This window comes from Hemicordylus capensis, chromosome 4 (assembly GCF_027244095.1).
Source record: "Hemicordylus capensis ecotype Gifberg chromosome 4, rHemCap1.1.pri, whole genome shotgun sequence".
Lineage (NCBI taxonomy): Eukaryota > Metazoa > Chordata > Lepidosauria > Squamata > Cordylidae > Hemicordylus > Hemicordylus capensis.
This window is the reverse complement of record NC_069660.1, coordinates 22,111,894-22,256,072: the sequence shown is the minus strand read 5'-3', so window position 1 is coordinate 22,256,072 and position 144,179 is coordinate 22,111,894. Positions and strand designations below refer to the sequence as shown.

At 45.3% G+C, this 144,179-nt stretch overlaps 1 protein-coding gene across 2 annotated transcripts; it reads right to left on the bottom strand.

The window, feature by feature from the left end:
* Window positions 1-27,116: 27,116 nt before the first annotated feature.
* Window positions 27,117-143,979, bottom strand: BMP7 (bone morphogenetic protein 7). 2 transcript variants are annotated; one of them, XR_008307151.1, is made up of 8 exons: window positions 143,180-143,979; window positions 66,208-66,400; window positions 45,488-45,636; window positions 41,646-41,843; window positions 34,706-34,782; window positions 32,122-32,232; window positions 31,396-31,900; window positions 27,117-30,084 (listed from the first exon to the last, which is right to left on the bottom strand). XR_008307151.1 is itself a non-coding variant. In XM_053250017.1 (7 exons), the coding sequence occupies exons 1-7, from the start codon at window positions 143,616-143,618 to the stop codon at window positions 31,751-31,753; spliced, it is 1,317 nt and encodes a 438-aa protein (XP_053105992.1). In that variant the 5' UTR covers window positions 143,619-143,979; the 3' UTR covers window positions 27,117-31,750. The 2 variants fall into 2 exon arrangements, 1 of the variants encoding a protein (XP_053105992.1); XM_053250017.1 differs by having other exon boundaries at window positions 27,117-31,900.
* Window positions 143,980-144,179: the final 200 nt, after the last annotated feature.

Sequence of the window (144,179 nt, the reverse complement as noted above, 5' to 3'; positions counted from 1 at the left end):
TCGCATCTCTTCCGAAATCGAGGGGGTGTGTTCACATATTGGACAGATTTACCCCAAAGTCCCTGCACGTTATTGGGGAGCAGTTCGCACACAATTCGGGTTGTTCACTGTGCATTAGAGAGTAACCCGATTTATATCAAGGTTAAAAAAATCCACTATCTGTGTCTTTTGGGGGATAACTTTGAGTTCACAGTAAAGCCTCCCCATAAACTTAAAAGCTTGTGGTAGCAAGCATGAATTGTTTTGCTAAGCATTTGCCAAGCATTTGCTAAGAATTGTTTACTATTACTATTATTTATTATTTATTTATTTATTAGATTTATATACCGCCCTTCCGATACGGCTCAGGGCGGTTCACAACATGATAAAAACAAATTAACAATTAAAATCAAACTATTAAAACACAATAAAACCAATAAAACAGCTAAAAGCCCTATTACTACTACTTACTACTACTACTGCTGCTGCTTCAACACATGTGAATAATAGTATGTGCATGCAGATCTGTATGTCTATTCACTTTATATGTATTAAATATAACATGTGAATAGTCCTACAAAACCACGTTGATGTGTACAGACACCTGTATGCCCATACAGCACTATTATTATTATTATTATTATTATTATTTCAATTTCTATACCGACCTTCCAAAAATGGCTCAGGGCGGTTTACACAGAGAATAAATAAATAAGATGGCTCCCTGTCCCCAAAGGGCTCACATTCTAAAACGAAACATAAGATGACACCAGCAACAGTCACTGGAAGTACTGTGCTGGGGGTGGATAGGGCCAGTTACTCTCCCCCTGCTAATGCCTGAAGACGGCTATACACAAATTGCAATTTTGCACAAAACTTTCCAAATGTGGGCTGATAAAGCATATGCCAAACTTGGAGAAGTTGCTTGAATCAGTTGAGCTGGAGGACCAAAATGTTGCAATCCTGTCTCCAGCAAAAAGGACGGGTTTTAGCAGGAAGGCCACCAAAGCCTAGCTCTGTTTGCATCTGGTATCAGAATGGGTAAACTTTAAAAAAAAACCACCACATAACTAAGCAGATGCTAAGCAGTTCTTGAGAACAGTTTTCCTGAGAGTTAAAGTAGATTGAAGATAAGCGCTCTTGCCCGAGGCCACTACTGTAACACAGGACTGAAAGAGTTTACAAGGAATAGAACATTGTTTGTGAGGACAGCTGTTCTCCTGACATTTTCATATGGGCAAAAGCAAAGAATCTCGGATGATTATCTGAAACTTATGACCCTACAAAGATGGGTTTTGACCTGCCACAGAATGACCCGGGCCAGAGCTCTCAAACAAAGGCCTGGTAAAGAGGCTTTAGTGATGATGGGTTGTTGTTTTTCCCCCCCACACAATAAATATGCAGTTGTTATTCAGGGATTTTCCCTATGAGTTCATGGCTGAGCTGGGAATTGAACCCGGGCACCCCAGATTCATCCTGGTGAACCTATTTGATGATAATGACTTCCTTCGTGGAATCTTGGGAAATGTAGTTTTGTGAGGGCATGAAGAATTCTGACAGTGATTCCTGGTCTTTGAGAAAAGGCCTACAACATTTTGGTTCAAGAAGCAAAGACATAAACAGAGACTGTAAGTTGAGGGTCGTTTCCTTCAGCCTAGGGCAATGTTGGCCAGCATTCTTTCTGACTAGTGTTGCACAGATGTACTTGAAGGATGCATGCAAGCACAGGCTGCATTCACGCTTGAGCAGTTTGGGAAGTCATGTGCAGGGGGCGTGATCTCCATATATTTCCCCTTTTCCTGGAAGACTTCTGAACCCTGCCAGTACCAGCAACAGTAGGGATGCAACTTGGCTGAGAAATGTGTTCTGTGTTGCTTCTTGGGTATGTTCCCATTGGGTGGTACAAAGAACAGGAGGAAGAAAGGTTCCCATCTGAGTGTCTCGGCCAAGAGTCTCATGCAGCAAGAGTCTTCTCTCCCCTACTCACCATTGGTCAAGGGCCTTTATCCAAAATGTGCATGCAAGGACACAGAAGTCCTTGGAGTCTCCTGCTGGCTGGTGGGAAGGAGGAAGAACAGCTGCAGACAAAGAAATTGGTTGTGGTGGTGGTGGCGGCTCCTCTTTCTACCCTCTGTCCACATGGGTAAATAGGGATGGGGTGCAACAACAGCTCCTCCTTCCCATGGGGGGAGCAGCTGCCACAGCTACATACTCCCCCCCCCACTACTTGATGAGGAGGAGGATGGGAGCAGCTGTTGTAAGGTGTGGCATGCTGCCAGCTACCATACGTTGCCACTGGTAAGCCTGGGGGGTGGGATGCAGGGACTCAGGGACCCAGTGCACCTTGGGGGCCCCAGTGCAGAGCTTTCCCCAGTGCCCTCAACCATCTAGTGCTAGTACTAGGAGGAAGTTTGCAGCATCCCTTTCATGGCAGAAGACAAATCAAGACTTGTTGTTGCCTCCAAACCTGGCAAACCCTGGTTTGTGCTTGCTACAGTTTCTGAACAAGCCAAAATATTAAACCAGGATCAGATTCTCATTTATGTACAAACAGGGATTTGCTGGAATTATCAAGGAATGGAAGGAACACATTTTCTGCCCTTATACCTGAAGAAGAGAGAGAGCACATGAACCTGAATCTTGTGTCACTATACTGCTAAACAGTGTTCTCTCTAACAGGGATTCCCAGATGTTGTTGACGACAACTCCCAGAATCCCCAGCTGCAATGGCTTTTGCTTGGGGGTTCTGGGAGTTGTCGTCAACAACATCTGGGAATCCCTGTTAGAGGGAACACTGATGCTAAACCATGGCTTAATCATGGTTTAATGTTACATTTGAACCTGGCTTTTATATGCATGTGTCCTCTTTCACTCACACTGAGGTCATTCACACAACCGGGTGGGCGGGGCAGCAGGTGGGTGCGGGAGAAGGCTGGTCAAACTTACCTCCCCGAATCCCAGACGATGGCTGCAAAGTTGCTGGGAACGTGTGCCTGCAGTGCGGAGCTCCAGAGGCTGGGAGAGCTCCAGAGATCCCACAATACACCACGTGGCATGCCTGATGCATTGGGGGATTCCCCCAGGAGACAGGCGTTCTAGGTGCCCATCTCTGTGTCTGCTGGGGCTAAAAAAATATAGCCCCAGAGAACATACAATCCCGGAGACCAGGTTAAGTGCTCAGTTGAGCCCTTAAGAGCCGGGCTACAAATCAGGGCTAGGTGGCTCAGCGCCACTGGGATTGGGCCCAATCCCAGCGATTCTCACACGCAGCCTAACACAAGCTAGGTGTCCCTTGCTGACGTTAAGCTGTACATGAGAACAGGACCTCTCTCTCTCTCTCTCTCTCTCTCTCTCTCACACACACACACACACACCCCTTAGTCACGGCACATCAGAGAAGTTCTTCCAGGCCCTTCAATCACAAACTAACTGGTTGGAACAGCCTCTTTCTATCCTATCCTTATGTTTCCCAGCATTAGCTATCCTTTAATTCAGTCCCTCCAGCCCTGTCTTTAGACGTAGACTCTGCGTTTGTTTTGTCGACATGCTTCTTACTCATTACTGACCAGGAGGTAGTGATTTTTCCCCTTCTTCTTCTAATCCTAGTGTCTTCCAGCTTCTCTGTTGTGGGTACTATAAAGTTTACTGGAAGAACCTTGCTCTTTTCCTTTCATCTCATAGGAAGAAACCCACAGCAGCTGCAATTTCATACATGTGAGAGATAAGACGGCACTTAGAGGTCGTCACTCGTCAGAAGATTGTGCAAGGAGGTGCATCGTGAACCCATAAAACTAAGCAGAGGAGAACCCAGGGCGGAGTGAACGGGCAAGAGAGCCCTGGACTGAATCGCCTCCTCCTGAGGCCACACCCACCCACAAGACACACTTCTCTATTAACAAATGCACCAGGAAAAAAAATCCAAAGACGCAGCAATCAATGTCAGTTTGAGGGGCACTGTTGGGAGCCCAGGAGCCAAACCCTGCACAGGGACCCTCCCATGGTGCTCTGGGCCCCTGCAATCCTGTGATCCAGGGTTATCAAACTGGGGGGGTGGAGGCAGATGTCCAACTACAAGTCCCATCTTCCCTAGTCATAATGGCCTCTGGTGGTGGTGCTTGGTGGCAGTAGATGGTGGGTGACAGGCAATCGCTTCCCCCCTCCTCCCCATAGGCAAATGGTGAGAATCTGCAGCAGTGGTATCTCCTTACATAGGAACATAGGACGATGCCATAGACTGAGTCAGACCGTTGGTCCATCTAGCTCAGCATTGTCTACACAGACTGGTAGCAGCTTCTCCAAGGTTGCAGGCAGGAATCTCTTTCAGCCCTATCTTGGAGGAGCCAGGGAGGGAACTTGAAACTTTCTGTCTTCCCAGAGCCCCATACCCTAAGGAGAATATCTTACAGTCCTCGCACGTAGCCTCCCATTCAAATGCAAACCAGGGTGGACCCTGCTTAGCAAAAGGGACAATTCACAAGACCAGCTCTCCCACCCTCAAAGTTACTGCCACATCCCATCCCATTTGCCCTTGGCAGCGTTGAACAGGAAGAAGAGGAACTGCTGAATCCCTTGGTGATAGCTTTTTCCGCTTCTCCTTCTCCCAAGGGGATCATACTATGAAGGCCTCATGATAACACAGAAGCGTCACATTTCTAGGAGCAGGCCCTGGGCATAACAGAAGTACATGTCTCCTGCCATCTCACAGCCCCGCTGATACCAGTAGTGGAGTTTGGGGCTAGTCCAGCCAACCAGGCCCTCTGATGTGTGTGGGTCCTCAGCCAGTGCTCAGTCTGACCAGCCCCTTGATGCTGCCCCTGGCAGCTGTGTGGGGCAGGCAGAAAGATGCCTCTCTCAGTCTGCCTTGTATATCACACCCTGCAGCTCAGCCAGGGGTATAGTTATAATTGAGTGGATGGGTTCAAAGAACCTGGGCCCCCAGCTTTTGAGGGGCCCGCAGCTCCACCCCTCCCTATTTACTTCATTATCTCCCTCAAGCTGAGGGGTTTCTGGGGAGAGGGGCAAACATGAGCCCCCTCTCCCCTAGCTACACCCCTGAGCTCAGCCAAGCTTCATCCACCCAACACCGCTCAATTTCTCTTGGTAGCCTCTTCCACCAAGCATTTTGCATACCTAGAGCAAAATACTTGGAGGAATACCTTTTGGATCCCTGAAGGACTGCCTGCTCCCAAGGGTTTCTATCCACCCAAGATTGTCAGAGGAGCCTTTGCTCTGTGTGCCGATGTTGAGAGAGGCTAAATTGTCATGCGCACCGAACAGGGCCTTTTCTGGTGTTGCCCCCAGGCTCTGGAATGCTCTCCCAGTGAATGTCCGCTCCTTGACAACTAAAGACCCTTTTATTTGTTCAGGCTTTTACCCTTACAGGCTGCCAGATCTCTCAGCTCTCCGTCTGTTTGCCTTTTTTTGGTTGTTTTTTGGTGTGTTATGGTTTTTACTGTTTCACTGATTCTAAGGTTTTAAATGCAACTTTTATGGAATTGTATTGTATTTTAACTTTTGTAAACTGCCTTGAGATGCATGACGAAAAGCGGTTTAAAAATGAATAATAAATAAATACACAAATAAATATCTTTTCTCTCCCAGCCAGTGTCACTTTAGGAGCCAGTGTGGTGTAGTGGTTAGAGTGCTGAACTAGGACCAGGGACACCCAAGTTCAAATCCCTGTTAAGCCATGATACTTGCTGGGTGACTCTGGGCCAGTCACTTCTCTCTCAGCCTGACCTACTTCAGTATGTATTACACCGCTCTGGGCTCCTTGGAGGAAGAGTGGGATATGAAATAAATAAATGAATGAATGAATGCTGGAGCTCAACTTAGGTGCTCCTTATCCAGTGGGCAAAAAGTGCGGCTATCCAGGACCTCCCTGGCTTGGAGAAGGCCATTGCATGTGACTGCCTATGAGCAAGTCATTCACTCACCGGTGGTGTGCTTACTAGCACAATGGCTTCTTCATCAGTGGCTTCGGTTCATTGTTCTCAACTGGTGTCTTTGCTCTTAGTTTGAGGGGTGTATCCCATGCCGTGAATGTTTGCTGCCTGTCATGTGAGAGGCTTTCAGTGATTGGCTGCTTGGAAATGAGGTCATTGATTAATAATATAATATGCTGGCGCAACCACTGTTCTCTCTTTCTCTCCAAATTCCTGCTTGGTTCAAAAGACCCCTGTTGGAGTACACCGAGTGCTCTGGTTTGCTAGGCAAACCAGAGGAGGAGGAGAGCTGGTCTTGTGGTAGCAAGCATGACTTGTTCCCATAGTTAAGCAGGGTCCGCCCTGGTTGCATTTGAATGGGAGACTTGATGTGTGAGCACTGCAAGATATTCCCCTCAGGGGATGGAGCCACTCTGGGAAGAGCAGAAGGTTTCAAGTTCCCTCCCTAGCTTCTCCAAGAAAGGGCTGAGAGAGATTCCTGCCTGCAAACTTGGAGAAGCCGCTGCTAGTCTGTGAAGACAATACTAAGCTAGATAGACCAATGGTCTGACTCAGTATATGGCAGCTTCCTATATTCCTAGGCCTCACTGCCTCTGGGCTGATTTCAACCTAGCAGCAATTTTTAGAAGAGGCATTTAATATAATATATTGTAATAATAATATTAATAATAATAATAATATATTTAATATAATATATTTCAAAAGTGTGGAAGCATGAGAACCAAGGGAATTAAATTAGGGGAAGAGCAGAAAAATAATAAAAGGGAAGGAGAAGGCAACAATGGAAAGAGAATGGAACCAGAAGAGAAATGAAATTAATTTTGATGAGTTTGGAGAGAAATGAAAGGGAGGTAGGATGGGAGGAAATGAGAAGTCAATTAAAGCAGGAAAGGAAATGAGGAGAAACTGAAGATGAAAGGGGTTAGTGCTGCATGCCGGACAATGTACTTGTAAGATCTCATGGAAAGTACTCACACAGAAAAGGTTTTTGGCTGCGGAATGAGCCTGTGCATGTTTGCTCAGAAGTAAGCCCTACTTAGTACATACAGTAGGTAAGAGAATAGCCTTGAAGCCTCAGACTTCTGAGTGTGCTAGCTTGTTCTGTGATGGGGACAAGAGGGGGCTGGTTTTGAAGACTGTGTCCCGAGCTAAAGGGAATCTGCAAGTGTTTGGAGAGAGAGAGAGAGAGAGAGGGAACAACTTCAAATTGCCGATGCCATGTCCTCTTTCATCCCCTCTCCCAGTACTTTCAATTCTGCCTGCAAGCTCTTTAGACTGAAAATGTCTGCTACGAGTCATGTTTCTGATCTTCGAATGTATTTTGCTTAACCTAATGTGCACTTAGTTTGAAGCAGACTGTACAGCCCAGTTATTATTCTTGGAGAAAGATACAACCTGCACATATTCAGAAGGCTGGCTGGTTGTCGGGGATGTGGCGAGGGGCACTCAGCATTAGGAGAAGCTGGGTGCAGTGGATAAGAGCATATGGTTATGACCTGCAAATACACACATGGAATAGTATCATAAATATACGGGGTGGTTAAAAGCAAGTTGCTTCCACTTTTTGCCTGCCTCTTGCTCCCTTGAGGAACCAAACTCTTTCTTGAATAACCAGACTTGCATCATCTGGAGGGCGGGGAATCTGCTGCATGATGCAGTGAAGGGGAATTGATGGAGTGGGGACCTGGATGAGACAAGAATTGCTTTGCCTTCTTTAAAATGAGAGTTGTTGTGGTGTTTGCACTGAGTGGTCTGGTGTTCTGGGCCCCAGACTCAATCTTTGCCTTGAATTCAGTTTCTCATCTTGAGCAAGTCACTTCTCTGGTCTACATGTAGGCTGTGTCTTGGTTTCTAACAGTGTGGTGGTTATAGTTTGCATCATTCAGTTCTGTGATGGCCTGATGTTTCGATAGTATTGTTTGGTGGCAAGAATCTTGTGAATGGTATCAGTAGACATACACCTGAGATGAACAGAAAAATCTCTGTGAGGTCTGCCTAGGGTTGCCAGCTATTACTGGAGCTGTTCCTGGATATTTTTCTTCCAATATTTTTTCCATTATTTTTTCACAAGATCAAGCTAATAAGATCTTCCAGTAGCCCCCTGGATATTGACACCGATTCCTGGAGACTCTAGGCCAGTTCTGGAGGGGAGGCAAGGTGCCTCAGGCAACCCTAACTAAAGCCAGAGTCACCATTTGCCCTATCCCTGGAGGACTTGTTAATGGAAATGATTTGGCAGGGTGAATGGGCATGTAACACTCCCACTCTTTGGAGCTACCATCTTAGTTTATTGAAGACGCTGTTAAAATGTTTAAAGAAAAGAATGTGATCATTATTGCTAGCACTGATTTTATGTGGCAGGTCAAGAAGAAGCCGGCTACGTGTTTGAACTGGTTGACTAAATGAACCCCACCGCCCATTGAGATCATCAGAAGAGGTCTGTCTGCATTTGCCACCAGCTCGTCTGGTGGCTACTCAGGGACGGGCCTTCTCTGTTGCTGCCCCGAGGCTTTGGAATGCTCTCCCTAGTGAAATAAGAGCCTCCCCATCTCTGACAATTTTTAAAAAGTCTTTAAAGACGCATCTGATCACCCAGGCTTTTAACTGATACTGTTTTGATTGTTTTTAATGTTGTTTTAGAATATTGTTTTAGAATTTTTAAATTGTTGTGTTTTAAATTTCTTGTTTTTGTTTTTAACTAATGTTTTAATGTTGTTTTTATCTTGTTGTAAACTGCCCAGAGACGTAAGTAAAAATGTGTTAAATAAATAAATAAATAGCATCATTTGGTTATTAGCCGAACCATTTTATTTCTCCCCAAAGAAAGTGAAAGTATCTCTTCTGTATGAATGTTTGATTAAATGATAAACATGTATTGGTTGAATTGCACTTTCAAAATTAAGGATAACCACAGTCATATTTTTATCACTAATATGTGTGGCTTATCATATGGCATAAACAGAGGCACTTGTTTATACTTTGTCCAAGTTGCGCAGGTTCAGCAGAAGACGAAAGTGCCTAAAGAACAGACTGCAAGGGGAGAACTGAATCAGAAGCGCATATATACACACATGTATGTGCATGCGCTCATACTCCTTTTGCTCCATACGTTGGTTCCCCCACTTTTAAGGTGACTGAGACAGAGCTGACTTTCAATAAACAGGTCTGCCTTTGCCAGAGGCATGTAGTCATGGTTTCATCATATCCCCTGTTTGGGAGGGAGCAACCTGTTCCATACCGATGCGATGAGTCTTGTAAAACGGCAACGAAAGACAAATGCTTTCAATTTCCAGAGCCAGTTTGTGCCAGCACCATTTGAACTGTTTTGCATAATTACAGTGGGTTTGACAGTCACACTGCCAGAGCGTACTATGTAGTGTTTTGGATGTTTCTTCTGCAGCTAGCAATTTGGGTAATGACAGTAATTCATATCATCTATCTTAGTGGCATTGTGGCTTGCAGAAGTAGAGTGGCTCATTCTGTCGCGCAGCAATGCCTAAATTTAGCGCTGTGGCTCGTTAGACATTCTAAAATCGTCATTTTAAAACAAGCCTGGCTGAGACAAATTCCACTTCCAGCACCATATTCTGGTGTCACCCCTTCTTGACGTGAGGGTGTGCTGCTAAATGGATTAAGAGGAATGGAATCTTAGGCTTGGAGGAAATTGCAACTTATTTGTTCTCTGGGCAGAAACAATCCTGTTATCTCAGTAGACAAGACCTCGGAGATCCATGACCAGAGCTCCTGTTTCTTTGCATTGTTGCTAAATATAGTTGTAGGGACACCAAATTGCAACCATAGCGCTGGGAGATGGGGATTCCACCCTTCCCCAGTGCCATTTTCCTAAATTGTATTCCTCCCTACCCTCAGTTGCTATTTGCTCCCTTAGGAAATATTTCCCAACTGTTCAACAGTCTGCTTTGTGCAGGGGCCGGCTCTCTTCACTGGAGGTTTTCAAACAGAGGCTGGGCAGGAATCTGTCAGAGATGCTCAAGGAGTTTCATGTACTGAGCTGAGGGTTGGACCAGAACGCCTCCGAGGTCGCTTCAGACTCTCAAATTCTATGGTTCTGGCTCTGTGGTCGCCCAAAGTCAACTCCAACTCGACGGCACACTTTACCTTTACTATGTTTCTTACTTATAGAAGAAATGCAACTTCTGCATCCTTGAGGGGCCATGTGAATCTCTAAACCAGGTCTGCTCAGCTTCAGCCCTCCTGCACATGTTGGCCTACAACTCCCCTAATCCCTAGTTATTGGCCACTGTGGCTGGGGATTATGGGAGTTGTAGTCCAAAAGCAGCTGGGAGGCCAAAGTTGAGCAGGCCTGCTCTGAACACTTGTCTGAGGGCAGAAACAATTTGATCCCCTCAAAGTGAGAGGAGAGCTGGTCTTGCGGTAGCAAGGAAGAATTGTCCTCTTTGCTAAGCAGAGTCTGCTATGGTTTGCATTTGAATGGGAGACTACATGTGAGCACTGTAAGATATTCCCTTGAGGGGATGGGTCCGCTCTGGAAAAAACTATCTGCATGCTTGAATTCAGAAGGTTCTAAGTTTCTTCCCTGGCATCTATAGATAGGGCTGAGAGAGACTCCTGCCTGTAACCTTGGAGAAGATGCTGCCAGTCTGGGTAAACAATACTGAGCTAGATGGACCAATGGTCTGCAGAGGAGTAACTATCTAGGGAAAATAGCGCCTAGGGCAAGCACTGAAATTGCACCCCGTCCAAACATCTGACACACATCTTTCAGATAACTTTACCATAATATCAGCTGAAAAATACAAGTCAAGCTTATTAATCTTTTAATATTTCAAAAACGATTTAGCAGTGGATGTAGCCAGACTAAAAAATGCTGGAAAACTACAAATTTCAGTATGCTGGGGCTCATGAAAAACCCAAATACTATGTGGAGGTGTATTTGGAAAACTAAACAGAAGTGCCTGTCTAATTCTCTACTATGCATTGTAGCATCACTATTACATAAGTTTTAAAAATAAATGGAGAATTTGACTTTTCCCAGATACTCTGAAAATAATTAAAGTATATGCAGAGTAAACTGTGTCACTGCTTGGAATATATTCTAGTATTTCAGAAAGACAGTTAAAATGAGAAAAAGAGAGCAAGAAACTCCCAGTGGGCCTTAATACTAAGGATTTCACACTGATTTAAAGACAATCTCACCATTAATAGCCATATTATTAAGACATCACATTTAACTCACTTATCACAAGAAGCACAGTAAGAGCAAATGAATACAATCCTAGCTCATAAGCTTCAGCTCAGTATTCACAAGCCCTGATTCTCTGTACATAGTGCCAATCTGAATATGTGTACAGTGACTTATATTATATTAAAAAATTTTAAAAATACCAGTAGCCCCTTTGGGGGGGCTTCCTAAAGGCCATGGGGTGGGGTATGCAAAGGTTCCCCTCCCCCCCCACTGGCCTCTAGGGCCTCGCAGGGACCATTTCAGCATGTGCAGTGGCCATTTTTAAAAACAATTTTTTTAAAAAAATGGCCGCTGAAAACAAAATGACCAATGTGCATGCTCAAATGGCCTCTGCAAGGCCTGGCATGGCCTAGGGCCTCACAGAGGCCATTTGAGCATGCACGGTGGCCATTTTGTTTTCAGCAGCAATTTTTTTAAAAAATAATTTTTTAAAATGGCGCGCCCCTTCAAGTGGCGCCCGGGGCACATGCCCTGCCTGCCCTACCCTAGATACACCCCTGATGGTCTGACTCAGTATACGGCAGCTTCCTATGTTTCTGTGTTCCTTCATGGATGATCTTGCTTAGCAGGTTAGGGGGTTAAGTCATCCATTGGGGTGACAGAGGAATGAATGTGTTTCCTGAGAAAGAGCCTCTCAAAAGGCAGATGAGCAGAGGTCTTTTGCCTTTCCTGAGTGTGCTTGAGATAGCAAGCAACACAATGAAATGCATATGCAGCCCACATGGAGTCTAAAAGCCAGTGCCGAGGCTAAATTTACTTCACAATTTCTGATCTGTTCATGTGATGTTTTCGATTGATTGCATGGCATACCATATGCAGAAGGCATGGTGTGTTCCCTGCTTTCCACCCCGGGTATCCACATTGTGGGTTTCCATGATTTTCTGGCATGTTCAGGATCTTCCATGTGGCCTGCTGATCATTTGCATTATGATTACATGCAATATTGCTCTTGGCAGACATCATTAGTCTGCCTGAGAGGTTTCTGCAGCTGGCACAGTGGCTGATTTTGTGGAGACAATGTTTGTGCCAGCATTAAGCCTCCCTGGTTATCTGGAGTCTTTTGTTTGTTATCTGAGCAATTTGTGCAACATCATCGTTTTGGAAAAGAGCAGAAATTCTGGAAGAGCCTAGGGAACTTCCTCTTAAACAACCAGTCATGCATAATGGGCTATCTTGATTAGAAAGAGAGAGGGAAACACCCCCTTTAAGCAGCTCCGCAACCAAACTTATTACACAACAGTAAGGCATCATTAATAATGGAGAGTACGCATTGTAAGCCTATTCACATGACCAGGCTGGTCATGTGAATGAGGACAGCAAGGGAGAAGGCAGGGATGAACTTACCTTCCCCCCATACAATAGTATTTCACTGTGTATAGTGCAGATTTTGCTTCCTCACAATTCACCCTGCTTCAAGAAAATGAGTCCCAGCCTCCCGATATCCCACAATGCATCATGCAACGAGCGCGGTGCATTGGGGGAATCCTCCATGAGTCAGGCGCTCAAGCAGCCTGTGCACACACACAATCCTGGCCCCAGGGTGCCAGGACTGCTCGATCCTGGTGGTGCACATGAGCAGCCAAGCCCAGACTAGGCTTCCCAATCCTGGGCTTGGCTCGTGTGCACAGCCTCAATAACAATCCACCTCTATAACCACATCGACCATATGTGTGGTAAAATGTGGGACAGTTTATCACTGATTTATATTATAATAACCATACTTATATTTATTATGAAGCACTTAAATAAACTATTATTGTACAGTTAATAACAAGACAATGCCTCTGCTCAGAGGCTTACAGTGATAATACATTAAGGAGTTTACAACTTGGTTCACTTTCAAAACAACCCTGTAAGGTTAGTTACAATTTTCACCATTCGATGGGAATTCATGGAAGTGGAGCTGATTTTCTGAAAGCCACATTGAGTCTATATGGATAGGACTTGATCCGGGGCTACAACCCTTCCATATTGCTAATTTATTCATTAGGGAAGTCCTTGAATTGGTCGAGCATTTTCCCCAAGTAAACAGCCAGGGTAGTGTAATGGATTGTCGGTTGGGCAAGGACGAGGACAGCACCCTGCGTGTATTTGGCTGCTTGCTATTTTTCAGATCAACCTATCTCATAGGGTTGCCATTTGTATAAGAAGAGATCATCCCCATGGATGCGGCTCTAAGCTCCTTAGAAAATGAGTGGATACAAATGTGATCAATAATTCATACATGTGGTATTCTAATTTGTCAGACCTGGGGAGTACCGTTATCGCATATGTTTCCTGAACAGTTGAGTCAAAGATCAGTGCTGGGGGACAGGAGGTCAGCATTGCTGAGGAGCAGCTGAGATCCGTGCAATAGTAGGGGCCCCACTGCCAGCCCCTGAATCACTTTATTTTATTTTATTTTATTTATTTATTTACATTTTATATCCCGCTCTTCCTCCAAGGAGCCCAGAGTAGTGTACTACATACTTGAGTTTCTTCTCACAACAACCCTGTGAAGTAGGTTAGGTTGAGAGAGAAGTGACTGGCCCAGAGTCACCCAGCTAGTTTTCATGGCTGAATGGGGATTTGAACTCGGGTCTTCTCGGTCCTAGTCCAGCACTCTAACCACTACACCACGCTGCTTCTCCTCCTCCTCCTTGCTTTTGTTTCTGGTGTGTATCAGGCTGAGAGGAGTCAGGAGAAGAATCAGCAGCCTCCTCTTGCCTCTCCCTCTGGAGACTGGACTACTGTATGAGTTGGGCTTGGAGGAAGAATGCAAACCAATGTGCTGCTGTAATAGTGCTTAGGAGGAGGCAGGCCCAATGAGGACATCTTGCCCACAGACCCTTTAAAATCTGGCACTGATTTGAGTCAACTCTTAGGCAGGTTCTTACGGCTGACAGTTGGGTAAGAGGAGCGATCAGCCAGGGTCCGAGCCCTGTACATGCTCCCGAGAAATGGTTGTGTGTGTCTGCAAAAATTAAGGTAGGAGGGGAGGCAGTGATCATGTGCTAGTTGCAATCTCAGTAGGACAGCAGTGACCAACCCACATAGAGTACCTAGCACTGTCTCGAGGGTGCAGGAACCAGGCTATTCAGATCAGGGCTAGCACACGATCACTTTCCCGCTCCTGTTTCAGGAAACAACTATTTCTCAGGAGTGTGCACAGGGCTTGAAGCCTGGCTGGCTGCTGCTCCTACCTAGCTGTCAGTCATGAGAACTTCTTGCCAGCAAACATGTATCAACACTAAGGTTGTTTCGATCTCTTTTGTTGAATGAACAAAGTTGCAGGCGCACACATATTGGGGCTATTCTGACGATCACAAAAATTGGGCTATGAAAGCCTAGGCCGATTTTTGTGGGTTGTCAAAACCACCAGGCTCGCAGCCAAACCCGGTGGTTCTGGAGTGGCTAACCCACTCCCGTAGCCCGCCCCTTAGCCCGGGTTTGCGGAGCGAGCGCTCCACAAACCCGGGCTATCTGCTCGTGAGTAGCCGCAGCTACTTGCGAGTAGACCCCCAGCCGGGAGGCTTAAAAGCAGCCTCCCGGGTTGGCGGTCTGCCCAGGGCATACTGGGGGGTCTTTCGCAGGGCATACTGGGGCTTCTGGGGGCCGTGCAGCCCCCGAGCTCCCCAGCCCCCGCTGGCTCCATCTCAGAGCCGGCAATCGTGTGGGAGGCCGATCTGGCCGCCCAGGGCTCCCTCCCCGCTCGTGAGTGGGGAGAGCGGGCTTAGCCCGCTCTTCCCGCTCACTTCCCCAAACCGGGTCTCATGGATCGTGAGACCCGGCTCATTGTGTGTCTGTGTGATTCCTGGAAACCCTGCAGGGCCTGATACTTCCTCATCTGTGCACCCCCACACCTTTGCCATGATGTTTGTGCAGGGTTTCCTCTGACCTGAGCATTGCCTCACAAATGGTGTGCAGTGTAAGATTGGTACAAATTTACCTGTACACCAGTATCAAAACGTAGGACCATGCTGATGTGCATGTACTTTTTGAAAGTACTTCTGACAGAAATGCCTACCTGTCTTGCAGTTGCCAGCTAAACTGGGTAAGATTTGAATTTGTGGTCTAGTGGTGTTAACAGGAAATTCCATTCATTTCTGCAGGCTCCATTCTCTCTGCCTCCTCACTTCCCAAAAGGCAACTCTTGATGGTTTAGTGGTTTTCCAAAGAAAGTGGAAGGTTTCATTCTCCAGCTTGTTGGCTAAGTGGTTAAACCACTACGTTTTCAAAAAGCAGCATGGCTTACATGTGTACTGTAACCACACCAGTATTTCAGACTTGCCACAGCGCCCAAGAGGTGGAAGAATTTCTGGTGCAATTGAATTGACATGCGAATAAATATCAAAAGTTTACACTTGATGGTTGACTTAATCAACCTCCCCTTCACCCCTCTGCTTCTTCCCTTATGTGCTGCTGGGCTGCTAATGAAAAGGGAGAGAAAACAGAAGAGGAAGTGTAGAATGTCTCCAGTGCTCTATTGCATTTTCCACTTTTCCTCTTCTGCTCCCTTCCTTTCAGAAGCACACAAGAAAGGAGATGGAGAAACCAGAGGAGGGCACATGTGCCGGTGATGGCTGTTGCCACTGCAGAGGAGGAGGAAGTTGTGTGTGTGTGTGTGTGTGTGTGTGTGTGTGTGTGTGTGTGTGTGTGTGTGTGTGTGTGTGTTCTCATAACAAGCTAAGCTGTGGCAGCAATCACTGCAAATTTTTGAACTGCACAAATATTCTTTTAGAATTGCATTGGGGGGTGCAGGGTTTGAGAACCACATGTTTAATGTCTGGTTGCACATTTTAAATTTTTAAAATAGATCATCCAGAGGAATGGGTGGAGCCACAAGTGAACAGTCCATGCAACTGACACCTCTGTGAAGGTTGTACTTTTGCCATTTGCAGCATGACAATGTCTGTTCAAAAAAGCCACAATTATGCAAATGTGGGGGTCATGTGTACAGTCTGCATGTGGAGGTACAGTTCACACAACCCACCACATCAGGAGCCTCCTGATGGCTCTAGAGGTGACTATGTGGGGCGGACCAACATCAGAACCAGTTCTCAGTGGCTTGCCAGTGAACTGCAACCTGACTCCATGGGGAACCACTGTGGTTCTGAGATGAGGTGAGATCAGGAGGGCAGCTGTAATTGAGCGAATGGGCTCAACGAACACGGGGCCTCCAGCTCCTGAGAGCACCCCCCCAGCCCCCACCTTATTTTCTTCATTATCTCCTTCACTCTGAGGGGCCGCCGTACAGGGGCGGATTAACCTCTGTGCCGCCCACAGGCAAACAGGCTTTTGCCGCTGCGGGGAGTGGGAGGCGTGAGAAGAAATCACCCCATGTTCACAAAGGGGGCATGGCCTGGGCTCTGGAGAGCCCGAGTGAGCTCTCCCCCTGTCTTTTCAGGCAGCATTTGCTGCCTGACAGCATTTATTTCCCTTTCTCTCCCTCCAGCGAGGGAGAAAAAGGGAAATAAATGCTGTCAGGCAGCAAACGCTGCCTGAAATGAGAAGGGGAGAGTTCACTCAGCTTCAGAGCCCGAGCCACACCCCAGTGTGCTGGATGTTACTGGAGAGGCCGCCGGCAGGGCTGGAGACAGGCCACTGCCGCTCCTGACACTTTAAAAGGGTAAAGGGGGGGCACTCTTTCCTCTTCGCCCCCCCTCCCTGCAGCCAGCCACTGACACCTTGCCCCATCCCACTGCCAGCAGCGGCAATATTTAGAGGCAAAAGGAGGGATCTCCCCTCGTGTGTCCCCCCCCCCACTCCCTGCAGCTACCACCGCCCTCAGAGAGGCACAGCAAAATTTGAGGAGTGGTAAAATTTGCCACTTCTCAAATTTTGCTGCCATAGGCAGATGCCTCCTTTGCCTCTGCCTTAATCCTCCCCTGCCGCCATGAAGAGGGGCCAACATGGGCCCCCCTCCCCCCCAGCTATGCCCCCAGGTGAGGTGATATGAAAGCTCTTATTTGTGGTGTTTGACCTGTGATGGCTAACTCACACATTCCCGTCACTGCTTGATGCTGCATTTATTATGAAGAACCAGCCCTTTACCATAGCACCTTCAGTTCTCTTAAAACCAGTCCCTGATGCTAACCTATTCCTCCTGCCACCTCTTCTGCTTTTCTGTTTCCCGAGTGCTCTTCAGGCCTCCAGCAGTCCTGGACCTGCACCAATACACACTTCTTGGCCAGGGATGCTCATTCTTTAACTCCTGCTGTTTGAACTTCTGCTGTTGATTTGAGGGGGGCCCTGGCATAATCCTGGCTGTTGGCTGTATATGGCAAGATGGCTGTCATCACGTGTGTTGCTCTTGATTTGTATTTCCAAGCCTTTCAATGACGCTGGTATTCTTAATGTTGTTGTGTTGCGTAGTGTTGTGAATGAGTATCACTCAGTGCAGGCAGGATTTCTTTGTTTCCTGGCTGAGCAGAAAATATGTCAATAATTCATTTTTTTAAAAACCCCAAAAGGATGTAAATAATGATATAGTTACATGATCTACTGACACGCTTGATGGACTAACTGAATCCATCCAATACGGCATGCAGCACAGAGTGCAAAAATAAATGCTTGATAGTAAAAAGGAAACACGGGCTATAGTCCAAGGGAATCCAGCCTCTCTGCCACCACCTTCTTCCCCCCGCCACTCCCAAAATAAAGTTATAAATCTTGGAAATAAGAGTTTCCAATGGCAGTGCTGACAGAAAGTTAACTACAGCTTCTTAAACCCAGATGCCCTAACAATATTTATAGTTACACATTCTGCGTATGGTATGTGTGCATGTTACCTTACAAATGTTACAGTTGACTTCTTGGTAGCAATGTGAAACCAAAATAATGAATAGGCTAACAAAATAAATAAATGCAAACAGAACATGCTGTCATTTGCAATATTCTTTTTGTGTGTTTTTCCTTTTCTTGTAAAACGTTATAGTACACATGAGGAAAAAAAGTACCACTTTTGTTTGCTCTTCAGGAAAAGAATGAGTTTAAAAATTTCAATTTCAATTGACCAGTTTTAGAATTTGTTTTTAAAGGATTGCTTTTAAAGCTAACACTACAGAATTTAATCAATTAATATGTTGGGTTAGATTGTTAGAAAAAACCCCTTCTGATTAAAAAGATGCCCTGAAAATAAAGTAACAGATGTAAATATATATATATATATATATATATATATACACACACACACACACACACACACACACACACACACACACACACACATATATACACACACACACACACACACACACATATACATATACATATATATATTTTTAACTGCACGTTCTTATTAAAAACTACAGATGGTATAAGTACCATTTTAAAGTACGACTTTCTATTTCTTTCACACATGCAGGAAATAATTCCATAAAATTATGTCTGTTACAAAACATGCATGCGATGTCTAAAGCCAAAAATGTATGTATGTATTTATTTATTTTGCTTGATTACGTGAACTCAATTCAGTGTGATTTGCTTTTAAATAAACCTGGACAGGATTAAGGTGTAAAAAAAAAAAAATCATCTGACTGATCAACATGCAGCACAATCCTATGTTTGTTTACTCATGAGGAAGTCTACTGTGTTTGAGGCACAGTGTGCTCCAGAATGTAGTCATGCAGTGCAAACCTATGTATGTTTATTTATTATTATTTATTTATTAAATTTATATACCGCCCTTCCGATACGGCTTACTTCTGTTTACTCAGAAGTAAGTCCTGTTATGTTTAATAGAGTTTCCTCCCAGGTAAGCCTGAGGCTGCAGTCCTATGTGCACTTCCCTGGGAGTAAATCCCATCGGACACAGTGAAATACAGATAGTGCAGTTCCCCACCAGTGAGAGAGCAGGCTGCACACAATGGTTCTGTGTGATTCCAAATGGTGTCCTTGCTGCTACTGAGCTCACAGAGCCTTTCTGTGGCTCCTAAGAATTGTGTCACTCTTGCAGAGATGCTGCTCCCATTGGGAATAACTGGAGCAACAACTGGAGCTTCCATTGGGGTTCTTGGAGCAGCGGTGATGCAATTGGGGTTCTTGGAGCAATTGGGGTTCTTGGAGCAGCGGTGATGCAAGTCACAGAGGCTCCGTGAGCAATGTAGCAATGACGATGCACTCGGACGCGCACAGGGCCAGCGCATGGACCCTGCTCTTCCACTGGCAGGGCGCTGCGCAGTATGTAACCCACCAGGCCTTCAGATTTAACATGCATGGGATTGCACTACATAATTTATTGATCTGAGTGATGGTCTTATTTGTAAAAGGACACTTTGTTTCTGTTGAGAATTCTCTTTGGTGAGAGAAACCCTTTTTCTTTATAGCAGAGTGCACAGAGGCACAACACAGCGGAATTTACTTAGGCATGCGTGTATGCTGAGAGTAAAGTAACTTGGAGCCAATTCATAGTTTCAAATCAATATATAAGGCATTTATTAAGGAACTCCATTCTGGATAGAAAAGTGAGGAGTTAGGATCTCTAATCTATCTATCTATCTGGATGCAGATGGATTCTGCATCTTCTCTGCACACATGGTGCAGGGAGAGGAGCTTGCCATGTAGCAAAGTAGAAGGACAGGTAGGGGAGAGGGGAGGAAGTTAATCCCTAAGAGTACCAATCTACATTTCAAAAGGGATAATGTCAGAGCAGTAGAGAAGGGATGACCAATGTCTTGACCCTCTAGCCCTCTGACTCACTAGTCTGTCCTCCACTGTCTGAGACAAGAGACAGTGCAAAGTCCTTAACTTCCAACAGTTTCGATGTTTTCTGCAAAGTGTGAAGACCCTCACCATCACAAAAAGCTGGCAGATCTAAAAGGCTGTCCTTAGCTCTACGTGCTCTCAGATAGCTCTGCTCCTCAGTGTCACAAAAGGGCAATCATGGATGAATGAATCTTTATTTTGAGCACCCATCAGAAGCATAATAAGGCAGGCTATCATAATCTTGCAGCATTTTACAGTCATCGTCCTTTATGGCAAAGTGCTTCATGCCAGCAATACAGAGTGGCAAGGCTGGCAGCAGAGTTGGGCACAGGATGCCTCTTCCAGTGACACCTCACCACACTTCATGTGGGCTGCCCCTGACTGCAGTTTGCCACTCCTTGGTTTCATTATATAGACCAAGGGTTGCCAACCTTGGGTCCAAGGGGTGATTTGACCACAATGCCCATCATCCCCAGCCACCAAAGTGGAAGGACATTGCTTTCAGACAGTAGCACATGATTGATCCATCATCTCAAGGGGTCAGGGGGTTGAGCTGGGTTGAAAAGACAATTTGGGATAAGCACTTTATTTGATTATGCAATTCGGATCACTCTTGTTTGCATCAGAGCAGTAATCTTTTACTATGTGTGCTTTATTGGCCACCCTTGGACTTAATGTGGAACCATGGGTTCAATGGGCCCATAGTTCCACTCCTCCTCCCTGCACTCTCCCGTCCAAATTTCGACATTCAGGAGAGCTCCCTCTCTGCAGTCTTGCTGACTGCAGAGAGGAAGAGGAACTGGCTGCCTGGGCTTTCTTCTTTACTGAAAGACAGCCCTGGCAGCCAAGAGCAGCCAGAGCAGGGAGGAGCTTCTCTCAAATCCAGTTGCAAAGCAACCAGACTGTGGTGCCAGCATTTGGACGTAACTCTGGTACCAGCGTTTGGACATAACCCTAGTACCATGGAACCGGAGGTCCAGGCAGCAGATCTCACTACAAACCGAAATTTCAAATCACTGTCCAGGGTGGGAAATGGTGGGTCCATTTTATTTTGTAACTGCAGTTGCCCACATTCAGACGTTTGAAAACCAGAGGCCCCTTTACCTCTGGTTTTGTGTTACGTACGAATGTGGCCACATTGTGTTTTTTACTCGTTTTGAGTGCTTTTTTCTTGGTTTTAATCCTTCATATTCCTATTTTGAACAGCCTTGGTAGCCTTTACAGGTGGAAAAGATGCATATAAATTTAAAAACGAACCCAGTACATTGAATTATAATTTATTTTATTACTTAACTAAATCTGTTCATTTACTTAAAAAAACACTAAATCCCATTCATTTCAGTGAGACTTACCCCCCAGTCCCTAAACGCATTGACTTGGGCAATAACAGTAAAGTTAGCAAAACACTGAAGGGAAGGGAAGGGTGGCGGGGAGAGAATTTCTGTTGCCCAAGAGAACTGAGACAACATAGTTGAGCTTTGACCTCTTTGTAACTCATTCCAGACTCGGCTTCGTTCCACTCACACATAGTTTACGTGAAGTCATTGAAGGAACTTGACACAGCAGTAGTGCATTACATAGGGATAAATCCACCAACATTGAATAGTTTCCGTGCATTAGCTGGGCCAGAGTTCATATCAGAGCCAGATAGATTAAACGTTGGGTACAAGATGCTGTAGTACAGGAATCCTGCCACAGTCTCCCACCCTGCTGCATCCCCTCCACCTGCAGCTTCCCACTCCACACCTTCTGCTTTTGAAAGCTGTTCTCCTTACCCAAGCTCTAATCATGTAACATAGGAATCTGCCTTCTACTGAGTCAGACCATCGGTCCATCTTGTTTACACAGACTGGCAGCAGCTTCTTCAAGGTTACAGGAAGGAGTGTCTCTCAGCCCTATCTTGGAGATGCCAGGGAGGGAACTTGGAATCTTCTGCTCTTCCCATAGTGCTTCCATCCCAGAAGGGGAATATCTTACAGTGCTCGCACATGTAGTCTCCCATTCAAATGCAAACCAGGACAGACCCTGCTTAGTAAAGGGAACTATTCATGCTCGCTACCACAGGACCAGCTATCCTCCCCTGGGTGCAAATGCTGTGGGAAGTACAAATGGAAGTACTTTTTCACACAATGCATTATCAACTTGTGGAATTCTCTGCCACAAGATGTGGTGACAGCCAACAACCTGGATAGCTTTAAGAGGGGTTTCGATAACTTCATGGAGGAGAGGTCTATCAACGGCTACTAGTCGGAGGGCTATAGGCCACCTCCAGCCTCAAAGGCAGGATGCCTCTGAGTACCAATTGCAGGGGAGTAACAGCAGGAGGGAGGGCATGCCCTCAACTCATGCCTGTAGGCTTCCAGCGGCATCTGCTGGGCCACTGTGTGAAACAGGATGGTGGACTAGATGGGCCTTGGGCCTGATCCATCAGGACTGTTCTTATGTTCTTAAGGCATAAGTGAGGCATGGAGGCTTTGGTGGTGTTGGGGGCACTTGACATGACTGCCGTTGGCAGTTGCAGGACAGAAACAGATTTCTGTTGGGAATTCTCTCTGGTAAGAGATACTCTTCTATTACAGCAGAGTGCACAGAGGCACAACACAACAGAGTCTGCCTAGGCATGTGTGTATGCTGAGAGTAAAAGAAATGTGGAGCCAGTTCATAGTTTCAAATCAATATAAGGAGTCTTTATTAGTGAACTCCATTCTAGATAGTAAAGTGGAGAGATAGGATCTCTAATCTATCTAGCTAGCTGGATGCACATGGATGCATCTCTGCACACATGTTGCAGGGAGAGAGGAGTGTGGGTGTTGCAAGGGAGAAGAAAGGGAAAGAGGAAGAGGCAGGCAGGAAGGAAGTCCCTGAGAGTAGCAATCTACATATCAAAGGGATAGTGTCAGAGCAGTGGAGAAAGGATGACCAATGTCTTGACCCCTCTAGCCCTCTGACTTACTAATCTGTCCCCCCCTCATTGAGACATGAGGCAGCACAGAGTCCTTCACTTCCAACAATTTCTACATCTGGAAAGGGCTTTGGGAGGAAGGAGAGAGCTGTGGACACCACTCCCTCTCCCCCTCCATGCATAGACTGCTGCACAAAAATGTGACGAAAAGCTGCATGTCACGTCAAGCAGGGACACTGGAACTGTGTTCAGTAGACCATGAGAAAAACAGTACCTAAATACAGATCTGTACCTGCATGCATTGTGCACCAACCGTACAAAGTTTGAACATAACATGCGAATAGGGCTAGTGAGGATGTGTTCTCCAAGCCTATGCTTGGCGAATATATCTTGTACAAATACTTCCCCTTGCCCCAAATGTACAATTGCTCTTTTGCCTCCATAACAATAGCATGCTCTGCATGTAGCGGGATGGGTCAAACTATATTATATCCACCTAAACAAACAAACCAAAAATAATAAAAGGATCCACTCCTTGGCTGATGTTTCCTTCTTACGAGTTTCTTTTCCTCCCTCCCTTTCTTGTGCCTCTGTAATTTTACTGGAATGACTAAATCTCTGAACTATGTCAGCAGTAAACAGAATTAATTTACCTCCTACTACTTTGAAACAGCTGCTGACAGCTGCGCTGTAATCAACTGGGCATCTTTGCGGGGCTGCCAGCAATGAATTCACATCCCCAGCCCCACCACCTCAAGTCATTATCTTTACATTTAGGTTTATGCAACTGCTGTGAAAGTTGACCAGTAACTACAATGCATATCCTACCAGCATGGAATAAAATGGGTTGTTAGAAGTCCAAATAAGAAAATAAAAGGTGGAGAATCAAAGCTAAGATACAGGCAGCAGTGGCAGCAACACACAGGTCATTGCTCCCCTCTGTGAAGTGGTCTTGTGGTATAGATGATTGTCAGGCTCGTCGCTTGAACCACAGAGAGTCAGGGGCTGACAAGGTTGAAGGTGGCATGTTAGAGCCATTAGCCCTAATGTCACAGCTCATTCAGGATGGGTGGGTGAGTGTGTATGTGTGGAGCTGGATCACAGCAGCAAGCACCAAAGAGGAGAGCTGGTCTTGTGGTCGCAAGCATGACTTGTCCCCTTAGCTAAGCAGGGTCTGCCCTGGTTGCATATGAATGGGAGACTGGAAGTGGGAGCACTGTAAGATATTCCCCTCAGGGGATGGAGCCGCTCTGGGAAGAGCAGAAGCTTCCAAGTTCCCTCCCTGGCTTCTCCAAGAAAGGGCTGAGGGAGATTCCTGCCTTCAATCTTGGAGAAGCTGCTGCCAGTCTGTGAAGACAATAGTGAGCTAGGCAGACCGAAGGTCTGACTCAGTACCAGTTGCGGGAGAGTAACAGCAGGAGAGAGGGCATGTCCTCAACTCCTGCCTGTGGCTTCCAGCGGCATCTGGTGGGCCACTGCGTGAAACAGGATGCTGGACTAGATGGGCCTTGGGCCTGATCCAGCAGGACTGTTCTTATGTTCAGTAGATGGCAGCTTCCTATATTCCACCACCCCTGTTGATTTGAATCAACACATGGACAATATGCATACCACCCATTATGTGGTTTCCATTTAGGGTTGTATGATTGTATTCTTGTGTTTCTGCTGAGTTTAGCTATTTATCTCCATCTGCTTGGATTGTAGGACATTTCACATTCTATAGTATGTGTTCTACTTACCGGTTGTTGTATTATTGGTGACTATTGCTGCAATGTTTAATTGCTATATTTTTTCACTGGCTATTTTATTACTGCTGTGACTTGATGGATTGTATGACTTTTTCTCTCTGCTATGTATTTTCACCAGTTTTTGCTTTTCTGTGGTCTAATGACTAATGCAAATAGATTGGTGGTAAAACCGATCTGTGTCAACACACAGGACTCTCCACTCAGTTGGGAACTCTGAAAAAGCAGGCTTCATTTTTTTAGAGCTTGGCATGTAGTTGAAACTGTGGTAGCAAGCATGACCCTTAGCTAAGCAGGGTCCACCCTGATTGCATATGAATGGGAGACTAGAAGTGTGAGCACTATAAGATATTCCCCTCAGGGGATGGAGCTGCTCTGGGAAGAGCATCTAGGCTCCAAGTTTCTTCCCTGGCATCTCCAGATAGGACAAGATTTTTTTTTTTTAAAATTGAACCAACAAACTACCAAAGCATACAGTACGTTGCCAGACTCCTGCCTGCAACCTTGGAGAAGCTGCTGCCAGTCTATGAGGACAATACTGAGCTAGATAGACAAATGGTCCGACTCAGTATATGGCAGCTTCCTATGCTATTCTCCTATACACTGTTCTACATGCATTGAAATCGCACATACAATTGAAGAGAATGCATGTTGATCTCTTCTGTGTGTCAATCCACTCACATGTTAGCCCTGTTCACACAGTACATTCGATATACACGTCATCCGAGTACAATGGTCAACATCCATAGCAATGAACACACGGGAGGACCTTGCACCAGCACAATGCTGATGCACTAGCTTGTTGTGCTAAGTCTAGAGTGCACATTTTGTGTTGCACTCTAGATTCACACATTCGCAGTTCTGTAGCAGCTGCACCACCACAGCACACCCCATTTGTTTCAATGGGAACTTTTGCACAAGAGTGCTATAGTGATATTATACTACTCCCTCGTTTCTGGCACAACGAAGCCAACCTTGTGTGCTAGAGCAACAGTGCTTATTCCACATGCGGTTTGTTGCTCTTGATGCCAGGCAATGTACACATAAAGCTCTCCTCTCACAAAATCCTCCCCAGGAGAGGAAGCAAAAGAAGCATCTGGCCACATTCCCCAATACCACTATCCTCTTCTCCTCCCAGCAGCCACACATTCGATGTTTCTAAGAGGCAGAGTTGAGCATTTGGTAGGTTTCTCCACATAACTTAGAACTCTGGTGAGACCGCCTTGAGTCCAGTGTTCCCTCTAACAGGGATTCCCAGTTGTTAACAACTCCCATAATCCCCAGCCAAAGGCCATTGCAGCTGGGGATGCTTGGAGTTGTAGTCAACAACATCTGGGAATCCCTGTTAGAGGGAATAATGCTTGAGTCCTCCCATCTCTTCCTAGGAATTAAATCTGGAGGTATCCCTGGTGGTGAATTTCTAGCTGCAGAGTTGCCATAGCCCAAGGCCAATCATCTTCTGGACATGATGCAAGACTTCTGTGTTTGGGCAAATGTCTAGCACGTCCAAATATGTAAAAGCTTACTGCTGGATCACTGCATTTTTCTTTCTCCACAGCTATCTTTGGTCTGCATGGATGAGTTACATAGCCGACTATACAGAGTCAGACCATTGGTCCATCTAGCTCAATATTGTCCACACCAATTGACAACAGTTCTCCAACGATTCAGGCAGGAGTCTCTCCCAACCCTACCTGGAGATGCCAGGGAGTGAACCTGGAAATAACAGGGAGTGGACCTGAGACTTCAGCAAGCAAGCATGCAGATGCTCTTCCAATGAGCTCTGGCTTCATCCCTTAAGGGGAAGATTATCTTACAACACTCATCCAAATGCAAGCCAGGGCAGACCATGCTCAGCAAAAGGGACAATTCATACTTGACTAGCAAGCCAGAGGTTGTCGGTTCGAATCCCCACTGGTATGTTTCCATACATACTGGTGGTAGCAAGCATGACTTGTCCCCTAAGCTAAGCAAGGTCCACCCTGGTTACATATGAAAGGGAGACTAGAAGTATGAGCACTGTGAGATATTCCCCATAGGGGATGAAGCTGCTCTGAGAAGAGCAGAAGGTTCCAAGTTCCCTCCCTGGCTTCTCCAAGATAGGGCTGAGAGAGATTCCTGCCTCCAACCTTGGAGAAGCCGCTGCCAGTCTGTGAAAACAACACTGAGCTAGATAGACGAATGGTCTGACTCGGTATATGGCAGCTTCCTAAGTTCCTATGGGAAACACCTACATTGGGCAGCAGCAATATAGGAAGATGCTGAAAGGCATCATCTCATACTGTGCGGGAGATAGCAATGGTAAAGTCCTCCTGTAGTCTACCAAAGAAAACCACACGGCTCTATGATCACCAGGAGCTGACACTGACTTGACAGCACTTTATCTTTACCACAAAACCAGTACTCCTCCCCCAAGTTCAACAGTATAATACAATGCACTGTACTCAGAAGCAAGTCCCACTGTGTGCAATGGATATTACTCCAATATAAGTGTACATGGGATTGCAGCCTAAAACCTACCTGGATGTAAACCTCAATGAACACAGTGGGACTTACTTCTGAGTAAACGTGGGACTGGGTTATGGAATGATAAGGAAAAAGAGAGGGGAAATGACCACACAGAGACATAAAACTCATTTTTTAAAACATGTAAAACTGCAATTATTTATTTGACTAATTTGTACAAACAACCACCTAAAAACAACTGCTCTAAAGTGGGGAAAAGACCCAAAATGTATATTTTTTTGCCAACAGTTGTTAATAAATATGTTATTAAATAAGGAAACATAAGTCTTCAAAGGAGAGATGAATCTTTTTTTTTCCTGAATGTGATTGGGGAAAAGAGGAAATTCAGAGATTGAAATAAATAATTTTGTTCTGGTTTTGTGAAAACTATTTACACAAACATGTACAAACAGTGGAGCTTACATAGAGCTTAGCAGAGAGTCTGCTACTTATGGGGGAGGGGGAATTAGAAATAACCCCAGGAAACAATATCCCCGTAAAACATATAAGAGATCGGAGTGTATACAAAGGGTGGCCTGCCATATACGGAACAGACACCAATAGAAATTGAACAGAAGGCACAAGGGCTCACCCATGACTGAATTTATAGACACACACACTCACAAAGTGATCTTGAACATCTCACATTAGCTTTAAAGGAAGCATCTAAGTTCCCTGAATAAGGCCCATTAGACCCCCAGAAGTCTATAATTCATTGGTGAGTACTTTTATAATACCATTCCAGATGTCTGTCCACCTCCTCCCCCACGCCCACCCCCACGCCCACACCTGCCTTCACCAGCATGGGCAAAGCTGAGTGCAAAGGCAATAAAGTGTGTTTGGGGAACATGTACACTTTTACCTGGAAGAGGGCACCCCAAACTTGCCTTCTCACTGGGAACAGAGGAAATCAAAAGGCTCTCTCAGTGTAGTAGGAACATAGGAGGCCGCCTTCTACTGTGTCAGCTTATTGCATTAGTCCATCTAGCTCAGTATGGTCTGCACTGATTAACAGCAACTCTCCAGGGCTTCAGATAGGTATTTCCCAGCCCCACCTGGAGATGCTGCCAGGGACTGAACTTGGGATCTTCTGCATACAAAGCAGATGCTCTTCCACTGAGCGGGAGCCCCATAATATTACGGTCCACACTTTGATATCAGCAATGGGTCGTCCAAACCACATCCTCTCTCCTATTTGCATGTTTAAGAACTGCACGTTCTAAATGATAGCCTGGGCTGTGCTACAGATCTCAAATGCTCTTTTGTGGTTCTTTCCCTAGTTCTAAATATTAAACATTGTGCTTAAGCAATTTTCTCTAAAAGGATGGAACCTCCTGGAACCGGCATGCAATCCAAGCATTTCCTTCAGCCTATACTTCTCTGAGGGCAGACAATACCTGGGGACACAGCCAGCATGTGGGAGGCTTCAGGAAACACTTCCACACCATAGCATCTCCATGCTGAGGGGGTCATATGCAAGAATTGCTCATTGGGTAAGTGGGCTATATCAGGAGCAAGCAACAAATTTAGTTCCAGAGGCAACATTGGAAATGTGTAATGAGACTGTGGGGTTACCACATTTTTTGCATATTTATGCAAACCTGAGAGAATTTGCACAGAAACATTTCAACTTTGAGGAGACTGCTGGTGGATAGAAATTGTGCATTTCTGCCAGCACAGTAGAATGGGCAATGAGGTACAGTAGATAGAAAGGTAGGTGGAAGACACAAGTTCAAATCCTTGCTTGTCCATAAATCTCCCTGGGTCCTTTGGGGCAGGTCACTGCCATAATTCAGGTCAGTTCAACAGAGTTCAGTTCAAACCATAGTTTAATGTTATGAGGACAAGCCACGAGAACCCAAGGCTCACATTTGCTAATTTTGCTAACAACCAACCATGGTTTGCCAGTCCATCTCTTAGCCTATTACACCTTCAAACTGAACACATTTGCATATTTTGATTTTGCATAATTTATTTTGCAATTTTTACTATTTTGAATAATTTATTCTATGTTTGCTACTAATGTGGAGGGGCAAGAAGCTCTATTAGGTGTTCAATCCTTGCCCACAGCCAATGAAAACACTATTCAGTTGAAAATTTGACATCTGAGATTTCAATCGGCATAGTATTCCACACACTTTCAAGCATATATTCACAGCCATAAAGGTTTTTAGGTAACTAGGATATGCAAGAACTTCTCCCTTCCCATACAACTAACTAATCCAATTTATTTCTTGTATCTTTAGGGTTTTTTGTGGTTTTTTTAACTCAGTTTTTTGGCCAGAATCTACCGCAAATAAGCTTCATTGGATGAAGTGATTCTAGTATTATGAGTAAGAAAGAAATTTATCTGTCCATACAGTTCATTAATTTTTATAAATCCCCTCCCCCATTTATCATCAAATTTTTCTAGAGTAAAAAGCTCCAAACACTTTATTTCCTTGTAAGACAAGTGTCCCAAATCCATTATCCTTTTGATTGCCATTTCCCAGACTGTTTAAAATCTAAAATATCCGGTTTGAAAGACAACCACCCGAATAGTACATGGTGTTGTGGCCCCTACCAAAGATTTATAGATATGGCAAATAATACTTGCTGTTTTATTTTCAATTCCTTTCCTAGTAACTTTCAACATTATTGGAAGACCATCAATATATCTCTGGATAAGCATGCTTAGTTCCTTTATCCTTTCTTTCACACTAGTTGCTTTCTTGATACTTCTCTTTGTATCTAAAAAAAACTATCCTTTGTCATGTTTCCAATGTGTCAATAGCCTTCAAGAACTCTGGTACCAAGAAATAAACATAGTGCTTCAAAGGTGGTCATACTATTGCTGAACACAAGGGCACTAACACATCTCACCTTTTGGGAACAATGCTTCTCAACGATGCAACTTTAAGTTACATTGGTCTTAATATCAGCCTGTTGATTCCTGTTCAGCCTGGTGTCCTCTACAGTCTGTAAATCTTTCTTAGAATCACCAGTACTTAATGAATTGTCCACCAGCTGGCCATTTGGTTCTTTCCTATGCTGAACAGTTTCTGTTTCAATTCTGAATATAGGATCTATCCTCAACAGTTCCCAATTTGGTATCATCTGAAAAATTGATAAGCATATTGTTTACATCCTCGTCTGCATTACTAAGATATTGGCCAACATCCAGACTAACAAAGTGTGGATGTTAGATGAGAAGAGCACCAGTACTGCTGATGGATTTGACTAATGCAACACAAGCAATCACACGGGTGGTGAGGGAAGGAACTTCAATAACCTCCTCTTCCCTGGAAGTGCTCCGTGTCACCCAGAAATATGTCCCCGAGGGTCATGCAGCCCTCAGGGACATATTTTTGGGTGGCACAGAGAACCTTTGGATGAAGGGGGGATTGTTAATATTTGTCCCCCTTTGCAAGTGCCAGAGCTGTGTTTGTCAGGAACTCAGCTGCTGCAGCACCTCCCACATAGTACTTGCACGTTGTTAGTCTGGATGTCAGTGCCTAGTACTGACCTCTCTGGAGAGGTCAGTGCTAGACACCATTTTCCAGATGGACATTGACCCCATGCATTCTTTTGTTTGGCTTCTTACATGCAACCTTACAGTAGTTCCCCTCACAGCAAACTTGGGAAGGATTCAGTACAAAGGATAGGAAAGAGGGAGAAAATCCCTGTGCAAAGTGCATCCACTCCACACATCTAAAGAAGATTCACTGATTTGGACCCTTGGATTCTTCTCTTGCCTATGAAGTTGATATGAGCCAAAGGAAAGAAGGTAATCTGAGGGATGCTGGAAAATATCTGATCTTTCTGTTCCCAAACTAAAGACCACATATTCACTGTTGTGGCTAAATGTCATGGATAGGAAACAAGCCTGCAAATTTTGTTGTCTACCCATTGCAAAAGTTAGAGGGGAGAAAGTGTGATGGCTCCATGATGCAAGCTGTTATGCATTAAGTTAACTGTACATGAGATATACAACCATGAATCAGATCTCCATTAAGTGTATACTGCTGTCAGTGTGTTGGGGGAAAATGATGCACAGTTAAGCTAGATATGCATGTTATGCACACATAGTTATTCTGATCTGTATGGCAGAACAGATGCAGAACTGCAGATTACACAGATGCAATGCACAATCAGCAGTATCTGCTTTGTGGAAGAACTGCATAGCCACTTTGACAGACAAGCGCCCTAAACAGGCAATGCCATGGGAAGACGGCAATATTTATGAAAATAGGAAATCGGTCAGGTCTCGCTCATCCTTAGTCATTTTAAACAGAACATCCGTTTCACTCAAGCAATGGCAGTCACTCATTTTAATTAAAAATCATTTATCTATGAGGAGCTTTTATAAATCTGTACACACACACACACACACACACACACACTCACTCTTACAAATATGTTTCTCACCACAGATGGCTTTTCATTTGAAAGACTCATTTTCACTTTTAGGCAGATTTTGCTTGCCTACAGAAGGAGGGACCTGCTTACAAACTGATCCTCAGTCCTTGTTTCCATTGTGCATCAGTTTGCAGGAATGATTCTCATTTGCAAGCTAAAGCCGAAACTCGCTCAAAATGCCACTTGTGTCTGGAACGCTTTCCTGATGGTTTGGCCCCTTCAGAAATGTTATCCCAAAGAGTGATGGCATGTTTTAAAATGAGTTTTTTAAAAAAGTGATCCATGTTAGGGTTTAAAAAAAAAAAAAAACACCTCAAAACCCGAACATTTTGAAAGCCATGTTGAGCGTTCCTGTCCAGTACGTTTAATGGCAGCCACAGGCCCGTACTACCATGTTCCGGTATTTCTTCAAAATGACATTGGAGCTGTCATCGAAGTAAAGTACTGAGATAGCGTTGAGCTGCGTTGGAGCACAGCAAGGTTTCGGCACAGTTTCTGGATTGATAAAGTGAACCTGTCGAATAAATAAGTGATCAGAAATCAGGACACATCTATTTTCCGCAGGCAAATCTTTAAAGGTTTAGCACACATTTAGAAGTACTTTGACTAGAATAAGAACAGACACACATCCCTTTAAATAATATCTACCCTGTAAAACCCACAGTGGCTCACATCAAATTGTATAATGCTAAACAGATTCAATAACATGTTGGACAGAACTTAAAATGAGTTTACCAGTGTTTGTACAATAGCATGGTTTGTAGCATTCATATACGAGTTCAATGGAAAGGCACATTCTCCTTCACAGTAATATGCAGCATAACCTTCTGGAGCAATGATCCAGTCCTGGTGGTTGTTGTTGAGAGAGAGAGAGAGAGAGAGAGAGAGAGAGAGAGAGAGAGAGAGAGAGAGAGAGAGAGGATTAAATACATCTGCAATAAAACTATATAACACAAGATCCTTATATAACACGCATCTCAGTATAAAGAAAAGCACTTAAGAGCTTATTCAGCAACAGATTCGGCTAATCCATATTGTCTTCATATTGTTTTCCATCCATCTTTATTTTGGAAGGGTGGTATAGAAATCGAATGAATGAATGAATGAATGAATGAGGAGGCATGCCACTGCATACCAAGAATTATATTTTTTCACTGTTCTTCCAACCCACTGTTAGACGATTCAGGTAGCATGAGATGAGAATTCTAGCTCTGGGTGCATGGTGAAGCCATCCTGTGGCCAAATTCTTGGAAAATGGGGCTGTCAATGGTGACTGGGGCTAGGGATGTGCACGGAACCGTGGATGTGGAGTTGGAAGCCGGTGGGGGTGCGACTTTAAGGGCAGGGAAGGGTGCACTCACCTTCGAGGCGACAGCATACCTACCTGCCGGACCTTCCCTGTCCTCAGCCGAAAGTACCAGGTGCGTGTGCACCCGTCACGTGCGTACATGTCAGATGGGGGTGCATGTGTGACGGGCGCATGCGCACCTGGTACTTCCAGCCACATCCAGCTGAGGATGAGGAAGGGACGGCAGGAAGGTATGCTGCCGCCCTGAAGGTTTTTACCAGGAAGGAGCGCTGGCAGGGGAAAAGCGGTGGGAGGGGTGAGTGCACCCTCCCCTGCCCTTAAAGTTGCACCCCCGCCGGCTTCAAACTTCAAACCGGGCCCAGGGTTCAAACCTGTTCGGAGGCCCGAAAAAGGGCCTCCGGACAGGTTCGTGCACATCCCTAATGGGGGCTTCTTCTTCTTCAGGGGCGGTAAGCAAATATCAATTGTTGTGGGGCAAATCCCACCCCACTGCCAGTCACAGCTTGATTTGCCACCAAAGTTGAGGGCCGTTTCAGCTACTGGGGAGTACAGCTTTTGGGGTGTGGGGTGAAAAACCCATGTTCTTCTGGCCCCTTTGGTTAGCAGCCAAGGCATCACAATGTAACAGTGTTACAAGGGGCATTCTGGGTGGGCGGGGGGAGGAACTGAATGGTGGCTGCCAATGGAAAGGGACTGGGAGGAGCACCAATGAGTTTTGCTCCACTCCATCACTCAAAAGCAAAAGAAGTGAGGTGGTTTCATTTCCTCTTTTGCTCCCAACCTCCCCACAAAAATTCAGACAAAAGTTCTCAGCAAAGGACTTTTGGCCCAGCCCTTGTAGCGAGTGAATCCCCTCACAGTGAAGTCAGCTCTGCCTTTATTCAAGAGGTAGCCCCACTTCAGCAGAATTGGCACTGATAGGATATTTTAAAAAAATATATAGCAAACAAAAGATAGCAAGCTTCACACAGCGCATAATTAACTTATGGAATGCTCTACCACCAGATGTGATGATGGCCACTAGCTTGGATGGCTTTAAAAGGGCCTTAGACAAAACAATGGGGGCTATTCTCACGAGCAGCAAAAATCGGGCTAGGAGAGCCTAGCCCTATTTTTGCTGCTCGTGTAAACCACCGGACTCGCAGGTGAGGCCGGTGGCTTACAAGCAGCTAGCCCACTTCTGTAGCCCGTCCCTTAAACCGCTCCACAAACCCGGTTTTTCAAATCGTGAGTAGCCATGGTGCGGCTCTGCGCCGTGGCTACCTATGAGTAGACCCCCGGCCGGGAGGCTTAAAAGCAGCCTCCCGGCTCGGGGGTCTCTCCAGTATGCCCCCCGTGCTCATACAGGGCATACTGGAGCTTCTGGGCGGCCACGCAGCCCCTGAACTCCCCAGCCCCAGCCAGCTCCGTGATGGAGCTGGCAGTTGTGCGGGCAGCTTAGCCCGCTCTCTTCGCAAACCCATAGAGGCTCTTCACACAAATCGTGTGAAGAGCCTCATGGTCTATCAATGGCTACTAGTCTGTTGGATATAGGCCACCTCCAGCCTCAGAGGCAAGATGCCTCTAAATACCAGTAGAAGGGAAGCAACAGCAGGAGAGAAGGAAAGTCTTCACCCTCTGCCTATGGGCTTCTTGGGAGGCATCTGTTGGGCTACTGTGTGAAACAGGATGCTGGACTAGATGGGCCTTGAACCTGATCCAGCAGGGCTGTTCTAAGCTTCCAAATCTGCAGGGCCTCTTCAGGAATGCGCCTTCTCTCCTGAGCACTAAAAAATCCACACTTCACCTGAGGTATAGCAGCTATCACTCTGTAGATACAAATTAGAAGTCTGCATATAATGAACATATTCTCATTGAGGAGGATTTAGCCTTTTACTGTTCTGAAAATGGACAAACAAAAAGGTCAGAGCTGGAAAATCAGGCCACAGGATTCGCATTACCAGCCTGATAACAACAGAAGACTAATAATGCACCAAAGATCTCTAATTCCAAGCACAGAAATAGCATTACCTGCCAGCCGAGATCCCTGAAACTGACATACAGCTCATGTTTCTTGCACGCTTGCCTCTGGTCAGTGCTGCTGTTCTCTGAGTTTGGAGGGCGTTGAGGGTGCGGGGCAGGGGGGGGAGGAAACAAGCAGGAAAACATCACTTTACATCAAGTCATCCCGAGTTATCCTACATTGCAATTTTATAGCAAGGGCACCTGATGACATTACTATCTATACTCCCAAATGACTTCCATAGAAATTTCACCATCAGTTTTGTACCAGAGCTGTACATATATGCACCAAAAATAAATAAATGCATGAATAAAATATTCTGCATCACTTCAATGCTGTGAAACATTGAGTGTTTAAAGTGTGTCAATTACCTAACCTATCCTGCAACCTTTCTCATCTTGCAAAATTTATTCTGCTTCTGCTCGTCACAGGGAGGGTCAAGAAATTGTACAAGACACTGGCTGACATGCTGCGCAACGCTCTGCGTGCATTTAGAGCAATGCAAGCGCTGCTGCGTCTCCCTAGTGGAATTTGTGCAAACGCTAAAACTGTGCAAGGTGACTGGTGTGATTGCACTGCGAAGGGAAAGCACAGCAGTGCCACTGCGCAAGTCCCTTGCACAGTGCTGGCATTTCTGAAAGTGCGTGCTTTCGCAGCTTGCATTGTGCGAAACATATGCAGAGCTCTGCGCAATATGTCAGCCGCCGAAGCTCCATTCCCAATAATCGAAATTCTAGCATATCTTTGAACTCATGAGGGATAGAAACTTGCTTTAAAAAATATACAGATGACAATCTCAGAAGGCGGAAAGCCTCCTTTCCTCCCGAGGCCGCATGTGAATCCTTGCAATGAATATAATCGCAGCATATTTTTAGAGCAAAGCAGCTTCAGGAGGGAGCAATCCACACTTCTTCCCCCACTGCATTTCCAGAATAACTCCTCTCCTCCAGCTAACTGTTGCCTGTGGGGTCCCAGGTGTCTGTTTACCTCCTCAGACATGTTTCTGTAACACTGTGGGGGAGGGCAAAGCCCCTTGGGAGAAGGAAGAGATCCAGCAGGAAACAGTTGCGTCCAGTCCGGGCACCACCAGGGGGCGGTGGCAGTGGGAGGCACCTTTAAGCATAAATTAGGGGAATCTGCACTGGCTGCTACTGGTGGGAAAGTGGTGGTCAGAGAAAAGGTGAAGCATCCCTCTCCTACACCCATCCCCTCCCAAAGCTGCTTTGCCCTAACAGAAATGGCTGTCAGGGTTGGGTTACAAGCATTTGTGAGTCATGTCTATGCCCATCACCACCTTCTGTGGTTTTTTCAGAGTATGCAAGGCAACACAGCAGACAGCGATGCTTTCACCCAAGGTATATCTACTTTCCACCCAGGCACACATCCGGAACCATTTTCCAAATTCTCGACAAACCCCAACCATCTCGCTATGAGGCATGGGCGTAAGCTGTTCCAGCATTATCATCTTCCTTGTGGGAGCGATTCATGAGCAGAAACAGTAACACGAGAAGCGGCCTCCTTAGATCGAATCGTTTGGGAGGCTGAAACCACAGCGCTGACATTCTTGGCAGGGTTGCAGCGGGGGAAAAGAAATGCTGCTTCATAATGGTTGTTGGTTTATTGTATTATAAAAACTTCAATAATATTAAAGAGCTTGACTCAATAAATATAAAACACTCCTCTCGTTTCCTGTGCAAAGCCAAGGAAGCCGCAGGAAATCAACCTTTGTTTCACAGCTTCTCCTGATCTGTACTGGCACCGACGGCTGCAAAATCAGTTTTGTTTTCTGACACAAACCAGCAATGAGTTTCGGGAAAGTAATTGGTGCTTCTGCTTTCTCACAGTCACAGCTTGTCCTTCTTAGTGTTCTTGCCTATTACTGTTGAGGCAAGACACCCATTAAGATTCAGTCAGACTTCTTTGTCCTCTGCCTGATGGGTGCTTGGGTGTATCTCTGCACAATTGTACCCAGCTCACTGTATTTCCTTGCATACTGCCTTGCATACTAGCAGAGACGGAGCTGGTCTTGTGGTAGCAAGCATGTCTTGCCCCCTTAGCTAAGCAGGGTCTGCCCTGGTTACATATGAGTGGGAGACTAGAAGTGTGAGCACTGTATGTTATTCCTCTCAGGGGATGGAGCTGCCGCTCTGGGAAGAGCAGAAGATTTAAAATTCCCCTTTGGCATCTCCAAGATAGGGCTGAGAGAGATTCCTGCCTGCAATCTTGGAGAAGCCGCTGCCAGTCTGTGAAGACAATACTGAGCTAGATAAACCAATGGTCTGACTCAGTATATGGCAGCTTCCTGTGTTCCTGTTCCTGTGTACCTGTTGCCCCATTGAGACTAGACGAATGCCCAGATTATCTTTAATGGTTTTTAAAAGCACGTGATGCAGCGAACTTGCTGATGCTAAGCAGGAATGGGTCTGGTTGGTGCTTGGATGGGAGAACACCATGGGAATCCCATGTACACTCTTCTGAAGTCCATTGAAGAAAGGCAGGATTGAAATAAAACGAAATGAAAGCTTCCAGCTGGCAGAAAAAAATGCTGTTTTTAAAATATGATTTTAAAATTGTTGTAACGTTTTGAACTTTTTGGTTTTTGTTTTAACTAATGTTTTACTTTTTCTGTTTTTACTTTGTTGTAAACCGCCCAGAGACATGAGTTTTGAGTGGTATAAAAATATGTTAAATAAATAAATAATCTTGGAAAATGCAGCTGTTCCATAGACTTTACTCTTTTAAGTGTATTTAATTGCTTTGTAACTGCCAGACAGTGTTCCCTGTAATAGGGACTCCCAGATGTTGCTGACTACAACTCCCATCATTCCTAGCTGCAATGGCCCTTGGCTGGGGACGATGGGAGTCATAGTCAACAACACCTGGGAATCCCTGTTACAGGGAACACTGTCTGGAAGCTTTTCACACAGGACATTTGAAGCCCTTTGACTCGCATCTCCTCCAGAATAGAGGGGGTGTGTTCACATATCGGCTAGATTTACCCCGAAGTCCCTGCGAGTTATAGGGGAGCGGTTCACACACAATTCGGGTTTTTCACTGTGCATTAGAGTAAAACCTGATTTATAGCCGGAGTTTTTAAAAAATCCATTATATGTATCCTTCTTTTGGGACAACTTCAAGTTCACGGTACAGCCTCCCTGTAAACCCACAGTAAAACCTGCTGTCCGTAAAAGCCCCTGGCAGGTTAGGAACGTAAGAAGCTGCATATACTGAATCACACCATTGGGCTGTCTAGCTCAGTATTGTTTTCACAGACTGGCAGCGGCTTCTCCAAGGTTGCAGGCAGGAATCTCTCTCAGCCCTATCTTGGAGATGCCAGGGAGGGAACTTGGAACCTTCTGCTCTTCCCAGAGCGGCTCCATCCCCTAAGGGGAATATCTTACAGTGCTCACACTTCTAGTCTCCCTTTCATATGCAACCAGGGTGGACCCTGCTTAACTAAGGGGACAAGTCATGCTTGCTACCACTTACATTTATATACCACTCTATAGCTGGAAGCTCTCTAAGCGGTTTACAATGATTTAGCATATTGCCCCCAACATTTCTGGGTACTCATTTTACTGACCTCGGAAGGATGGAAGGCTGAGTCAACCTTGAGCCCTTTGGTCAGGATCAATCTTGCAACCTTCTGGTTACAGAGCAGCAGTTTTACCACTGCTTGCTACCACAAGACCAGCTCTCCTCTTCAAAGGTAAAGTGTGCCATTGAGTCAGTGTCGACTCCTGGTGACTCCTGGTGCCCACAGAGCCCTGTGGTTGTCTTTGGTAGAATACAGGAGGGGTTTACCATTGCCTCCTCCTGTGCAGTATGAGATGATGCCTTTCACCATCTTCCTATATCACTGCTGCCCAGTATAGGTGTTTCCCATAGTCTGGGAAACATACTAGCGGGGATTCGATCCAGCAACCTCTTGCTCCCTAGGCAAGTTACTTCCCTGCTGTGCCATTAGGTGGTTATTTTGCTGTTCTGGCCCCAGCTGCTTTGGTTCCATTTTAACCTGCCACTGCTTTTGCTGATCGATCTGTTTTTAATTTTTATCTACTTTCATACACTGGCTGACATGGAAGTTTTCCACACCTGCATTTTAGCCCGCATCTCCTCTGGAAAGGAGGGGTGTGTTCACATTTTGGACAGATTTACCCCAAAGTCCCTGCGAGCTGTTGGGGAGCACTTCACACACAATTTGGGTTTTTCACTGTGCGTTAGAATGTAGCCTGATTTATATCCAGCATTTTAAAAAAATCCTTTTTTGCATCAATTTTTTGGGGCAGCTTCGAAATCACACTAAAGCTTCACAGTAAATCCGCAGTAAAGGCTGCTGTCTGGGAAAGCCCATGCAGACTTAATGAAGCACCAGCATTTTGTGAGGAGTGCTGTTGCCACATGCCAGAGTAATGAGGGGGTAGGGGTGGGGGGTGAATGTGTAAGAGCCCCTGGTGGCGCAGTGGTAAAACTGCTGCTCTGTAACCAGAAGGTTGGAAGATTGATCCTGACCAAGGGGCTCAAGGTTGACTCAGCCTTCCATCCTTCCGAGGTCGGTAAAATGAGTACCCAGAAATGTTGGGGGCAATATGCTAAATCATTGTAAATCGCTTAGAGAGCTTCCAGCTATAGAGTGGTATATAAATGTAAGTGCTATTGCTATTGCTATTTTCGCCAATATCCCCTTCCTCTGGAAGCACTCTGTGCCACCTGGAAGTAGATCCCTGAGAGTCACATAGCAATCAGGGTCAAACATCTAGGTCACAGGGAACACTTCTGGGGGTAGAGGAGATTTGTGAAAATTATTCCCTCCCACCTTGTGGGAACATTCTTCGACACAGCATCACCAGTGCTTCCCACAGCGTGCCTGTGCTTCATTCGTTTACATGTCAGCCATTGTTTCTGTCGTATTTATAAACCAAGCAGGAAGCTATGTACAAAGGTAGTGTCTTAACTCAGTTCAGTCAGTGCATAATCATGACTGCCTGGTGAAATGCCGAGTCAGATTCTCAGTAGCCAGCAGTGTTCCTCCTTGTATTCCCAGATGTTGTTGACTACAACTCCCATCATCCCCAGCTGCAATGGCCTTTGGAAATCTGTTACAGGGAACTGGGCTCCCATGTGCCACTGAAAAGAACGACTAAATAATAGAATCAATCAGTCAACAAAGACACCAGCCAATAGATGCAAATTTTTCTACGTTTGCAAAATTTAATAATCTTGTATCGTTTGGCTTTTTTCTTGACAGAAAATTTGGCTTGTGGGCTATGGAATTTACATAGCCAGGTTTGTAGTTCATAGATGATGTGGTGGCAGCAACTTGCACGACAGAGGCAGAAGCTGCTAGGGGATGTCCACAGTTCAATCAAAGAGCTTACATGTTTGAGATCCCAGGCTCAATTCCTGGCATTTCTGCTATCTCTTGCATCTGACGCACATGCCTCCCTCACTTCTGCCTCCTTTCAGCCATGAGTCTATGAGCAGAGCCTGTCCCTCTCCTTTTTAATCCATATAAATCTTTTGGAAGGTTTTTGTTGTTGTTGCTCGTCTGAGGTGGCAATTATTAACTGAGAGATATTAACTCTCTACCACAAGAGCTGGCCTTGTAGTAGCAAGCATGACTTGCCCCCTTAGCTAAGCAGGGTCCACCTTGGTTGCATATGAATGGGAGACTAGAAGTATGAGCACTGTAAGATATTCCCCTTAGGGGATGGAGTCACTCTGGGAAGAGCAGAAGGGTTTCAAGTTCCCTCCCTGGCTTCTCAAAGATAAGGCTGAGAGAGACTCCTGCCTGCAACCTTGGAGAAGCCGCTTCCAGTCTGTGTAGACAATACTGAGCTAGATGTACCAATGGTCTGACTCACAGTATATGGCAGCTTCTTATGTTCCTATGTGCATATCAAAAACTGCCTGAGCCAGACCATTGCCTCATTTGTCCCAATATTATCTACTCAAATGGGAGTGACTCCCCAGAGTCTCAGATACAAACCTCTCTTAACCTAAGATTTTTTTAACTGGAGGTGCTAGGGACTGAACTGGGGACCTTCTGCACGAAGAGCATGTGCTCTGCCACTGAACTACGGTCACATTTATAATGGCTCCTCCATCATATAATTATTCCACATGCTGACACCTTCAGAAGCTTGCTTGTCAAGCATGTGAGACAGGGCCTTCTTGGTGATTACTCCAGGCTGTAGAACTAGCTTTCAAATGAGATCCACATAGTTCCCATACTGCCCTTTTTATTCATGCCTTTGGCTAATGAATAGCCCGTCTGATTTCCTTTTAGCTGATTGTAGCTTTGTTTGTTTATTTTGGGTGTGTTTTGAATGAAATTTAATGATTATTTTATTAGGTTACTGTTTTTTTAATTTGTTATTCAATACCTAGGGTCCCAGGACAAAGGGTGCTATATGGTATAGTACAGTACAGTACAGTACAATACAATACAATACAATACAATACAATACAATACAATACAATACAATACAATACAATACAATACAATACAATACAATATAATATAATATAATATAATATAATATAATATAATATAATATACTGCACTGCTGACAGAGGAAAAAAGTCTCAGATGACAGACCTGGGAAAGACCCTAGTCTGAGACAGTGTTGCCTCTAAAAGGCATTCCCTAATGTTGTTGACTACAACTCCCAGAATCCCCAGCTGAAATGGCTTTTGTTTGGGGATTCCGGGAGTTGTAGTCCACAACATCTGGGAATCTCTGTTAGAGGGAACACTGGTCTGAAACCCTGGAGAGCGGCTTACCAGTCACAGCAGAGAAGACTGTGCAAGACAGGCTAGTGGCACCATGTCCTTGGCTGTCATGAAGACAGTGCAGATGGAAGTGAAAAGAGAGACCATTCCCTCTTTTTCAGATACTCCTCAGGGCATCCCATGGTGACTTTCATACCCTGAACGTTTACTTACCTCCAAGGTTTGACACCCGAAAGGCTTCTTGGTTCTTTGGCGTTTTCGAGCGGTTCTGGTTCCGCTGTTTAGCTCCTGCCGAACGGATGCTACGGAGGTGCACCTCCGTGGCTTTGAAGAAGGCTACAGTGAACGGCTGTTTGTTTTGTGGGCCATGCCTTCCAATAAGACCGGCTAATTTGGGATTGATGCTCTGTCCTAAGGATGAGAAAAAGCAAAACAGAATGTTCGTTCCAAAGAGGACATTTTATTCATTATCCGTGTATCCCAGGAATAACAGGAGCCAGACAGACTGGCCTGCAACCCACGTGCGGAGTTCCCACAGCCTTCGCTAGGCACAAGGATAGCCGAGGAGCCAGGTCTTGAAATTAATGGAGCTTTTCTTACAAGGAAAGACTTAACACAGCAAATTTCATTTTACATCTCAGTGAGCAACAGCTGAAGCAAATGCTTCCGCTGAAAGTTACGTTGTGCTAGGTCAGCTTTAATATTAGATTTCCCTGCATTCTTTAGAGGGGTTTCTTTGAGTTCACCAACTTATAATTTGATGTGATCCAGTAAAAAGGAACCATAAAACAAGCCCAGAGGAACACTAAATTCTCAATGGAAGGTTATTAGCTTAAAATAAAAATGCCTCATCTTAAATAAAGATTGATGCAGTTCCAGATAAAGGGCAATGGAGGGCAAGCAAAGGCTTCAGTCTTCCAGGGCAGACCCTGCTTAGCAAAGGGGACAATTCATGCTTGCTACCACAAGAGCAGCTCTCCTCCTAGCAAATATGAATTGTACCCTTTGCTCAGCAGGGTCCACCCTGGTTTGCATTTGAATGGGAGACTACATGTGTGAGCACTGTAAGATATTCCCTTTAGGACCTCTGCATGCTTGAATGCAGAAGGTTCCAAATTCCCTCCCTGGCATCTCCAAGATAGGGCTGAGAGAGACTCCTGCCTGCAACCTTGGAGAAGCTGCTGCCAGTCTGTGAAGACAATACTGAGCTAGATGGACCAATGGTCTGACTCGGTATAAGGCTGCTTCCTCTGTTCCTACGGTCTACAGCTGGGCAAAAGGAGCCAGGCTCCAAGCTTTGTGCATGCTCTCCAGCCAAGTTCCAAGCATGCTCTCCAGCTGTCTGATCATCTCCAGCATGCTCTCCAGCCAGGCTCCAAGCCCTGTGCATGCTCCCAAGAAACAGCCATGGGTCAGCAAAAATCAAGGTAGGACGGGGGAATGTGATTGTGTGCTAGCACATAACCCTCCTCCTCTCCTACCTTGGTTTTTGCCAACACAAGGAGTGCACACGGGGCGCGTCACCTGGCTGGACGCTCTTCCTACCCAGCTGTCAGTGGTGAGAATCAGCCTCTGGATTTATTCTTCAACTGCTGCTTATCTCTGGTAGGTTCTTTAGTTTTTATAGTTCCCATTTTTAGTTTTTTAAAATAACTTTTAATTTGAAACTTTTAAAAAGTGATTTTAAATGTGGTTTTAGCCTGGTATTTTAACTTCACATTTAACTTTATGAGTCTTATTTTACGTTGCATCTGTTTTATATTGATGTTGTGAGCCACTCTGAGCAGGAGTGTACTGGAGGGGTGGGATATAAATATTTCGAATAAATAGAATAGATAAACCCAGAGTCTTTGAGTCTGTTGCCTGAGGTGCATGTTGGGGCTACAGCTAGAATGAGAACTTGGCATGGGCCAGAAACTGAAGGGTAGCAGGCAAAAGCAGGGAACAGCCTCCTAGTATCTTTACCATGCCTTGACCATCCAGATGCTTCTCGCTGCCTGCCAATTGCAGTAGCTCAAGGGTTCTCAGCCTTGAGTCCCCAGATGCTGTTGGAATACAGCTCCTATCATCCTGCAGATACTGTGGCTGGGAAGGATGGGAACTGTAGTCCAACAACCAGTGGTGGCCGGTCAGTAAGGGCAGGAGGGGCTGTACCTGTAAGGTAGGTGATGCAATTGCAGATTGCAGGGGTGAGGGAAAGCTAGCTCACCTAAGCAGTTTCAAACCAATCCTAATTCGTAACTCTGTAGAGTTGTTCTTGCGATCTGACACTTTCTAAATCCAAATTTCATATGCCCCTCTGGAGATGCTATCTGCTCCAGGGGAGAAATTATACAGGTACCATTTGGATTAGGAAAATGGCACTGAAGTTGCTGGATACCACCACTATGGCCCCAATCCACATCACACACACCCTGGGGTTGCATGTATCCTTTTAAAAAAACAACACCCACAGAAGATTTAATCACAGATCTCCCATCTTGTCTAGTTTGGTCCTCAGGACATGAGACCTCAAGATACTCCTGGCTCATGCTCTAGAGCATGGATTCTCAACGTTGGGTCCCCAGATGTTATTGGACTTCAACTCCCATAATCTCCAGGCCCAGTGGCCTTTGGTTGGGGATTATGGGAGTTGAAGTCCAATAACATCTGGGGACCCAACATTGAGAATCCCTGCTCTAGAGTCCCTGTCATACTCACAATAAGGCTTCAGAAAGAGAAGAACATAGTTGAGCTTTGAAATGTTTATTCAGGACTAAAAACAACAACATCGATATCACATCCAGATGAACAGAGAGGCCCATGCTGTTGAGGGGCTGCCCTCAGCCTGTAAAGACAAACTGTACTGACAGTAAGGTCAATACTGTATGCACAGTTACATAGGAGCAAATCCCACTAAATTCAATGGGATTCACTTCCAAGTACAAGACACTGTTGCATGGTCCAGGCTGTAAGATAACTTTTCTTTGCTCTCCTATGTAATGAGACAAACAGGATGTGAAGCAATAGGCACAAAACCGAATAAAATCCCCAAAGTCAGCTATTGCTCCAACATATTGTCAGGGAGAAAAGCATTACGGGGTTTAGATGATGACAGTGTGCCTGAGGCAAAAGAATTACTTCAGCCTCTCTTGCATTGCTGCACTTTATCCAGACGTTCTAAGAGTAAACAAATAGCCTTTAATTCCCTTTCCCTTGCTATCGTTGCTGGATCTAGCTGGCACTAATACAAAGGAACTGAACTTGCTATTAAATATGAACTCATCTTTTTAATATCGTTTCAAATAACACTTCAAAACAACTCTGAATAAGTTTACCCAAGTCTCCTTGGGGCAACTGGGATGGACACCAGGCAAGCCTGAAGTCAGGGGTCAGCATCTTTAACTATCTGCTGAGGGCCCAGCATCCTCCATAGATATGCCCACTGCTGATCCCCGAGACCACCTCTGTACCCACAGCCTTCATGTGGCGGTGGCACAGCAACTCTCCCAGGGTTCATTCAGTAGGAGGGGGGCCATGAAGGCAGTTTGCCAAAGGCTCCCCAAATCTGAAGCCAACCCTAACACCAAGGGTTGGCCATACATTCAATTTTTCCTTCTTTCTGGTCTATGCTACCACCTTCCAGCAATCTCCCCTGGCCCTTCTGGGCTACATTCCTTCAAACCTTGTGGGAGAGGGCAGACTTTCACAAGAACATAAGAACAGCCCTGCTGGATCAGGCCCAAGGCCTATCTAGTCCACCATCCTGTTTCACACAGTGGCCCACCCGATGTCCCTGAGAAGCACACCGGCAAGAGGTGAGGGCATGCCCTCTTTCCTGCTGTTGCTCCCCTGCTTCCAGTATTGAGAGGTATCTTACCTCTGAGGCTGGAGGTGACCTATAGTCATGAGACTAGTAGCCATTGATAGACCTGTCCTCTATTAATTTGTCTAAGCCCCTTTTAAAGCCACCCATAAGAACATAAGACTACAGTGACTACATTAGATGTCCACACCCCTGTTCACTGTGGGTCTGAATTTGAGATTTGCTGGCGATGCCACTTTCGGAAGCTTACCGTCTACGCTCTCCACTGATAGCTGCAAGCCAAGATTGTGTTGTGGATTTACCACCCAGTGGTTACTCGTGGCTGTGATATCAAACACCAGCCAACCTTCTTCTGCAGCCCAAATTGTTCGAGTGTCAAGCAAGAACAAATCTGAATCCCTAGAGAGACAAAGGGGTTAAAAATGGAGAGAGAGCTTTTCAGAATTACCAAAATGTTCACATACATTTAAAAACAAAACAAAAACAAAAACTCCGCCTACTAAATATAAGCTGGTGTTTAAGTCAGGCATGGACAGACTTCAGGTCCGCAGGATCTACTTTGTATTTTACCAGAACCCAGAGAACTACTAACCAGGCCCAAGGGCAAAATGGTGGCAAGGGAATGGAGCCAATGGCCTAATGCACCCTTGAGCCACAATGGGATGTCTGTGTGTACAAGCACAAATCTGAATGTACAAGCACAGGTCAAGGATCCTAACAACCTAATTTGGGCAGGTATGAGTGGGGCTTTGTCATTATTGCCATAGTTAAACAATTGGAAATAAGAACATCGTGCCAATCGACTTCAGATCATCCAGCAATCCACCAATAGACCCCATCTGCATTCTGTGCTCCACTGCTTTGAGCAACATTGGTGAACTTGGATCACAACATAGAGGTTTGTACCAGAGATGGAAGCCAAAAAGGGGGTGAGGAGGTGAAGCCCATATGATGCTCAATGACTTTCTTCTGGAATGTATGATGCTCATTGTGCTTTGGTGTGCTTTGGATGGAAAGGTATTTCCAGAAGGCTGGGTCCACAGTGGAGAAACCACTGCCTCAAGTCCTGATCAGCTTCAGCTTCCATAAAGAAGGGAGGGTTCCCAAACTGATCTTGAAAGTTGGGCGAGTTGGTGATGGAAGCCAATGAGAATTTACTTCCTGGAACTAATAGCAGCGTTTTTATCAGGACCACACCATGAGAGGAAAGACCCTCTTTGTGCACCACAGTTGCAATCCTGATTGTTTTTCCCATAACTGCTATTTTAACTGTTTTCTGAAAAGCATGCATACAGGGCCAAACTACCCGTTTAACATAACAGGTCGTTTGGCCCTCCATCTGCGCATGAGTTTATAAATAATAATTTCCCCTTCATTCCTTGTAGTTCTTGCAAATTCACCATGTGGGGGTGGATTTGTAATCCAACCACAAGAAACAAAACATTTGTTTTCCACGGCTGAATCTCGAGTTTTACCATTTATAGGAGCACATTTATAAGAACAAATAATTGCTGAAAAATAAAGAGGAAATGCCACCCACACTGATCTGAGGGTCTCAGGGGCTGAATGGGGAAAGAAAGGCAATCCTGCAAACACACATTCACTTACTCTATTGTGCTGGTTGAGAAGTCTGGTCTATCCAACTGTAAATGCTGGATAAAATGTTCTATATAAATAATACTGCTTTTACAGCTAATATATGCCACACAGATATAATACACAGATATTGCGGTTGTTTCTGCAGGTTTGGTAATTAGATATGCAAACACCCCAGCCTTATTGACAGACAGTTCTGTTTTGCTGACGAGTAGGCATCATCTTGCCAAACCTCTTTTGCTCACTTGGCATAGATAGCTGTGTAACTAATTACTTTGCCATCGTTCCAACAGAGGCAGCAAAGATAAGACCATCTGTGTGGTCATGAGACAGCTTTTACTAGGAAAAATATTTATCATCTGTGAAGTGCCTAGAAAAACTAGGTGCCTTGCAAAATAGATGAGCTTGCCTTACAATGAGTCAGATCCTTGGTCCTTCTAGCTCAGTACTGTCTACACAGACTAGTTTGTACTAGCACTCTCCAGGGTTCCAGACAGGGCTCTTTCCCAGCTCCACCTGGAACTGAACTCCACCAGGAACTGAACTACGGACTGTCTGCATGCACAGCAGATGCTCCTCCACTGAACTATGGCTCCTCCTTCAAAATACAAAGACAGGTCCGGTACAAGGAGCATGCCATCTAATTTAGACAGAAGTAACACTCAGACTAGCCACCTACTGACGCAGCGGGGAAATGACTTGACTAGCAAGCCAGAGGTTGCCGGTTTGAATCCCCGCTGATATGGGGATTTCCCAGACTATGGGAAACACCTATATCGGGCAGCAGCGATATAGGAGGATGCTGAAAGGCATCATCTCACACTGCATGAGAGATGGCAATGGCAAACCCCTCCGGGGAGGACCTGATTTCACCCGAGGCTATGAAAAACAACCTGGAATGGTGGACTCTCGTTCTGGCCTCACTATTTACCTTCATTGAAACACATGGTCGTATCCCCAAGGACAGGGGGACCACAATAATTGTCCCCATCTTTAAAAAGGGCAGCAAAAAATGACCGAGCCAACTACAGGCCTATTAGCCTACTCAACACAATCAGCAAACTTTATGCGAGACACCTGCACTGGAAACTATGGGACTGGTTGGAGCAAGAAAATCTGCTGGCAGAGGAGCAGGCTGGCTTCCGTGAGGGCCAATCTACTATCGACCAGTGCCTAGTACGCCAGCACCTTGCTGAAAAGTACTCTTCCTCCAACTCATCCTCCCTGTATGTAGCCTTCATTGACTTTAAAGCGGCTTTTGACTCTTATCTCGAGAGTTAAATTATGAGAGAAGCTAGAGGCCTCCTCGATCGACTGGCAATTGTTATACTTCATATGTATGCTACATACTGACACATCATTCAAGGTAAGGTGCAACAAGCAGGGACATCTCACTAGTGCCATAATTTCATGAAAGGGTGTAAAGGAAGGCTGCATTCTGGCACCATTACTATTCAACTTCTACATCAATACAATGGTGGGGCAAATTAGCCAATTAGACTTCCATCCCCCTAAATTTGCAGGAGCCCACATTTCCACCCTATTTTATGAGGATGGAAAGTTCCCCATAATGTTGGGGAAAGTTGAAGGAAAGAGAAGAAGACGACCAGCAGCAAGGTGGCCGCCCAGAGACGTAAGTTTGGGCGGGGTATAAATTTGAATAAATAAATAAATAAGGTGGATGGACTTGATTACGACAGCAATGAATGCACCATGGAGATACTTTGAAGCCAAGTTGAAGACAGATCATCCTGGAGAGAATCTATCTATGTGGTTGCTAAGAGTCAACACCGACTTGACGGCACTTAATCGATCAATGATATGCGGATGATGCAGAAATACTCTCAAGGACCCCAACTGGCCTTAAACGAGCACTGAAGGCATTGGCCCAGTACTGCAAGGAAGATCTGCTGGAGCTTAATTACCACAAAACCAAAATCATGGCCTTTGCCAAAAGGCCCCAAACCCACTCCTGGTTTATAGATGAGCACAAGATAGAACAGGTCCCTTGCTTTAAATATCTGGGGACAGTCCTGCATTCCTCTGGCTCTAGGAAGACACATGGGGAATATGCAGAACTAAATGCACAGAGGAGCTCCTCCACTATTCTTAAGTTCCTCCGAACAAGAGGTGGCCACTATATACCCACAGCTCTAAAACTGTATGAAGCCAAGCTGATAGCGCAGTTACTCTATGGTGACCAGCGTGGCTCCTTCCCCAACTTTTTCATGCTGGAACGCGTGCAATCAAAGTTCCTAAGAGCAGTTCCCCAGCTACCAAGATGTGTATCTAATGCTATCCTGCGACTAGAGACAGGCTTGATGAAAGTGGAGGCAAGGGTATTGATGATATTCCCCTCAGATATTTCCCTCAAGATATTCCCCTCAGGGGATGAAGCCGCCCTGGGAAGAGCAGAAGGTTTCAAGTTTCCTCCCTGGCTTCTCCAAGATAGGGCTGAGAGAGATTCCTGCCTGCAACCTTGGAGATGCCACTGCCAGTCTGTGAAGATAAAACTGAGCTAGATAGACCAGTGGTCTGACTCAGTATATGGCAGTTTCCTATGTTCCTATGATGACCAGACTGAACTATTGGCTAAAGTTCTTCCTTTCCCCCTCAGGCCCAGCCCCCCTAACGCTATGTGATGACTTCCAATCCAGTTGGAAACAGACAGCTATGAATAAAATAAAGTCCCTAGGCCCATCCTCGCTTCACTTGGTCAACTTGAGGTGCGACCTGGCCAAGGCACTCATCGAACAACATATTATGGATATAGAGCGCCAATCTGACATAGGCAAGGCCCCTAACTTCCCTGTAAGTGAAGGACTCAGGTATATCAGTGCCTCCTGGCCATACTTAACACAACTGGAGGTCCCTCCCAAAGCATAGGAGGGCCGTCACACTGGCACGCTGCCATGTGCTTCCCTCAGCTGTGCGTGAAGGTCGCTATAGGAAGATCCCAATTTCAGAGTGCAAGTGCCCCTACAGCTCAGGCAGGACACGTTCTTCTGCAGTGCCTGTCCTATAGGGACATCTGTGCCTCCCACATCTTGCCACTATTACATGGCTATCCTGGGTGAATGGACCTGTTTCACACCTCTTTGCTGCTCTCTGATAGCAACCCTGCTGCCACCTTCAGTGTCGCCAGGTTCTGTGTGGCAGCGATTAATATCCAGTGGACGATGACCACGCATGCCTAGAGCCCACCTCTATGAACGAGAGGACAGTATATTATATGATATCCTTTTAACTCATATTAGCTCTTATTATTTTAAATGGTGACTGTCATGATTTTATGTTTTAAATCTTTAAAAATCTTTTCTTACTTTATAAGCATGCAGCACTTGCAATGCTTCTCATTGCAGCCATAGTTAAATCAAAATGTAGCCCAGAGTCTACTATGTCTCTTATTAGAGCCACAGCTAGATTTTTAGTGCAGTCACGTGCCTATTTTTTATATTTTAAATCATTTTATGTTAGTAATGTATTTTAGCATCTTTTATATTTCTTATTGTATATTTTAAAATCATCTTATGATAGTCTTAGAGTGCAAAATCTATTGCTACTTAGGTTTTAAAATGTACTTTATGCTGGTCTGTGACTGTAATAAAGATTAATTGATTGATGGTAAACCCCTCCAGTATTCTACCAAAGACAACCACAGGGCTCTGTCGTCACCAGGAGTCATCACTGACTCGATGGCACACTTTACCTTTAAGACTCAGACTAGACTAAAAAGTGGAGCAAGCCAAACTTTAACCCCTTTCAGACATCTCGCGCAGAGCAGGGGTGGGTGGGGGTGGCAGGCTCCTCCCATGCCCTATGCATGTTCTCTTGAACATCTGTAATGTATGTAGAGCACCATCTTCTGCCACGATGCTGGTCCCTGCCCTATATGTGCCAGAGCTGCTCAAATTTATGAAAAGCTACAACTAGAAGCAGGCCAGCTGAAACAAGTAAGATTTTAAAGAGAGAGTGAGAGAGTGAGAGTGAGTGTCAAATAAACAAATATCAACTCATAAAGAGTTCGATGGATAAGGAACAATGACTGAAACAGCACAAAGATGCCAAGACCAAAGAGGAGAACAGAGATAAATCGGAGATGAAGCAGGAGCTAGAGAATTAATACCTCTGCAGGCAACTTCTTGGTAGTTATAGAGGACCTTGGAGCATCTTTGTGACTAACAGATTTATTTCAGCGTAAGCTCTCATGAATTACAGCCTACTTCATCAGACGCACCAAGGGCCATCCTCAGTTGGAGGGTGTGTGTGTGTGTGTGTACACACACACACACACACACACACACACACACACACACGGGTAGGCGCAAAGGGCTATAGAATGGAGAAGGTACAGTCAGTAACCATTATTATGTACAGTTTTCATATAAAAGTACAGTGACAATTGACTACAGTAGTAATAGCAGATATCCACCGTCTGCAGCCAAGCTCTATGCCACATTTATTCCAGCACATCAGAGAGAAACACATACCTGAAGAATTTTAGACCCACAATTAGGGGTGTGCCGAACCAGTCTGTGATCAAACTGATCCGCCGCGAACTGGAAGTGTTCGTCTGTGGACCGGCCCTTGCGAAAGGGGTCCAGTTCGTGATTGAACTGGACATAGGAACATAGGAAGCTGCCATATATTGAGTCCAGCCATAGGTCCATCTCTAGCTCATTATTGTTTACACAGACTGGCAGAGGCTTCTCCAAGGGGAAGAAGTATTCCCTTTTAAAGCCGCAAACAAGTTTAAGCGGATTCAGTCCGATGGACCATACTGGCTAGTCTGACTGAACCAGCTCACAGACCACGGTCTGATCCGAATGAGGTTCAAATTTGGACCAAACCACGAAAATTGGTTCCATGCACATTCCTCCCCGCAATTCCTAAAACTGCAATGTGAATCCAAGGAAGTAAAAAAGAAAGAAAGAAACAGATTGACAAGGCCAGAATGGAACTCAGGAATAGCCTACTACAGGACCAGCTTAGAAGAGAAAGTGACAAAATACCACTGGTTATCACCTTCCGCTCCAAGCTGAAACCACTCCAGTGTATCACCAACAACTTACAACCCACCCTGGACAATGATGCTTCTCTCTCACAGGCTGTGAGCAGTAAACCTGTCCTTGCTTATAGGCAGCCAACAACCAATCACACAACAACCAACAACCAATCATACAGCAAAGAGTCGGTTCAGATGACATTGTGACTACTGGCCCCACCCAGCACACATGATAAAGACATGCAGGATGTGACAAAACTGTGCGTGTCCTTCCCCTCTCCTGAGGGACTGGGATTTCTTTTCCTGACTGCCGGGTGAGGAGTATGTGAAGTCTGAACTGCTCTTCTACTCATGCTACAAATATTTGTAGAGCAGGCAGAGAGCCAGTTTGAACAACAGCCCTCTCCACCCCCACATGATTAGGGAATGGTGCACTGGCACCAGGGGCATAGCCACCATAGTGTGAACTGGTTCAAAGAACCCGGGCCGCCAGTGGGAAAAGGCTGCCGAGCCCCGTGGCTCAGGCTCCATAGGAGCCCAGAGCCAACTCCCCCCTCCCATACCCAAGCCGTCGAGAGCCCAGGCAAACTGTCCACTAGTTATTTCAGGCAGCGCAGACAGCCCAATAGAACATTTTTTCCTTTCTCTCTGAGGGAAAGAAGAGGGAAACGTCCTATCAGGCAGCCGACGCTGCCTGAAATGACGATGGGAGAGCTTGCTCGGGCTCTCGGCAGCCCAGGCCATGCCCCCTTTGCGTGTGATGTCACAAGCAAAGGGGCGTGGTCCAGGCTGCTGAGAGCTCGAATGAGCTCTCAGCTCATCATTTCAGGCAGCGTCGGCTGCCTGATAGGACGTTTTTTCCTTTCTCTCCCTCCAGAGAGAAAGTTCACCCGGGCTCTCAGCAGCCTGAGTGTGGGAGGCGGGAGTTCACTCTGGAGCCCGAGCCACACCCCCGTGCGCATGACATCACACGCACAGGTGTACCTGGAGAGGCCACCGAGCGGGGCTGGACCAAGGCCACCACTCGGCTGGCTCTGTGCCTGTCTGGCACCTCAGGAGGAGGAAAAAGACATACATGCTCACAAAATTGGCACACATCTCCTTATCACATGTGCTGGGACCTGTGGACAACAAATTGTCCAAGCTGGCCTGTTGACCCAAACACACAGGGACTACATCCTAAAACAAATTCAGCTGCCAGACCTGTCACCAGTGTTCCCTCTAACAGGGACTCCCAGATGTTGTGGACTCCTAGATGTTGTGGACTCCCAGATGTTGTGGACTACAAGAGTATTAAGGAATGCCCCCACAAAAGCCACTGCAGTCGGGGATTCTGGGAGTTGTAGTCAACAACATCTGGGAATCCCTGTTAAAGGGAGCACTACCTGTCACTGTATCCACTTGAGCAACATCATTAAGGTAGCTAACAACATCAACAGTTATACTATCAGGGGGTCATTCGCTTTCTCGTCCTCCAATGAGATATATGCTACCACCTGCCATCTTTCTGCTCTACACAGACAACCCGGAAAATCTCTACACAAATATATAAATGGACACAAATCTGGCATTAAAAATGACAACGTTCAGAAACCAGTGGGAGAACATTTCAGTCTCCTGGGATACTCTGTAGCTGACATGAAAACCACCAAATTTACTAAGAAAAACATGTTAAACAGAGGCTTCAGTGGGAAACTGTAGAGCTAGAGTTCATCAAGCAGTTTGATTCTGTTTGTTTTAGCTTGAACAAAGAACACTCTCTGCATATCTTAAGTAACTAAGTTCAGTCAGGGAGGTAATAGAGGGATGCTTATTAAATAAGCGGATGAAATGAAATGGTGGGGGGTGCGGGGGGAGGGAGCTAACACTAGATTAGAAGTAGTAACGGGTTGTGTTTTAGACACTCACAGTGGTTTAGAACCACTCGTGTGTTGCTGCAGGATTTCAGCCAATATGTGCATATTTATACATTGCTTTTCAACAAGAGACTTCTCAAAGCAGGTCACATAGCAAAGATATGACACCAGCATTGGCCAGTGGAGAAATGCTACTCTGTGTTGAATTGGGACAGTTTCTCTCCCAATTGGTAGATATAGGAGCCAGCACTTTAAAAGGATGCTATTCCCCCAGTTATTCACCTTAAGTAGCGTAGCAGGGATATACTTGACTAACAAGCAGAAGGTTGCCGGTTCGAATTCCCGCTGCCACTATATCGGGCAGCAGAGACATAGGAAGATGCTGAAAGGCATCATCTCATACTGCGTGGGAAGAGGCAATGGTAAACCCCTCCTGCATTCTACCAAAGAAAACCACAGGGCTCTGTGGGTGCCAGGAGTCAAAATTGACATGACGGCACACTTTACCTTTATTCCCCCAGTTATCGGGAGTAGGGGAGGGGGAAGAGTATTAAGGATAGCAGTTCATGCATCTGATGAAGTGCGCTGTAGTCCATAAAAACATATGCTGAAATAAATGTGTTACAAGGCTCTGTGTTATATTTAATGTGGTTATCCCTCTGGATGTAGTAGCACACAGTCTCTTGCCATCTGCCCCCATTGTGAATATCCTGTGATAGCTTAGATGTGAACAACTCTGGTGAAATGCAATTGAAGTCAACTGTTTTACTTCAGAGAAAGTGACTAGGGATGTGCACGGAACTGGCCCGGAGGCCCTTTATGGGCCTCCGAACCAGTCTGAAGAACCTGTGGTTCTGCCGTTCTGACGCCGGGGGGTGGCTCTTTAAGGGTGGGGGAGGGTGCACTTACCCCTCCCGCCGCTTTTCCCTCCCTGGCGCTCCATTATTTTCCAAAATCCATGGGGCAGCAGCCTCTGGTATTTTGAACCACACATAGGAAGCTGCCTTATATAGGACTGCCAATATTCCACTGCCTGAATAAGGGACACGAGGCAGGGAGTATGGAGGAGTCCTTGGGAGCCTAAGTGCTGTATGCGTGTTTTAGCACTTTCAACTTAAACTACAGTGTAAGTTATAGCTGAGATTGCTTCTCCTTTGCTTATTGATATAACCATGGTTAGCCCAACTGGGTGTGATATAATTTTGTTTTCCAGAAAGAGAAGCCTTGTTAGCCAGTAAAAATAGGTTCCACACATGAGCACTATCTTGTAGTCATCACTTGTATGGTTTTCATGACCCTGATACCCAGATAATGCTAAGTTAGCCAATCATTGATGGCTGTTAATGTCCCCAGTATGGGACTGTTGGCAACCCTAAGCCTGGAGACTTAGAACCGCAGAGTATCTGGCAGGGCGGGAGAAGGGAAGGGAATTGGAGCTCATTAGTTATTGTCTTGTTAGTGAAAATGACTGGTTTGATCTGAACCCATCTGGTTTGATTCTTCCCATTAGCCAAAAATAAGGGACAAATGGCATCCTGTAAGGGACAGACAATGTATTCTCACGCTCTTGAGTTATTTCACACAAGACAATTAGCAGGAACATCCCTGCTAATAAGGGACTGTTGAGAACCCTAGCCTTATAGCAAGTCAGATCATAGGCCCATCTAGCTCAGTATTGTCTGCACTGCCTCTCCAAATTTTCAGGCAGGAGACTACTTGTAAATGCTGCTGGGGAGTGGACTTGGGACCTTCTACATGCAAGCAGCTGCTTTTCCACTGTGCTATGGCCCTATCCCCGAAGAGCAGGCCTGAACAACATAAGGCCCGGTGGCCGGATCTGGCACACGAGGACTTTTTTGCTGGCCCCAGGGGTGGCTCAAAGTATTGTGGTGCCTGAGGTGGGGTGCAAAATGTCTCCTTGCCCCACGGATTTGGTGGGGGTCAGCTCCCTTTCAAAATTGACCTTTGCAAGCATAGAAAGTGCATGGGGGACAGGGAAGAGGAAAGGTTGCTAGGAGCCTCCTCTTACCTTCTCATGCTGTGGGTAACTAATAATTGCTTTCATTAATATTTTCTATATATATAATTCTCCTGGGTGTGCCTTGGAATGTGCATCCCAGCGCCCAGCTGATTGGCTGGGCGGCGGAGATGCCTGATTGGCTGAGGCGCACCCAGGAGGATTGGTTGCCGGTGGCCTGGTCGCGGAGGCCGGGCGGTGGGGGGCCCGACCGTGGGGGCCAGGCGGCAGTGGGCCTGACTGGAGGCGAGGCACCCATTGGAGGCCAGGGCGGGAGGGAAATGGGTGGTGGGACTTCCCTGTTCGCTGCCTGGGAGAAGGAACGGCCACGGTGGGGCCTTTTTCGGCCGCCCGCCACCCGGTAAGGAGGGCCTGTGAGGTCCGGCCGAAAATAGTCGCCCGCCACAGTAAAATGCCCAGTGTGGATGGAGGGGAGCACACAGATGCTCTGTGCGGGCCGGCTAGTTAATAATTAATTTTAATGTAATCATTAATGTGCTGAAAATTTACTTTGGCCCCTACATACCAAGACATGGTTGGTTCTTGCTCACCAGAATATTTGATTTGTGCACCCCGCCTAAGAGGAATACCTTACAATGCTCACATGTAGTCTCCCATCCAAATGCAAACCAAGGTGAACCCTGCTTAGCAGAGGAGACAATTCATGATCATTACTTTTTATGCAAACAAGAGGGAACTGGGATTCCCTCTTGTTTGCATTAGAGGGGAAAGTGCTTGGCTATCCCTATCCTTAATTCAATCAAAACAGCAACTAAATAGCAATACAGAGAAGTAGGCTCTGGATCCCAGGAGAATATCATATCATATCATATCATATCATATCATATCATATCATATCATATCATATCATATCATATCATATCATAGGACCCTTTTAAAATCAATTAATTTTTAAAGTTTATTCAATTAACTAGTTAATCAGTTAAGCATTGCAGCTACCCAAATATGATAAAACAGCTCAAGGCTTTGCATCAACTGTAGGAGGAAGTAACTCTTCATTTTACATGAGCACAAAGTTCCAGGCCCGTAGGCAGCCTCAAAATTTTTTAGGGGGATTGCAGAAGTCAGGGGAAGCAGGTTATAAAATGTTCAGCTAAAACAGTCAGTGAGGCGGGGGAGGAAAGAGAATTTTTTGGTGTGGCAAGTACACACCGTGCCACCAGCTGGCTACGGGCCTGCAAAGTTCACTTTTTATTATGTATTTATTACCTACATTACATCAGCGCCAATATCATACTAAACAAACTAAAAGCAACACGACAGTGGTACTACAAAAACATGCAGCTGGTGTGTGGAGTGCGAGGGAGCGGCTTTTCAAAACATTTTGGGGAGGCATGTGGGCTCGGGCAAATCTCCCGAAAGAAGGAGCTGCTTCCTAAAATGCCTTTGCAGATGCCTTAGATCAGGGATTCTCAACGTTGGGTCCCCAGATGTTATTGGACTTCAACTCCCATGATCCCCAACCAAGGGCCACTGGGGCAAGGGATTATGGGAGGTGGAAGTCCAATAACATCTAGGGACCCAATGTTGAGAATCCCTGCCTTAGATCATCAAACTGGGCACACAAAAGGGATTTGTAATTGGAAGCCCAAACACCCACCAATGCACCCTCCAGCCATCTTCTTCTGGCAGGGGAGAGGAACAAGGACGCTGCTGCAAAAGGGTTGGAGCGACTTCATTGTTTCTCCTTTTGCTGTCAGACGCCGCCAGGTGTTGACAGAGGGCGAGTTGTTGAGCAACCGGGCATGTGGTGGCAATGCTGCAGGAGCGGGCTGGGAAGAGGTTCCCTCCAGGGGCGTGGCTGCAGTAGCCATGAGAACTAGTCACAGCTAGACTCATCCAGAGGCTTCTGACGATGCCAAGCCTGCTCAACATAGGCCCCTCAGCTGTTTTTGGACTACAACTCCCACAATCTCTGGCTACAGTGGCCAATAGCCAGGGATCACGGGAGTTGTAGGCCAACATCTACAGGAGGGCCAAAGTTGAGCAGCCCTGGACTATGCAGAGGCTCATTCACAGGCTCCTGTGTGGATTAGGCTAGGACACGATCCTCACTATTGTTCAAGCCGCGGGGGCCACTTTGCCAAAAAAAACCCTTCAGTATGAGAGCCACTTCCCATTGTGCTGACCTCTGCACACCTCTGTGCTTTTCCCGGTGCTGGGAGGGCCCTTTAACAGCACTCTCTTAAGAGCTCTAGGAGGAAAGCAGGAAGGGCTATGCTTTCCAGCACACTGTGCATGCCTTCCAAGGTGGTACAGGGGCTCAAGAGGACTGTTTCCCTTAAATGAACTCCCCGGCAATGGGCACAGCACAGCACTGCACAGTGAGAATAGTAATCTCCACTTGGTGCTGGGGGACTGTGCAGAGTTTTTAGCTTTGGCCAAAACTTCACAGAGGCCCAATAAACTAGGGATGTGCATGGAACAGGATCTGCATTCCATTCCGAGCTCGGAACCGAATGCAAATCCCCAGGACGTTCCATCGGAACGACGAGGCGAGCCAGTTGTTCTGACTGAATGAGCTCAGAACACTTTAGGTGTTCCTAGCACCATTTGCGCAGGCTGTTCCCCCCGCCTTCATTCCTGTTTTTGGCACTGGCTTCCATTTGGCTTGCGTTCTCCTTGCTTCTTGGTTGACTTGTTATCATACAAAACAATTTGATCTGTATGACAACAAGCCAACCAAGAAGAAGAATAGCCTGCCAAAATGGTGCTCGGAACATTCTGATTCAGAATGGGGTTGTTCCATTCCAAGCTCAAAATAGGCCCTTCATTTGAAGGATGTTCTGTTTCGAGCTCGGAACACACCCAATATTAACTACTTGACCACACTAGCGATTGATATATATAGATTGACTCGGGAATGACAGAGCAGAATAGTAATCGGCAGAGTGTGCTTAATCCTGTCACCATTTCCCCTCCAAACTGCCCCCACCCCAAATAGCTCTTTCTCGCCAAAAGTTCAAAGTCATATGTGTCCTTGCAAATACGCGTTTGGAATCCCACAGGGCAGAGCTGCATGGGGGAAAGCAGAATTTGTAACCATGGGCTACTGTTACAAATTTGCACATAATATGTTAGCATGTAATCTAGGTAGAGCACGAATTCCCAATCCTGGCTCCCCAGATGTTGTTGAACTACAATTCCCATCATCCCTAGTCACAATGGCCTTGGTTATTAGGAGTTGTAGTCTAACACCACCTTGAGACTCAAGATTTGGAAACGATGCTCTACGCCAATGTTCTTCAAGTTTCCTACTTTCAAGAACACAATCCACATTGACCATCCAGCTGATGAACCCTGCGTATTTCTTATGGAATGCCAACATTTTGCTGAGGATTCTGGGGCATTTTTTAGAGGACACACTCTTAGGGGGTAGGCTCAATTCATAGGTTGCCTTGAGCTTTTCAATAAATTGGGAAGGACAGATTACAAATGTCTGTAATAAATAAGAAATAAATATGGGGGCAATCTTTAGCCTGGTGGGCCTCACTGCTGCCCGGCTTGAACTGAGTGTGCATCCTAAAATGTGCTCAGTGCTTCCTTGCAACTGTACCTTGTCCGTGGCCTTGTGGGTGATGCAGTGCAAGGTCAGAGCCAAGGGGAAGGGCAGGGTCCTGGCAATTACAACTTTTGGCTTGATTATCAAAGCCAGCCAAAACGTGTGGGCCCCCGATGTGCAGGCTGTTATTTTAGGACTGTTATCGTTATTGCTCTGCGGATTGTACTGTGAGTCACTCTGAGGACTGGGACAGCAGAAAAGTGGTATATACACTCCATAGACAGACAGATAAATGGATCGAGAGATAAAGCAAGCAAGTTTCCAAGCAGTCACCAGGTTCTCTGGAATGCAATTTGAAAACCAGGGCACCAGACGATGATTCTCCCCCTTGTGAGAGCAGACAGTGCTCCAAGGCCTTTCTACTGGTTTGCATAAAGGAGACCACACAGCTGGTTAACCAGGTTCCCGAGACGGAAACTCTTCCTAAGGCTTCACACTCATAACCAAAACGTGGCCAAGACACTCCTTCAGGAAATGAGGATGAGAAAGCATTGCTCTCGGACTGGCACACGGACTTCCGAGGTGGAATTTCCAGAGGTGAAAGGTTTTCGCACTTCCTTTGCTGCTTGACTCAGCAGTCTCCTTCACCCGCAAACCAGATTTACGAAAGTTGTTTTAATAGGGGAGAGAAAACGCAACCACTTCTTAGAAGCTACTGCTTTTATTATTAACCTTACTCAGAAGAAGCCAGCCTGTTTAAAACAAAAACAAAAAACCATGCCGACATGAAGGCATGACGCATCCCACGGCACACCGTGAGTCAGCCTGGGAAATTGTATAATGTGTTTGCTTTCCTGTAGTTAGTTACAGTCCTGTGCAAACAGCAGGCCTGGAGGGGAAAACCCTCAGCAAGAGAGATCAAAGCGAGTCATCCTTCCCACACACATTTGGAACATTCCTACTCTGGTGTCCAATCATTTACTCTGCAGCAACAATGGAGTAGTGCTCCCTATTCTGGTGAGTGGGATGGAGGGCTGAACTGTCCTGGAAGAGAAACATCCATGATCTTTGAAAACTGCTTCCAAGCTAAAATAAATCACTTATTCCATCCACTTACAAGAAAAAAAAGTGGATGATTATTAATAACTCGGTGCTGTACATGTTGAAGATACAAGTCATGGGGACATAGGAAGGAGCCAGACCGTTAGCTCACTGGGTTCAGTATTGCCTATATTGTCCAAGGTTTCGGGCATGAGAGCTGGGAAATTAATGTATGACTTGGCTCTACATTCAGTCCTTTTCATACGGTCTGTGAAGAGATAAATTGCCTGAGAGAACAGACTCATGCCCCTTTTCCCTGCCTCTAACTCAGGCGTGGAGCCTGACTGCCAGCGGCCCCACTGACCCCACCCCCCTGCTTCTGACATCAGATGTGGGGGCTAGCCACGCCCCCATGTCTGACTGCAGATGCGGGGGGGGGGGCATGGTCTGGCTCCCAAATGGAGCCTTGAGGCTCCGTTCGGGAGTTGGAGTCCAACTCCCAAAGGGGCTGAGCGGCCTCTTCGGGAGCTAAACTAAGGCTGGCTGCGCTACGAACGCAGTGCCAGCTTTTTAACTCCTGAAGGGGCACCCCCGCGTCTGATGTCAGATGTGGGGGGCGTGTTGGGGCTGCGAAGTGCAGCCCCTGATTGAGCGTGGCCCGGGTTCTTTGAACTCGTTGGTCCAATGTTGGCTCCGCCCCTGCCCAACTCATATTCATTCATTAGCCCTTTGTGAGCAGAGCCTAGGAACATTCATGTTGTACCTATGACATAGGAACATAGCTGCCTTATACCGTGTAAGACCATTGGTTCATCTAGCTCAGTACTGTCTACACTGACTGGCAGTCTCTCTCCAAGATTTCAGGCAGGAATGTCTCCCAGCCCTACAGGGAGATGCTGCCAAGGATTGAACCTGGGACCCTGTGCATGCAAGTAGATGCTCTTCTACTGAGCTACAGCCCCATCCACCAAGGGGAATGCCTTACAATGCTCACATGCAGTCACCCATCCAAATACAAATCAGGGTAGACCCTGTTTAGCAAAGGGAACAATTCCTACTTGCTCCTCAAGACCAGCTCTCCTCCCTGAGTCAAAAATCAAAACAAAATAAAACCAAAGGGAAGGCAGGCCAATTAATAGATTACTCCATAGAAAAATCATATTAGCTCCAATCAGACAGTACACTGTAGATACATACAGGTGTCTGTACACATGTATATATTTTTGTGCGAATGATGGTAAGTGCATGTATTTTAAAAGTTAATCTGGGCCAGACCCTCTAAATGCAGCAGACAGACAGGAAGTGTACTACTGTATATGTGCACAACATGTTTGAATAACTGTACTGTGTGGGCTGGTTCAGATGCAAAGCAGAACTATGATTAAAGCCTTGTCCGTTGCAACATCCTCAAGCCAGAGAAGCACGTGGTTTCCCCCTCCCATGCCTGTGCCTCTACCTTCAATTTAGGTAGGTTTACAATAAACCAAGATCAGTTGTGACTTTCAAAGCAACCAATCTTGATTTAGGCTAACCTACACCTAATGGCACAACAAGGAAATGACTTGACTAGCAAGTCAGAGGTTGCTGGTTCGAATCCCCGCTGGTATGTTTCCCAGACTATATTGGGCAGCAGCGATATAGGAAGATGCTGAAAGGCATCACCTCATACTGTGTGGGAGATGGCAATGGTAAGCCCTTCCTGTATTCTACCAAGGACAACCACAGGGCTCTGTGGTCGCCAGGAGTCGACACCGACTTGACGGCACACTTTACATTACTTACTTGAAATAAACTGTTATCTATAATTCATTTCAATCCTTTGGTATAGAATGCAGCTTATTCAAATAAACGGGTTAAAATAAATCGTGATGAGTCAGTTTGGACATCACGACAGATCTTGGGTTACTGTAACCTAAATCAGAAGCAGACATTCACAGTGGGAACAGGAGGGGGCAGTGCGCACACGCCCGAGCCTCAAGGATATTGGATGGGATGAGGGGCTTAAGCATGATTCCATGTTATGTCAGAACCAGCCCATTGTAACTTAATATAATATTCACAAAACACGTGGACATTAAGACACAGAAGGAGGAAGCTGCTCTGTCTTCTTTCGCGGCAAAATCGAGCAGTTGGGCAACTGGCAAGATTGAAGGCAGGCTCTGGGCCTCCAGTCCACGTTTTACACACCACCAAGCCAGCTGGGATGTAAAGAAGAGCTCTTGCAGGCATGGAAAGGTTTCAGAGAAACCACACCTCAAACCAGAGCTTCTAGTATCTGCTACTGGAACCTAGCACAATGGCTCACCCAAAGGCACCAGGTACTCTCTGCAAGACTTGTGTATGGGAAGTTATAACACTGATCATTCTGATAGGCCTTCAGTCAAATGACTCTCACTTGGCCACTCATAGAATATATTGGTGCCCATGTGGTTCAGCTGATCCTCACATGCACAACAGAGCTACATATCTGTCTGGTCTGTTGTTACTCCCCATGTTCTTGGCCTAATCTTCCTGCCTGCTCCATGAGCGTGCCAGCTCTTGACCCTCAGCCTTTCTCTTCTGTGAACAATTACACCGGCCTGACTTCTTGCTCTGCTCTGAATCTTACTACTGCCCATTTGTCTATGTTTCTGAAGAGTTTGGACACAGCACACAGTGTTCTTACCAAGTTTTTATGGAAGAAAATGGCTTCTTCTTGCCCCTGCTAACTGGGCAAAGAGGCACCTTTTACCGTGGTGATTCTCTTTATTTAGCAGGGGGAGAGTAACTGGCCCTATCCACCCCCAGCACAGTACTTCCAGTGACTGTTGCTGGTGTGTGTCTTATGTTTATTTTTAGAATGTGAGCCCTTTGGGGACAGGGAGCCATCTTATTTGTTATTTCTCTTTGTAAACCACCCTGAGCCATTTTTGGAAGGGCGGTATAGAAATCGAATTATTATTATTATTATTTCTTGTTTACACAGTCAGACAGGTGTTATTGACTGGTTTGTTTTATCCAGACATCAAGTCCTTCCCAAGGACCTGGGATGCCAGAATTTTATTGTCAATGTTGTAGCTGTTGTTATAGATATCGTCGCAGAATATAGGCTCTTCCCAGTAAAGCCGCTTTTTGTAATTGGCTGATGGTGATTTCTGTGGCCCCTATGGTGTTGAGGTGCTCTTCAAGGTCTTTTGGAACTGCACCCAGGGCGCCGATGACCACTGGGATTATTTTGGTCTTTTTCTGCCACAGCCTTTCAATTTCAATTTGTAGATCTTTGTATTTGGTGATTTTTTCTATTTCTTTTTCTTCTATTCTGCTATCCCCTGGTATTGCTATGTCGATTATTTTGACTTGTTTTTCTTTCTTTTCGACTACAGTGATATCTGGTGTATTGTGTGGCAGATGTTTGTCTGTCTGTAGTCGGAAGTCCCATAATATTTTTACATCTTCATTTTCTACCACTTTTTCAATTATTATACCACTTTTTCTATTATTTTTTATTTATTATTATTATTATTATTATTATTATTATTATTATTATTATTAAGGCCTTCCACATTGCCCATGCATATACTAGGGCCACCCTTTGAATTGTTATTATACTAGCCCCATTCAGATGTTTTCCCCCGAAACCACTCATGGTTACAAATCCGAAAGCTGGTAGGAAGTCCCACCCTGGAGCCATCACTCAGCTCTTCTCTCCAGCCGCTCCTGGTTACATGGACAGTCATCTGCAGAGGGACCTGCTGCAACCATGAGGGAAGGAGTTTATGTGATTGGCTGCCCAGGGAAATAGGGATTGTGGGGGCACTTTTGTTTTTCTCTGTAGCACAAGCCTTGGTGTTATTTCTTCTGGCATCTAGGGCTACTATTGTGCAGGCACCTTAATGCAGTAAAGTCTTCTCACCCGCACTGTCTGTGGAACACCATGGTCTAGACTAGAGATATTCACCTTCGGCCCTCCTACAGATGCTGGCCTACAACTCCCATCATCTCTGACCACTAGCCACTGTGACTGAGGATGCTGGGAGCTGCAGTCCAAAACTAGCTGGAGGGCCGCAGTTGAGTAGCCCTGGTCTAGACTGAAAGTGACAGGTCAGCAGAAGGACTGCTTCTGTGCCTTGGCAGCTTTACATTTTAATATCCATGCTGCTTTTCCACAAGCAATGACACCCAAAGTGGCCCATGATATACCAAAAAAAACCCCACCAACAATTCACGACCATCTGCCAATCCAAGTCCATCGGCAATTCCTACCACTCCCTTCCTCTGGAGGGAAGAGCTTGGAACCTGGACTGTGTCACCAACTACCAAGGGAAAGAAGACAATGCTCTCCCACCCCTCGAACACACACCAGCACATTCCTCTGTGTGTGAGTGTGTGTGTGTTTAATGTTCTAGGAGCCAGACTTGGCTGAAAAGCAGGGTATGAATATAATTAATTATAAATATGGATGCCAGAACTTTCATAATCAGCTACCACAAAAAATTTGCATTACTACATAAATAAGGTTTTTGTCGGAAGTTGGAACACAAATAAGCTAGCATTGCATTAAATTAAACCAGCTGTATTTGCTCTCTAAAGCAGCAGCTTTCAAAGCTCCCCCACCCCCACCATAATCTGGTTGAAGGCAGTCACATATAGCACAACCCAAAAGACAAACTGATTCTCAAATGAGTTTTCACAATCACAACAGAAATCACAACAGAGCAATAAGTGCTAGGGCTTACTGATTGCATGTTGCAGCTTGTGTCTCCAAAGCACTGAGTGGGAGAGCATTATCATGAGTTTATTGGCTATATTCAAAATTGCTACGTTTTTCAGTGGCCAAATGTGGGGCAGTACAGGAAGCTGTATACTGAATAATGTCTTCCCTCGCCCCTGTTTTTCTACTACACCTCCTTTCCTGTATTGTGCCTCTGCCTTAAATCCTTCGACTTGGTCCAGCACCCACACAAAACAACCACTCTCCTGTCCAGCCTGTGTCTTTGCACATGAAAAACAGACTTAGAAATAGAAACTATAAGGCCAGAAATTTCCAAAAGCAAGAACTGTTAGTTGCTGGGCAGGCTAGAGTTTCATCTCATTTTCATGAGATGAAACTGAAATGAATCCCCATGTTGATTCTCAATGTGTGTGATAAAGAGAGTCACTACCCCCCCACACCACTTTTTGAAAGAAACTGTGAGTATTAGTGTAGCATGCTTGTGATGAGATTTAACTTTAACCATGTTATTTTAACATGAGAATTCAAAAATTAGAATTTTATTTACTTTTTTAAAAATCCAATTTAAATTGGAGTGGGGACAGATCAGATTAAAAAAACAACTATCGATTTTTAGCCAGCCTGATGTCACCACACAACACCTGAGACCAAGCAAATTTCCATGAAGTCAGTTCACATATTCAGACATGAGTCACTAATATGGATGTGCTGAAACACGATTTGGTGTCCATACCTGCACCTCTTATGATCGCCACCATTGCTGTAATCCCAGCATGGCCCCCCGCCCACAGCTATGCCCACACACGGTCTGACCATGCAAATGGCATGCACGGAGGCCATGTGCGTGCTGGTGTCACAAAGGGGAAGCTGGGACGCCCTGCTGGTGCACAGGCATAGCTGGGGTGAGCACTGTGATTACAGCAATGGCAGTAATCGGAGGAGGAGCAGGTATGGAACTACTATCCTCCATGTTAAAGGGGCTGTGTAAGCTCTTGGTTTTCAAGGCATGTACCTGTGATTTGGATGCCGATTCGCATTTTGGACACATCCCTAGTCATTAAGTAATGAGGCACTAAGCAATGCACACGCATGCATGAATAAGCCTAAATACAATTGTTCCAGAAAGTGATGAATTGAATTTGATATTATTGGCCCTTTCTTTTACACCACCAACTCAGCTTAGATGTGGGGGGAGGTAGGGGAATTTCCCCAGTCACTCACCTTCCTGGGTGTTCTTGGAGGACTTGGTAAACACTGATCTGGAATGTTTCATTATCAAAGCGTTCTCTGATGTAGTCCTTGTAAATCCGAAACTCTGCTGCAGTCACTGCTTCACCCTCGGGGATTCTGGAGAGGTCAAACCGGAACTCACGATGATGGCTGCGCTGGTGATAGAACTCCCTGTCGTGCTCCACTGCAAAAGAAGAAGCAACCTATTGGCACTGGTGTTTTGTCATTACGATTATCGCTATGATTATTACACATATGTGTATACTTCTTTTCAGCAAAAAAACCCTGCAAAGCAGTAGAACATGGCAAAGGGGGTGAAATATGATTTCCTGTTTCAAAAGGACACACAGAGGCTGTTCAAACAACTGAACACTGGGTAGGACAAGTGTCCTATCCTACCCAGTTTTTGGACCTGTGTGTGCTCCCAATTTTTTGGTTGTGTGGGAGCTAAAAAGTAGGGAGGAGAAGGGAGAAGTGATTGTTTGGGAGACAGGAGATGGGTGGGACAGCGCCATCCAACCCAACTTTCATACCAAGCATTTGACCAAGGTAGGAGGAAAAGCTGACTTACCCAGAGTCAGCTCTTGTCTCTCACACAATCACTCCCCCCCCCCCGCCCAGTTATTTGTTCCCACACAACCAAAAACTGGGCACACAGGTCCTAAACCTGGTTAGCAGTTTTCAGCCTCACAGTCTGACCTTCTAACACACATACATGGACAGGAAACACCAGCAATAGCCACGAGGTGGGGTGGGGTGCTATGCTGCACTGAAAAGGGACAACTGTTCTATCCACTATATAGACAAGAGATACTATTTTAAAAGGTGCCTCTTTGTCCAGTTAGCAGAGGTTCCATAAAGCATCCGATGGCAAAATGATCACTCCCTAAGGTTCTGTGTTTGTGTATGGACATCATATTGTGATGTGGGGAGGGAAGGAAAGGGCTTTTACCAGTGGTAGAAATCTTCTGCCCTTGCAGAAGGACATGGTGGAGTCAGAATGGTTATGTACACACACATCTGCAAAACTGGCAGGAACCAAGATAACAGGCACATGTACACTGCCTTCATTGTCAGGGAATATCTCTAGCAGTAGGCAGCTGCATATAGGTAAGAAACCTTGGCCCACCTCCCTGCAGCCTGAGGCCCAAAGGAGCAGGAGGGAACTGGGTTAAAGGAAGGGTGCCAATTCTGTCCTCCATACCAAGGAACTTTTCAAGAGAGACGGCCCTTGTACCACTGAAAGAATCACAGGAGATAGGTATTTACTGTAGTCTGTTGCTGAACTAAGTCAGTCTGTGCGCAGATAACAGAGCACATAAAGAGAACCAGGCAGGTCAGGAGAGGTTCTCCAAATGCATGTTGGGGAGGGTGAAGGGATTCCCCTCCCTCTGTTGAAACCCTCATTAGTGGGTTGCCAAGGTCTGAGGTGGCCAAGGTATGGCAACAAGATCATATTTTTCCATGGAAGGGGCTTCACCAATGTACCAAACAGAGTCAGTAAGAAATGTTTCTGGCTATAGATGCCACCTGGCATCATCATTCAGGGCAGGATCTAACAATACTCTCAAAATGTAGGCCTGATCCCTAAGGAGGAGTGCAGCCCCATCAAGAGCAAGCTGAACACAATACCACCTCCAAGGCCAGATGAACCACCTACCACTGGCACTGCCATCTTGTCTGGATCAAGTTCCAGCTTGTTAGCCCTCATCCAGTCCATTACTGACTCCAGGCACCTGTGAGTAACAATTGCACACCAAGGCAAACCTATGCTGTCCAAATATTTGTTATAAAATCAATGAGTTACTGATGAGGCACCAGTAAAGCACCCTTGTGTGGCTGGCTAGACAGTGGATTGATGTGAAGAAATAGATGGTAAGCACAAAAACACAGACGTGCTTTATACTGCTTCCTTTAGAAGAGAACTTGCAGCCGGCTGTATGATCCATATGATTCATGAACCAGTGTGTCCGCTGCTCCCAATGGCCCTAAAGTACCTGAGTCACCACAGTGGTGGTTATCTTGAAAGGCACATTATGGATCTTAGTAATATCTTTGATTCATCTGAACTGGCTCCTTGGTTTTCTACTTTCCATCCTCTATAAAGGATACTGACACTTATTAAGTGCATTAAACTCTCTAAAGAAGAGTTAGCTTTACTCACGTATTCAGAATTGCACAGGCTGTATCCATGCTGACATATCTCAGCTGCTATCTTTAATGTTTGTATCTTAAAACATATTTCATTCACAATTCCATACAGCCTGCTCCCAAGACCTTCTGTGTGGCATCCCTTCATTCAGGAAATAAATATTAGCTTCTCCCTCCTGTAATCAGAGGCGTAAATAGGCAAAATAGCGCCTAGGGCAAGCACTGAAATTGCGCCCCTGTCCAAACAGGAATGATGGGACTTGCAGTCAACAATATCTGGAAATCCCTGTTAAAAGGAACACTGTACCATCTAGACGTGGTTGTTGATCAAAACATGAAAACATGAGCCATTTCTGTAAAAGACTTAGAACAACAGTCAGGAGTGATGCGAGGATTCCAAGTGTAATTTTCTCTGTCTCATCTCATTCTTTAAAAAACATGACTTTGTCCTAGAGGATCACCTGCCCAAATAGCCACTAGCAAAATAGGGGAAGAAGTGGTGTGTGTGTGTGTGTGTGTGTGTGTGTGTGTGTGTGTGTGTGTGTCTATAAACCAGTGAATTATTCCTGCCAGTCTTTGTCTTATGATTACTGTTGGTTCATGATGGGGTATATGTGCATTCACCACACTAGTGCTTACTTTGACACCAAGAGGGAGGAGGATACATTAGTTTGCCACACTAGACAGAGGCATTTGCAACAGGAGCAGACAGCCAAGTTCTGCCAGGGCCAAAACCAGCCCCTGCCAGACTAAGAAATCATTGTAATTTGCCCCTTCCTGTCACAAGCTGTTCTTTTATTATTGACTCTAACTCTCAGATATCCCAGTCATGGATGGAAAATTCAGGGTCAATTTACAAGAGACACATTTTCTACATGGAAGTTTCTTCTGTGCAGGTGTTGTGCAGAAACCCATGTGTAGTGACCGCCAGGGGCATAGCAAGGTTGGAATGGGCCAAGATGAGATTTTAAAAAGGGGCCCCAGCCCCTCAAAGTCCAGGGCCTCCACACACCCCAGGCCCCCAAGGATTTAAGTCTGATATTTCAAAATAAGTATGCTGCCTGGAAATACATTTCACTGAATACACACATGCACACTTCACAGTATATAGTGATATACATTGAGTACTATATATTTGTGCTACTTTTAATGCCTAGAACACACTAGCAACGCTAATTATTAAAATGGCCCCCTCACTGCAGATTAGCAAAGGAGACTTTCAACCATGCAGGGTGAGCCTATGTTTGTTTTCTCAGAATTCTGAACAAATACAGTAGAGTTTGATTCCAGGAGGTTTTTCACACGAGGCTTTTACGAGGCCCTTTAACACACATCTCCTCTGGAATGGAGGTGCTGGATTCACATGTTGGCCAGATTTAGCCTGAAGTCCCTGCAAGTTATTGGGGAGCAGTTCACACACATAAAATAAAATAAAATAAAATAAAATAAAATAAAAGCACAACACATGCTTCACAGTTCTCACTCAGACCTTCTGGGTTGCAAAACAACTTGAACATAAGTGCATTTACGAATGAATGAATGAAAATAAATAAAATATACTTGTTCCAGAAGTTTTTGTAATTTTCTGCCCTGAAACAAGCCACTTATAGGCCTTTTTAGATAGTTTTTGTTTTTAAAACCAGCACATTTTTCAGTCTGTTTTAAATTAAATATTTAGAGACTTCTCAGTCTCGCCCCACCCCCCATATCAAAGCACTATGGCAAGCAGATTCCTATGGGGCTGGGGGAGGGACGACCACAAAAAGGAATTCACAGCCTGCCTGGCAAAAGCTGTGCTGGATGGTCTGGGCAGAGGGTCTGCTGCTGCTGCTGCAGAGAACTCTGCCTGCTTCCTCCTTCCTGGCTTGCTTGGCCTACCGAGTACAGGCTTCAGGGAGGCCTGCTTGGAGGCCTCTCTGGAAGCCCCACCCACCTGCTGATCAGCTGAGAGGCGGGGAGAGAAGAGCTCTACAGTTTGCAGGCCTTGCCGATCCTAGGCCTCACCGATCAGCCGGAGCTGGAGGCAAGTGGCTGAGGGGCCCTGGGGCTGGGCAGGAGGGCAATGAGGTGGGGGTGGCAGGAACTGGCATGGCGCCCCCACCTCAGTGGCACCTAGGGCATGTGCCGTGCCTGCCCCCCACAGTTCCGCCTATGCCTGTAATAACTGACTTTTCTTGCTACAGTGAGAATGGGCTTAAACATAAATAATATTGGGCTGTGTCAGATGCAACGCAAAACCAAGTTTGAATTTAACCAAGCTTCTAAAAAGAAGCAGAGTTTCGCCTCGCTCTGGGAGGTTTTGTTATAAACAGCCCAGAGCCATTTTTAGAAGGGCAGTATATAAATCAATAAATAAACTATCAGCAACAATGTGGTTTGTTTTCGCTGCTGGTTTGTTTGCTTGGTCCCTCCCTTTGCCCAGGACTCCCAAACACAATCGCAGAGTTCCAAGTCTGCCCAACTCCTGGCAACGCTCTGCTCCATTACTCCCTCCCTTACCATTGGTCGCCAGCTTGGCATGGGCATGGAAAAGCTGCACGAGTCTCTTTGGCTCTTTTCGCCCATCCTTGGTTGCTCTCGGCTGGTTGGAGCCTAGTCTGGGCAGCCCGGAGCTTTCTTGTAATCGTTTCACAAATAAAGTGGTGCTCCTTTAACCAATTCTGATAAGTGCCCACAATACTCACTAAGGCAAGGATTCTCAACATTGGGTCCCCAGATGTTACTGGATTACAACACCCATTACCCCCAGCCTTTGAACATCATGTATGGGGTTGATGGAAGTATTAAAACAACAAAATCTGGGGACCTGAGTTTGAGAATCTCTGCTTTTTACAATCCTGGTTGCCACATCTCAAAAGGGATATTGCAGAGATCAGATTCAGTTTATTACCATCGTAGATCAATATACAGATTTAGATGATATTGCAGAGAAAGTGAAGAAAAGGGCAACCAAAATGATCATTTCAAAATTCTCCTATGAGGAAAGGCTAACAAATTTGGGCCTTTTTACTTTAGAAAAATAGATGACAGGGCAGGGGGACGTGATCGTGGTTTATAAAATTAAGTCGAAAGTGGATAGATATAAGTTTTCTTCTTCTCTGTATATAACAGGGTCACCAGAAGAAGCAGATTCACACATAAAAATCAGTACTTCACACAGGCTGGGAGGCTGAAGAATGGGGCCAATTTGAGATGATGAGAGAGGATGTTCTAAACAGTCAGGAAAAACTAAAAATTAACAAATTGCCAGGGCCAGATGGCATCCACCCAAAAGTTCTGAAGGAACTCAAATGTGAAATTGCTGATCTCCTTGCAAAAATATGTAATCAGGCTCTGTACCAGAGGACTGGAAAGTAGTGAATGTAACTCCCATTTTCAAAAAGGAATCCAGGGAGGATACGGGAAACTACAGGCCGGTTAACTTAACTTCTGTGCTGAGTAAATTGATGGTAAGCATACTTAAGGAATAAATTTGTTAAACATATAGAAGAATGGGCCTTGATGAAGGAGAACCAGCATGGCTTCTGCACGGGCAAGTCTTACCTCATTAACCTTTTGGAATTATTTGAGAGTGTCAGAAGGCATGTGGATAAAGGTGATCCAGTTGACATAGCATACCTGGACTTTAAAAAAGCTTTTAACAAATTTCCCCACCAAAGGCTCTTGAGTAAACTTAGCAGTCATGGAATCAGAAGACAGGTTCATGTATGGATTAGTAACTGGATGAAGGACAGGAAACAGAGGGTAGGAATAAATGGACAGTTTTCACAATGGAGGGAAGAAAGAAGTGGTGTCCCCAAGGAATCTATACTGGGACCAGTGTTCTTTAACTTGTTCATAAATGATCTAGAAGCTGGGGTAAGCAGCAACGTGGCTAAATTTGCAGATGACACTAAACTATTTAGGGTAGGGAAATCCAAAACAGATTGTGAGGAGCTCCAAAAGAATCTCTCCAAAATGGGCGACAAAATTGCAAATGCAGATCAATGTAAGCAAGTGTAAAGTGATGCATATTGGGGCAAAAAAACGCCAGCTTCACATATACATTGATGGGGTCTGAGCTGTCGTTGACTGACCCGGAGAGAGCTCTTGGACAACTCATTGCAAGCATCGACTCAATGAGCAGCAGCTGTGAAAAAGGCCAATTCATTAGGAAGGGGATTGAAAATAAACATGCTAATGGTATAATGCCATTATACAAATCTATGGTGTGGCCACATCTGGAGTACTGCATAAAGAACATTGCACAACTGAAAAAGGTGCAGAAGAGGGCAACCAAGATGATCAGGGGACTGATCATAAGCACCTTCCTTATGAGGCAAGGCTACAGAATCTGGGGCTCTTTAGTTTGGAAATGAGACGGCTATGGGGAGACATGATAGAAGTGTATAAAATTATGCATGGAGTAGAGAGAGTGTACAGAGAGCAATTTTTCTCCCTTTCTCACAACACTAGGACCATCCCATTAAACTGAGGGCCAGGACATTTAGGACCAACAAAAGGAAGTACTTTTTCACACAGCATATAATTAATGTATGGAATTCTCTGCCACAGGATGTGGTGATGGCCACTAGCTTGGATGGCTTTAAAGGGACTTTGGACAAATTCATGGAGGACAGGTCTATCAATGGCTACTTGTCTGGTGGCTATTGGCCACCTCCAGTCTCAGAGGCAAAATGCTGGGGAGCAACTGAAAGAGAAAAGGCATGCACTCACCTCTTCCCTGTGGGCTTCTCAGAGACATCTGGTGGGCCACTGTGTGAAACAGGATGCTGGACTGGAAGCACCTTGGGCCTGATCCAGTAGGGCTGTTCTTATGCATAATTAATCTATCGAGATTCACTACCATAAGCCGTGGTGATAGCCACCAGCTCAGATGGCTTTAAAGTGGATTAAACACATTTCTGGAGGACAAGTCTATCTATGGCTACCAGTTCTGATGGCACTATGCTGCCTTCAGAAAGCTTTTGATTTCCTGTCCTGCCTCTGGGCTTCTCATAGGCATCTACTTGTCCACTATGGGAAACAGGATGCTGAACAAGATGAACCTTTCATCTGATCCATCAGGACCCTTCTTTTGTTCTACAACAAATTACTGGCAGTAATACCAGCAAAACAAATCAGCAAAGAGGGAAAGACACTTTTTGGTTAAATTCATGTCAAAAGCATGGTGAAACAAGATGGCCAATAGATGCCCCCTTCATACATGGATGTGCAATATCCAATAAAAAGCAAAAGGTTAGAGATATCTCTGCTTCTGCCTTTCCAGACTATCCATTTGTGCGGAGTGTAGTTGTTCTCATTTGTTATGGGGAATCCAGATGTTCTTCCTCCAAGTTGGGCTTGATCACATTTTCACATTCTAATCACAGTGTTTTGCCACTAGGGAAGCACAGTTCTTTCTCCACAGGCAACAATGCAATCAAAACTATGAGTACTTCATGGAGTGTGGTTGTGTGTCACCAGCCCCAACTGGAGAGTTTCACTGCATCTTCAGCTATAACTCTGTCACTTCAGCTTTGTGCCCTTTCCTGAACACTTTTGAAGGCTGTTACTGTTTGAAGTCCCTAAAGAGGGTGGCATTCAAACAGAACGAAGCAGGACGCAAGGCCAAAGGAGGTGTGACAGCAGCAGAGCTGTTGGTTTAAAGTTAGATCTGCTTTAGCAAAATAGTGTTACCACCCTTGCTCATACATGTGTATGCTACATATATGTATCTATGCTTCTCAGCCAACTGGGGAAACTTTGCTCAGAACTAAATTTGCAAGCATGAATAATGGACCGCAGAGGCAATGTCAATGTTAGGTCATCTCAGAAGAAAAACACATTCAGAGACAAGGCTTTTGAAAACAAGAGACAACGTGTATTTGTAAAATGCAGAAGCACGATGTAAAATATGGCCACCTTGGTTCAACTGCTGTTACAAAGGGAGTGAAGGCACCTCCTGAGATAAGATTAGGAGAGAGGGAGAGAAAGGGAATGAAGGCTTCAATAGTCTGGCAGTTGGCAGGTAACAGAATGTGGATGGAAAAGGAGGGAAAGGCTAATGAGAAAGAGAAAAGGTATCAAGAACAATTCTGATACCTGACCTCAATCTGCTGTTTCATGCATAATGCCAAAATGTGTGAATTCCACTGGGGAAAGTTTGAGAGTCCCAGCCACAAACATTTCCAAAGCAGCAGGCAAGGAGATGTGACAGGGTGCCAGACTGGCACCAAATTCCAAGGTTTGCAGAACTCTGCATGTCCGCGGCTAGCAATGAGGGGGACTGGATTTCCCAGGCAAAGGTTAGGCTGTGGCAAGCTCACATAAAGAATGGCCCAACCTCACTGACTCAAAGATTTCATTCTGAAATACAGGGATTCTTAGGCAGTCACTCATGCACAAGGATCAGCCCCTAGCAGATCCATAAACAGAGAAATGGATGACAACTGGATCCTCCCCTCCAGAACTGCGATCTCTCCGGGCAAGAGCTTATTGCTTGTTTGTGGAGAAAGTGTGGATTTTAACCCATCTAATTAGTACAGAGCCAGTGAAGTTACTCCTTCACTGATTACCAGTCCGCTTCCAGGCTACATTCAAGGTGCTGGTCTTGACCTTTGAAGCTCTACATGGCTTGGGGATGGGGTATCTGTCGGACTGCATTCACCCATATGAATCTGCCAGGGCCCTCCGTTCATCGTCTCAGGCCCTGCTCATGGCCCCGCCACTAACAGAGATCTAGTTAGCAGGGACTAGAGACAGGGCCTTTTTGGTTGTGGTCCCTCAGCTTTGGAACGCCCTCCCTGAAGAGCTTCGCCATGCTCCCTCCCTCCGTGTTTTAAAAAAATGACGGAAGACACACCTTTTTAAGGAAGCTTTTTAATGCTCCATCTTTGGTTATATCTGGTAGGTCAGGGTTTCTTAACCTTGGGCCCCCAGATGTTGATGGACTACAACTCCCATCATCCCCATTCATGTCCACTGTGGCTGGGGATGATGGGAGTTGTAGTCCATCAACATCTGGGGGCCCAAGGTTAAGAAACCCTGTGGTAGGTTATTTAGTTTTTAGTATTTATAATTTTCAGTTTTTAGCTTTTAAAATAACTTTTAATTTGAACTTAATACTGATTGTGGTTTTTAACCTGACTTTTAGCTTGTTTACTAAATTTGGTTAATCTTATTACCTATCTATTTTATTGTTGTGAGTCGCCCCGAGCAGTAGTGTACTGGAGGGGAGGGGTATGTATACATAAATAAGCAAACAAACAAATAAATGAATGTTAAATACAAGGATGTGAAATCTAGAATAAGCAGAACCATTAAAAAACAAGCTACAGATTTATATCAATATGACACAATAATTTATATGATCACAACCTATGCAAATGACATTAAGAGAAAAGACCAATTTTGGGTCTCAGACTAATTCGGTTGGCACATGCACTCACTCGCCTAGTTCTTTAACTTGGCCCAGCTCACCTTGCTGAAAGAACATCCAAGTTGCAAGGCTGGTTGTGTGGCTCATGTCTTAAGTGCCCACAGGAAAGCTTCTTATCCTACCCGTGCCAGCTCTCTCATCTTTGAAAGCAGCAATACCACTTTGCGGGAGGAGCCGGGAGAATTTGTTATTGTTCTCTTTGAAGATTAATTGTGCCACCTATGACACAAGCACATTTTTTTGGTATTAAAAGTGAACTGCCCTCACCAGTTTCTTCCCAACTATTCCCAGCAAAACAAGCAAAAAATAATAATACCTCAAAGCTAAATTAACCCAAATCACTGCCTCTGTTCTGTACTCATTTTTCTCTTCGGGGGGTGTGGGCAGAACTTCTTAAGATTTTGTTACTGCTAGTATCAGTTTTCAGGATTCACTATCTTCTTCAGAAATTATAGATTATAGATTATGAACAATAATACACAGCTTTGAAGATTGCGATTATGGATTTTCCCCATGAGTAGTCCGGATGGAAATGCCAAGTATCTTTGTTTTAATGTGTATGTGAACTTTTAAAAACCTCTGTTCTAGATGTCTCCTCAATCCAACAGCTGAGTTCTGGAGTGGATGCATCCTTCCAAGTTTGTAATACAGTTTTTGGTAAACGAATTTTTAAAGAGGACAAGATCACCAACCCAGAGGTTCCAAGTCTGAAGGACAACCCCTAATGAAGTGTGCAAAGTTTGTCAGGTGAGGAATTTGTCCAATATCATCCTTAAACATCTACAGTTAATAACAGCTGAATTATTGGACCAAACCAAAACATATGCATGAGAGTATCCACACTTTTAAAACATATCCAACAGTGTTTAGCTATTTTATGCCATTTTGATAGATTAATTAATTCTTCAAAATAGTTACTGTTGGATCTGCTGTGATGTCACATCTAGTGAATTTATAAATAATCTATGCAATTTTTATGGAGATCCTTAATGTACCAGTATAATGTTGTAGGAATTCTAGAGAAAGAAAGCATCCTATATAATCCACTTTCATCATTGGGTGCTATCTTCCAAACTGCCTATTTGATGTTCAAAGAAAAGAGATTTACAGGTACAGCTCCTTCACTGAGTCATCTTTGATCTCTGCTGGGTCCCAATAAAACCTTTCCCCATATTAACTGTCAATACTTACACTGGCTTGTCTACTTACAACAACTTTATAACAGCTTTACAACATGTACATATTACTTATACAAAGTTCTTTACAATGTTGGGTCATGGTCCACCAAAACGATTAACGTGCGTATGTGCAACAACAGCACATGTGCATCAGGCTGGCTCCCCAGCTGCCTCCCATTAGACTGTATTCAGGCTGCGTCCTCACGACAAGAAAGATAGCAGTCAAAGAGTTAGCTGCAATTGGCCAGCCCTACACACTCCCATGGAGCATGTTGTGAGAACCTGGGATTTCTGGGAGATCCTGTTTATTTAACAAGCATTTAACTTGGATTGCTAACCAGGATTGGATCCTGATAGCAACCCCAGTTAAATGCTGGTTAAATGTAGCAATTTAACTGGGATTGCCTGGAAATTCCAGCTTCTCACAACACACTCCACAGGAGCATTCAGGGCTGATCGGTCACAGTTAACTCTTTAATCTCAATCATTCTGGGTCATGAGAACATGGCCTCAGAGGCATTTAAAATGCGAGTTATTATTTGGCAGCAAAGTGAGAGGGAATCCTCAACATGAAATGATGCTAATGAACCCGAGAGTTACCTCTGGATCGCACACTGCCTCTTGCCTACAACAAATAGGTCACTATTTTTCTAAGCTAATGGTTTCTGTGCAGCTCTGGCTTAACATCACATTTGATTTTCATAACACGCTTTGGTAAGCTGTTGGTACACTCCATCAAAAGCAATTACATGCAGGGAACAGCAAATCTTGACATTAGATTATTAATAAGGCAGCGTTAAATTGCTTTCCCTCCATTTGCAGGCAGGAAATTGGAGGTAGGGTGTATCTACTCTAAGGGAGGAACACATGGAGAGCCTTATTGGTGGCAGTGGTTCTCCTCTGGGCAGCCAGCATTTCCCCCCATAATGCTCCCTGAAAACAATGCTAGGGGGAACATTCTGAAGGGAAAATGGCAACCCTCCCACTGCTGGGAGCAGCACAGCCACTGCAAAACTGGTAGTGACAACAAATCGGAAAACTGAAACAAAATGATCTGGTTCTATTTCCTCTGAGCCCACCAATCCAAAATTCCTCATTGGAAAAGTTTCAGTTTATACCCAGGTAGTGCCTAGATAGCAGCCAAACTGCAAAATGTTTAGAACAGACTTACAAATAAGTCTACCAAAGTCATTAGCCCATAAACATTTTTTTAATATCTCACATGCTTTCTCATACCCCTGTTGTTTGTGGCACATCAGTAGCCTACGTTGTTAGCCATTTGTGGCTCATCAGCAGAATCTACCATTTTTTAGAAGTGTCCTTACCTGGTCTCCTTTCTCCCCACAGGAAACCAGGTAAGTGATGTTTACCAAACTGATTCAGGATTACAAGAAAGCATACACTGTGCTATTCTTGTTAAGCACTTCCAAAATGGTGCTGCAGTTGTTTACTAGGGCTTTGCATGCTGCCAGTGATCCATCAAATAGGAGTTCCCAGAGCTTAAGAACATAAGAACAGCCCTGCTGGATCAGGCTCAAGGCCCATCTAATCCAGCATCCTGTTTCACACAGTGGCCCACCAGATGCCGCTGGAAGCCACAGGCAGGAGTTGAGGGCACGCCCTCTCTCCTGCTGTTACTCCCCTGCAACTGGTACTCAGAGGCATCCTGCCTTTGAAGCTGGAGGTGGCCTATAGCCCTCCAACTAGCAGCCAATGACAGACCTCTCCTCCACTTAGACCAGTGCTGCTCAACATTTGTAGGCAGATGTTGGCTTACAACTTCCACAATCCCTGACTATGGGCCACTATGGCTGGGAATTATGGGAGTTGTAGTCTAAAACCAGTTGTGGGGCCAAAGTTGAGCAGGACTGCCTTAGACTCTGGTACCTCACTTCCTCCACCACCTGTACTCTGTTCCCATTACAAGCCTGAAAAACCGAGCTCCTTGTGTTTCAAGAGTATCATTTAGGCAGCAGTAACAGCCTGCCCGCTGGTGTGTTTCCCAGGATATGGGAAACTCCTATATCGGGCAGCAGTGATATAGGAAGGTGCTGAAGGCATCTCATACTGCACAGGAAATGGCAATGATAAACTCCGCCTGTATTCTACCAAGAAGACCACATGGCTCTGTGGTTGCCAGGAGTCGACATTGACTCGATGGAACAACCTTTCCTTTCCTTTACTAGCTGAACCCAAGTGTGACCCAGAGGGCCAATCCCTGTCCACAAGGCCCTATAAAGCCCTAACCTCAGCACTTTTTCCTGTCACAGTAACATCGCTCTTGTGCAGGGAGACTGCCTAAATTCCTGCTCACCAGGTGCGGAGCCAGCCGAGCGGTAGCCTGCGTCCAGCCCCGCTTGGTGGCCCCCTCCAATACCCCTGTGTGCGTGATGTCACGCGCACGGGGGCGTGGCTCGAGCTCCATAGGATCCCAGAGCAAACTCCCCCCTCCCATGCCTGGGCCACCAAGAGCGTTCTATGGGGCAGTCAGAGCTGTCTGAAATAATTGGCAAAGAGTTCGCCCGGGCTCTCGGCAGCCTGGGCATGGTAGAGGGGAGTTTGCTCTGGGCTCCTATGAAGCCTGAGCCACGGGGCGGGGCTCTCTTGGTGGCCTTTCCCCATTGGCGGCCTGGGTTCTTTGAACCCTTTTGCCCAATGGTGGCTCCGCCCCTGCTGCTCACCCTGACTGTTGATTACTTTCCCCGTATTTCACTACTACTACCACCTAATTTTGACTATGTACCTGCTTTAGGTTCCTTCTGATCCACGATTGCTGCCTTGCAACGTAATTCTTCCAGTTATGGATCAAGCAACTTTCTGGCTCACTTGATCTGCCAGCTCCACTGGGAACTGACTATCTGGATCTTAACCCTTGCCAAGGCCTGGCAAGATCTTTAGTAAACTATTAAACTATGAGATTAAATTATTAAACCAAAGAAACATAGCGCAACAAAGGTTGTAATGATGTCGCTGATCTTGGAAAAGATTCTTCTCGGCATTCTGTTTTCCATCAAGAACTTGCCATGAATCTTTATGTTCCTGACACACAATAAAAAGGTATCATTGAGGTCAGACTTACTAATCCATCAGTAATGAGGATCTAAGTGGCTATGTAAAAACAAAGGAGAAGCAAGGAAAGAAACAGATTGCGTGAACAACTTTGGAATAAAGTAAGTGCTTTGGGAGGAAATATGCAAAGTTTTAGAATGGCAAGTGGGGAAAGCCAAACAGTTTCTGAATGCAGAAATTTCCAACAGCTTTAGCTATATGGCACAATAGAACTTTGAATGTGTTCCTGAATAAAGTATTCCCCAAAGGCTAGGCTTTAATGGTTCCTCCCACCCCATTTTTGTCCTTGCTCCCTGGACATATTTGCTGACCCAGAAGTAACAAATCCTTTCAAGACTAATTTACGAGAAACACTGACCCTCAATCAGTATTTGCTAGGTGACTGCAGTAAATCTTACAGAATAATTAAGTTTCTTATTGAAAAGTTAAGAGAACACCAAGGGTCCAACTCAAGACTTGTAAAAGCAAGACATGTTTAAGATGGAGGCTGAAACTCTGACCTCAGGTCATAAGGCTCCACTATGGCATTTGGACAGACAGGAAAATGGTATATACTGTATTTACCTGAATCCAAGACTTGGTTTTTCCCCATTTTGTGTGTGTGTGTGTGTGTGTGTGTGTGTGTGTTAATATTGGCAATCAGGAGATTGTCTTAAATTCAGAGTCCTGTTCCTTTCAAGTAAATGCAGTTATAATGTGGATTTAACTTCTACTTTTTAAGAGAATCGTCTTAAATTCAGAGTCATCTTTGATTCAGGTAAATATGGAATGATCTGTTCAGCTAAATGCCCTGTATGACATTACGCTGTATGTGCATACAGCTGTCTGTACACATGTACATGTTTTTGTATACATGCACATGCATTAGGTTTAATCCAAAACTAAGGGAGCTCATTTTAATACAAGTGGAGTCCATTCTAATCCCAGCCTGGATTAGTTTAATCTGGTTTGATGGAGCCCGTTCTGCTCCTTGCTTTTCTGAGGAGCTTGGGGCAATGAAACAACTTGGACAATGGCTAGAACAATGCTGGAGAACAAGTCATGAAGAATCTGACCAAACACAGGCTAGAAGCCATTTTGGGGACTACTCCATAGTGGTGGGGGTGGTGAAGGGACATTCAGTAATGAGGATCTAATAATGAGGATCATTTTCTCTGCCTCTTGCATTTGTTCAGTGTAGGCAGTGGAGTTCTTTCATGTAGCAAAGTTATTGCTTCACAATCCTCCTGTGTAATGGGGGCTGGAACCATCTGTAGCCCGCTGTGACCAGTTTCCATGTCACTTAGCAGATAAAGCCGTGCTGATTCAGATGCCAGGGTTTTGGCAGTTCTGGCAGATGTGTCTTGGGTACCATCTAGTCCTATTGTATTGGATTCTTTTCAGTTGGTGTAGCCCAGGGCTGCTCAACTTCTGCCCCCCTGCAGATGTTGGCCTACAACTCCCATAACCCCTGGCTATTGGCTACTGTGGGCTGTGGGTTATGGAAGTTGTAGTCCAAAAACAGCTAGGGGGCCTAAATTCAGCAGGCCTGAGGATACGGATAAGATCCTGGGCAGTGTCGTGCGCACTAGACCCTTGCCCTTCATGACTAATAAAATCTGCCAGGGAGGATATGGGCAGGTGGTTGGAAGCTATAATCAATGCTTCAATAAAGGAGGACAAGATGTCATCGTGCCTCAAGAAGGTGGTGGTGAGACCACTATTTAAAAAAGCCCTCCCTTGACCCCTCCAGTCTGGACAACTACAGATGTGTTTCTAACCTTCCCTTTTTCGGCAAGGTGACAGAGCCTGTAGGGGCGTCCCAGCTGCAGAGGGTCTTAGATGATGATACGGATTAGACAGATCCCTTTCAAACTGGCTTCTGTCCTGGATATGGGCCTAAAACTGCCTTGGTCACCCTAGTGGATGACCTATGCCAGGAGCTTGACAGGGGGAGTATGTCCCTGTTGGTTCTGCGGGACCTCTCAGCAGCATTCAATACCATCAACCATAGTATCCTTCTGGACTGCCTCTCGAGTATAGGGATTGGAGGCACTGCTTTGAAGTGGCTTTGGTCCTTCCTTGGGGGAAGGGTCCAGAAGGTGATGCTAGGGGACAACTGCTTAGCATCTTGGCCATTGGCTTGTGGGGTTCTGCAGGGTTTGGTTTTGTCCCCCATGCTGTTTAACACGAAACCTCTGAGGGAGATCATCCAGGGACCTGGACTGAGTTGTCAGCAATATGCAGATGACACTCAGCAATATGACTTGATCCTAAGGAGGCAGTGGATGACCTGAATCAGGGGCTGGAAGCCGTGATGGCCTGGATGTGGGCTCGTAAACCGAATTGAATCCAGACAAGTTGGAGGTGCTGTTGGTCAGTAGGGATGAAGGGAGTCAACCAGTTCTGGATGGAGTTGCACTCCCCTTGAAAGAACAAGTGCGCAGCCTGGGAGTACTGCTCTGCTTTTGGATGCTCAGGTGGAGGTGGCGGCCAGAGGTACTTTTGCACAGCTTTGCACACCCCTTTCTTGAGAAGGCAGATCTGGCCAGTTGCCCATGCCTTAGTCATGTCATGGCTGGATTACTGTAACACGCTCTACGTGGAGCTGCCCTTGAAGAATATTCAGAAACTGTAGCTAATGCAAAATGCTGCAGCTAGGATTTTATCTGGGGGTCATATTACACCCATTCTCAGAGAAGTTAGAAACTAGCAGAGCATCTTTCTTCTTCTGCAGCCTAATGCAAGCGGGGTAGGGGGTGGGAAGAGACAGTTTTCTCTGCTCTCTTCTTCCTAAAGGACTAATCACTTGCAGAAATGTGTCCCTGAGGGTTGTGTGAACCTCAGGGACACATTCCTGAAAGTGAATAGAAACCTCCTGCCTACTAAAGGACTAATCACTTTCAGGAATGTGTCCCAGAGGGTTGTTGTGTCTGTGAGGGTTGTGTGAACCTCAGGGACACATTCCTGAAAGTGAAAAGAACCCTCCTGCCTTCTAATCTAAAGGACTATTCACTTGCAGGAATGCATCTCCAAGGGTTGTTGTGTCCCTGAGGGTTGTGTGAACTTCAGGGAGAAATTCCTGCAAGTCTCCTTTAGGAAGGAGAGAGAGGATAAAACTGCCGCCTTCCCCACCCACCCCACCCCGCTGCACTAGGCTGCAGAAGAAGGAAGATGCACTGCTAGTTTTTAACTTCATTGAGTTCCTGCAGGGCTTCCTCTATTGTTGGAGCACTATGGAGAATGTCAGCCAATTCAGATAATGGTGGCCACTCTCAGTATATGGCATATGTAAATGTGTGCTCCACAGCATTTAAATGCACTTCTATTAAATGCACATGCATTGTTAGCAACAGGGGCAGAGCCACCATTGGCTGAATGGGTTCAAAGAACCCGGGCCGCTGCCCCCAGGGGATGCACCTCGCAGCCCCAGACATGCCCCCCATGTCTGACACCAGACGTGGGGGACATTATTTTGAAACAATGCAGGGAGTGTTATTTCAGGGACTCCTACTAACTATGATCATGTGAACTGCCCTTGGGTCTGTTTAGGCTTTTAACCTGAAAGCTAACCATGGAGAAAGAGAGATTCTTATTACAACTGAGTCTCTTAATAAATAACACAATAATTGATCACCCTGTCACAGACAAAATGTGTGCCTTACACTCAGTGTGTATTTGCTTGACTTTAAGTTTGTGTCTAGTGATGCCACAAACGCTTCCCGTGCTACCCCTTTATCAATTAGGAAGATACACATGCATTGATTGACAGATCCCCATTTGACCTTCTTGTTTGATTAGTTAAACCGTATGAGCCCCATGAACATGTTTTTTCCAAAGTCTGTACACAAAGTCACTGGCAGTCAGATTTTCTCCATTCAAAGTCATCCATGTCTATGTGAGTGCGGAACATAAAAACATATGAACAGCCCTGCTGAATCAGCCCCAAAGCCGATGTAGTCCAGCATTCTGTTACATACAGTGGCCCACCAGATGCCTCTAAGAAGCCCATGTGCCCTCTTCTCCTGCTGTTGCTCCCCGCCAACTGGTATTTGGAGACATCTTGCATCTGAGGCTGGAGGTGGCCTATAGCCCTCGGACTAGTAGCCATTGTTAGACTTGCCCTACATAAATTTATCCAGGCCTTCTTAAAGCCATCCAGGCTCGTGGCTGTCACCACATCTTGTGGCAGAGAATTCCATAGGTTAATTATGTGTTGTGTGAAAAAGTGCGTCCTTTTGTTGGTCCTAAATTTCTTGGCAATCAGTTTCATGGGATGACCCCTCATTCTAGGGTTATGCAAGAGAGAGAGAAAATTTTCTCTCTCCAAACCATAAATAATTATATTGAACTCTAGCATATTTCCCCTCAGTCATCTTTTTTCTAAACTAAAAAGCCCCAGCTGTTGTAGCCTTCCTTTGTAAGGAAGGTGCTCTAGGCCCCTGATCATCTTGGTTGCCCTCTTCTGCACCTTCTCCAGTTCTATAATGTCTTTTTTGAGATATGGTGATGAAAACTGTTCACAGTACTCCAAATGTGGTCGCACTATACATTTGTATACAGGCATTATGATATTAGCAGTTTTATTTTCAATCCCCTTCCTAATGATTCCAAACATGGAATTGGTCTTTTTTCATAGCTGCCGCACACTGTGTGGACACTTTCAATGAGCTGTACACCACGACCCCAAGATCTCACTCCTGGTCAGTTACTGACAGCTCAGACTGCATCAGTGTATATGTGAAGTTGGGGTTTTTTGCTCCAATATGCACCACTTTACACTTGCTAATATTGAACCACATTTGTTATTTTGTTGCTCACTCCCCCAGTTTGGAGAGATCCTTTTGGAGTTCCTCAAAATCTGTTTTAGATTTTACTACCCTAAATAGTTTGGTGTCATTTGCAAATTTGGCCACCTCTCTGCTTACCCCAGCTTCTACATCATTTACGAAGAAATTAAAAAGCACTGGTCCCAGTACAGATCCCTCCATTTATACCTACCCACTGTCTCCTGTCTTTCAAACAGTTACCATTCCACACATGAACCTGTCCCCTTATACCATGACTGCTAGGTTTTCTCAAGAACGTTTCATGAGGAACTTTGTTAAAAGCTTTTTGAAAGTCTAAGTATACAGTGTCAACCAGATCACCTTTATCCACATGCTGTTGACGCTCTCAAAGAACTGCAAAAGGTTGGTGAGGCAAGACATACTTTTAGAATTAGTAAACAGAAGCTATACTGGTTCTCCTTCAGCAGGGCCTGTTCTTCTATATGCTTAACAATTTTATTTTTGAGAATGCTTTTCATCAATTTGCCCAGCACGTTAAGCTTTCCTGCCTGTAATTTCCCAGACTGCCCCTCTCTTAATTTCTAGGTGCCATGGCTCCCTGGTGCCTGGGATTTATCAAGCCTTGACCTGAAATTCAGACTCTTCACTGCCTTATTTTACTGAGTAAAGGCCTAAAATGGATATATAGTACTTCCTAGTAATTTCCGTGATCATGGAAGAGCTAAAAATTACTGCTGTGATTGTGGAGATTGCTGCCAAGTATACTATCACACAACACTTTTCCTATGAAAAGTGGGGCAAATGTTTGCCAGAGGGCAATTGCATGGAGGAACATATGCAGCAAAGATGATGTACTTTATTTATTTGTTCAATTTAGATACCGCCCTTTCCAAAGTGGCTCAGGGTGGCTGAAATTAAAATAAAATACACATAATAAAACAATTACAATTGCCATTTTTAAAAAACCAAATTAAAATTAAAACTATATATCATTAAAAGCCAGGCTAAAAAGGTGGGTCTTTAAGGCTCTTGTGAAGGCCTCCAGCATGGTAACAGGTTACTAGTCCTCAAATATTTTGCATAGCATTCGTCAATCAATCTATATATTTAATCCCCGTAGATGTGCCTCTGTGGGGATGCATCCCGGCAACCCAGTGGATTGGCTGGGCGGAGCAGGCTCTCCGGACTGGCTGGCCAACAGTCAGCAGCCACCACTCACGAGGTTGCTGCTGGGGGAAGCGCGCGGCTGTCGGTGGGCTGCTGGGGGAAGCGCGTGGCTGTTGGTGGTGTGCTTGGGTTAGGCACCAAGGCGGCTAGGCGCTTTGGGAAGTGGGAGGCTGGTGGCAGGTCGCTTGGGGAAGGTGTGGGGGCAAGGCGGCTGCAAATGGACAGTGGTGGCAAGGAGCCAGAAAACAGCTGCAGGTGGGCTGCTTGGGCAAGTTTGGCGGAGAGCAGGCTCAGACTGGCCCATAGGTCAACGGGGCATATTCCCGGTGCGCCCTACCCACGCGGTGCCCCTGCGCCCCAACTCTCACCCTTAATTACCTATTCTGCTCAAAACCTGGCGCCCTCCCCATATACATTCTGGCGCCCTCCCCACATATATTCCGGCGCCCTCTCAGTGCGCCCAGTCCGGCCCTGGTGGAGAGTAAAGCACGCGGAGTGGACAAGCAGTAAGGAGTTATGCAGTGGGGAGTGAGAGTCATGGCTTGCAAACAAGAGTGGCAATTGCCCGCTTCAGGAATGGCCGCAAGACACAGGTGGCGGTTGGGCAGACAAGGGCGGCAAGGCGTGAGACAGGAGGTGACACTTATTTTGCAGTTGGTTGCCCACTGTACCTGACACAGGAGAGATGGAGACTGATGGACAGGTGGATGTGCTTTCAGAGTGCACAAAGCAGTGAGGGGTGTGGTGGGGTGGGGACAAAGCTTGGGAATGGAAGACCTCACATCAAAAACTGGGGGGAAACCCTTAGAGACTCTGAGGGCCAATAACTGCAAGACTCCCCCCTCCAAAAAAACAACAAACAAACGGTGAGGTCCAACAGCTGCCAGAATCCCCTCCCTTACAAAAAAGGGGGGAATGTGAGGGCCAACTGCAGCCATTCTGCCCACACACACAAAAAGGAGAGATGGAGACTCTCTGACAGACACCCCTTCCCTTAAAAAAAAAAAAAAGAGGGGGGAGCTGCAAGGGCTAACAACAGCCAGTTTGCCCACCAAAATAAAAATGATAAAAACCTTGAGACTACGAGGGCCAACTGCAGCTAGATTCTCCCCTCCCCTCAAAAAAGGCCACTGAAAAGGCCAGCCGCCAGAATCCCCTCCCCTACAAAATAGAAAAGGGGGGGACTGTGAGAGCCAACAGCAGCCACTCTGCCCACACACAAAAAAAGAAGGGATGAAGAGAGCGTGAGGGAGCGTGGGATAACAACCAAACAAATTATCATAACAAAACTCCAAAAAGTAAGTAAACTACTGCACAAGATACTCTGGGGCAGAAGGCGGGGGGGAGGGCAGGCGAGACACTGGGGCAAGAGGCGGGGGGAGGGCAGGCGAGACACTGGGGCAAGAGGCGGGGGGAGGGCAGGTGAGACACTGGGGCAAGAGGCGGGGGGAGGGCAGGTGAGACACTGGGGCAGAAGGCGGGGGGATTGAAGGGAAGACACTGGGGCAGAAGGCGGGGGGATTGAAGGGAAGACAATGGGGCAGAAGGCGGGGGATGGAAGGCGAGACAATGGGGCAGACAGCAGGAGGATGGAAGGGAAGACAATGGGGCAGAAGTTGGGGGGATGGAAGGCGAGACACTGGGGCAGAAGGTGGGTGGATGGAAGGCGAGACCAAAAAAAAGACCAACGGGGGGCGGGCTTTTAAGGACAACACTGGGGCAAGAGGCGAGGTGGATGGAAACCAAAACACTGGACTGTGAGGGACAAGGGTAGCCAGTCTTACCACCACCACCAAAATTTAAAAAAAAATTAAAAATGAAAATTAGAGGGTCTACAGTAGCCACACTCCCCACAAAAACAAATAATATCTAGCTACTAACTGACCCTGCTAAGAGGGGGAGAAAAAAACCCCACAAAACAGCAGGGACAAGAAAAAAAACCTAACCAAATACTTGAAACACCAACCTCCCCCAAAGAGTGTACTGATGCTCAGAAAGAACTGCAAAAAGACAATGAAGACACATGGGAAAATAAAGAAACAACTGAACAACCAGCCAAATTCTCACAACACAACTCCAAAAAGTAAGTAAACTACCGCACAGAAGCTCTGTGCGGGTTCAGCTAGTATATATATATATTTCTCTAAAGCGTACCCATCGCTAATCCCATGTATGACAGCTCTCGCAAGAGTTTGCAAGCGAGCTGCTGGCAGGGGGAGAGGAAAGCAGCAGTACCAGCGGACAGGCGGGAAACAAAACAGTGGCGGGGGAAAGTGGCAGCAGGGGTGGGGAGAGAAAACGGTGGTGGTGGGCAGGGGAAACTAGAGGCACAGATGCTCTGCACCCAGCCCAGCTAGTATTCTTTACTTTTTCAAAAGCCTTTTAGATGTTCAAGCGCTGTAACAGCACAGTAAAGTGTACCATTGAGTCGGTGTCGACTCCTGGCGCCCACAGAGCCCTGTGGTTGTCTTTGACAGAATACAGGAGGGGTTTACTATTGCTTCCTCCTGCACAGTATGAGATGATGCCTTTCAGCATCTTCCTATATCGCTGCTGCCTGATATAGGTATTTCCCATAGGTCCCCATAAAAATATCTTCTCCCCCCATAATCTCCCCAGATCTTGCCCCCCCCAATCCTGTTTTAAAAGGCATTAACATCTTTCCATCTTTGGTTCCAGAAATATAACACAAAGCTTTGGGGCTTTATTAAAAGTAATTACAGGACACTGTGGGGTAACCCGGATATACTGATAGGCAAAACAACCAATTTTGTGGAAACATTGGGTTGAAAAAGGAATCTACCGGTTACCACAGCTGAAAAATGTAGATGATAGCTACAAACCCTTTGCACTCCTGCAAGAGGAGTTCCATTTACCACTGCCGTGTGCCTGGCAATATATGCAACTGAGACATACCATATCTGCTCAATTTGGTCCAGACGCCTTGGCGGTCCCAGCAACTCCAGTTATCTTTGGGCATGCCATTAAGATGGCCTCTCTCCCAAAACTAAATAAGTCCCTTAATGCCAGTGTGCATAGAGACATAGACCCTGAATTAGATTTACTTAGGGACAAATGGAACCTGGAACTTTCTGATAAATTGTCACCTGTGCAATGGCAAGATATTTTAAGTAGTGTTCAATGCAGTTCATTGGATCTTAAATTGTGCCTCATCCAACAGAAGGTTATTTTCAGACCCTATTGGACTCCTCTATACCTTAAGTGATTAAAAAGGTCCTCAAATAGTAACTGTTGGAGATGCAACAATCCACAGGCCAATCTAACACATATGTTCTGGGACTCTCCCATAGTGCAAGGCTTCTGTAGAGAGGTCACTATGTGAATCAACTTAGTGCTGGATTCATCTCTTGCACTGAAGGATCGACATGCAGTGTTGGGGTTTATTCCATCTAACTGGGGACTAAAATACAGCTCTAAACAATGGCTTTGGCAGAGCTTGCAGGTTGCCAAGAGATTAATATTGAGGCAGTGGAAATCTCCCAATCCCCCTCGGTGTGAGGATTGGGTACAGGGCCTGCTTGAGCTTGCGGGACATGAAAAATGGGCTCTCTTAAAAGTAAAGAAATCTGATAAATGGTCAGAAATCTGGGATAACTTCCTTAATCTATTCTTAGAATAAAAATCCCTCTGACCTATCCACATCTTCTAGTGCAATGGTGATTATCCCTTTTCTTCCCTCCCCCCCCTGTTTTTTTTTTGGGGGGGGGTTGGGAGGGGAACTGGCTATGTTCTTGTAAAATAGAAAATGTCAAAATATATAAATATTTTATATCTAATATTTATATAAATAATAAAATATATAAATAAATAAATAATCAAATCATAAACATTATTTTTTTAAAAAAAATTAATTACAGGTCTCAGACCCCAATACTCAAGTGGCTAAGCTCTCTCCACCAATTCTCATACAAGGTCTACTCCAAATAATTGACTTAAATATATGAAAAAGTACTGTACCAAGCAGGAGTTCTTCGTAACCTAACCAGTTTGACTGCACCCCTGGTAATTGAATATTTTCCCTCACTTCTCATGCCAACAATGCAGCTACAGTGGGAATTGCAAAAAACATCTTTCCTCTATAGGTATGAGCCATATGATGCGTGGGAACCATGCACCAGGATTATTCCCATGATCATTGCTTACCATGCTAAAATCAAAATTACCTCTCTAGCAGTAAAGTTGGGGGTATGGCCACTGAAGTGAAAGCACACTGGGGGCCCCAGATGTTCCTTAGGACACAGCCAATGCAAACCCAACCGCAGAAAAGTCAGTAGATGGCAGGAATGTGTGTGGCCTATTGACCTGAATAAGGAACTCGGGTGCTGGTAATGTAAGAGGTTTAATGAACAGGGTTTTACACAGCTTCCGAGCAGGGCTCTTAATGCAGGTCTGCAGCAGGTTTCCTCCTAAGCCAAGGGGAGAGAGAGATGGAAGAGTCTGGACTTACGCAAAGTCCAGACTCCTCCATCTCTCTCTCTTCCCTTGGCTTAGGAGAAAACCTGCTACAGAACTTCATTAAGAGCCCTAGATAATTTTTCTATCCAGCTCAGTTAAGTGTGTGCATTCTGTGCAGAAATCAGGCGTGATGGGTACAGTCTCTCCTTAAGCAGAGGACGAACCCATCATGTCTGATATCAGCACAGAATGCACATATTTTAAATGAGCTTGATAGATAAATTATCTAGCTGGCAACGTACCTCAGCTTTTTTGCCTCCTGCTCCCAAGAGATGAGACAGGTTCATCCTTTTTGTACCTGCTGATCAATAATGGAGTTTTTTAGGGGAGGAGGAGGGGCAGACAGTTTCATGCTGCCACAGGATGTGGTGACAGCCAACAACCTGGATGGCTTTAAGAGGGGTTTGGATGACTTCATGGAGGAGAGGTCTATCAATGGCTACTAGTCGGAGGGCTGTGGGCCACCTCCAGTCTCAAGGGCAGGGTGCCTCTGAGTACCAGTTGCAGGGGAGTAATGGCAGGAGAGAGGGCACGCCCTCAACTCCTGTCTGTGGCTTCCAGCGGCATCTGGTGGGCCACTGTGCGAAACAGGATGCTGGACTAGATGGGCCTTGGACCTGATCCAAAAGGGCTGTTCTTATCTTGTTCCCAGTGAGTCAGAGAAAGAAACCTCCACCAGTCAGCGCTGGAATACACTGACTGTGGAGGATCGGGACCTTCATCTGGGAAGTGGCCACATCCCCTGCATTGCCGTCAGATGCAGGGGCCATGGCGGGAATGGGGTGCTCAGCCCCACTGCCGATTCTCCCCAGTCAGTGCTGCATTCCAGCCTGGCGGGGAATTCTTTCCTCTGCCTCACCAGGTGCTCTGTGTTGTATGGGTAGACGGCTTTCTGTCCACCATCGAGAATATGTTGGGAACAGAATGCAAGTTAGCTGTGCCCATCCGATCCAGCTCCTGGCTCCCACACTCTCCCCTCCTCCTACTCTGAACTTTGCAAACACACGGCTGTTGATCACGAGGTCTCACTGCTCTCCTACTCTGGCTGGGTAGCCCGGACCCTGTTTAGCTTCATGCAAACAGCCCTATTCGCTAAGTAGCCACAGACAAAAGCACTGGAGTTTCAGATCTGAAACACTAAAAACAGGAAAAAGAAAAGAACTCCAAGCATTCTCCATTTATCATAAGGGGTTTTTGAATGCATCCTAAATTAAAAGGATTAGAGTTCTGCTAATCGACTTCTGGATCATTGCTTGCTTTGGACTTCTATCCCAGAGCTGCAACAGTGCAGCTTTTGCAAAAACCCTTTACAACCATCTTACTGCGATGATATTACAGTTATTCTGTAATATTCAAAACATTCAAAGTGCAAGAGGGTAGAGAAGTTTGCCCTCAATGTTTTCTTGCCTTTCAAAAATGTCTTGCCTTGCAGTCTTCTCTAGGAACGCGCAGTTGAATGCTTGCATCTTCTTTCCTCCCCGCAAAAAGGCCAGAAAGGGATTTGTGAAGGACTGTAATCTCCTATGGAGTAAGGGTTCTGGATTCCTGAGACTAAGAGATAAGTAAAGGGAAAGTAGATTTCAAGAGACAAAATAAGGTACCCCACCCACAACACCACACACACACCCTCATCAGCTTACTTGCAGCATGTTAGTTGCCACTTCACCTAACCAGTTCGGGTCATACTAGATGTCATTTTAAGCATGTGCTTCTACTTTTGTGTTTGGCTTTCCAATCTTAAGCAGCAGCTGGGTCAGCCCCCATCCCGCCTTTTGGGACCATGGCAGGGAGAAGGCAGACCCTTTGCCCCAGCCATAGTTCTAAGCAGTGTTTTCTGTAACAGGGATTCCCAGATATTGTTGACTACAACTCCCAGCTGCAATAAGCTTTGGTTGGGGATTATGTCAACAACATTCTGGAAAGCCCTGTTATAGGGAACACTGGTCCCAATCTGCACGGCTTGTGCTCTGCTCCACTCCCTGGGGCAGCTTCTCTCATCCCCTCTCCGATCTCGCAAGAAGAAGAGGAGGGTTATGGACCAGGCTGTCTAAAGGGGGAGGCTGGGGGTAGGGCGGTCACCCACTGCAGCACAACAAAAGAGGCTCTTCCAGCTCTGCAGGGCCAGAAGGAACGATATTGATCCATTGCGGGCAGGGAGGGGGTCCACAAACGACTTTCACCCTGGGCCCTGTACAAGCTACAGATGGCCCTGGTTGTGGCAGGGAGGATGAAAAGGAGGGGAGAGACCAGGATGCTCGACCAGCCTGCCTGGTCCAGAAGCAGAGCAGCAGCTGTGGTGGCCTGAGGTAAAGGTAAGGAAAAGGGGTAAGGGACGATCCATTACAACTGCAGGGCGGAGGGGGATAAAGTAGTAAAGGTAAAGTGTGCCGTCGAGTCGATGTCGACTCCTGGAGCCCACAGAGTCCTACGGGTGTCTTTGGCAGAATGCAGGAGGGGTTTCCCATTGCCTCCTCCCGCACAGAATGAGATGATGCCTTTCAGCATCTACATCACTGCTGCCTGACATAGGTGGTTCATATAGCCTGGGAAACATACCAGCAGGGATTTGAACCGGCAACCTCTGGCTTGCTAGTCAAGCCATTTCCCCGCTGCGCCATTAGTACATGAGCTGAAACTTTGAGGCAGAAGGAATATAAATTTGACCCAAAAAGTTGAAAAGCCCTTGTGTAGGCAGTACTGAGCTACACAGACCAACAGTCCCACACGGCATAAGGCAGCTTCATATGTTCAACAGAGTAAAGAAGAATTGCCGTGCAAATGTGGCAATGCATTAAGCGGCAATGTATTTCCACCCCCCTTTCGTGCCTGACCAGGAAGAGTTATGAGAGTTGTTGCAAGAAATTTATAGAGGCAAGAATTTAGGAACACAAGGTTACGCAAGTTAGTTTTCATTTACCCCAGCCGCCTTGACTAAAAAAGATTTACACGCTCAGGCTACGGAGCTGAATCAGCATATTTGTAAAAAGCCATAAGTAGGGGTTCTGGAAGCAGCACATAGCAAAATGCCCCACACTGTGTAACCAATGCGAAAATGTTTCTTTAATGCTGTTAAAACATTGTTTGCATGACACTGTCAGAATTTATGGGCATCAGTTCCTTTGCCCAACTGGATTATTTTGGAACGCACTAAAAGGAAAGCAAATGGATTCCCCCCCCACTTAAAGCAAGAGGCTTTTCTCTAGGAAAACAACACAGCTTCCCTAGCCTCCAGTAAATTAATCTGATAATTGGCTGACTGCTGAGGCCTGCATGCCTGCTTTGCAAACACAGGCTCCCTGAAGTATTATCACTGGCACTCTGGAAGCGCCATGGTGCGCGGGGCACAATTTCCAAAGGAGAGGAGAGCTGGTCTTGTGGTAGCAAACATGACTTGTCCCCATAGCTAAGCAGGGTCTGCCCTGGTTGCATCTGAATGGGAGACTTGATGTGTGAGCACTGGAAGATATTCCCCTCAGGGGATGAAGCCACTCTGGGAAGAGGAGAAGGTTTCAAGTTCCCTCCCTGGCTTCTCCAAGATAGGGCTGAAAGAGATTGCTCCTGCAACCTTGGAGAAGCCACTGCCAATCTGTGAAGACAATACTGAGCTAGATAGACCAGTGGTCTGACTCAGTATATGGCAGCTTCCTATGTTCCTATGAGACCTTGATTCTGCTATCCTTGGCCCAACTTTCACCTGTGCTTGAAGAGGGAAGACCCACAGGGCTGGGAAAGAGGGCTTAGAGAACTTTCCCCTGGGGGCTAATTTGGCTTGGGGGCTCCTAGTTCCAAACTCCTCCTGCTGTTCTTTGTGGGATTTTATGTCAGCTACCTTGGGCACCAAATGCTTGTATTTCAAATACTTGAAAGAAATTAATAATAGGGAAATTATATGGAAATTGGAGCTTCTAATCTTTCGCAAACCATCTGGCCCAAGGCACAGCACAAGTCATTCTTTGCACATGTTAGGGGAGCAAGATCATCAAGGAAGAACCAGGGAGAATGTGGAGTGTCACTGTGGGGTTGCCATCCTTTTTCCTAGTCCTGCTCATGTGCCTTCAGCAATGGCAACACCCTCCCATTTAGCTCTATGCCAGGAAAAAAGCAGCATACAGCATCTGTGTGTCAGGCATGTTAAGGGTATACAAGGAGGGCAGGAAAACAGATGAGGGCCCAGTGGATGTTCATCGACAGCAGAAGAGACTAATCAGTCAACGAAGATATCTGTACCATCTTTTTTTAAAAAAAAGACTCCAGCTTTTTTGCTTTTTTTTTAAGAACAGGCTAGAATTATTTAATTTATATTAATCACTTTTACAGTATGCCCTTAACATGGCCCACAAAGCAATATATGACATTAATACACATTACTTCAGTGACACTTAGAGGCTCTCATGTGCAGCCTAATGCAGGCTAGGTAAGCCCAGACTGGGTTAGGCTGTGCTTGAGAACTGCTGGGATTGGGCCCGATCCTGGTGGGGCAGCATCGCCTAGTCCTGCTTTCAAACCCAGCTCTTAGCGAGCCCTTAACCTGTGCTCCGGGAACATGTGTTTGATGGGGATATGTTTAGTCCCAGCAGACACAGAGACAGGCGGCTAGAGAGCCCATCTCCTGAGGCAATCTGCCAATGCATCGCATATGACACGTGGTGCATTGTGGGATCTCTGGAGATCAGGATGTGTTGCGTTGATCTCCAGAGGCCTCTGTGTCATCCCAGCCTCTACAGCTCCATGCTGCAAGCATGCGGCGTGGATCACCTGGGAGTGTGGTCCACGTTCCCAGCAACATTGGAGCAGTCATCAGGGGGAGGGGAGGTAAGATTAACCAGCATTCCCCTCTCCCCGCCCACCACCCCACCCACCTGGTCCTGTGAATGACCTCTTACTCTAATAATTTGATATCCACAACATTTATAGCTTGGTGAAAGAATCAGGATTGGTTCATTTTGCATCAATGCAATGTTGAAAAGGTCCCAGAATCACATGGACAGAGAGTCTTGTCTTTAGACTAATGACCCAGGAAAAACCACATTTGGATAGTGTTTATCAAGCCGATTGGAACCTCCTATGAACATGCAAAGGTGCCTTAGAATGCCAGAGTTAGTGCAGAACTGTGTACAGCTGGATCTTGAGAGCTTCGGCAGAGGTCTTTCCAAGACTTGTACTTGGGATCCTTTTATCTGGATTGAACCAGGAACCTTCTGCATGCAGACCATGCGCTTCACCGCTTAGCTATGGCTCCCCTTCCTGCCTTTCCTCCTAAAGACTCCCTCAGTTTACCTTTTCTGCTAAAAGGTAGGCATCTGGAAGCATGTCTTTTGCCAGACCCCACACTAAGTGAATGATGCACAGAGGTGTAACTATGGGGGGGCAGGGGGCACGTGCCCCGGGCGCCATCTTTTCTGGTCACGTGGGGGGCGCCGCCATGACCAATTTTTTTTTAAATTTTTAATTTTTTGTTAATACAAATGTTTCCTGCTCAGTGCAGCAGCGCTGCAGCAGTCAAGGGAGCGCGTCGGTGCCCCCTTCCCCACGAGCGGTCCCTTCCGCGCCGCCTGTGCCCCCCCCCCATTGCTTTGCTGGCACCTGGCGGCCAGTCAGTGGCCTGGCTTGGCGGCGGCGGGCACTTGTGAGGAAAAACCTACGTATAATGTAGTATGTTGGGGGGCGGGGGGGGGGGCGCGGGGGGCACCATTTCAGTGCTTGCCCCAGGCGCCGTTTTCCCTAGTTACGCCTCTGATGATGCAGCCAAGCAGGGTAGCTGCTGTAAGTCTAGAAGTGACTTACATACACCAAATGTGATCCCAAAAAATCCACATCTCAGGTGACTCAATTCCTATTTCCAAGAATCACCATTTTCAAACGGTGCCTCCAAAAGACCATCACAGATAACGCATTAGCATGTAGCCTAACTAAGGCTTTACATCTACCCCAGCTAACTGGGCAAAGAGGCACCTTTCAAAGTGGGGAAGAGGAGAGCAACTGTCCCTATCCAACCCCAGCACAGCATCCCTCCAGTGGTGGTTGCTGGTGTCTATCCTATGTTTCCTTTTAGACTGTGAGCCCTTTGGGGACAGGGAGACATCTTCGTATTATTATTCTTTTTCTATGTAAACCATTTTGTGAACATTTTGTTGAAAAGTGGTTTCTAAATGGTAGTAATAGTAGTAGATAAACCTTGAGAGTTAACATTCTGCCTTCAGATCAATCAATGCATGCCTTAACTTTTTATCAACAGAATGCTATTGTATTCTTTTGATGAAACCCAACCATCTATCCTAGAACAGAGCAGAGAGCTTTCTGCATTCTTCCACCTACATGAACGTCTCGCCGGCTTAAAAAGAAGAAAGACAGACAGCATAATAGCAACAGTGCATATCACATCTGCAACCAGACTGCGAAGAAGGCACTTCCCTCCTGCTGAACAGAATGGGGAAAGACATTTTCCATCTGCACATGTATAAGCATTAGCTATTACTTTGTCAACAAATCCTCTTAATACAAACCATTTCTTATCATATACAGATGTTGGGGGTGAGGGGAACCCAAATACTGTAGTACAGGATTAAACACTTTAATGTCAACATATGTGCCATGCAGTCATGAACAATGGTATCATTGTAGAGGCACCGAGAAGCCAGGACTGAAGGAAGATGGATTTAATTATTTCTTGAGCTGTTGCATGTTCTTCCCAAACTGAATCAAAGTCCAGAAAGCTGGTCTGTGCAAATCTGAGTTAGGAAGCACCACATTTGCCCTCTCAAAGGACTATACTCATATGTCTTCCCAACCTTCTATCAAAAGAATCATGTTGAATCACCCAATATCCCAGAACCCCTGCAGCAAGAGGAAGTGATGGGATTACGTAAGCCTGGAAACCACCACATCCTGCTATCCCATATGTTGCCCATGAAGTCCATGAATAGTAAGAATTTTTATAGTGGTGCAAGAAATTGGGAAGAAAAGACTGTTGTGATTATGTAAAAAGGGATCTCCTTATGAACTCCAATTTGGTCGATGTTCACATGAACAAGAGGAAAACACTGAATGCTGTAGCAGATGGCACAACATTAAGAAGAACTGCAGATATTAAAGAGGACAGGAACAAATACAAAACCCTGCAACACTAAACTATAAACCAAGAAAGAGGTGTGTAAAGCATTATCCACAGGAAGGAAAGCCCACATGTTCAAGAACAGCATGTGGCAACAGATTTAAATCCCAGGTTTATAGCATGTTACAATCTTAATATGAATAAAAAAAATGTTTTTCCAACATGTAATAACTGTAAACTAGCCTAATATGCTAGTACTTGATTGCTCCCCTCACCCCCTGCCACAGCTCCACTCCCCTCAGATCTCTCCACCCTCACCTGAGCTGAACTCCTGCTCCTCCTCCTCCATCCCTTTACTCCATCCCCCTCACCTCTCTTGGTCACAGCTGCGGCCTCCTATCCCCAGAGACCTCCCCACCTGAGCCCCACTCCTGCTCCTCCCCACAGGAGCAGCAGCAACAGTGGTTGACCGGGCCCTTCCTCACTGCCACCACCGCCATGTCCACTTGTTCCCCTCAGGCTGCTGACAGGCCTGGGCCCGTCCCTTGCCTGCCTGCCTGCCTCCACCAATGGCCTTGGTAGCCCCAAACAGCAGCAGTGGTTGACTGGACCCTTCCTTGCTGCTGGTGCTGCCATGGCCACTCATTCCCCTCAGGCTGCTGACAGGCTTGGGCCCATCCCTCGCCCTTCCGTCTGTCTCCCTTCCTCTCCCTTCTTTTTCTCACTTTCTCTCTCCTCCACTTGCTCTTCCCCACTCCTTTTTCTCCCTCCCTTCATGCTCGCTCTCTCTCTCTCCCTCCCTGAGTTAACAGATCATGTTCATCTTGTTTTCTCATCTAATTCACACAAAGAGAGCCTCCTTCTCCTGAAGGGGCTCTTTCCTCCCTCACAACCCCTCTCTTCGCAGACCCCTGCCTGCTATCCTTTTAGACAGACAGACAGACAGACAGACAGACAGATAGATAGATAGATTCATCTCCTCTACAATCAAGAACATCTTCCAACCAGTAACAGTTGCATTCCAACTGACCTTAACCATCAGAGGCGCCTCCTCCCTATCTGCATATGGAATCCGCACTGCCCAATCATCACAGTGCCACAGGTTCCTCCTCCCTATCCGCATATGGAATCCCCACTGCTCAATCAGGTGCTTCTGCTTGTGAACTCTCGCGAGAGCTGCGACACACGGGATTAGCCAGATTACAGGTGGCCCTCATTATCCATGGGGGTTCCATTCTTGCCAATTTCCACGGATAATGAAACCACAGATATCAAGACCTTGCACAGCAATGCAAATTGGAGGGTTAGGCTGCTAGAGGTGAAAAAAGGGCAGAAAGGGGCAGGGGAAAAAATAAGACATATAGTGCTGTGCCATGCCCTGACCTGTAAGTTTCCAACTGTCCAGCAATGCCCCCCAACCCCTGATTCGGCTGATTTTCTGTGAAAGATAATGGGATTTAAAAACAAAAACAAAAGAGTCACAAGATCTCTCCATTTAGCAAAATGGTGCCCAGAAATGACCTCAGAGGTGATTTTTGTGAATTGTGATTTTTTATTTTTTGGTGATATGTGAATTTTGAGTATTTTTAAAATTGTGTATAACGAGGTTGGGTCTATATAGCCCACCCATGGATACATGAAACTACCAGTGTTGGGACCGCAGATAACAAGGGCCACCTGTATTAACACACAGGAAATACTCGAGGGAGGGAAATACACTAGGGAGGAAGGAAGACAGATAGGGAGCAAAACAAAACAAAATGCCACTCTGGCTTACACAGAAAGTATCAATATGTACAAAACATCATATTGTCCATTCATTCATTCATTCATTCATTCATTCAGTGCCATCCATGAACACAGCACTTTCTAACAGATGAGAAAATAGGTCCCTGCCCCAATGGGTTTACAATTTAGAAACAGACACAAGGAAGACAAAGGAGTAAGTAAAGAGGAGGGGAAAAGAATATGTGATTATTTCTTGTATGTGCACTTAGGCTTACTTGTAGCAATGCAATGGTTCTCAGTTGGGGGAACATTAATACCTGGGAGTGCTCTTAAGGCTTGTACCATCAGGTCCAGGTTTTTTTTTTTGTTTTTTTTTTTTTTTTGAAAGCTTTCAGTTATTGGTGCCCGAGGATTTGGATAAGGTGTTCACTCACATTTGGCTGACCATGTGCACACTTGACCTTCAACCACTCCTAAAGAAACAGAGACTGGGCCCAAAGGATGCAAAAAATGATAGGCCTGTGGCCAATATTCCCTCCCTAGGCAAGGTGCTTGAGCATGTAGTGGCTCCAGATACTCTTGGAAGAAACTGTTTATCTAGATCCATTTCAATCAGGCTTCAGGCCTGGCTTTGGAACTGAAACTACTTTGGTCACTCAGTGTAATGACCGGGGGGTTACGGTTAGGGTTAGGGTTGGGGGCGAGTGCAATCCTGTTAATTCTCTTGGATCTCTCAGCAGCTTTTGATGCCATTGGCCATGGTATCCTTTTGGATAGGCCGGACAAATTGGGTGTTGGAGGTGGTTCTGCTCCTACCTCGAGGCCCATTTCCAAAAGGTGGTGCTGGGGAATTACTGCTCTACCCTTTGGCTCTTGTGCTTTTGGGTTCTGCAGGGTTTTATTCTTTCCCCTATGCTGTTTAACATCTACATGAAACCACTGGGAGAGGTCATCCAGAGATTTGGCCTGAGATGTCATCAGTATGCGGATGACACTCAGTTGTACCTCTTTTTCGTCAGACACAGGTGAGGTGGTAATTGTCCTGAATCAGTGCCTGGACGCAGTAATCAACTGGATGAAGGTGAACAAGTTGAGACTCAATCCACACAAGATGGAAATACTGTCGGTTGGTGGTTCCTCTACCTGGGTGAATGATGTTCAGCCTGTTGTAGATGGGGTTGCACTCCCCCTGGAGGACCAGGTTCGCAGTCTGGGGTGCTCATTGATCCAGCATTGTTGCCACTCTGTGGCCTCTGTGGCCTTTTATCAGTTTCGGCTGATACACCAACGGCAAATGTACCTGGACAGAGATAGCTTGGCCACAGTTAGTCATGCTCTGATAACCTCTTGCTTAGATTACTGCAATGCATTGTACGTGGGGCTGTCTTTGAAAACAGTTCGGAAACGGGGTCTGGGTGCTTTGATCATTTTACACCAATGCTGCGTCTGCTGCACTGGATCCCAGTCCATTTCCAGGCCCAATTCAAAGTGCTAGTTTTAACCTTTAAAGCCCTAAATGCCTTGGGACCAGGTTACCTGAGAGAGCGCCTTGCCCCATATATCTTGTCTTGGACCTTTAGATCTTCTTCGGAGGCCCTACTCCGAGTGCCCCTGCCAAATGAGGTGAGGTGGGTGGCTACTAGGGAGAGGGCCTTTTCAGTGGTTGCACCCCGTTTATAGAACAGCCTCAGTGAGGTTCTCCTGTCACCATCACTTTGTTTCAGATGCCAGGTGAAGACCTTTCTGTTCACTCAAGCTTTTTAAAATTAATTTTTTAAAAACAAGTTTTTAATTTTCTTTCTTTTTGGTATGTTGTGATTTGATGTGTTTTATTGGATGTTTTAATGATGTGTTGTGGACTGCCCAGAGAATATTTTTTTATGGGACAGCTTAGAAATAAAGTTGTTTAATCAATCATCAATCATCATCTGCTAACTTGGCAAAGAGGCACCTTTTGATATTGTGACTCTCTTTATTTAGTAGCGGGAGAGTAACTGGCCCTATCCATCCCCAGCACAGGATCTCCAGTGACTGTTGCTGGTGTCTATCTTATGTTTCTTTTTAGATTGTGAGCCCTTTGTGGACAGGAATCCATCTTATTCATTCATTCATTCATTCATTCTTTGTGTAAACTGCCCTCAGCCATTTTTGGAATGGCGGTATAGAAATCGAATGAATGAATGAATGAATGAATGATCATCATCATCAGTTGTAAATAGTACTCGGAGCCCCCCCCCCCCACTGACTAGTCATTAGGATGCAGCTCTATTGTCTGATCAGAAGACTAGGCTATTACAGCCACCCACTTAAGTAGCCCTGCCCTTAAACCAGGTTTGTGGAGCGAGCGCTCCGCAAACCCGGTTTTTCTAATCGTGTGTTGCTGTGGCACGGCTCCACGTTGCGGCAACTCACAAGTAGACCCCCGACCCGGAGGCTCAAAAGCAGTCTCCCAGCTTGGGGGTCTCTCCAGCATGCCTTGCACGCTCACACATGGCATTCTGGAACTTCTGGGGGCCACGTGGCCCCCGATTCCCCCAGCCCCTGCCGGCTCCGTAATGCTCTCTGTAAATGCCAACTCCTGCTCTCCCTGCTAACCCTCCTGAGGCGGGTCTCCTTGATCATGAGACCTGCCTCCAGATGTAAGCCAGCGACTGTACGTTTGTCTCATAACTGTAACATTTAGCTCTATGGCAGGGGTGGGCAAATTTGCCCCTTGAGCTGTTGTTGAACTATAACTCCCATCTTTCCCAGCCACAATAAGATTTTAGTTTCACAACAGCGGGAGGGCCAAGTTTGCCCACCCCTGCTCTATGGGGTGCCACAGCTGAGGGTTTCATACAGAAAGAGTACACTTGTTTTAAAAAGGTTGAAAACCCCAGCAGAAGGATATGGGGGCCAAGGGGTTGTGCCAAGGGCTTCATGGAGAAGGGGAGTTTTGAGGAGGAAGTGAAGGGCGGAAAGAAGAAGGATTACACAGGTGAATAGGGAGGGAGTTCCAGGCACATGAGAGCAGAAAGATAAGAAAAATGCTCTGTTCTTCCCAATTAGGTTTTATCTGATGTATCATGCCCAGATTTAAGCACTCTCTTTTAAGACAGCTAGAAACTCAACAGCATTCAGAAGAGAGCAAAGATAAGAAAGGGTCCGCAATGCATGAGGCTATCCATCAGTGGCAATGGGAGAGGTTATCGGTCAGTGGCAGAGCACTCTCACTTTGCATACAGAGGGCCTCAGGCCCAGTCCACGGCATTTCCGGCAGAGCATGGAAAGACCTCTGTTTACAGACCTGGAGAACTGGCAGAGGGATCTGTGGTCTGGGTTCACAGAAGGCCGCTTCAGCCTTAGCCATTAAGGAGAGAGACACAGTTGCTAGCAAAGCAGATTAGACTAGATATTAGAAAACGTCTTCTAATTAGCAGGCCTGGGATCATGATGTGGGCAGAGGGTGGCTTGAACCCTGATCCCCCACTGCATTCCCACACTGGACTACACACACATCCCACCTCCAAGATATTGAGGCTATTCTCATGCACAGGCAAAACCTGGCTAGGGAAGCCCAGCTTGGTTTTGCCTGCACGAGAGGACTGACAGGTGGCTCCCGGCAGCAGCACAGCGGCAAACCCTGTAGGGAGCCCTCCTGTTAGTCAGGGTTAAAGGCATGCGCGCATTCTCACCCCTGGCTAACTGATTGTGTGTCGGTGTGCCACGGCTCCGCGCAGCACCTACACATAAGTCGTCTCCCAGACAACGTCTGGAGGCTCCCCATAATGCACTGCACACTCGCGGCCCCCAAACTTCCCAGCTGCCAGTAGCCACCGGTGAATATCTGGGCAAGCGATCCACTCACTCAGCCAGAAGGGAAGGAATGTCTGCGGGGGAGGTAAGCGTTTTAAGGCTTCCTCCCCTGCAGCATGGAGCCCTTCCTCCCTGATCGGGAGAAAGGGCTCATGGAGGAGCAATATCCACTGTAGATCGCCACAAAAGCCAAGATGAAAACAGCTGCATGAATAGGATAATTTATTCCCAATGTATTTCAAAGGCAGTCTTTCTCAAGGGAATGTCCGCATAGGAGTTTGGGAGGCATGCATCTTTCCCAAGAAGTCTTTCACCTGAGAAAGATTGCCCTCAAAACATGTTGGAAATAAATGATCCTTTTCATGTGGCTGTTTTTGTTTTTGTGGTTACTCTTTTCCCCAGAAGAGACGCTCTAGTCACCAAAAGCAAGCTTCCCACCTGGGAAACACAGAACGCAGCTGTGTCAATGGGAGCTGTTGTGGATCAAGTCATGGAGGAGAGAAGGGGGTTAAAGTCCTCTATCCTTTGCCTTTATTCTGATCAGTTCCCTCCACCCCACCCCACCCCAGCTATTTACCTTTGAAAAACCAAACGTGCAGGGCCAAATTGTGCATTTAATGTAACATGTAGATTGGCCCTAACCCTCACCAAAAATACTCTCTCTCTCTCTCTCTCATTTCAAAAACTACTAGAACACATTTGAATGTATAACATGTGATTTTTTCTTCAGATGCTTTTTTCATATTCAACAGAATGAGAAAAGGGCAGGGGGAACCTTTGTTCACAAGGTGATTGCTTTCAAATCCATGTAAGTTTAATTTATCTTTTTAGCAGACTCCCTTTCCCCACCTCAAAAAAACCTGCCTTCTGTTCTTTATTACTGTGTGCATATTACAAAGTTAGAGTTACAAATGCAACAGACTTGCAGCCCTTTGCAAAAAGAAAAAAAGAAGTGTAGAAGGGCCAACTGGATTCTAGACTGGTACAGCTGGTTTAAGGTATTTCAGAAGTAAATGAAATCAAATGAGAATTTATAATCCTTCCTGAGGTCTGGATTCCATCAAACTAAACTCATTAGGCATTAAGGTGCAGGTGCAGCTAAATAAAGGATTGTTCTGTTTCCCTTAATACCGTAAGATCCACATCTTGAGTTCAGAATAAAAGTCCTTCAAAAGCACAGGGGTAGAGCAAGCATGCAAGCATCCATCAACTGGCAACACTTAAAGGAAAGAGCTTAGGTGATGGAATCTTCTAATGGCTTATTGCTATCAGTGGAATGTGCTCTTTCCCAAAGTGATGTTGACTAGATACTGCTCCCAGGAAAACAAGGCTCTTTACTCTGGGAAAAACATTTGGTAATTTCATTTCCATGGCTTTTTTCCTCTCAAACTCTGAACACCTGTTCTGATAGAGAAATCCAATTCTGCTTCCAGTGATGTTTTATTGTCTTTGCAGCTACCTTGACACAAAGTTTTGTATCAGGATCCAACTACACATGAAATGAAAGACCCATGATTAGTCTGCTGATTCTTGGGGAGGGGGGAACACCTCAAATGCAGAAGGAGGCCCCTGCAAATTCCATTGGAGGAGAGGGAGAGGGGTGTTTATTCCCTTCTGACAGAGATGTTTTTCCAATGAAGATAATCACCCAGCCTCTTTCACACCTGGGGCAGAGGAAGATCTGTGGACTCTGTATCCTGGAGGTAAGAAAGTGTTGAGGACTGTGAGGAGAAACATTAAAATCCTCACACAGCAGAGTACGCTCTGGTGGTAAAGAAGTTTAACCAAAGAGATTATCTGGAGAGGAGGTTGAGTTCTCATTGCTAGAGCACTCTACAAGACCCTTTCCTTCTACATCATGTACAAAATGGTATTTTGTTTCAATATGCTTTGTTATGAATTTTGTCTTTTGTGAAAGCAAAATACAACTTTGTCCTCAAACAATTCAGTTGGTTTTAGTTCATCAGCTCTAAAGTCTTGCAACAATTTGTGTATCCACACCATTGCAGATATCCATAGTCTGGGCTCACTGTTGGCCTTCAAGAGAGCCCTAAAGACTTAGTTGTTCGGCCTGGACTTCCAAGGTTTTAAAATTGCTTTTAAGTATTTTTGATTGGCTTTAAATGACTCTGAACTGTTTTAGATTTGTTTTTATATTGTTTTAACCTGTTTGTTTTAAATGCTGTTAACCTGTTGTGCACCCAGAGCCTTTGGATGGGGCGGTATAGAAATGTAATAAATAAATAAATAATAAATTTCCTGGCAAGCCTGACACATATTCTACTTCCATAGATAAAGAGCTACAGAGTTTTGCTTTCGACTGCATCAACTAATTGCTCCACCTCCATAAAAGAACAAGTATCCACTTGTGGATTTACAATCTGTTCTGTCTTCTGCCCAGTTTGCATCAACATAACCCACTAGTCTAGGATTACTTCTTGCTAGCAATCTCAGTTTTAGATGAGTTGCACCATTAAAGCTACCTACCCAGTCTTGAATTTCACCTCATAACCTTTCTCTGTAGCATCAGGCTGGATTCAAGTATGGGCACAAACAATGCATCCTCAACAGTCAGTTTCACTGTTTTTCCTTTTTGCAGTTTGCAGTGTCACCTTGCAAGAACCTCTGCCTTCAGCAAACATCTGCTTCTTATCCTCTAGATAAATGAGGAGTTTATCATTTATGTCCAACTTAGTAAACCTTTCTCTTTCTTTAATTAAATTGCTGGTTGCATCTGAATCAATGCAAATTCCAGCCTTACATTTTGTAGAACTAGCTCTTACGTTCTTCTCTATATTAGCAATATATATTTAGTGTTTGTCAGACTTTTTGAAACGATTCACACGATTGCTCAAAACCAGGCTATGGGAGCCCAGCCCGGTTTTGAGCAATCATGAGAACCACTGGGCTCGCAGGCGAGCCCGATGGTTCTCTGGTGGTTAGCCCACCTAAAAAAAACCCTACCCCTAAATGAGATGGATGGAGTGAGTACTCTTTTAACCTCGTTCTTTTGGTCGTGTGTCAGCAGCGGCTGCCTGCAGCCATGGCTGACACACTTGGGGTCGGGGGGAGAGGGGACCCCAGGAAGGCACTACACACTCACACAGTGCCTTCCTGGGGTTTGGGGGGCCAGGGCACCGTGCAGCAGCACTCCCCTTCCCCCAAAGCTCCAAACCTATCTGGCACTTCACACTCATCGTGCGAAGCACCTCATCTCTTTGCTTCCATGCATTAGGTTACTCACTCCTCTTGAAATGTGGTATCACTTCCTTTTTAGTTGCAAATTCTTTGTTCTGAGGGCATTGAGCCTTCATATGACTGGGACTCCCACAGACAAAACACTTTGAGGCTAATCACACAATGGGAGAAAAATGAGCTAGAGGAGGCTAGCCTGATTTTCTCCCATCATGAGAATCTCCGGGCTCAGCTGCAAGCCCGGTGGTTCTTCAGCAAGTAACCCGCTAAACTACCCCTCCCCTAAAACCAGGTTTGCAGAGCAAGCGCCTGTTTTTTTTAATCATGTGTTGCCGTGGCATGGATCCACACCGCAGCAACTCACGAGTAGACCCCCCAACCAGGAGGCTTGAAAGCAGCCTCCCAGCTCAGGGGTCTCTCCAGCATGACCTGAGCAGCTGGAGCTTCTGGGGGCCACACGGCCCCCAATCCTCCCAGCCCCTGCTGGCTCTGTAATGGAGCCAGCAGTCATGTGGGCGGCCGCTTCAGCCACTCTCTCCACTAACCCTCCCCAGGCGGCTCCCCCTCTTTTTGTTCTTTTGATACATTTTTAAAGTATTTCCTTCACTTGACTTTAGTTGCTGCCCATTGCCTCTGCACAAATTAAAGTCTTCCAAGCGGTTTATTACAAACTCCAAACTCAAATAATCTTTGGTTTCCAATACATTTACAATAGGCTCAAAATACTCAGGAACTGTTCAATAACTATCCAATCTGAACCGTATCAGGCAAAATTACTCCCTGTGCTTGCGACTGTTGTGAAGACTCCAACATCTCATTTACATGTTTATACAAATCCTCTCCCTCCTTTAATTTCTTATTACACGTCTTTTAACTTGATGCACCTTAGAGAGAGCTGGCTTTCTTTCATACAATTTCTTCAGAGTCTTCCACATGTCCTTTGCATGCTGTTTATATCTTAAATGTACCAATTTAGAGTTACTCACTGATAAACAAATTATGCCGGTGGCTTTTTCATCTGCACTGCCCCAAGCTTGTCTGTCTTCTCCTTCTCTGACAGGATGCTCTGTGTGTAGGACCCTGCTGATTGCATGGCTTTTAAGGAGCATCTCCATTTTGAAGGACCACAGTTCAAAATCTGGACCTTTTAATTTCTCAATCCTCTGAAGCACTTGCCCTGTCTCCATCTTTGAGAAAACCTTATTTTCTGAATCAGGCTAATTACTTTCTTTACCCTCAGAGCCCTTGGCCCATAACTCTGTTGTATTGATGGATGTGAGGAGAAACTTTATTCACACAGCAGAGTATGTTCTGGTGATAAAGAAATTTAGCCCAAGAGTTTATCTGGAGACAGTAGGTTGAGTTCAAAAACAAATAAAGATTTATTAAGAAACTAAGACATTACATACTGAGAAAGACACAGAACATACCCAAACAGATCTGTTAGTTATTGTTGAAGGCTTAGAGCACCTTTCTTATGAGGCAAGGCTACAACACCTGGGGTTTTTTAGTTTAGAAAAAATACAACTGTGGGGAGACATGATAGAGGTCTATAAAATCATGCATGGTGTGGAGAAAGTGGAGAGAGAGAAATTCTTCTCCCTCTCCCATAACACTAGAACCAGGGGTCATCCCATGAAATTGATTGCTAGGAAATCTAGGACCAACAAACAGAAGTACTTTTCCACACAACGCATAATCCACTTGCGGAATTCTCTGCCACAAGATGCAGTGACAGCCAACAACCTGGATGGATTTTAGAAGGGTTTGGATAATTTCATGGAGGAGAGGTCTATCAACGGCTACTAGTCGGAGGGCTGTGGGCCACCTCCATCCTCAAAGGCAGGATGCCTCTGAGTACCAGTTGCAAGGGAGTAACAGTAGGAGAGAGGGCATGCCCTCAACTCCTGCCTGTGGCTTCCAGTGGCATCTGGTGGGCCACTGTGAGAAACAGGATGCTGGACTAGATGGGCCTTGGGCCTGATCCAGCAGGGCTGTTCTTATATTCTTATGTTCTTAAGGCTAGTGCCTAAATGACCAAGACAGACCTATTAACATTTCATCATGCCTCTAGTGGTCAAAATAAGTTACTGCGGTGCTTAGAGCAATACTTTAGAATTCAGAAAATAAGTTGGGAAAGGGGAAACACACACAGAGCTTCAACCAGATTTTGAGTCTTCCATGACTGCATTTGAGTTATAAAAAAAAAAAGCCAGAAAGTCAGACGCTCAGGTCTCTCGCAAAACATGCTGTTAGATTCTACTCAGAAACCAAAAGCATTTGGGAGCCTCATCATAGGAATCTAAGAAATAGCAAAAACGGGAAGAAGGAGAGAAAACAGAGGTCAGGTGCAGATGTAATGCTAAACAATGAGGCTGTTCTCATGCACAGGCAAAACTGGGCTAAGGAAGCCCAACCCAGTTTCACCTGTGCATGAGAATAACCGGGGGGCAAATCACAATGGGTGCATTCTTGGCAGGTCTCCTTCCTGATCACATCGGCAGGGGTGGCTTTGTCTAAACCAGTTTGAAATGAGTTTGCAAATCCTGGTTAGGATAGGATCCCTCCCTGGTTAGCATTTATCATGGTAGGTACTGGAGTTGGTACAAGGCTCAAGACAATAAATGAAGGTGGGCAGGAATTTGTGCCAGCTAGGGGAGGAGAAATTGAGACATATCCTCTCCCAATGTGTTCCTGAGGCTGGCTCCCAATTTACAAATCACAGTTGCAAAGAGACAGCTTTACACCTGTGCTGTAACAGAAAACCTTTTCCCGATCTGAATTTTTTGAAACTTGGATCCTAAATTCACACGACATTCAGAAGAGATTGCAGGGAGAAATTACATTGCCTTTCAAAACCTCCCCCACAAAAGCTGCATGTGTAACTTCTGCATGATCTCTCCATCTACACTGGAGAGCACAGACAATTTAGCTGCAGCTACAGTCTGGGTGTCTATTGGCCTGCTAAATTCCCTAAAATAAGCACAAGCTGAAGGATTTCTTTTTACCACTGAGACACCTCTTTCTGTAATCAGCATGGGTTCGAGATCCACTGAGCTTAATGAGCACAATGCTACTTTAAAATAGAGAGAGAGAGAAAAAAGAAAGAAGTGATCAATCTAGGCACTTCTTTCATGAAACAGGAATACCCAGTGCCAAAACACTTACTTAATAAAGCATTAAGCAGAACTAAAACGCATGTAGGTTGTGGCATAAAAATAACAAACCAAGTGATTACTTATAGCCACCTTACTTCTCTGCTTAGCTTGGATGTTCTTTGCCAAACAAGGCTTAGCAAACTTATAGGTTCCAAAGTCCTTTGTTGAGGCATGTTCAAAGGATCCAAGACTAAGTTGGTGGCACGGCTGTTGCCTGGCATAGCTCCATGACACTCCTATGCAGTCATCAGGTCAAATGAAACCAAAATATACCTCTAACCTTTCGTCGTCTTCTTTTCTGAACAGATCTGGCTTCCATGCAATCAAGGAAATAGCTCAATTACAGAATTATGAGTCATTATATATGAAAGAATTACATATAAAAGGTAACCATTTCTCCTCCAAGTTAACAATGGTTAGTAGCACTATAAATGAAATCTTAGTGGGAAGAGGAAAGAGAAATGGAAAATACACAAGATCCTTCCCTAGGACTGCTCCCATTGTTCATATGATCATTAATGGGTAGAGCAAGCATCCTATCCAGCTTCAGGAACTGTGTGCGCTCCCGATATTAAGCCGTGTGTGAACAAAAACCTAGGCAGAAGGCAGGGAATATGATCCTTTGTGAAGTGTCAGCTAGGTAGGAAGATTTTTCCTCCTACCTTGTTCAAAAGCTGGGGATGGAATCTGGGGAGAGTGCACTTGTCCTAATCAGCTGATGCTTTGCAGATGATCATGCTCTCCTCCTCTTACCTAGGTTTTTGCTCACACACAACTGAAAACTGAGAGCATGCACTGCTTGCAAATCGCTGTGTGAACAAGCCTAATGTCTGTCTGGCTAGGAAAGTCAGCAAAAGAAAAGAAAAAAGAAGAGAATAGGTGTGGCGTTCAAGTCAGTTATAGGATGACTGAGTTGCAGGCTGATAGGTGTTCCTGCCTTTCAAATAAAGTTTTGTACTTTTAAAATGGCACTAGCTCAAGTGAATCCAATGGGAAGTTAATAATCACGATTTGAACAATCACAGAGATGCTACCACATTGAAATAAGACTAGGACCAATTCATACAACCATGGGGTGGAAAGAATAAGAATAAGAATTAGAAAAAGAATTAGAAGAATGCCATCACCCCCTATACTGACTTGGGATCAGGCCTTCTCTGTAGCTGCTCCTGGGCTCTGGAATACACTCCCTATGGATATTAGAGGCTTAAGAGTTTTAGCATATAGACAAAAATGCTAAATATATTTTGCATAGATATTGTCTAGATCAGGGATTCTCAACGTTGGGTCCCCAGATGTTATTTGACTTCAGCTCCCATAATCCCCAGCCCTAGTGGCCTTTGGTTGGGGATTATGGGAGTTGAAGTCCAATAACATCTGGGACACAACATTGAGTATCCCTGGTCTAGATAAATATAGTTCATGAAAAACGGGAACAATGGGCTGCCAAAGTCTATTAACTCTTGCTACTAGAATGTCCTGGGCACTCCGCCTTCCAGTAAATGAGCTTGCTCAGGATCCTTGCATGTATTCAAAGAAATAGAAACAGAAATCCAGTGTTTAGACACACATGCACACATACAGACTCCCTTTTCAGGCATTACATTGCACATGTGTACAGATGTCTGTTTTTGTGTAAATAACTGTACATGCGTTCATTTTAAAATTGAATTTGGGTACAGGTCCCCTCAAATGTGGACTACAGACAGAAAGTGTACTGTTGTGTGCATTGAACAACACATGGTTCTTAAAACAAACTGTACTGCACTTTAATGTGGTCTACAACAATATTATGACATTAGTGAAGGAAAAGAGAATGCCTTTTACTTCATGAACTCCACTGCCTATTAAGATTACTGGGAGGTCTGGTTGCAGTTGCCACCGGCTCGCTTAGTGGCGACCCAAACCCGGGCCTTCTCTAGGGTTGCCCCGAGGCTCTGGAACACACTCCCAAATGCAACCAGAATCTCTCCCATCTCTGATTGTTTTTAAATGACTTGAAAACACACCAGTTTTATCAGGCTTTTAGTTTATGATGTTTTAATGTTTTATTTATGGTAACTGTAATCTGTTTTATATTATTTTTAGGTTTTACTAGCTGTGTAGTTTTTCTTTAAATTGTAAACCACCCTGAGATTTTATATAGGGCAGTATATACGATGACAAAGATTTGTACAATGTGGTAGCATATTTGTGCAGGTTCTGTTCCAGGCTGCAGCCTGGAAACCACGAATATCGAGTAATTGATCTAATGAGATCATGGGGGTTAAGTTTCAGGCCGCCCCAAAATCAGCTGAATTACGCAGGGTAGAGCTGCTTACCTTGCTCTGCTGCTCCCCAAGTTGTGCTGTGCCCCCAAATCAGCGAGTTTCTCCCCCTATTTATATATATATATATATATATAATATATATATATCAAAGACAGGAGCCATTTTGTGGCTCCATAGAAGAAAATGGTGGTCAGAAATGACTTCCATGGTCATTTCCGGCCACCTCCAACCCACAGATACACAAAGTCATCATGTTCTTTCCCCTTTTCCCCCGCGTACGCCAAGGTCGGGTGTTTTTCCTGACCACGGATATGGAATCCATGGATAACGAGGTCCACCTGTATACTGCTTTTCAACAAAAGTTTCCAAAGTGGTTTACATAGATATAAATGAATAAATAAAATGGCTCCCTGTCCCCAAAGGGCTCACAATCTAAAAATAAAATATAAGATAGACACCAGCAACAGCTACTGGAGGGATGCTGTGCTGGAGATGGATAGTGCCAGTTGCTCTCCCCCTAATCAATAAAGAGAAATATTATAAATATAATATTAAAATAAATAAATACATAGATTAAAAATAAAAATAAAAATAGAGCAATAGATAGTGGGCAGCATCCAAACTAATCTGTCATGCCTAAGCACCACTGAAATCAATGAGACAAATTAGTCTGGATTCTGCCCAGTGTTTCTAGACAGCAAGGACACATATACGGTGTGCCACTGAGCACTGAGAATAGCATTAAGACACAGCTACTCAGGGCTAACAGCTGCCTTATGGCTGCCACATGCAAGGCCACTTGAAAGGTGACTGCAGGGCTTGACAAATCCCAGGTGCCAGGAAATCATGGCACCTAGAGATTTGGCTAGCGTGCCTAGAATAGAATATTCAGAGGTACAGTGACATAACAACATCTTTATTTGTCCCAAGTAGCCCTGTTTCTGTTCTAAATATGTTACTTGTAGGGATAAAGAGGAGTCCATTTACCACCCCCATAATGTCCATTGCTGGTAATTTTGTCAAGTAACCATTGTCTGGCTCATAAATTTTTGGACTGGCTCCCAAATCCAAAGAAAATCTGTCAAGGTCTGGGCTACTGCATGGGGCTGCTCCATGCAGCCATATTATGCAACAACCATTTGCCAAGTGGACTGTCCACAATGCAATGCCTGGTCGCAGCATGGACGCTTCACATGATACAGACTGTCAACATGGTGAGCAGCAGTTTTCACATCCTATGGCTAAGCAGAGTAGCTAGCCGCCAGATAGGAACCTACAAGCTACCCACATGAAGGTCATCAGCTAAAAATTTAAGTGGCACAATGGGGAAATGCTTGACTAACAAACAGAAAGTTACCAGTTTGAATCTCCGCTGGTATGTTTCCAGACACTGGGAAACACCTATACTGGGCAGCAGCGATATAGGAAGGTGCTGAAAGGCATCATCTTATACAGCGCGGGAGGAGGCAATGGTAGACCCCTCCTGTATTCTACCAAAGACAACCACAGGGCTCTGTGGGCTCCAGGAGTCGAAATCCACTCAACAACACACTTTACCTTTACCTTACAGACAAGCAAACCAAAACTGTGGTCCATAACAAAAACAACAACGTTTAAGAATCACTAATGAAACTGTTACTCTTTTAGTACCTTGAGTTACTGAATGAGAATTCAACGTATTTCAAATTTCTCTTCCACTACAGCTTATAACATGTATATAAGTGTAATTAGGGGGCCCAGTGGTGATGTAGTTAAAATACAAGTGGGTGATTTTATAGTTTCCTCCAAAAGGAAACAACCAACCAGTACTAGCCTTGAGTTTTCCCTGTCTCAAATAAACATTTATTACTCTATGTACTGAACAGATCATGGTCTAATGTTACATTCGCCCCCCACTCACAGCCTTTAAAAGAACCCCAACCACTCTTCAGAAAGGAATTCTCCCTCCCCCACCCCCCACTGATAATCCAGAAGAATGGGTTATGAACAAATCCATGCGAAAGCTTGTAGGGCCACACTGTTGAGACAGAAAAGGTGAGGATCAAGATTTTTTTTTAATCAGCTCTTAGAAAGTTCCTCTGAGTTTTTAACTGCTTTATAATTCTTTTTTAAAAGCAGAAGTGTGCAAGAATAAAATTATCTGAGGACTATTTTTGCACATTTCTCTTTAGCAACAGCAAGATATTATTCTAAATTTATTCAATAGACAAAGCCACACTCAGCCTGTAAGCCTATACACACTTACCTGGGGGTAAGTGTCATTGAAAGCAGTGGGGCTTCCAAGTTGGCTTCTAATGAGCCAATATACTATCCCAACTACTTCCATCTTAAGTGAAAAATAATGCTACATCTGAATCCTACACATATCCAGTAATGAGAGTACACTACAGTTCTCTTGCTGAAGCTAAGAAGGGCCAGGTCTGGTCAGTAGCTGGCATCCTGTCTAAAGAAGCATGCACATTACTAGGGTCTTGGGGGTGCAGTGGGAACCTTCACACAAGTCCCCCAGTTCTCTTTGCGCTTGCACTGTCAAGAATATTAATATGTTCAAGCATTGCCTGTATACCAGAAGTGTTCCATACACGCAGAAACACATCACTGACTCTGGTAGAGATTACCCCGACCAGCATTTTTAACCAACTGCAGAAGAACTTCTTTGAGAAACTATGCTTGATTCATAATACATTCCAGCATAATGAACTAGACATATTCCAAAACAGGTAATTACGAACTGCTAGAACAGAAAAATAATCATATCTGAAAATACGGAGTTGCCTAATACCGAGTCAGACTATTAGTCCATCTACCTTGCTACTATCAGGTTTCAGACAAGGAAGCTCTTCACACAATCCGTGTGAAGAGCTCCAGGCAGGTCTGTGGGAAGAGCAGGTTAGCCCGACCCTCCCCACAGACGATCTCTTACCATTCCCTCGGCGGGCAGATCACCCGCCCAGACGAATGGCGGCTCGCCCGACAGCTCCAGGGGTCGGGTGCAGTGAAGCACCGCCGTGCGGCGCCCCATCCCCAGAGCCCCAATAATGTACCACACAAGTGTGCGGTGCATTTCTGGGATCCCCCCTCCCACCCAAGTGTGCCTGCTGCGGCTGCAAGCAGCCACGACAGACACACAATCAAATAAACAAGGTCAAGGGAGTGCTCGCTCCCGTAACCTCGTTTAACTAGGGGGCTACTTTGGCGGGCTTGCCACTGTGGAACCACTGGGCTCGCCCTCGAGCCTGGTGGTTCTCACGAGCATGCAAAACTGGGCTGGGCTCCCTTAGCCCAGTTTTGCATGTTCATGAGAACAGCCTCAAGGTCTTTCTTAGTTCTACCAGGAGATGCCAGGGATTGAACCCAGGGCATTCTGCATGCAAAACTTAGTGGTGCTCTGCATCTCAACCAGTGGAGACACTATCTTTCCTTCTTTCTACCCATATGATACACAGGGAAGAGTGCTGCTTAAATTCCAACATGAAAGCACAAACCAAAAACAAAAACAGAGAGAAACTTTTCAAGAGCTGCTTTTTATTGTGTTTTTTAAGCATCTTCATACTCCGATCTAGTAATGTTGCCACTGGATACAGGCTTGTGCAAAAGCACCTCCGATAGTACAGAGAGACAGGAAACTCTCTGAGCAGTTAGGCATGGGAAGTAATACATTTTAATGAGCACCTGCATAATTATATAAAACTATCTATTTGAGGGTTGTTCTCTCATTAAAATATCCCAAGGAAAGGCGTGCCAAATTGGTGGTAGTGGGGAGAGTGGACCATGCTTTAAAAGCTTCTGGTAACAATCAAACTAAAATTGGTTTTTCCATTCTAAGAAAGCCAGCTCGGTTTCCCAAGCCAAACAGAGCTGATAATACAAGCCACGCACTGAAGGAAAGACACACAAACAAATGGAAAGAACTGCATCCCTAGCCCTTGGGCACTTTAATTTACGAGTTTTCCAGACATATTGACTCAACCCTGCCAGGATGAATGCATCAGAGTGGTGCATTCGGAATGGTAGTGGTGGTTCTAGCCACACACACTCAGCATGATCTTTGTCTTACTGGGGTTGCAAAATCACCGCTTATTTGTTTGTTTATTATTATTATTTATTCAATAAATTAATATTTATTTATTTATTTATTTATTTATTTATTTATTATTTGATTTGATTTGATTTGATTTGATTTCTATATCACCCTTCCAAAAATGGCTCAGGGCGGCTTACACAGAGAAATAATAAATAAATAAGATGGATCCCTGTCCTCAAAGGGCCCACAATCTAAAAAGGAACATAAGAGACACCAGCAACAGTCACTGGAGGTCCTGTGCTGGGGTGGATAGGGCCAGTTACTCTCCCCCTGCTAAATAAAGAGAATCATCACGTTAAAAGGTGCCTCTTTGCCAAGTTAGCAGGGGTTAAGATAGACAGATAGATCTATGTAAACTGCTTTGGGAACTTTTGTTGAAAAGCGGTATATAAATATTCGTTGTATTCGTATTGTTTAGTTCTGAAAAATCTTGTCAGGATATTTTATCATATTTTTTGCAACACAGTAGAATCAGCAAAACTCCAGCTTCCGTCCTTGAAAATGTATAGCACTTCTAAGATGTTGATGAAAACATAATTTTGATGAAAACAAGACTGCTTTTCCCACCAACTCTACCTCAGATGTAATGAATCCGGACAACAAAAGAAACTCGCCTGAAAGCTATTGGAGAAGATAGAGATGTTAAAGAACAGAAACCTAATACGCTCTGGGCCGATGTCTCTTTTGTTTGGTTTGGGGTTTTTCCTTTTCTTTTCTTTTTCAAAATCGTTTGGAAATATTTGAAGGCAATTTACTAGAAGCCTTGAGTGACAAAGCTCATTACTTAAAGTGCCTTTCCTTCGCCAGGCGCTTTCTGCATTCTTTCATTGCTTTGCTCTCAGGAGACTTTTAAATCCATTGAACCAAAACAGCACTTGGTGTGCCTGCATCGGAAGGCATTGGCACAGATGGCGGACGCTACACCTGTTCCAATAAAACAGGAGATTCAAACCCATTTGGTGTCATTAGCTGCCTGAAACCTAAGGCAGTCTGCACTTTGAACGCCTCCTTGAGAGAAAGTGAGGTGAGGAAATGTGTGTCATGTTATGTTTTTCAAACCAAGTGAGTTGTATTTACTCCAAATGCTTGCTTTGAATCACACAAAGAGAGACATCACACTCTATTAAAGCAAAACGTGAACCCATGCTATTTCTTTGTCTTTAAATTTTCGAGCTAAAAAGCCATTTTTCACATCACATCACAATACTGATTCCATCAGGGGGGAAGACGTTTCTACTGCCCAACGGTACCCATCAATTGTCAGGAAGTTAGGACATGCCAGTCAGAGCATTGTGTAAGATATGAAGTATTTAGCTATCAACAAGTTAAACACCTTGTTTTAGATTAAAATTTAGACAAAAGATTAAGATTAAGTTTTAAGTGATCAGTTTAATTTAAACATTCTAACACCACAGTGAAGGTGCCTGTCTGCAGACTCTGGAAGAAAAGGGGGCATATTTACAGGACAAACTTATCTTAGTTGTGTACCAATTTAACATTCCTATCTTCCTCCAAAGAATTCAGGTATTAGAGTTAAGCAAAAATGACAAGGATTCTGTTAAGGTCACAGGAAGCTGCCTTATACTAAGTCTAGCTCCATCTAGCTCAGTATTGTCTACATAGACTGTCAGCGGCTTCTCAAAGGTTACAGGCAGGAGTCTATCAGCCCTATCTGGAGATGCCAGGGTGGGAACTTGGAACCTTCTGCTCTTCCAAGAGCGGCTCCAAGGGGAGTGTCCTACAATGCTCACATGCAGTCTCCCATTCAAATGCAAATCAGGGTGGACCCTGCTTAGCAAAGGGGATGATTCATGATACCACATCACCAGCTCTCCTCCAGTGCAGACATTACATTTTGAATGATATCCTGGTTTTTTGTGTTTCAATTAATATCTGACACAAGCCCTCACAAAAGATACAGCAGCTACTCCTGTGTTCAAAAACATTTCAAGGCAAAGTTTAGCAAAATGGCATTTTGTTATTTTTCTGATGATCAAAGTAGCCAGTGATATCTTCAGCATCCTGGTTTCAGATATGACACTACTTACATGAGTAGACTGCTACGGTAGCAAGCACAACTGTTTACAGGGGTTAGCTGGCTGCATTGGCTTTTAGAGATTCCAAGCTACTCTCCTATTTTTTCCTTCTTCATATAAATTCAATTTATATGTTGAACATATACGGAGATAAGCTGGATTTGAAGAAGATGAGCGTGGTTTTAAAGTTAGAGGAAGAAACATCAGTAACCTGCGCTACACTGGTGACACCACTCAGATAGCTGAGAATGCGGATGATCTGCAAGCTCTAGTAGTGAAAGTCAAGGAGCACAGTGAAAAAATGGGACTATAATTAAATGTAAAGAAGACTAAACTAATGACAACGGTTACAGCAACCAGCCTCAGAATTGACAATGAAGACATTGAAGTGGTGGATAGCTTCTGCCTTTTAGGATCGACTGTAAACAGTAAAGGATCCAGCAGTCAAGAAATACACTGCAGACTAGCACTTGGTAGGGCTGCAATGAAGGCCTTGGAAAGGATATTTAGATGCTGTGATGTGTCTATACCTACAAAGATTAGAATCGTCCGGACAATGGTCTTTCCTGTGACACTCTATGGTTGCAAAAGCTGGACTTTGAAGAAGCAAGAAAAAGTATTGATGCTTTTGAACTTTGATGCTGGAGAAAACTTTTGAGGATACCATGGACAGCCAGGAAAACAAACAAATGGATCAGAGAACAAATCAAACCAGAATTTTCACTCGAGGCACAAATGACCAGGCTCAAACTATCATACTTCGGACACATTATGCGAAGACTCAGCTCCCCTGAGAAGTCCATAATGCTGGGGAAAGTAGAAGGAAAGAGAAGAAGAGGACAACCAGCAGCAAGGTGGATGGACTCGATTACGACAGCAGTGAATGTACCACTGAGAGACCTTAAAGGCCAGAATTAAAAATTAAAGGTTAAAAGGGATATAATGATAAAGAACAAAAACAATATTGTATTTAAAAGTTTTCTGGAATTAAAAAAAGGCAAAGGAAGACAGGGAAAAGTCAAGCACGAAAATAAATTTGAATTTTTAATTTGCAAGGGTGGGCGAGTGGAAGGCTGCAATCACACTTCGTTTGTAGAACATTCCACTGAAATCAATAATATTTACTTCTGAGTAAACATGGGGAGGATCAGCCTGCAAGTTTTGATGCCTTTGGATGCAATCTGCAGTCTGTCAAAAGAGTACAGTAAATGGTTTCTATCTATACTTTGTTAAATGAAGCAGTTCAGTGCTTTTTATGCAATTGTTCCTTAAAACCAGAGATGTATTTATTACTTTGGCGAATGAAGGGCTATACCAACATAACACACATCTCATCCTTTCTTCACATTCCCAGAGTGAGGTACAAATTTTGGTGAGCTGGCCAAGGAATCGCCCCAAGTATCATTGAACACTGGCAGCTCTGCACTGCAAAGCTATTTACATAAACCATGGCTGGCAGGGCCCGGCTCCTCCATGGGAACAAATTAACATTGGCATTCCAAACACAGGAAAGTAAGGAAATTAGAAACACAGTTCAGATTTGGCCGGCACTTTGAAATATTGTATCATGTGCTACTGATGTCAATTAATGAAAAACAGAGATTTTGCTGAGGGGGTCTGGTTTTGAAACACATTAACACACATTCAGCATGTTTGCACAGGAACTAGATTATAAACATATTGGGTCCAAAACAATAAAGCAATTGCACTGGAACTTGTCGTCTCAGAGCTTAGTACACTCAGCACCAACCTACACGTTCAAGAGACTAAGGGCGGGGGGTGTAATGCTGCAAAATGTAATGGGGATAAATCCCAGAATGATACATGCCCCACTTACAAAATAAATAAATAAATCCTTGCCTGTGGAAAGCTTGTGTGTGTGTGTGTGTGTGTGGTGGGGTGTGTGCTTGGCTTTCTCCCTGATATTTATTTTATTTGTAAACCACTTTTCAACCATAATTTCGATTGTAAACCTGCTTGTAAAACTGTCTTTCAACGGCAAGCTTGGGTGAGGGCAGGATCTTGTCTCTGGCTGACATTCTAACATGACGAGCGGTGCTTCTGATAGCAGCAGACATGCAGGCATTCTTGTACAAGAGCACAACTATTTTCAGTGCTCTCTCCACCCATGTTTCCATGGTAACTGAGTGCTTCCGGCAAACCGGGAGAACTCCCCAAATAGTTGCTGTCTTGCACAATAGTGCCCACGCTTTGGAAGTGTGAGGAATAGCATGGCAGCTAGTGCTGCATGTGTGTGCACTGTTAGAAATACATATATGCACACAGCGTTAATCAGGATGTCCGCCACAATGTTTGCAGTGTCTTGTTCTTTTAAAGGTAAAGTGTGCTGTCAAGTCGATTTCGACTCCTGGTGCCCACAGGGCCCTGTGGTTTTCTTTGATAGAATACAGGAGGGGTTTACATTACCAGGAGAGCTGGTCTTGTGGTAGCAAGCATGACTTGTCCCCTTAGCTAAGCAGGGTCCACCCTGGTTGCATATGAAAGGGAGACTAGAAGTGTGAGCACTGTAAGAGATTCCCTTCAGGGGGTGAAGCTGCTCTGGGAAGAGCAGAAAGTTCCAAGTTCCCTCCCTGGCTTCTCCAAGATAGGGCTGAGAGAGATTCCTGCCTGCAACCTTGGAGAAGCCGCTGCCAGTCTGTGAAGACAATACTGAGCTAGATAGCCCAATGGTCTGACATAAGGGGGTTAGCAGGGAGAGCAGGCTTAGCCCGCTCTCCCCACAGACAAGCTCCGTTATGGAGCCGGTGGGAGCGGGGGGGGAATCGAGGGCCACACAGCCCCCGGAAGCTCCAGCATGCCCTGCGTGAGCACTGGAGATCCCCCCGTGAGCCAGGAGGCTGCTTTTCAGCCTCCCGGTCGGGGGTCTACTCATGAGTTGCCATGGCGCGGAGCCACGCTACTCACAATTTTAAAAAAACAGGTTTGCGGAGCACTCGTTCCACAAACCTGGTTTAAAGGGAGGGATAGTTTGGCACGTTAACAGCCTGGAGACCACTGGGCATGCTTGCGAGCCCGGTGGTTCTCACAGTCAGACGAAATTGGGCTAGGCTCCCCTAGCCCGATTTCGCCTGATCGTGGGAATAGCCTCAGTATATGGCAGCTACCTATGTTCCTACCTTTCTCTCCAGTTTGATGTTGGGGAGGGGGTGGGGATTGCTTCCCACTGCTGCGCAACAGTTATGGGGTAGATCCCCGCCCCTGGCTCAGAAAGGATGGGGCACTGCCACCCAGTGTGAAAACCATTACACAGTAGCCCACACATGGTCATTTAGCTCATGCACAGTCCCCAGTAGTGTGAGTTTGCTCCACAGAGAAATGACCCCCATGTTGTTGCAGGTGCATGCAACGAGAACTGGTTTCCTCATCTTCTATCTGCCGTCAATCCTTCCAAACGCGGGGGGGGGGACACATGTGCACACAGCCCAGTTTCTGCTTCATTATGGCAGCAGACAGGCAGGCAGGCCTTCATAATCCCTCTGAAGAGGCAAAGCACCACATGGGCAATATCCCCCATCCATACCAATCATGCCTTTCTCTAAAAGGGGATTGAACCAAGCTAAATTCTGGGTACTCGGCAACAGAGCTTCTTTCTTGCTACAATTATAGCTGGTTTCCCTGGGGCAGCTGCAAAGACGATTTTTCCACCTTGCCTGAGGGAGGAAATCATGTCAGCTGCAAAGGCTTTACTCTGGTAGAAGTAACAAGTACAGTTCGACATGACTAGCTGAGCTGCATTTTAGCTGCAGCACACACTGCTCAGGCTGTACTAACTTAGGGCTACACATGCCTTAGAGACGCACTCCCAAGATATTTGAAGCATACACTTAACATGGGTTTGCAATCCTGTATTGGACAACTACATTTGTGAGTGAGCGACGAGCGCCTGAGGTTTTGCCTTGACTGTACACTATCATATCCTCTAACACTAGCAATTAAATAGATTATCTATTTGTTTTCCCCATTACTCATCGTGCGTTTATAATGGGTGTGAACATTCCACCATGAGTTGCTGCTCTGTAGCCTGCCCTGCATCTTGGGCTTAAAATGTGGGCTAAGTTAGCAGTCAACCTCACCTCTTTGGCTGCAAGAATGACTGCTTTCTTCCTGTCTAGAGAATTCAAGTGATCCTGCCACAGAATTTTGATTGATGGAGATATATAGATATATATAGATATAGATATAGATATAGATATAGATATATAACACCATCAATCAAAATTGATGGATAAAATCAAATAAATAAATAAATAAATATAAATATAAATATATATCAGGGTATATAAAGTCTCAACAATGGAACTTAGGCTGAGTAGAGGAGAAACTCATTAATAGCAGACTCGCCATCCGTAGTTGGGTAATAGACACCTGACTTGAGTATATGCAGGGCGGGGGTAGCCAGTGTGGTGTAGTGGTTAGAGTGCTGGACTAGGACCGTGGAGATCTGAGTTAAAATCCCTATTCAGACATACTTGCTGGGTGACTCTGGGCCAGTCACTTCTCTCTCAGCCTAACCTACTTCACAGGGTTGTTGTGAGGAGAAATTTAAGTATATAGTACACTGCTCTGGGCTCCCTGGAGGAGGAGTGGAATATAAATGTAAAATGATGATGATGATGATGATGATGATGATAAAACAGACAAACACCTGCCACAAAATACACCAGATATAACTGTAGTCGAGAAGAAAGAAAAACAAGTTAAAATAATCGACATAGCAATACCAAGTGATGGCGGAATAGAAGAAAAAGAAATAGAACAAAATCACCAAATACCAAGATCTACAAACTGAAATGGGAAGGCTGTGGCAGAAGAAGACCAAAGTAATCCCAGTGGTATTGGCGCCCTGGGTGCAGTCCCAAAAGACCTTGAAGAGCACCTCAACACCACAGGGGCCACAGAAATCACCATCAGCCAATTACAAAAAGCAACTTTACTGGGAACAGCCTATATTCTGCGACAATATCTATAATAATAACAGCAACAATATTGATAATAAAATCCAGCCATCCCAGGTCCTTGGAAAGGACTTGATGTCTGGATAAAACAAACCAGCCAATAACAAACACCTGCCTGACTGTGTAAACAAGAAATAATCAAGGGTTAAAATCCACAGGTCTGCAGGTTGGACGAGCACTCCCTTAACCCATTTCATTCACTGTGTGTCAGTGGCGGCTGCTTTCAGCTGGTGCTAAAACACAGTGCACTGTGCACTCGCAACATGTGCATTCACGAGTCCCAGCCCACACACCTCCACAGCCACGCTGCCTGGGGCAGCGGCGGACCATCTGGGCGCATAATCCACGTGCCCAGACAGTCCTTGGAGATCGTCTTTGGAGAAGGTGGACTTTAGCCGCCTTCCCCGACACCCACCAGCCAGCCCTCTCATGCAGTTATGAGAAAGGGTTCTGTATGTTAGTTATTGGCCACTTTTCTAACAAAAGAACCTAAAATGGCACACAACACAAAACACAAAATCACAATAAAATCCACTTAGATTCATGCAGGATTCATGCTTCTGCGACTAAGATCAGGGTCAATTTCTTTCTTCTCCTGCTAGTGAACAATGGTAAGCCTTTCAGACATGCTTTCCCCTACATTCTGTGAATTTGCAATAGCGTATGAACAAGAATCTACTCTTGATCAGATCCCCCATGAATGTTCTACTCATGAGTTGTCCTTTATTGAGGGGCTCTACTGTATTCCAAAGCAGTTCCTCCGTTTGCTTCTTGAAAGAATAAAATGGATGCAATTAAGTCAATCCTAAATGAGCATTACTGAAAGAAGTCAAGTGTGTGACAAGAAGGGTGGGGGTGGGGGTACCATTATTTCCTAACAGGGTGTATAACTACCCAAATACTCTACCTGGCCACTGTTAAGAAAGCTTCCTTACTCATTCGCTCAGCTGATTTCAATCCATCATCTCAGCCACTCTTGGGCATTCATCACATTAGAACCACTGAGCTGTGTAAAAACTAAACATGTTATCATTTTAACCACAAATTAACAGTTTCTGTATAAATATTAGCATTTCCTCACTGCGGTTCAAGGAGAGAAGCCATAACAGCCCTAACAGCATATTTTATTTCATCTAATTAAAAACAAAGGCTCTCACAATTTAATATATTGATTCTAGCAGTGGGACTTAAACCCCCTTTTTTATAATAAGTGTACACAGCTGCGCCACTCACCCACCGCCCCTTTTAAACCTAATCTCCACATTCCTCCTGACAATAACATGACAGGATCCACACATCTCTGTATTAGCCTTAACCCCAGTGACACTGCCAGAATGTATTAAACTGAAGCATAACAGTGTCCCGTTTAAAAAGAAATCTGTCAACGGCCCCTGACTAGGTTTTAACAGTTATACGCTTTTTAGAAAAATAATAATAATAATCTTTCCAGCCACTTTCCCTCCCACACCTCCCCCCCCCCAATATGTCCCTTACTGGATGAAATTTGTATTAAGAAAAGCAAGGTGTAAACACCAGGTTTTTTTAAAAAATGGTCTTTTTTTTTAAAGCAACAGCTGAACAAGCAACAGTGGAATCAGAAAGCTGCTAAACCAGACCTCTGTAGGTCCCAGAATCAAAACTCCTTCTCCAAACTGGTGTGGAACAACTACTCCACTACAACCACTGCTAAATGCTCTCTACTCCCAGGCACCTGTTCCAGCTCTCCACTATGCCTGAGGTATATAATATGCATTTGTGCATATATCCAGCTGTCAAAATGGCTGCTGTACGTAAAACAAACATTGCAGCATCACAAAACCACAGGCTACAGGGGGTTTCAAGGTGGCCTCTTCTTTGGGGAACCATCATAGAAGCCTCACTTTCAGGCTTCTTATTTATTATTTATGTATTACATAAATAATGTATGTTTTACATTTATATCCCACTCTTCCTCCAAGGAGCCCAGAGTGGTGTGCATGGTTATATGTTTGTCCTCACAACAACCCAGTGAGGTAGGCTAGGTTGAGAGATATGCAGCTGGCGCAGAGTCACTCAGTGAGTTTCATGGCTGAATGGGGGTTTGAACTCAGGTCTCCCCAGTCCTAGTCCAACACTCTAATCACTACACCACACTGGCTCAAGCTATGGCCCTTGGTGAGGGTTTCTGCAGCAGAATATTGGCTTCAAAAACTGTTCACATCTCCATAATGTGTTTTGAGACTACAATCCTATGCACATTTGCCTGAGCATAAGCCCCACAAAACATAGTGGGATTTCCTTTCAAACAAACATGCATAAGGGTTGAGCCCTAAGATTAAGACTGCCTTTTGGTCAGCCAGATTACTCAGATCAGGTGTACATTCATCAGGATGATGAAGAGTAGATTCAATTTTCTCCTGAATATAATCACACCCTTTTCCCTAATACTACTAGAACATTAGTTAACTTTTCTCTCATTTGAACTCGTTTGTGTGATGAAGCAAAGGTGTTTTCCCCATTTGCTCAGTGAAGACTTCTGGGAGAGGTCACACAGTTCCTCGCTGTTCTGCATTTGGAGCCTTCTCATAACTCATAATGTGCATGAGAATCACAGCTCCCCCTTTCGGAAGAACGAAAAGATCAACTTTTGGCCACACCTTGGGATAAAGCCCAACCTTCCCTTTGCACAATCCCACAAAGTGTGCTATTCAGAATACCTTGCAATGCTAAAAAGACCACCTCCACCCTGCAGAGGATTCCCTCCCTGCTCCCACAGAAACAAATCTGCATAGTAAAGCATCCACTCCTGTTAAAGGAGGATTCTAGAGAATTCTAGTAGAGATTCTAGTAGAGCTGAAAGTGAGGCTTCTGTGATGCTTCCCATAAGAAGAGGCCATCTTGAAACCCCCCTGTAGCCTGTGGTTTTGTGGTGCTGCAATGTTCTGCTAGAGATTCTACTAGAGATTCTAGTAGAGGGTTCACTCTTGTTAAAAACCGGCCCTCTCCACCCCCAGCACAGTACCTCCAGTGACTGTTGCTGGTGTCTATCTTAACTTTCTTTTTAGATTGTGAGCCCTTTGGAGACAGGGACCCATCTTATTTATTTGTTGTTTCTCTGTGTAAACCGCCCTGAGCCATTTTTGGAAGGGCGGTATAGAAATCTAATAAATAAATAAATAAATAATAAAGGACCCTGAGCTGCGGATGCTGCTGTTGTCCCCTCCCTGGTGCAGTATAGCCTCTGTGCAATTGCCATTAAGACAATTTCAGTAACCATTCACACCTCTCCTACAGCTATTAACACCTCATTAAAATGTCACAAGCAGTCACTTTTCCTTTGAGTGGAGAGGCTACAAAAGGGGAAGCCAGGTCTCCAAACTGACCCTGTGGCTACGTTCAAAAGGCATCAGAGTTAACTGACCAATGGCAAATAATAGGCACCTCAATTCTGTTTCACCATCAGAGGCTGGAGCTATTCCCGAAGAACTCTTCTTTCTGAGAACTCCAAGCAAATACATGAACGGAAAACTAAATGAACAAGGCTGTGCCAGACAGAAATTTGGGCACTTTGGGGTTTTTTCCCCCATTTTGAGCAAATAAGGCCTTCCTCTCACATATGAACTACACCCTGCCCTTGAAACTTCTGCAATACCAAGGGCATCCTGCTCGCCACACCTAAAAACTCAGCAATGACCAAGGTCATCCCTTAAGGCAGACAGCATCTTTCTTTGGCCAAGATCATACTTTGTAGAGTGCTCACAACCTAAAATAGTCATTGTTCCCCCACTAGGAGGGAGGGAGGAACAGGCAATGGTAGGGAAGGAGGAATGGAAGGAGAGCCAGCATGGTGTAGTGGTTAGAGTGCTGGACTAGGACCAGGGAGACCTGAGCTCAAATCCCCATTCAGCCATGAAACTAGTTGGGTGACTCTGGGCCAGTCACTTCTCTTTCAGCCTAACCTACTTCACAGGGTTGCTGTGAAAGAGAAACTCAAGTATGTAGTGCACCGCTCTGGGCTCCTTGGAGGAAGAGCGGCATATAAATGTAATAATAATAATAATAATAATAATAATAATAATAATAATAATAATAATAATGTGGCCAGATGCCTTACACCTAACTTATGCTTGAATGCTGTTGGAAACGAGGATTAAGAGGATATAAGCCAGTAGCCATGAAGAAAAGGTGGGTTTGGGGAAGGATCGTTAAGAGAGGAGCAGTGGTCTTGTGGTAAAGGTAAAGTATGCCGTCAAGTCGATGTCGACTCCTGGTGACCACAGAGTCCTGTGGTTGTCTTTGGTAGAATACAGGAGGGGTTTACCAGTCATTGACTCCTCCCACGCAGTCTGAGATGATGCCTTTCAGAATCTTCCTATATTGCTGCTGCCCAATATAGGTGTTTCAGCAGGGATTCGAACCGTAGCAAGCATTAATTATCCCCTTTGCTAAGCAGGGTCCATCCTAGTTTGCATTTGAATGGGAGACTACATGTAAGTACTGGAAGATATTCCCCTCAGGGGATGCAGCCACTCTTGGAAGAGCATCTAGGTTCCAGGTTCCCTCCCTGGCATCTCCAGATAGGGCTGAGAGAGACTCCTGCCTGCAGTCTTGGAGAAGCCGCTGCCAGACTGTGTAGACAATACTGAGATAGATGGACCAATGGACTGACTCAATATAAGGCAGCTTCCTATGTTAAGGGAAGGCTGAATGGTGCATGTTCAGGGAGCAGTGAGGAAGAATGGGCAGAGTAATTTAGCAGGAGCCCTTTAGCAGAGCAGGAGACCTTTGCTTGGTTGAAGATGGTCGAGTTGGAGGAGTGGCGGCCACAGGCAGAGTTATAGGAGCAGATACTCATGGTATGATATTGAGCATGTGCTACTCGTTCAGTATAAAGGGCATGCAACAGTTTGCCTCATGCAGTCATGGGCTTTGCTAGGGGTTTTCAAACAGAGGCTGGGAGACCATCTACCAAGGATGTTGTAGTGGTTTTCTGCTCTGCGGAAGGTTTGAACTAGAAGACTTCCAAGGTCCCTTTCAACTCCAAAAGTCTACGATTCTATAAAAGTTGCCGTTCACTGTATAAAGGATTTTACAGTTCTTACCTCATCCAGTTCCTACCTTATCACTTACAGGTGTGTTACACTCAGATATGAACTCTTTGCCAAACCTATGCACAAACGCAAGCACTGGGGCCTTCCTATCTGGCCCTCACATCCCTTAATTTCCTGAAGGAAGCAAACATTAAGAGAATAGACGAGCCTTTGCCAAATGGCAGGCATAACTTGCAGTGTGAGACACTTGAGAGAGATGAGTGAAGGAGTGAAATAAAAGAAGATTTGGAGGACGTCTGCTGGCTTGTGGCACTCTCCAAACTTTTTTTTTTTTTAAAGTCAAGGCCGACAATCAAATGTCAGAGATTCACTTGAGATTTTTACGCAGAGGAGGGATATGAGGGCCAGAGACAAGCACACCAAGAACCTGATCCAACGATATGCAGCCAGGCCCTGTGCCACTCTGACCCCAGCTTCCCACCAATAACACACTCCCCCCATCTATCTTTGGACTCCATGTGAGGTTCCCCCTCTTCTAATACTACTACTGCTATTTAAACTGCATACTGCTTCAACTAAACGAACTCTCTTTTCCTTCCATTGTGGTTGCACTGATTGTTACAATCCTATGACTTAGAGCCGATCTACATGTTTAGGAAATGCACATGCAGTCCTCCTGGGACTGCTTCAGTTCGGAATTGGGACAAGACAGTTATCTCTGGGTCTGCTCTGTGTAACAGGAAGGGGATGTACAGTAGCTCGGTGGTGGAGAATAATATGTTCAGTGGTGAAGCACATGTTTGGCATGCAGAAGGCCCCTCCCAGGTTCCATCCCTGGCATCTCCAGGTAGGGCTGTGAAAAACCTGAAACTCTGGAGAGCTGCTGCCAGTCAGTAGATAATACTGAGAGCAGTGGGCTGACTCGGTAGAAAGCAGTTCCCTACTTCAGACGGGTTCAAAGAACCCAGGCCGCCAATGGCAGGGGCCACTGAAGCCCGGGGGGGCATGGCTCGGGCTCCGGAAAAGCCCCAAACGAACCCCCCCCGGCCACACCCGAGCTACCAGGAGCCCCGAGCAAGCACTTGCCGATCCTTTTCAGGCAGTGTTTGCTGCCTGAAAGCGTCCATTCCCCTTTCTCTCCCTCCAGAGAAAACTGATGAGAACGTTTACTGTTGGCTGGATTCTTGTCTATCTACAGGCAAAAAAGGACAGTCAGCTCAGCTATCTGGTTAGTTTTAGCCAGAACATGGTACGTTCCAGGCCCTTTTCTTGCTACTGCTCAGAGGGCACACATGCCACAGCAGGTGTGGAGAAAATGAAATTAAAAGTAGCAACTGAGAGAGAAAATGGCAAAGCTCTCCATGCATGCATGCGCGCTGTCTCTCTCTCACACACTACTACTACTACATAAGGCAGATACTAGCAACAGCCACTGGAGGGATGCTGTGCTGGGGTTAGATTGGACCAGTTGCTCTTCCCCTGCTAAATATAAACAGAATCACCACTTTGAAAGATGCCTCTTTGCTTAGCTAGCAGAGGTTAACTGTAGGTGCCATGCAGCACCTACACATAAGTAGCCTCCTGACCAGCACTGGGAGGCTCCCCATAATGGAAGTTTCATTATGGGGACCAGCGCTGGGAGATGTAATGATTGTAGGAGACTGGCCTGTAGACTTGACCAGCTATCAGAGATGTGATGATTGCCTTTAGGGCAGTCAGAGGGGCTATTCACACATGCAGGCAAAACCGCGTTAAGGGAGCCCAGCCTGGTCTTGCTGGCCCGTGTGAGCCATCAGGAGCCACACGGCTCCCAGCAAACATGCTTAGGGGAGTTAGCCACTTAGCTCGGGTTTTGGGTGCGAAGGTGCCCCAAAACCGGGTCTACTGATTGGGTGTCAGTGCCGCACAGCTCTGTGTGGCACCTACACCTGAGTAGCCCCTGACCTGCATCAGGAGGCTCCCCATAATGGGAGTTACATTATGGGTACCCAGCACCAGAAGGATCTCCATTATGGAAGTTCCACGGGCCTCCCGGCCCCAGAAACTCCTTGCTGCAAGCAGGAGTCAGCCATCACCTAGGTGAGAGATCCGCTCGTCCAGCAAAGGTCATCTGTGGGGGAAGTAAGCATTTTGAGGCTTCCTCCCCTCGCCCCTTTTGAGCCCTTTCTCCGAATGTGAGAAAGGGCTCACAGTGTGTTCCTTCAGCTGAAATGCTGAGAACTTAGATGTTCAAGACTGGATCCTCATTAGTGTTGGGTTTGAAGTGTTCATTTTTCTTAGCAGGCAACTTGTATTCTCAGTGAGTTGTATAGTCACACAGGGCACTATGCTTGGGGTAAGTGGGGGTCACTGCTTCACTCCCCTGAAGCGAAATATACAAATCATCATAGGATCCATGGTCTGGAAAAAATTGGGGAGCATCCAATGTAACTACTTGGGTGTAAGAAGTCCTACTCATGAATAAAATTTCATGATTCAGGATGAGGATTAAACAGTCAACTCAAACATGCATGATGCCGTTGCAATGGTCTTCACAGATTCGGAAATAAAAACCAAAAGTATGTCAGAAAGCAAAGAAATTGTGCCATTCCATGACCAGGACAGAGTAAACTGGGGTGGAATTCAAATGAGGAAAATTCAGAATATAAATGGAAGGGGTTACATATTTCAAAGTTTCCCCTCGTGGGGGTGAGTGGGAATCCCTCATACTGAAAACCAGCAAATCAGGGGAAATATTTAGATAGAATCCTTCACCCCGTTAATGCTAGATTTCCAGAGTCAAGACATTTTTCAAATCAAAATGCACTTCCCCATTCATTCCTCCTTCTCCGCAATTACAGCTGAACATTCCATGCTATCACAGCAGCACAGCCAATGACTACAGGGAGCAGGGAAGCTTGGAGGACACACACAGCCCATTTTTACCACTGAATGAACACCAAAGTGTGCATTTCCTGTACAACTGTGAATGTTTTGTCACATCATAAGTTCCCAAATAAGTTTACATTTTTAAACTGTAAGGAAATTTCATACATGTTTAACTACTTTTATACTCAGAATTAAAGATGTGCTAAGAAGAATGGAGGATGCTAGTTAGCCTCTATGCTTTATTGTAATCTTTACTCTGAAACCTGTGCCTGATGAAATTCTGTCTGATTAGAAAATGCTCACCACAAAAAAGACCAAACAGAAAAGCTAGATTTGACTCAGGAGCTGTTCTATATCTCTCAAGCTGGAACTACATAGTAACGACATCCTGATCTACATCTCCACCCTGATCTACACTCTCCAAACTGGGTGAGTGGGCGACAAAGTGGCAAATGCGGTTCAATGTTGGCAAGTGTAAAGTGATGCACATTGCGATGAAGAACCCCAACTTCAAGTATACGCTGATGGGATCTGAGCTGTCGATGAATGACCAGGAGAGGGATCTTGGGGTTGTAGTGGACAGCTCATTGAAAGTGTCAACTCAATGTGCAGCAGCTGTGAAAAAGGCCAATTCCATGCTAGAGATCATTAGGGAGGGGATTGAAAATAAAATGGCTAATGTTATAATGCCCTTATACAAAACGATGGTGCAGTCACACCTGGAGTACTGCGTACAATTCTGGTCACCACATTGAAAAAAGGACATTGTAGAACTGGAAAAGGTGCAGAAGAGGGCAACCAAGATGTTCTGGGGCCTAGAGCACCTTTCTTATGAGGCAAGTCTACAAAACCGGGAGTATTTAGTTAAGAAAAAAAGACGACTGCGGGGAGACATGATAGAGGTCTCTAAAATCATGCATGGTGTGGGCAAAGTGGATAGAGGGAAATTCTTCTCCCTCTCCCATAACACTAGAACCAGGGGTCATCCCATGAAATTGATTGCCAGGAAATTTTGGACAACAAACGGAAGTACTTTTTCACACAACACATAATTGTGGAATTCTCTGCCATGATATGTAGTGACAGCCAACAACCTGGATGGCTTTAAGAGGGGTATGGATCACTTCATGGAAGAGAGATCTATCAATGGCTACTAGCTGGAGGGCTATAGGCCAGCCTCAAAGGCAGGATGCCTCTGAGTACTAGTTGCTGGGGAGTAATAGCAGGAGAGAGGGTATGCCCTCAACTTCTGCCTGTGGCTTCCAGTGGCATCTGGTGGGCCACTGTGCGAAACAGGATGCTGGACTAGATGGGCCTTGGGCCTGATCCAGCAGGGCTGTTCTTATCTAGCACTAAAGACCTTTAAGCACACTTTAAGCACACACCAGAAGGTTACAAGTTCGATCCTGACCAGGGGCTCAAGGTTGACTCAGCCTTCCATCCTTCCGAGGTCAGTAAAATGAGTACCCAGAATGTTGGGGGCAATATGCTAAATCATTGTAAACCGCTTAGAGAGCTCCGGCTATAGAGCGGTATATAAATGTAAGTGCTATTGCTATTGCTATTGCTATACCAATACAGGCTTTCAAGCCTGAAGAAACGTCCTCTACAACCCATCTCTCATCCTATGGCCCACTGAATTTTCTATAGTTCCCCCAAAGCTTGATAATATCTATATATTAGGTACCAACACTAAGGGCACATAGAAGTGGATCTCTCAACAACTGAAGCCAAGGTCTAGGAATCTCCTCTTCCCGACGTTCTAAAAACAAGTTTCTTCAAAAGGGAACATGGCAGCTTTCTTTTATTTGAGCAAACATTTAATAATGAATAAGCAGAAACCATTTTACTTTTACAGTATATCTGTATGTTCATATACATTTGTTAATCTGTCGTTTTAAGACTGTCTTCTCACACTGCTGTTATTCAGCCTCAAGTCTTTGGGTGGGTCATAAATCTCAATATATAAACGATCCAATATACATGCTTTTCAAAACAGCCACAGAGGCTTAAAAGGAGTGAGAGGGGGGAAAATGTGTTTACCCTGATGTATGGACCACATCATGTGATCTTGGACAGGCCTTTTCAGGGCCAAGATTTAATCTGCTTTGTTTCAAGTGGGAAATACGCAGAGATCAAATAAGTTCAAATGCAGGTCAAATATCCTTCAAAAATTCTTTTGATTTATACAAGCAGGAAAATGAAGTTTAAGAAGTGCAATTATTGAAAGGGTTACTACAAACACAGCTGTACACATACTCTTATATCTGAAGCTCTCCAAAGTGGGGGGGAGGCGGCAGGGGGAGAGAAACTTTGCGACATCTATATTAACCTTTGGCTGTACACCAAGGAAGGCCTGTAGCGAGATGGAATGCAGAGCAGCCTTTCCAAATTTTAACACAAGCCAGGTTACAGCTGCAAATGCCTGCCCCCTGCATTCACTTTACAAAGTAATTCCCCAAGGAGAGTGATTTTTTCAAACTGTTATAGAAAGACGACTCTAATACCCTACAGTGCTAAAAAGTCTGTTATTTAAAAGGGCAAAAAGATGGGTTTTCTGATGCCAAACACTTGTTGGTGGCGGGGGGCGGGGGGGGGGGCACAGCCAGATGGTATTAAGTAAAATGAAGCTAAAGGGCTCCTCAGCATCTTCGTCCTCATGAACTGAAAGCCACTTTTGTGTGCTCTTTCCAAGAATGAGTAATTTTCCTATTTTCCTCCCCTCTCTCTCTCTCTTTCTGTGTTTGTCAAGTATTTTAAACCACAGCTTTACAGTTGTCAATGAGGCAACCAAAGCTGACAGCATTTTTCACTCCGACTGGGCCCAAGAGGAAAAAGTGGAAAAACTAGGCCCACTCCTACCAACAAGTATTTTCAGCAAGGATCTCCAAGCAGGTGGGAGAGTGTGACAGGCTGCTGTTTGTGGAAACCTTGTTAAAATTAAGCCATGTGAATTGTAGAGATATTTTGGAAAGGAAAGGAAAAAAGAAACCAGCAGCAGTTTCCAATTTGGTCCTCTTTCGAACCGTACAAAAACGCATTTGCAAAAGTGGGGTGTTTGTGTGACAGCAATGCCTCCTACAAGCATCCTCAAAATGAAAATATACTGTGCATGTGTCCAGATTAGCATTATACCACACCTTTACCACTGAATGGGTTCATGTCCTGTGTTCGGTTTTTTTATTCATAAGATTTGTGAGTCACAGTTTTGAGTTCTGCCACCTGAAGATAAAATCACTTGGCCACCTTGGGAGTTATATCTGAACTTGTTACTGCTGGAAGATCCAACAGTCGTTCTAAGCACCCCACAAAACTCTTTAGAAGAGCTCAGAGGTGCTCTTACCCCTTCGACTTTGGAGCTGAAGTCTAGGGCCTCCACACCCCTGCAGCCCTCAAAATCTCCTTTAGTCTGTTCTGGGTGGTGTGGTTTGCACCTTCAGGAACCTATGTGTTAAAAATGATGCTTAACTTGCAGCGGGGGCCCTCCAAAAGCCTTTAGGTCCAGGCTCCAAAATTACCTAGGTACACCTCTGGAAGAACTAAACTGTGGTTCAGTTTAACCCCTGCTAACTGAGCAAAGAGACATCTTTTCAAGTGGCGATTCTCTTTATTTAGCAGGGGGAAAGTAACTGGCCCTCTCCAACCCCAGCATAGCATCCCTCGAGCAGCTGTTGTTGGTGTCTGCCTTATGTTTCTTTTTAGATTGTGAGCCTTTTGGGAAAAGGAATCATCTTATTTATTATTTATTTTTCTGTGTCGACCACTTTGTGAACTTGTGGTGAAAAGCGGTATATAGATAGTGGTAGTAGTTCAAAGGTTTCTGGGGAAGAAGCTTATAACGTTTCCCAATGAGAACATCAATAATGGTGGACAAACATCTCAGCCTAACCTGCTATTGATCTTCCCCTGCCAGGGGTGGTGGTCACAGGAGAAAATGAGGATGCATTATCAATTTACATGGAGTAACAGTAAGGCCTTCTTTAAAGGTAAAGGTAAAGTGTGCCATCAGGTTGATTTTGACTCCTGGCGCCCAAAGAGCCCTGTGGTTTTCTTTGGTAGAATACAGGAGGGGTTTACCATTGCTTCCTCCCGCACAGTGTGAGATGAAGCCTTTCAGCATCTTCCTATATCACTGCTGCCCGATATAGTACCAGTGGGGATTCGAACCAGCAATCTTCTACTTGTTAGTCAAGCATTTCCCCGCTGTGCCACTAAAGGTAACAAGACCTTCTTTAAGATAGCCCAAGTTACTCTGTAAACTTGGACTGCCCAACTTTACCCGCACCCCACCCCAAGCTTTAATTGGAGTACAACTCCCACCCTCTCCAGCCACAGTGGCCAATAGCCAGGGATGATAGGAGTTGTAGTCCAACAGCAGCTGGAGGATCAAAGTTGGGCACTCCTGCAATTAAGCATGTGTGTTTTTTGGCACACAGAATCCTTTGCAACATTTCGGGCTGGGCAGGGGGCGGGGTGACAGATGTTCAGGAGCTTCTCAACATACAATTCAAAATGGAATTGGTTCTCCAAGGGCAGAAAGCTCAAAAACTACCACTGCTCTAGAACTGTCAACGCCAATGTACAATCCATTTCATGATTTGTATGCATATATAGTTTATTGACACGTTTGTATTCAATTAGCAAATAGCATACACTCAATCTGTATTCTACATTTTCAAGAGGTCCACACACAGACATGGGGCACACATCCTGTACCTGCACACAATGTAAGAAGTGTATAGCCCTCATGGCTGAACCTTCCTCCATGACATGTGCCTACAAAGTACAAGGTCTTGCACAGTGCTCATCTCCCATTTGGAAGGCAGGCAGGGAACAAAAACCCACAAACCTTATTTGTACCCTTGTGGTGGCACACTAGTGCCAAAGCCTTGGATCTTACATTTTGAACACCATTTTAAGGGCAAAAGATACACACAATAAAAATCAATGCTTTTTTTTTTTTTAAGTATAGGGTTCTTTGCTCTTAAGATGGCAGATCAGAAAACTCTATGAAAGCCTGGTTCTTCAGATGCTTATTTAAACCATGATTGAGATTATTGAGGGTGGACAATGGCAAGCCTTAGGTTTGCACATTCCCTCTTCCCTCTTTTGCTCTGCAAGTGAGAGGAAAGTGAATGCTTTCTCTTTCACTTTTGACTAAACCACAGTTTCCTGTTGAGTACAAACCTGGGAAAATGTGGTTTATACTAGCACTACCTGGTTACCTAATGGCGCAGCAGGGAAATGACTTGATTAGCAAGCCAGAGATTGCCAGTTCGAACCCCTGCTGATATGTTTCCCAGCCTATGGGAAACACCTTTATCGGGCAGCAGCAATATAGGAAGATGAAAGGCATCATCTCAGACTGTGCGGGAGATGGCAATGGTAAACCCCTCCTGTATTCTACCAAGAAAACCACATGGCCAGGACTCAACACCGACTCGATGGCACACTTTACCTTACCTTTATCTGGTTAACAAACCAGGATAACAAACCTGTTGAATCCAGCCTGAATGATGAGTTGCCAAAGCTGGTACCTATAATTCCGTGAGAAAACAGGATCTCTAATCGTGAGTTCTCAGCAGTCCTTACCAAATGAAATTTCCAGTTCTTTAGGGGAAGCCACGACAGTTAAATTAGTATAAAACCCATATAGGTTTAGTGTAGATGTGCTTCTGGAGAGGTTTTGTATGCAATAAGTGAACATGTAGCCACAGTGCTTCCTCTTTTTGTAATTCCAATGTAAGATACAAAAGGGCATCTCCTCTGCATTAGGAGACAACACAACTCACAAATTCTGCCTTCACACGTTGCTGAGAAAGCACAAGAAGGAAAAAGGGGAAAGGGAGTGTAATACACTCATTCTCCATCTTTTGGAGCTTCCTTGCAACTTACAAAGCCACTCTGTCTCTTTTCATAAAGGATCATTTGTTCCAAATGGAGCATCTTTTAGATCTTCCCCCATCCCTGCAAAGCTCACCTACCTAGGGCTTCCTTGAAAAACACATTCTCCTACTCCCAATGGCAGCCAAAGGAGAGATATGCTCCTGGAAAGGAACCGTCAAAAATCAATTACTTCAAACACATGTGTTGCGATTCTTACTGATTTCACTGACATGGTTTAAAAAACAAAACAAAACTTTGTTGACTTGCTTTTTAAAAGAGAAAAACAACACATGTTATGGTGCTATGACACTTTTGTACTGCAATGCACTTTATGGTACGGACACTTCCTCACCACACTTGCTCTACGTATGTAATAAAACCCGACCCAGGAAATACAATGCCCACAAGCGTATCTCTTACAAAAGCAAGGCACATGGTTTAATGCAGGCTGCAGTTTTAAGAGGACACTGTAGAAAGCCTTCAGTTTAAAGGGGGAGGCGGGGATCCATCTCACAATAGCTCTTCTAATTTTCACTGCCAATAGAAGAAATCTGTATGTCCAAAAGCAGGTGCTGTGCTTGACTGTGTAATCTGGCCAGCAACTAACCTAATTCATTAAGAAAGCTATAAACAAGCCAGCCTTTGTCCCATGGAGATGAAAGAACTACAACTATAATGGGATGAAAGGTGTGCACAAGGATGAAGAAAGCTATTATGGATCTATGTCCTTTCTTAAACGCGTCCTGGCATGCACTGTTGACAGGGGAACAAAACCATACAGACAACCCTCTCAGAAGTGCCTTGTTGCTAATAGTTCCACCTGTCTATGTTAAAACTACTGGATCTTGCCTATCTTCTTACTAATGACAGCCCAGGCTAAGGGCAGACAGATACAACAGAACTATCGCAGCACCAGGATTTCTTGATGTGACCCTGAAGGGGAGTATTAGGCCAGTTTATACCATCAGCATGATCAAACAGTAAAGCTTTTCCTGGTCTGAACCACTTCAGGTGCAAGGAGGCATGTGTCTGAATGCTCTCCCATCAGACAGAATGTCTACACCTTGAAAACTAGCATATCAGGAGCAAAGGTGTCCCCCACCCCCGATATGTCATTTTAATATGTGCAAGGATTTACTTACACACACCCAAAGGAGAGCATTCAAACACCCTACCCCTTTTTAGCCGTCTGAAGTCATTCAGACGAGGGAAAGCTTTACCACTGGCTTCTGCTTATACAGGTGAAACTCGGAAAATTAGAATATCGTGCAAAAGTCCATTAATTTCAGTAATGCAAATTAAAAGGTGAAACTGATATATGAGACAGACGCATTACATGCAAAGCGAGATAAGTCAAGCCTTAATTTGTTATAATTGTGATGATCATGGCGTACAGCTCATGAAAACCCCAAATCCACAATCCCAGAAAATTAGAATATTACATGGAACCAAGAAGACAAGGATTGTAGAATAGAACAATATCGGACCTCTGAAAAGTATAAGCATGCATATGTATTCAGTACTTGGTTTGGGCCCCTTTTGCAGCAATTTCTGCCTCAATGTGGCGTGGCATGGATGCTATCAGCCTGTGGCACTGATGAGGTGTTATGGAAGACCAGGATGCTTCATTAGCGGCCTTCAGCAATTCTGCATTGTTTGGTCTCATGTCTCTCATTCTTCTCTTGGCAATGCCCCATAGATTCTCTATGGGGTCAGGTCAGGCGAGTTTGCTGGCCAATCAAGCACAGTACACTGTATACTTTTCAGAGGTCCGATATTGTTCTATTCTACAATCCTTGTCTTCTTGGTTCCATGTAATATTCTAATTTTCTGGGATTGTGGATTTGGGGTTTTCATGAGCTGTACGCCATGATCATCACAATTATAACAAATTAAGGCTTATCTCGCTTTGCATGTAATGCGTCTGTCTCATATATCAGTTTCACCTTTTAATTTGCATTACTGAAATTAATGGACTTTTGCACGATATTCTAATTTTCCGAGTTTCACCTGTAGTATAAACTGGTCCCATAAAGTGGGGGGAGCACACACACATCTTACGGTTGTCACGTCACAACCTGTTATTAATTCGATTTCTATACCGCCCTTCCAAAAATGGCTCAGGGCGGTTTACAAAGAGAAATAACAAACAAATACTATGGCTCCCTGTCCCCAAAGGGCTCACATTCTAAAAAGAAACATCAGATAGACACCAGCCACAGTCACTGGAAGTACTGTGCTGGGGGTGGATAGGGCCAGTTACTCTCCCCCTGCTAAATAAAGAGAATCACCACAGAAAAAGGTGCCTCTTTGCCCAGTTAGCAGGGGATGTCCTTTGCCCAGTTAGCAGTATAGTGAGTATATGTTGTCTGCTTTTATGTGATCCATGTGATTTGCTACATAGGTGCTGACCAAGAAGAACTTGCTATTCCGCATTTTGACATGCATTTCATATTGTTCTTGGGACTCCAACTTTTGAGACATTGTTTACAGTCTCATCTACCTTTTGGTGTATGGTTTATTTCAAGATTTTCAAACTGTAAGGCAGGACTTGCATAATGTGCTTCCCTAGAAACTACAGACGCAGATTCTCAAACATTTGTAGAAATGCAGCTTTTTAGGAAATGAAGAATATACGCCTTTTCCCAGGAGTGATACTTACATTTGTCTGTTACAGACCCAGCTAGTTACCATTTTCAAAATAATCCTAGTGATTATTACTTCTATAGTTACTTAAAACTTTGTTTGTTTGCTTAGCCCTCCAGTCAAATACATTTTAGGTGCTGGAGGGAAAGGAAGGAGAGGCAGTAAAATGTTAACCAGTAACAAGTGAAAATGAAGGCTGGTTCAACCATTCATGAGCATCTCTCGATCACTCAACATTTGATGCAGCTAAGCAGCTCCATGGAGAAGCAATACATTTACAGTGATATGAAAGTTCTATCTGTGATGGTTTATTCATATGCACAAAGCATTGAGTTCATACATACGGACCAGTCGGCACCTACTGTAATCACCAAGTGATGTTTACATGAACCAGTTCAAAGGCTGCATTCCGATGCATGCTTACCAGGGACGAAGCTCCATAGAACATCATAGGGTTTATTTCCAAGTAAACAGATCAGACTAAAGTGTGTCAACCAAGTTTTATTACATATAGCATTGTTCTGGCCTTTCTGTATACAGAAAGTGTAACTGAATTCTCAGTGTTTTGGCAGTGTGTATGTGTGTGTTGTATAGACAGGTATAGGTATAGGTATAAACAGCTGAAGGCAAGTTACCATAACCCCCAGTGTGATCGTATGGTGTGTGTTGTGGGCTGTGAGTGTAGAGGTACCATTTTCCCATATAAGATATGCATGTGCATCAACACATCTGTACATGTATGCACCCAGTTGTCATGATTCTTCCATCCAAAAGAGTGGAAGGTTTGCAGGAATCAGATGTATGTGAATACTGGCCAATGCACACTGGCCAAATGGGGTCATCAGTGCAACATCAGGCTTTAACTGCTGACGAGTCTCCTGAAGCTACACACCAGACGCTTATGGAAACATAGTAGAATGTTCTTCATTCTGCCTTTGGGTTCAGCATGTGATTCTTGATCAGCCACCCTCAAACTTTTGACTAAGTGTTCTCACCAGTGGAATTATGTCTGTGTCTCACTCGGAAACCACTCCCTTTTATCATTTATGCCCCCACAGCCAAATCTGCTAGCCATGCACGAACCAAACCACTATCTGGTGATCAGCAATCTGAACTAGCCATTTGGACAACCACAAAGTCCTAGGCAAATACAGTTTTATATTACAGTAATATAAAACAAGTCTGGCTATCATCTGTACCATTGCATATTCAAAGGGAACATGTGAAAACCCTCCCTTCAAGCTCCTTGACAGTTCCTTCTTGTTTAGACCAAGTTGCATGGTGGCAGGGGGTAAGACTGCTGACTAAAAGCCCTCTCTGTTCTGAACTTCTGTCCGGATAAGGCCTGGGTTCACAGACCAATCTGTACATGCGGTGGTTTCTCAGGCACATGTGATGCAAGCTAAAAACAGATACAGAGAAACCTGGTACCTATCATTATATATTTTAAATAGAACATTCACCCCTGACACTGTTCAACTCAAATCCAGCTAGTTTGCTCAGCAAGCAAAAGGAATCCTACCCCCATCACCCCACCCACCCACCCCCTGCAACTGGACTATGGTGTCCCATTAAAAGGGCTCAGCCAACCGCATACTGAAAAGTGACAACTTCCATCAAATTTGCATAAACCTATCCGCATGTGCTCACCAAAAGAACACAGGTTGGCAGCCCAGATTCTGCTCATTAGAAAGAGCAAATGAGGATTTACTAGGGTAGGGAATCCTTCTTGGCTCATTAATATTGCAATCCAAAAACCACTTACTGTAAAGCTCTCCCATTAATCGGAATAGGTTGCCTCTGGAGTAAATGGGCTGTGGATTACAGCCTGCAACAGAAAAGAACTAAGAAAGTTGGCTCTTTAAAGCAGCTTAGGGACTGCCCCAGCGTCCCTCCTCCGTTCCTTTGCAGCAGCTGCAGCAATATCCCACTTATCCCAAGCACTGCTAAGTCCCTTCATTTGTTGTATGCCACAATACATGGCCTGTTGGATTTCCCATACCCAAGCTTGAACCAGATTCAAAACGAAATACGTGAGAGATCAATTAAAAAGAAACCCACCTGAACATTCTTGTGCAGAGGGCAACAAAGAAAATGAACCTGAGAAACCAACACATTTATCACAGCATGAGTTTTGGGGACTACAGTCCACTTTATCAGATGAAGCGATTCATTCTCTTTATAAAGATGGAAATGGTTCACTCTTTTTATGCTCCTTTGAGACTTCTTGATTCCGTGCTGTCATCCCTTTGTTCATACCATCAAGGCAGTTAATACCTTGATCAAAATTTCCCCAACTTTTTCCAATTTTTATTCTGGATAAAAAAAGACCAATAGGGTTTTCACACCCCTCCACAATACAGATGATATGCTGCTTTTCATGCTTTTTAATAAACAAAAAGAGTCACTTGCCTTATACCAAGCCAGACCCTTAGTTCACCTAGTTCATACTGCCTGAACGCTCTCCAGGGTTTCAGGCAGGGATCTTTCCCTGTCTGAAATCCTGGGCCATTCTGCATACAAAACATGTGCTCTACTGCTGAGTTATCCTCCCATCTTCATGCCATTGGCCACATCCACTTTGAAATGAGGATCAACCAAGTGCATTAAAGGGTAATCAGGGGTGCATCACCGGCAAGATCCTACACATTCTAACTCAGCTGTACATATAAGAGGATGAACTTTCCTCCTCTTCCAAAACATATCTACTGACAACCAATTCAAGTAAAGATTGTAGTCCAAATTGGTTGTAGCAGGTATGGAACCCAACCGGTTAATTCATTAATCTGGCATAAATCCTTGCAGCCTATCCTATGCATGCATGCTCAAAAGCAAGCTCCACAGAACTCAGCAGGACTTATTTCCACGGTAGTGTGAACATTACCCCATTAAAGTGAACTTACAGATGCCTTCTTTGTAGGATCCTAGAATAAGGGTGGGCACAGCGGAAAGACCAAAGCCTTTGACCCTTAAAGGCATCACAAGTGCCTATCCTGGAAACACCTATCCACAAGACAGATAGAACTATCAAGATCACACAGAATGAGTTCCCCATTAATCTAGCAGTTTTCCTGCTATGAGGTAACCACCACCATCTTGTGGTACATGGAACACCTTGAAGGAAGGGGTGCAAAGTGCTAGGGAGGGACATGATCCTGAAGCAGATGGCCCCATCCTTCTTTCACCAGTCAAGACACATGGGTGGACTCAATGCCTTATCCTTACTGATCCCAACTGGATCTGTGGAAGAAGACTGCTCCCCACTTGCTCTGTCACCCCATTCTGATTTGGGAAGAGCTTCTGTGTGTGGTTTGAGAAGGGAACATAAACAACTCTTCTTTGTTCAAGTTGGGTAATGGTCCTGAGCCGCAAAGCTTTGCACGAAACAGCAGGTGGCATGGATCTAGGCACACTCTTGCTGCCCATATGATGCTGATGCTGGTTCTTACTCTACCCAAAAAGTCTAGAAGGCAGGCAAGCGCAAAGAAACAGAGAAAAACATCTTCCTCTAACCACCCTACCTTACACTCACAACTCAAGACTTTTAAAAAAGGGGAGGAAGGCTGGAAAGGTGTGACTTTGATTTCTTTTTAAACATGGTTTGCTGTCTCTGGATGAACTGGGGGGAATCCAGCACCACCACAGGACCTGAAGGAGTGGTCATCATTCCTGATCTATGGAACCTCCATGGTGGGGCTGGGGAGGCAGGAGAGGGCTACTACTGCCACACACACGCACACACACGCCACCCTGCTTAAGGGCTTCCAAAAGGCACCTGGTTGGCCACTGCAAGTTGCTGGCCTTGAGGGACCTTTGCTCTGATGCAGCTGGGCTGAACTGGTGTTCTTGTTCAGCACACTGAAGGCGGTAACCTTGAGTGGGCGGTTCAGGACACCTGGGTCCCATCCATCCGGTTCCTCCTGTGCCACCAGGGAGTGACCTTCTCCCTAGTGTTTACTAACCACCCTCCTCCCCATCTCCCAGCGGAGAGAGAAGCAAAAGAGGCTCACCCATGTTCACAAAGCTCATGACCATATCCGCCTCGGTGAGGAAGTTGCTGTCCTGCAGGCTGGCCAGGGGTGGCCCCTGAGTGCTGAAGATGGGCTTGTAAGGGTACGAGTAGCCCTCGCCTCCTTCGCTGCTGGCGCCGGCGCCCTCCTCTTCCACCGACATGGCATTGTAGAGGTCCAGCATGAACATGGGCGCCGAGTTGTGCTTGCCGTGCAGATGGGGCCTGGGCCGGTGGGGCAAGCCCAGGATGGAGAGGATCTCCCGCTGCATCTCCCGGCGCTCCTGGCTGCGCAGCCTCCGGTGGATGAAGCTGGAGTGCACCTCGTTCTCCAGGGTGAAATCCGCCCGGGCGCACCGCGGCTCCAAGGCGCAGGCGGCCAGGATCCAGAGGAGGCGGGAGGCAGCCGCCAGCCGCTTGAACCACCCCGCCGCCTGCATGTCCGTCACGGGGGGCAGATCCGGGGAGCCGGCGGCAACAGCGGCAGCAGCCGGGCGGGAGAGCTGACCATGAACAAGGAGCGGCGGGCAGCGGCGGAGCGCTCCGCGGACGGCGGGATCACTTGCCTCGGAAGCAGCCGCTGCCCTGGGGAGCCGACCTCGAGGCGCGCATGGTAGGAGAGGCGATCCGAGGCGGCGGCAGGTTTAGTTTGCCCAAGTCATACGCGGGGGCGGCAGCAGCAGCAGCAGGAGGGGCGAAGCAGACCCAGCTCTACCTCGCCGCCGCCAGCCTCCGGGATGCGATCTCTCCGGAGCCTGTGCGCTCCTCGCAACAAGTCGGAGGTTTCTGAACGGCTACTTTCCCCAACAGCAGCAGCAGCAGCAGCAGCGGGAGATTTGCAGCCAGGGGGCGGAGCTGGGCTCTTCTCACTCCCTCTCCAAATTGCCCCGAAGAAAATGCGCACAGCAAATTAAAAGGGGGAAAGCAAGCCTGGCCTCGCCGACCAGGCTGAGAACTCGCCCGCTCGGCAGGGGAGGAGGGGGATTCGGAGCAGGCTCGCC

Bases quoted from the DNA above. Each gene is read 5' to 3' on its own strand.
- BMP7 (XM_053250017.1), bottom strand. From the start codon at position 143,618: ATGCAGGCGGCGGGGTGGTTCAAGCGGCTGGCGGCTGCCTCCCGCCTC. The intron at 45,637-66,207 runs GTGAGTGACTGG...TTGTCTCTCTAG, and splicing joins CTCCAAGAACACCCAGGAAG to GGATTCAGATTTGTTCTTGC. The intron at 32,233-34,705 runs GTAATGCTATTT...AACAACCACCAG, and splicing joins TCAGGGATCTCGGCTGGCAG to GACTGGATCATTGCTCCAGA.